At 37.8% G+C, this 144,179-nt stretch overlaps 1 protein-coding gene and 1 pseudogene across 3 annotated transcripts; one reads left to right on the top strand and one right to left on the bottom strand.

The window, feature by feature from the left end:
- The first annotated feature begins 4,924 nt into the window (after positions 1–4,924).
- Positions 4,925–5,436, top strand: LOC113835714 (annotated as a pseudogene).
- Positions 5,437–30,276: 24,840 nt separating this feature from the next.
- On the bottom strand, positions 30,277–99,933 carry Arhgap5 (Rho GTPase activating protein 5). 3 transcript variants are annotated; one of them, XM_027416316.2, is made up of 7 exons: positions 99,799–99,933; positions 83,099–86,984; positions 59,965–60,112; positions 42,507–42,584; positions 40,175–40,306; positions 38,128–38,233; positions 30,277–32,942 (listed from the first exon to the last, which is right to left on the bottom strand). In XM_027416316.2, exons 2-7 carry the CDS (start codon positions 86,816–86,818, stop codon positions 32,615–32,617), a joined length of 4,512 nt encoding a protein of 1,503 aa, XP_027272117.1. In that variant the 5' UTR covers positions 86,819–86,984; positions 99,799–99,933; the 3' UTR covers positions 30,277–32,614. The 3 variants fall into 3 exon arrangements, with proteins under 3 accessions (XP_027272117.1, XP_035301625.1, XP_027272116.1); XM_035445734.1 differs by lacking the exon at positions 99,799–99,933 and adding an exon at positions 99,300–99,433 and having other exon boundaries at positions 59,965–60,109; XM_027416315.2 differs by lacking the exon at positions 99,799–99,933 and adding an exon at positions 99,300–99,433.
- Between the last annotated feature and the right edge of the window lie 44,246 nt (positions 99,934–144,179).

Here is a 144,179-nt window from a genome sequence, read left to right on the forward strand (position 1 = left end):
TTGCCCATTACTGCAACAACTGTTTCAAGAGAGAAACAGATTACTGGCCAGTGTCTTTAGAATTTTCCTCTTTCTACACAAAACAAGGTGAACAGGTTTGTGCAGATACTTAATGAGCATATCTCTCTGGTGGTTTTGGTTTTTGTTCTTTTGGGGTTTTGTTTGAGGGGGTGTTTTGTTTTCAGAGTCAGTATCATGTCTGCTATGCATGAAGCTTGAGAGTGTAGGATTTCACAAAGGCAGTTAGTAGATACAGAGAGTTACCCTTTTACAACATTTCAAAAGTAACCATAGACTAAATCTTATGATTATTGCTTCTGTTCTGTTTCGATTTGGGTTATTCAAATTAATGTTAAACTTTTATGTGTGCAGCCTGTCCTGAAAGCATTTGGTTTTTGCTTGGTGCAAATGCATTATTGCATTATTTTATCTGCCTGTGTTCCTTTCTCATGAACCCCTCAGGAGCAGCACCCTACTCAGAGACATATTCTCATAAAAACATAAGAAAATTTAAAATTATTAAAATTAAATTTTAATTTTAATTTAATGAATTAAATTTTAAAAATTATTTAAAATTATTAAAAACATAAGAAAATAAAAGTATCGGTCATTGAATAGGTTACTCATATGTATACCATAGGAAAAAGAAATTCTGTCTCCATAGACAAATAATGTGTAATAAGTACAGTAGCAGACACTGGCCATGGCTTTGTCTAGATGGTTGGAAATGCTAGCTTAATGTAGCTAGTTAAAAACACTTAATACAGTCTATCAAGTTAATATTGAAATGAAAATCATTATGCACTATTTTGAAGTTCTTGGATCATCAATATATGGAATATTGTAGCAATAAAAACTCCAGTCAAGATTACTTATTTGATTTGTAGCTCATGAAGGAAAAAAATGTTCCATCACACATTAGATTATTTTTTAGTTTTTCGGAATTGTTTTGGGGCTACCTTATTTAGACTGCTTATGTTTATGAATGAAACAAAATGTAATATGATCATAATCATATTACTATGACTATGACAAAAAAACACAGGAAGAATTCAAAGCTATAAAAAAATAATAAAATGACCAAAACGAGGTCATTTATTCCCATGTTGTGCTGCATTAATACAAGTGATTCAGAACTGCCTTGATGTTCAGTTTTACAGAAATTAAGTAACTTTTTTTTTTTAGGACCTATTTATTTATGTCTGAGCGCGCTATCTGCATTGTATGCCTTTATGCCAGAAGAGGGCATCAGACCCCACAAGCAATGGTTGTGAACCACTTTGTGATTGCTGGGAATTGAACTCAGCACCTCTGGAAGAAAACCAGTGCTCTTAACTGCTGAGCAGTCTCTCAAGCCCCCAATTAAGTAACAAATCAGTTGTTTGAATGAATGGTTAGTCAAGCCAACTTTATGCTTTGGTCCATAAACTTGTTTTAACCTAATGTTTTTCATTGCAACATTCCCCATGAGGTTACGTAGAGTTTGGGTACTTCCTTTATATTTTTCTTGCATTATTTATTCATTTTGTGTGCATGTGTGTGGGTGGATATGTTATGGCACATGTGTGGTGGTCAGAATCTTTCCTTCCACCAAGCAGGTTCTAGGGATCAAGCTCAGATCATTAGGCTTAATGGCAACACGTTTACCCACTGAACCATCTCATTGGTCCTGGGTCTCAGTACTTCTGAGAACTCCAAAATATGTGGGTAAAAGTTAGTTATCTTTTCTGTCAAGTGAAAAATTAACTTGAAATACAGATTATGGAAGAAAACATAGGAAAGTATTTCTGTAACCTTGGGGTGAGCAAAGGGTTCTAAGATGAAATACAGACAGCAGAAACTCTGAAAAACTTGTTAAACTGGTCTTTATCATAATTGAAAGCTCTGTTCAACACAGTGTCAAACTGTAATACAAGACAAAAACTGAAGAAAATAATGAGTCCATTATCAGAAATGTATCAAGAATAAATCAAGATGGGGCTGGAAAGAAGGCTCAGCAGTTGAGAGCACTGGTTACTCTTCCAGAGGGCTCAGGTTCATTCCTACTACTCATGTGATGGCTCGCAATTAGCTGTAACTCCAGTTCCAGGGGATCTGCCTCCTTTTCCGAAGGCACCAGGCACGTGGTGCACAGGCAGACATGCATGCAGCAAAACACTCATACACATAAAATAAATCTTAAATATGTTAAATAATAAATCAAGATGCGTTTCTACATTCCAACATTTAAAATGTCAAACAAACACTTCACAAAATATACACAAATGAAAATCAAAATAAGAGAAAAGCAAAAAATGAATAAAACATATAAATGTCTAACAAGCAAATAAAAACAAATTCAGCACCATTAATCATCAGAAAATTGCTATTGTCTACTGAATACCCATTTCACAATACTAAAATGGCAAAAACTAAGATTAAACAACACCAAACTCTGGCAACTGTACAGAGTAAGTGGAGCTCCTAGGTAACATTCTCGGGGCCAGGGGTAAGTGGTACATTTTTAAAGAACTGTTTAACTTTTCCTATGTAATGATTCATACTAATTGTCACCTTGGCAGAATCTAGAATCATGGGGCCTCTGAGGTGGATTCCTGTGGGGGATTATCTTGATGATATTAGTTGATGAGAGATCCATTTTAATTGTGGTGCAACCATTCCCTGGGCAGGAGATTAGGACTATGTAAATGGAGAAAGTGAACTGAGCAATTCACTCCTGTTCCTCATTGTGGATGTGATGTGACCAGCTACTTCAGGTCCCCGTTGTCTGAACTTACCTTCCATGATGAACTACACCTTGAACTGTGAGCAAAAATACAGCCTTTCTCCGTAAATTACTTTCACCAGAGTAGTTTATCACAGCAATAGAAAAACTGAGATCTTTTACAAAGAAAAACATATAGTGACTCTGCATTTTCTAAATATTTATACAGGAAAAATTAAGAATTAAGTCTGCAAAGATTTGTATAACAAGGGGAAAGATTGTGACATGTTAACACAATGGAATTCGATTCAGCAATAAGAAGAGACACAGCGCTGATATGCACAGAATGGGTGGATTTCGCAGGCCTGGTGCACGAAAGAAGACAATTGAAAGAGGTTGTGTCTCATAAAACCATTCATGTAAATCCAGGAACAAGGGCCAGTGAGATGGCTCAGCAAGTAAAAGCACTAACTTGCCACTGAGCCTGAAGGCCTGAACTCTTATCTCTATAGGAGGAGAAAACAAGGCCATGACATGCATTTCTCTCTTCCCACATACATACATAAATAAATGCAATTAAGAAATGTTTGAGCTAATCATGCTAAAATCCATAAATAAGCAAAGATAATTTAATAGTAGTAGAAATCGAAATACCGGTGGTTAGAGGGAGGAATAGTGTCTGGACTACAAAGTATTATTTATAGGGAGGGGAACTTTCTAGAATGATTTAAAGTTATCCATCTCCATCAGCATGTATTTTGCCAGAGCATTCACTTGCCAGAGCATTTTAACTGTACACTTGAAATCTGAGCATCGCCATGCCACTTATGCTGCCAAAACACTATGCTCAGATAAAGAAAAAGATTCAAACTCAAAACTGTTGCTGCCATCTATAATCCAGGGATTCGCTGTTCTGAACAGTAAAACCATGGTTTCTGGAACTTTGTCTGTCTGCTCTCGATACATACATACCAATTCTAAATAGTTGGTAGACAGCATGACTGCAGAAGTTTCAGTCAAGTTGAGTTAAAAAAAAAAAAACTCTGTAACTCTGTGATGTTGTTAATGGAATACTTTTCAATGGATACTAATTATTTTATATACAAAGTCCTTCTGTATGGACAGTGTTCTTGGCACCAGGATCCAGCAATGATCAAGTCCCTAAACCTCTTGCCTCACAGAGTATGTAGAAGAAGCACACAGTGAAAGGATTTGCAAATGGAGAGTAGATAACTCTTTGAGCTGTCCATGAATACAATGAAGATAAAATATTTAGAGAATGAAATATGTGACTGTATTTTACGCATTGCTGAGGCACGGTATGTGAGCCACATGCGTTTGCATGTCAAATTAGCCTATGTTTAGCTCCCACATGATCACAAAGATCAACTCTTACCTCTTTTATTCTCATTGTACAGAGAAAATGCTGTTTCAAGCCAGGTGGCGGTGGTGGCACACACCTTTAATCCCAGCACTCGGGAGGCAGAGGCAGGTGGATCTCTGTGAGTTCCAGGCCAATTCCTGGTCTACAGAGAGAGTTCTAAGACAACCAGGGCTACACAGAGAAAGCCTGTCTTGAAAAACAAAAACAAACAGCAAACTGCTGTTTCAAAGCATGAAAACATGAAGCCATGTTTCACTTGTGCACATTTATATTCTCACACAGTCTTTTAGAAAGGACAAATTGACAGTTCATCAGATCATTAAACAGAAATTAAGTGCACAGGGTTTGTATTTGAAGAAAAAGCACAGGACATGCAGATCCACCATTTGCATTTTACTGAAACTCCCAATTCTCTTTGGGGTGTAAATATCTAAGGAGTTACCTAGTCAAAAACATCAGAATTTCTAAATCTATAAGCTTGATGTACCGGTGAAAACGATATTACATACCAACGTGTGCATCATATGGGCATAGGCCAGGGAGTAAGCATTCATTCTGGAAAACTCTTTAGCACTTAGGACACTGGAGTGGTTTCAGTCTTCCACCTGACCCACAGATACCAATTTTAATCACCTGTTATATACAGCTACCACAGCATGGTTGCTTTTTATCTATTTATTTTAGTCCTCATCAGTAAATGAATGGAGGATTCGGCACCTTAGAGTTTTAGCTATGTTTGACGCCAGTGAAAAGCCAAAAACTGTGGTGATCTATCTCAGTTAAGATTGCAAATCTTAGTTTGTCGTCTTTGGACTCGGCGTGTTTGAGCACCCAGGATGCCGAGTGGAAGCCGAAGCCGCTCTTCCCGGTTGCCCATCCAGCCGGCCGGGCCCCTCAGATGAGGGCTGCTCCGAGACATGCTGCCCGAAGCTCAACCTCCAGCAGCAGCTGCTCCATCTGTAGTTGGCTCCCCTGCTGCTGCACCCAGCCACCCAGGCCTGATGGCCCAGATGGCAACCATGCAGCTGGTGTGGCTGTGGGCTCTGTCTGCAGTGGGTCACACCCTGGGTCATGCCATCACTGGGGGCTTCAGTGGAGGGGGCAGTGCTGAGCCTACAAGACCTGACATCACTTGCCAGGAGCCCCAGGGAACCCAGCTGCTGGACCAGCAGGGAGGGCCATGCTCTCTTGAGATCCAACAGTTTCTAGAATGTGCCCATGACGTCAGGCTCTGCAAGGGCTTCAATGAAGTGTTGCGACAGTGCAGAATTGCAAATGGTTTAATCTAATCAAGAAGTTCAAAGTGAAGAAATGGGCTCTGCCTAATTCATAGTGCAAGTGTGGACCCTGAGTAAACAAATCTTTTTTTTGGGGGGGGCGGGGGTTTCAAGATGGGGTTCCTCCGTGGCTTTGGAGGGTGTCCTGGTGAAGGGACCAGCTCCCCTTTTGGCAGTCACAACAGCCGAACACGTGCTTGTTTGACCTCGTCCTGGACACTAGAAAGTCAGATGCCTGCCTCGTGACAAGGAACCAATCAGAAGTTAGCTGGTGGTGCTATGCTTTACGACCCTGGTTGTGCTTTATGGACAAGCGCACAGCAATGACACAGAGCATAGCAACCACCCTGGAAGGGCCTATGGGCCATAATAACCAGTTGGCCAATCAACACAGGGCAAACCCTCCAAGGCTGGAGGCACACCAATCGTGAGCCTGTGCGTTACCCCTAGACACTCCCCTTACGCTGCCCTACAAGATCTGTACTTAGCAGGTTCGAGCTGTCTTTGCTAGCCATCCACCATGGTGGGTGAGCTCGTTACATTACAATAAAGCCTCATGCAGTTTGCATCAAGCTCTTGAATCCGCCTGGTGATTGGGGTGACCGAGGTCGTGGCCTGGGACCCCGGATACCTGAGTTTTCCGGGGGTCTAACACTGGAACTAGCTCTTGTAGACCAGGCTGTTCTCAAACTCAGAGAACCTCCTGCCTCTGCCTCCTGAGTGCTGGGATTAAAGGTGTGCGCCACCAACACCCAGCTACAAATCTTATTTCTAATAGCTCCATTACTTCAGCCATGAGAGAGTCCTAACTGTATATTCACTCAGCTTGTAGTATTGGGGACTGGGCAAGTGATGGCCTCCTGGAAGCTACTGTATTGTTTTTTTGTGAGTTAATGAAAATAAAATTGTTTGAGTCTGAAAAAAAAAAGATTGCAAATCTTATACAAACCCAGTTTTGTTTTCATTCAAGCCAGCTACTATACAAACTATGACAGGTGAAATCTTCTCCTGGACTTGTAGCGTCTACAGTGCACTCAGTACTACCCTGAAAAACAGCTCTGCTTTTCGCTATGAACTCTTGGGCAGTTCAGGAAGGACAGTAGGCATCCTTAGTCATTGTCTGTTGGGAAGCAGAGACCTGCAGGGGACAGACATGATCTCCCTGCTGTTTTACTCATTGTAAGAATGGAAATTAAAGCAGGAAACCTGACTTGTCCTTTCTGGGCTCATCTTCTAACATTTCCTCTGTACCAAACAATTCACATGGGAGAGAAACACACATTGTCAGCTGACTCGTCCTAGACGAAAGACTACATACATTTGTGTTCATTTGCCTTAGGAAATGGTGACTGTGGTGACGGTGACTCTTGAGAAACCATGAAGCAGGCATGTAAATGAAGGCAAGGAATTAACCTGAGGCAGACAGCTGCATTCTTGACACTTGAACAGAACAGAAACCGGGGTCAAAAGATTATTTACATAAACATTAATAGTTAAGAGAAAAGCAGATGGTGGTAAGTTATGGAGACAGAAAAGGAGGAGGAAAAGGACTCTCTTTTTCCTCCATACTCTAAGATACAAGATTAGTAAGTATCTCGTGGGTTACAGCTTCTTGATGGAGGGCCTGCCTAGCATGTGGGAGGCCTGTATTCAATCCTTAGCACTACTAAGGCCAAAAATCTTTTCTGTAGGTTACATGATTCTTAATCTAGAGAGTTGTTAGAAACGCAGGCTTTGTGGCTAGATGTATCAGAATGGGAATCTTGGCTCTGCCATGAGCCAATGATATCTAGCGGTCTTTGTACTTGTTCACAGTTCCTTGAGTTGAGAGTAAACCAATTTCATACAGTTGTTGTAAGATTAAATAAAGTTAGACGGTGCACACAGGGTGCCTGGCTCACAAAAGAGACTCAAATAGCTGCTGTTTCATTTTCTCTTCTCTTCCTATACAGTTCTTATCAAGCCATGCTTTGTGTAACCAGGTGTGTCTTATCTTTTCTCCTCACTAGACTTTAACCTCTGTAATGATGGAGAGAGCTGCTTACTCATTTCTGTTCCCCTGAACATTGTTCTTACCCAGAGAAGGCTCTGGAAAACTACATTGAATGTTACTTTTTGTAACCCAGGAAGCTCTCAGCATTTTAATGACATAAAACCATCCCAAAATTCCCAGTAATCGCCCTCTTCATTAGATGGAAGCTTTTATCTATTTATTTATTTATTTATTTATTTATTTAGGATTTTTGAGTCAAGGTTTCTCTGTGTAGCCTGGGCTGTCCTGGAACTCACTCTGCAGACCAGGCTGGCCTCAAACTCACAGAGATCCTCCTGCCGCTGCCTCCCAAGTGCTGGGAGTAAAGGCGTGCACCACCACCACCCAGCTGGCTTTTATTTTCCTAAGCTGTCATTTAGTTAAATCAGTAGCCGTTATACTCCAGGTAGGCAATCTTCTGAGGATCGATTGGGCTGTTTGCATGATTCAGCTGAGGCTTATTTTTGTCCTGATTAGCTTGTGATGTGCGTGTTTACCCTATCCCCAAAGTGCAGAGCAAAATATAATTTTGTAAAAATGGAGGAAATATGGAACCAACCATGAAACATTTTTATCAATAGAGAGAACACTCAACACTGCACTATCTACTTAGAAGCAAACCTAGAATGAAAAGAAATATGGCCCCCAAAGATCACCAAAGACACATTTCTGAAAGGCACCTACTCACAAAAAGCCCCAGGCACTTCCTTTAGGGAATATGATGGAAGATCTTGTCATCCGGGAAATGAAAGCTCTATTTGTGTTACTGCCTGAACCTTCCAATAGGGCCAGATGTAAAGGATGTGGGAGGGGCCAGATGTGGAGGAGGTGGAAGTCAGTGATTTAGGTTACCCAACTTTAAATAAGCCTAGTCGAATTTGTGTGTTTGTTTCTTTTTAAAAAAGTGTTTTTTAATTCTTTATTGATTCTTTGGGAATTTCACACCATACACCCTAGTTCCACTCACCTCCCAGTCTCCCCAGATCCTCCCCTTACTCCTGCAGCACCCCCCAAAAAAGAAAATCAAAATTAAAAAAAAAAACAAACAAAACAAGGTAAGCAAGCAAGCAAACAAAAAAGAACAAAACAAAAACTAAATAAACCTCTTTGCTTCTCCATCTTTCCCATCTCTTCAACACCTCTTCATTTGTCCTGGAGGCATTGGGAGCTGTGTGTCACAGTGTATCCTCTTGTCCGATCAGCTTTCCTAGCAAATGTTCATTGCGATGAGTCACTGGTCTGGTTCAAGGTCTCTGGTTTCTAGTTTACCATAATCACTGGATCCTCACCAGAACTACTCTGGGAGAGCTAGATGGCAGCTGCCCTGAGTCGTGGAGATCTTTCTGGTATCATTCCACAGGACCAGTCCCTTCATGAGCTCCAGCAGGTCCTGGATGGGGTGGATGTTAGGGTGGGCCAACCCAAGGCCCAGCTGTGAGCTGGAGTGGTAGCTGAGCTGGTCAGTCCAGGCCACTGGGGCCGTCCGCCTTAGGCAGAGGGCAGAGCCAGTTCCACTATGCCCATGACTTCAAGGTCAGTTCATCCTCACCTGTGGTGAGAATTGGAGCCATGTCTCTGAGTGCAGAGGTCAGCTCTTCTACAAGGGTTGAGGCCATCTTTCTTGCTGCAATGTCCATCGAGAGGCAACCCCAGCTTTCTCAGAGCCACCGAAGGGCGGAGCTGGCTCAGGATGACCCCCTGAGTTCATCACACATGGTTCCTTTGGTGCCCTGGACATACAGGTGATACAGGCCACTGGACATCACCACAGACCCCAGCTGCAGCAGAACCATGGACCCAGATATGGCCCTTGGCAGCAGCTTGGGCACTGACAAAGTGCTGGCTCCAGGTGGAAGCACTGGACACTCAGTTCAGGGCATGGCCCCTGAACACCAACAAGGCCACAGATTGCTGCCCCAACCCCAGCTTCTGTGTGATCTTTGGTAGCAGTACAGGCCTCATACTTCAACACAGATCCCAGCTGCAGTAGGATCACGGACCAGACTCAGCAGCAGCCAGGTCTAGATAGATAAATAAATATTTTTTTTAATTTATAATAGAAAAATTCTATAGAGTCATGATATATTAAAAGAAAAATGTTTTATACAATATGTATATATGTTTTAACATTTATTATTTATTTATGTGTATCTGTATGCAGCTCTATGTGTTTCTGTACAGCCATGTATGCAGTGGTACTCATGGAGGCCATCCCCAACAATGCATATATTCTGAGCTAAGCATTTTTCAAAATGCTTAAGTTTATAAAGTAAAAATAAAAATTATAAAAGTAGACCTAGAGCAGTTAAGAGTGTACTCTTGATGGATTCCCAACACCCACATCAGACAAGCCCTGTAACGTCAGCTCCAGGGGATCCAACACCCTCTTCTGGCCTCCTCAGGCACCTGCACTCACCATACACACACACACATGTACAAATAAGTTTTAAAAATTTTTACATTTTTTGATTAAAGGAGCAAAAGTTACTTTACCATGAAAGAAAAATGTAAATAAATAAACATAGTGTAGCTTAAGTGAGAAAGTCCACACTGTATACAGGAATAACCTCAACTTTCATATCCACTCATGTGCTTGGTGACTCAGCTGGAGAAACTCGGAAAGCACCCTGCACACGCAAGCCATGCTGTATCTTTTACACTATGTACCTTTTGCATGTGTAGGCGTGCATGTGCGCGTGCACACTCACACACACACACACACACACACACACACACACACACACACACACACACTAACCATCATGCTTCACTTACCTACTTACCTATGACCTTCAGGAAAAGAGCACGCAGTATAGATTTGCAGCATAGATGCAGTAGGCTCTACAGTATAGCCTAGATGTGTGTATAGTAGTTTACATCCAGGTTTATATAAGTATGCACTACATAGGTAAGTACACACCACAAAGTCACAACTGTATTTCTCAAACAAAAAGAATTCCCTGTTTTGCTAGAATGGTGTATATCTCTGTCTTGCATTGATTTCTGGTTTGTACAATCACTGAAAAAACATCAGAATCTGTTAGAGTGGGACAAACACACACTGTCTGGTCTAGCAACACCACACCTGCATCTTCTCAACCAAATACTCAAAATGTCAGAGTCTTGCAAACAGAACACTAGTTTAAAAGGGACCAAACAGAAATATATTTATTTTGCTAAATAGTCTGTTCTGCTTTGGTGAATTCTCAAGGAAAAAAAAGTGGGGGGGATTTTTACTAAGGACAGCCATTGTCGTTGAAGAGGAATGGGGGAAATGAGAAGAGACGGAGACTGTGGAACTATTCGGCTCCATGCCTGGGTGCTCTATACACCAGCAGGTTCATTTTTCACTAAGGATATTACATATTTCTCACTTGTGTACCTTCATATGTGTTGTACTTTAGTAAAGTATTCATTGGAAAAAAGTAACGGCTATCTACTTTGTAAGAAACAGCCTCTCATCTGAAAGCCCTTCTCATGCACTTCATTTACTTCAATCCCATTTTCAGGCACTTTCCCACTCTTTTCCCGGTTGGCAGTCTGAGGTTAGAAGCTGAGTGTTATTTATCCTTTGGTTTCCTGAAGATGTTTGCATACAGTGGACAATTTAGTAACTACTGCATTGAAATGAAAAAATATAGCATATTAAAAATGCTTTATGAGAAATTGTAAGCAAAGATATTACCAAACAGTTATCTTTTTTTCTTTTTCTTATCCTGGTACTCACTCTGGAGACCAGCCTGGCCTCGAACTCACAGAGATCTGCCTGCCTCTGCCTCCCGAGTGCTGGGATTAAAGGCGTGCGCCACCAACGCCCTGCTTCCAAACTGTTACTTCTGACTCACCTTTTCCTACCAACAATATTCTTTTCATCATATATTTATCTTATATTCATGAGATAAATATTCAAAAGCTGTGAGGACTCTACCACTGTTGCTCTAGAAAACAGCTATTTTAAAACGAGTTTCTCTGAATTTTAGAATTTGTTTCTGGATCTCTCCTGACACCTGACCTGGACAGTTCATGGGTACAATTCATCTATGGAAAGACGATAAAGGCAGCATAGGAGTAGATTCGATCCACCCATGTGGATCCCTTGCCCAAGGCCTGGGCTATCATCTGCTAACTTGGATTCATGGGAGTCAGCTCAGGAAGAGGAATAGCTTTTGTGACCACATGCCATAATAAGATAAGCTTCTGCAGAAAGGAACATATGAGCTTGCTCTTAACACTTAGTCATGCGAGCCAACTGACTATAGGTTTTGTTAAGCATTGTACTTATTGATGACAGTGTTTTTATGGACACCAGCTTCAGAGTGGAGCCTCTACAGGAATAGGGGTAAGAGGAGCCTCTCTGAGTTTTCATGACCCCCAGAAAAACCCATGATTCCATGCACTCCAATGTACTGCCTCTTAAATTTTAAGGACCTCTACATTTTAAAAAAAATCCATTTTATAACATATTACCTAGAATAAAGTTAATACAGAAATAAAATTATATACTTGAATATAGGAATTAATTGTAGACTCAGTCCATCACATTACAAATTAAACAAGGCTTTTGTGCCTGAATATGAACTATGAATACACAGATCTGAATTAGTGGTTAAAGTCTAACAGCATAATTCAACTGGGCATCTCAGAAGCATAACATGAAAGCATTGACAAAACTGAATTCTTTTTCTGGGAATAGGAGAATAGGATCCCCAGGGAGTTCTATCAGTGCAAAATAGTCAGAAGGGAGAGAGGGAGGGAGAAAAGGAATTCAAGAAGGAAGTAAGGAAGGGAGGGAGGGAGGGAGGGAGGGAGAGGGAGGGCGAAGGAGTTCAAGAAGGAAAGAAGGAAGAAAGTAAATAGGAAGGGAGGAAGAAAGGAAAAATAGATAACAATTTTTAAATCTTTGTAAATGCACAGCTGGAAAATACCAAGACAATCGCTCCCACAGAGGTAATGAGAATTGGGGATGAGAGAGAATCTTTGGAAACACAGATTCATTGGTTTTAACTGACAAAATTTGAGTTAGGAGAGAAAACCTGGACATATAAGAGGAGAAATAATCCAAGTGATATACTATGTTAGCATAAATTGGAATTCTGAAAGGTTGTAATGGAAGTATGAACTTCAGAGAAACTCATACCACACAGAGCGCCATGCCCATCTCAGTCTTATTTAGATCAGAGTTGGGAAGTTCTTCTCATGAGATAGTGTGTGCAGAACATGCTCACAATAGTATTCTCCCCTGGATATTAACAGCTTGAGGACTTCTAAAGAGACTGCATCCATCAAGGTTGCCTAAGCCTGCCTCCTTGACCCAGATGTATGCCATAAAGTGTATTTTCAGCTGTATGCAATAACCCCAACTTTCTGTTCAACTGTATATAATAAACACATTGAGCTTTCAGGGTGCTGCAGTTTCTCCATCAGAGAGCCCAGTCTGCCTTGCCCTCAAGTCTTTTGCCTTTTCTTCACTCCATTGCCTCTCCAGTCAGGTCCAGTCCCTGGAGCCGAGCAATAACTCAACATGACTGTTTGAAAAACAAGAAGATATCAAGGATATAGTCAAGGAACAAAGGAGACAATAAAATAAATAATGATAAGAAAAACAGAATCAAGGCTAACATAGACATGAAATGTGTAACTAAGATTAAAAATTCAAAGATCAAACTAAGTATCAGATTCATCATAAAAAAGAATTGCTAAAATGGAAAACACATATAATGTAGGACAAAAATTTTAAAACCTAGATAGCTGGAAACAAGCGAAGGGACCCATAGTGTATTTTTCTATTAACACCAAAAGCTTTGTTTCTTTCTGGCAGATTTTTTTTCTCTCTTTTCTGCAAATTAGAAGGCCGAGTTTAAGGTTCTGCCTAAGACTGGTTTCAGGTGACACTTCTCCTTGTGGGCAGCCACCGTATGACTATGCCTCCACACAACCTTTGCTCTGTGTGTGTAGAGAGTGGGACAGACAGAACTCAAGGCTCTCATTGAGGACACCAGTTGTGATGATGCCAAAAGTCTTCGCTTGACCTTAACTACCTGAAGTCCTCAAATACAGGTACACTGTGGTGAGGGCTTCAGCACATAAATTGTGGTAGGACACAATTCTGCCCATAATAATAGGCAAGACTAATAGAATAAAAGAGACAATATTTAAACACAGTAACAGAGAACTTAAAAACAGATTTCTAGTTAACTTTAAAATCCAAGGCATATAAATGAAGAGAACCATGGCACTGAAATAACAATATATCAAAGACAAGAATGAGATTAATGTCAGATAAAGGGACAAATTATCTACAAAGGAATCACTATTACATTGATAGCCAACTTCTCACACTGGAGTCAAAGACAATGGGATGATATCTTAAATTGACTTAAATCTTAAATCAATAAAAGCGTTAAAGACTGAAGCATCATGATAGAGTAATCTTAGTGTAATGAGTATCACAGAACATTGTACCCAGGAATCACAGATGTGACATCCCTTCCAAATTTCCTTGGCAATACAGCTGGCCACAAACTCTCCATGAACTATAGACAACCGATTTTAAAGGTGTGGTGTCAGAAAGAATGTGATCTCTAAAAATTTAACTAAATTAGTAACCATACAAACATGCCTACTTTCGGTGCCAAAAGAATAGACTGAACATTTCTTCCAAGACATAAGAACTAAGAAACATTTTAAAATGATTTAAAATACCGTCAAATTTTATGGCACACAGTTAATGTTTTACACACGGAGACGTTTCCCCCCCCCCTTTGCTTTTTGTTCTTGTTTTTGTTTTAGACAGTTTCTCACTTTTGCCCAGGCTAGTCTTGAATGGGGCTCAGAAACAATGCTCCTGCCTCAGTCTTCAGAGAGGCTGAGACTAAATCTGCCTCCTTATCCCATAGGAAATTCATCCCTTACATGCATTTTTAAAGAAATGAGCAACAGGTGGGCGTGGTGACAAAGGTCTATAAGGGCAGCACCCTGGATGCTGCTACAGAGAGAGGGGTACAGGGTTTGGTTACATAGGAAAACTTTGTCTCAAAGTAGGGCAGGGAGCAACATCAATAAAAGTGGTCAAAATCCAGCAAAATGAAAGTCAAGACAAAAGAAAAATGCTATTTAGAAGGTAAAGGAGGGTATCACAGAGAGGGCCACAAAGGGTTAATAAAAGCACTGAACACCCTGGTCAATAAACATAAGAACTATGAAAGAAACAACTTTATAGGAAAATATTAGCAAGCACAGTAGATAGAAATGTGTCGCTAGGATGGTGTAAGCTGGAAATTCATTAAGAATTTTAAGCCCACACCAAAGATGTATCTCCTTCTTTGTCTCAGAAGATGATAACAGAAGACATCGTGAGCATCAGCACAAGGGATGACTCCCAAATTGCCAACCTATTGGTAGTGTTCTATTCATGTCTACACATACATGTACAGATACTTTTATGAGTGACTGGTTTATGCCCACTTAGTAGGAAATGTGATTTTAGTTTAAGCAACTACATGTGTTACTGTGTGCATGCATGCAAAGACTGGGTTGCAATGTTAGAGTATTTCTAGGTCTGGGCCTTGATCATATAAGAATGAAAGTTGCTGCTACATGTGGCATGTGTAAGAGTCCCTTTAGTTGTTCTACAACTTGGATGTCTGTACTACATACATTCCCTACATACATCGCCCCATACAGTAAAGGCTTCTTGGCATTTGAGTTTGTAATTAATTTACTTTTGAGGGGCTCAGTCTATGCCATGTAAAAAAGCTACTCACGTAAAAGCTACTCATGTAAAAAATCGACCCACGGAAGCCTCCTTGTCCTCCGATGTGCTTCACAACCCTCTATGAACCATGTGTAACAATGCTCCATAGGGGCAGAGCAATCATTTTCAATTTATGAGTTGAGAGACTTGCTGATATGATGATGTCTTTGGTTAAAATGGTCAAACCTCTGGAATTAAATGCCTCACTGGTGAAATGAAGAGTATTTATGAGCGCTCTCTCTCTACTATGAAGCCCACATCTCTGTTCTCTGCAGTCTTCCTCCTCACAGTGGGACAATGGGGTCGGGTGAGGGGAAGAGCACAGATATTGCATTAATTATGAATCATTTCCCAAATCCACTGTCATTAATTCTCATCACTGCTTGCTATTCCAGAGAAATCCATCGTTCAACAAGGATAAAATGTCTGAGGCAAAAGACTACTGCCTAATATAGACTATCAATTTATATATCATAACATAAAATATCATTGTATGATACTTACAAGTATACTTGATTGACTAGACATATTCTAGAATGACAAAATGAAAATAAAAGTGTCAGGTATGAAGATTTGAAGTGTCTTTTTGCAAGGAATTATGAAGGTTAAAAATGAGAAAACACGAAGATGAACATCAGCCAAGCCTTCATCCTGCCTTGAGGTTGCTAGAAAGCATATGGTTGAAAGAGATAGCATATTTTATGGTTTCCTACAAGATGCAGAATTCATTCTGATTTGGAACAGCCTCAGCATGATTGATAGAATGGGTTTTCAGAACTGTTTTCCTTATAAATTTGAGTTTTAGAATGCAGAATTTATTACCTAAGATAGGGTCTCGGCTTCCACTCATAGAATAGGTATACTGGACATAATCAGAAGGAACTATGTTAGCAGTTGCTAATGTTATCTAAACCTAAAGCCAGGTCATTTAGCTTCTCCTGCAGGTTCAGTGCTGCCTGCAATTGAGGGATGGGTGAATTAAAGAATCATATAATGAATATACAGCAGTTCTGAATTAGTCCAGTTTTAAAGTTCGTCCCGACTCAAATATTCTAGTTTCTGAAAGGCCCAAGTATAGCTATTGTGATTAGTTTGAGAATTTAAACAACTGTGGAGTCTTATTGCATTCATTTCTCGCTCTTATTATTTCATTCTTGGGTCCTGCCTTAGCCTCAGCAATACTCTGGGAGTGCTTGAGCCATCCTTATGAATCCCAGGCCCCATGGGTGTGTCCTTTGTTGAGGTTTATACCCTGCTGGGCCAGCACGCAACCCACAACACTTTCCAAATATGTATCACAACCAGGGTTTTTCCTGTGTTTACTGTGGCCATTAGTAAGTGCTTGTCCGACTCAGCTCAAGTTCCACACCCAAGGCCTAGCCTTCTCTGCTCTAGGTTAGATGTCTGCCCACTAGAATGCCCCACTGTCATGATTTTCCATAGACTCAGGGGCTTTTTGGGTTGCAAAACTTTCAATGCTAAAACCAAAAGCTTTGAACAAATCAAGAAAATCTGTTTCCTTCTAAGTTTCTATATGAATTTATACTATCATTCCAGAACCTTTTCTTGTGCCTCATGCAGATGTAAGAAGTAATAGATAAAATTAATATGTGTATAGGGAGTCTATTTTCTGAAAGAAAGACCCCTCAGGCACAGATATACAAAATTTGGTCTTAATAGAAAATGGAAATTCAGAGTAGGTGCATAAGCCTGACTCCATAGATTAGCCTTAAAGTGAATGTCACAATACCAACCTGTACATAGCTTCCATTTCTGGGTCAATAACCACTCTGCTCACAGTTCCATCATGCCACTTGGATGATTTATTGGCTGCACAATGACAACTAAATGATGTACCATGTCTATTTGCCTTGTGCTGATCCTTTCTATGGACATTATTAACTAATAATTAAAAATGATACTTCATACTCATCCCCATATGTTCATCTCCATGCTTCCAACTAGACCTCCTGATTTTCTAGTCTGTTTTCTTGAGGCCCCTGACTGGCTAACCAGTTTATTTACTACTGCACCTAAGTATGTGAATGTCACCTCCAGCTACACACTGTGAATCAAGAGCTCTTTTGGGACCACTCTCCCTTATCATTTAAAAAGTTTTTAATTAGTTATTTAAAGAATTTTATCATATACCCCCTCCTCCAAAACCCACCCTCACTTCCCTCACCACCTTTGAGTTTTCTTCTTCTTTCTCAACCCCCCATGAAGTCCAGTTTTTATTGCTTAGGAGGAGGTCTACCTTGGAGTGTGGACAACCTACCAGGGAATACATCATAAAAGAAAAACTGACTTCTCCTCTCCTAGCAGATATCAAATGTCAACAGTTCTTCAGCAAGTAGTGGGATTCCATACCCAACTCAAACATTCTTCTGGCTTGAGCTTGCTCAGGGCTTGTGCATGTTGTCATGATCTCTGAGTTCATGTGCGTTACTGCCCTGTTCTGCTAGAAAAACATGGTTTTCTTGAAATTATCCACTGCCTCTGGCTCTTAAAATCCCCTCAGCATCTTCAACGATGTATAAGGCTTGTGGTGAGGGATGTTATATGTATGTTCCATTTGGGGCTAAGCACTCCAGAATTTCTCATTTTGTGCATGTTGACCAGTTGAGGTTCTCTGCTAACTACCATCTACTGCAAGAGAAGATTCTGTAATGAAGGATGAAAGATGCAGGGATCTCTGGGCAGAGAGATAAGTGATTAGGAGTAGTCTTAAATATAAATCTATTTAGCAGAATAATAGTATCGGGTTCTTCCCTGAGTTCCCTAGGTCCTATGAACTATTTAGTCACAGGTTCTTGACTTTTTTTTAACATTGCCAGGTATGGGTTCTGTTTCATGGAGTAGGCTATTGATCCAATCAGAAAGTGGTTGGTTATTTCCATGACATTCATGGCATTATTGCACTACTTGTTACTATATTTTTATTTTTGACATTATGATAAAATTATATCAAATCTCTTTTCCCTTTCCTTCATCCAAACTCTCCTATATACCCATCCTTGCTCTCTCAATTTTGTAGCCTCTTTTTTATTGATCATTGTTACATACACATATATGTACATATAATATTAATATTCCTAAATATAAACTTTTCAATCCATATAATATTACTTGTACATTTTCAGGACTGACCATTTGGTATTGGATAACCAATTGGTGTGCTCTTCCCTGTGGAAGACTATTTCATCCACTCAGCCTTCCTTAGTTACCCATAATTCTTTGTGTAGGGTTGAGGCCTCAGTTTTTCTCCTGTCCATTTTGGCATATCTGTTGTTGTTCAGCTTATGCTTAGACTGTTGTGGTAAGTGTGATGGTCTGAAAAGGTATGGCTCCCACAGACTCCTGTGTTTGAATGCTTGGCCTATAGGTAGTGGCACTATTAAGAGGTGTGGCCTTGTTGGAGGAAGTGGGTCACTGTGGAGGCAGGCTTTGAGGCCTCATATGCTCTCAAGCTACACCCAGTGTGGGACACAGTTCACTTCTTGTTGCTTACAGATCAAGGTGTAAAACTCTTAGCTACCTCTCCAGCACCATGTCTGCCTTTATGCTGCCTTGTTTCCTGCCATAAAGATAATGGACTAAACCTCTGAAACTGTAACCAAGCCCCAATTAAATGTTTTCCTTTATGAAAGCTGCCATGGTCATAATGTCTTTTCACAGCAATAGAATCCCTAAGACAATGAGACTTTATGGGTGTGGCTCCTGACATTAAAACGGACACAATCTCACAGCAAACTCCCTGATCCTTTGGTTCTTACAATTTTCCCACTCCCTCTTCTGCAATGTTTCTGGAGTCTTAAGGATGGTAGCTGTTTTGTAGATGTATCTATTGGGACTGGGCTCCAGAATGCTGCATTTTGATTGGTTGTGATCTTCTGTAATGGTCTCCATGGGTTGCAGAAAGGAGTTTCCTTAATGAGGGTGAGGATTACACTTACCTGTGGGTGTAGATAATCCTTAGGCAGGTCAATTTGCGCTCAGAGGCCTTTGGGCCCTACCCCTGAAGGACATAGAGTTGGTTGGTTTTTGAGACAGGGTCTCTCTGCATAGCTTTGGAGCCTGTCCTAGAACTCACTCTGGAGACCAGGCTGGCCTCTGAGATCCACCTACCTCAGCCTCCCGTGTGCTGGGATTAAAGGTATGCACCACCACCTCCAGGCTAGGCTGTATGTTTTGGGAGTCTCTTGAACAACCCTGGCCAACAACTCAAAAGAGTGCTTCTCACCCCTGCTGTTGGGCTTTTTGTTTGGCTCTTAGAAGTATTGTTAGCCCAGATAAATTTTGTTTAAACTATATATGTATATTTATACAGACTTATGTGTGTTACAGGTTCTTTTTCTTTTCTTTTCTTTTTTTGTTTTTTGGTTTTTCGAGACAGTGTTTCTGTGTAGTTTTGGAGGCTGTCCTGGAACTAGCTCTTGTAGACCAGGCCACAGAGATCCACCTGCCTCTGCCTCCCGAGTGCTGGGATTAAAGGCGTGCGCCACCAACGCCCAGGCGTGTTACAGGTTCTTAAGGTAAATAGTTAATAGTATGATTCCTTATGACTTTTTCAGACATCCTTACTGTTATTTTACCCACTCCCCCCTTCTTCAGTATTTATCTCCCTCTCCCCTCCCTAATTATCCTTCTTTTCCCATTCCCCAATCAGATCACTTGTCCCACTAGTCACCTTCCCCACCCCCTCCCTATTCTGGCATTGGTCCCTTTTTATTTTCCTGGTTTCTACAGTTACCCCAAGAAATATACTCACACCTGAAGATTTGGAGCTGGGAGCCTCTAATGAGAGAGAACATGGGAACTTTGTCATTCTTGATCTGGTTAACCTCACTCAATATGATTTTTTCTATTTCCATATACTCACCTGCTAAATTCATGATTTCATTTTTCTTTACAGATGAATAGTATTCCACAGTGTATATACACCACATTTTCACTATCCATTTGTCAGTTGAAGATCACTTAGAAGAGAGCAGCAATGAAATCAGCTAAACAAGTATCTGTGGACAAGAAAGTCAAATTCTTTGGGCATATGCTGATAGCCCATATACCCACTGGTGTGGCTAACAATGACTTTTTGAAAACTATACACGCTGATTTCCATGGTGGCTGCACCAGTTTGTGATCCTAACAACAATGAACAAGGGTTCCCCTTTCCCCAGCCCCGATACAGTATTTGTTGTCAGTTGTTCTGCTGAATTTTGCCATTCTGACTTGGGTCAGATTAAACCTTGAAGTTGTTGTGATTTGTATTTCCCCATTTGGTATGAACAGTGGACATTTTTTTAATATATGTTAGCCATTTTTCTTTTCTTCTTTTGAGAACTCTTTTCAGATCCCAGGACAATTTTTCAAATGGGTCACTTTTTTAACTGTGTTTTTAATTCTTTAAATATTCTGGATATTAATCCCATCAGAGGTATAGCTGGCAAAGATTCTCTCCCATTCTATGGGCTTACTCACCACTCAGTTGTTTCTTTAGCTGTGTAGAAGCCTTTTAGCTTTATGAAGCCCCATTTGTCAACTGTTGCCTTAATTCCTGAGTAAATGGAGTCCTTTTCTGCAAGTTTTTTCCTACATCTATATCACGTAGGGCACTGCCTATCTTTCCTCTGGTAGTTTCAGGTTTCATATTTAAGTCCTTAATCCATTTGGAGTTAGTTTTTGTGCAAGTTGATAGATGTAGGTCTAATTCCCATTACTCATCATGTGGACATCCAGTTTTCCCAGCAAAATTTATTGAAGATGCTTTCTTTTCTCCAGCTTGTGTTTTTGGCATTTTTGTCATATAATAAATGGCTGAAGTTATGCATGCTCATGTTTTAGTCAAGTTTATTACATTGGTTTACATGTCTGCTTTTGTGCCAATATCATATTGTTTTTATTACTATGGTTGTGTAATATATCTTAAGAACTGGAATTGTAATCACTCTAGTGCTCTGTTTGCTCTGGGCTATTTAGGCCATCCGTGGTATTTTGCAGGTCCTTATAATTTTAGGATAGTTTTTCCTATTTCCATGAAAAATAAGATGGGGATTTTGATTGGGATTACATTGAATCTGCAAATAACTTTAGCATAAGACACCTTTCCATTTTCTAATATTGTGTATATCTCTTTCATCAGAGGTTTAAAGTTTTCATTGTAAAGGGCCTTCACTTCCTTGGTTAGGCTTATTCCTATTTTATTTTCCTTGAGGCTATTGTGAATGGGAATGCATCCATGATTTTTCTTTGCATTTGCTGTTGGTTTATAGAGAAGCTATTGATTCATGCAAGTTCCTCGTGTATCCTGCCACATTGCTGAATTTGTTAGGATCTCTAATGTATGGTAGTACCATGTCATTATATCCCTTTAATTGCCTTCTCTTGGCTTATTGCTCCAGCTAGTATTTTGAGCACAGTATTGAAAAGGAGTGGGCATGGTGGACATCCTTGTCTCATTCCTGACTCCAGAGGGATTGTTTCAAGCTTTTCTCTACTTAGGATTATGTTAACTGTGAGTTTCTCATATATAGCTTTCATTATATTGAGGTATATTCCTGCTATCCCTACATTCTCTAGGACTTTTGTCACTAAGGCATGTTGGATTTTGTCAAAGGCTTGTTGCAAATCTATTGAAATGACAATGCAATTTTTGCCTTTAAGTCCATTTATGTGATTTATTACATTTATTGACTTGTATATGTTTAGCCATCCTTGGTCATTGTGGTGATTATTGTGAATGATCTAACAGTCACTGACAATCAAAATGCAAATACAGTCACACTAGTTAACTATAGAACCTGGGTGGTGGTGGCACACATTTTTAACCCCAGGACTCAGGATGCAGATGGATCTGAGTTCAAGGCCACTTAGTGCTACATTACAGTGAATTAGTCTAAAAGAGAATTAGAGCCCAGTGTCTCAGGCGGCATTTTGAGATACATGTTGAGGAGAGGCAGCAGTCTGAGGCTTAGTGGAGAGCTCCTGGAGACAGGATCACCCATTTCAGTCTGAGGTAGAGGTTAAGAGCAAGTAGCTGGGTGCTGTGCTTCTCTGATCTTCAGCTTGGAGCTTGAACCCCAATATCAGTCTATGAGTCTTTTTATTTTTCATATTACAGGTCATGGTGTATAATCTTTTTTAATATACATACATATTTGGTTTGAAAATATTTTATTGAGCATCTTTGAGTCTATGTTCAACAGGAATATTCGTCGGTAGTTTTTTTTTTTTTGCCTTTTTTTGTTGTTTACTTGGTTTCGTTAATAGAGTGATTCTGCTTTGTAGGAGTTTGGGAGTACTCCTTCTGTTTCTAATTTCTCTTTTTCTTTCTTTATATAAAAATAGTGTATGAAGGATTGGCTGTAAATCTTCTTTGAAAGTCTGGTAGAATTCAGCTGTGAATTTATCTCGTCCTGGACTTTTCTTTGTGTGAAGGTTTTTTTATTACTATTTCAATCTCCTCATAATATTCCCTTATGACATTCTGAATTTCTTTGCTGTGTGTTAATATTTATTGTTGAAATGTCTGTGTCAATTGTAGACACAGTATTGATTTTTGATGTTGTGTTCAGTGATCATATTTTGATACTTTCTATCTAACAGCCCTGGCTGTCCTGGAACTCACTTTGTAGTGAAGGGACCAGCTTCCCTTTTGGCAGCCATAATGGCCAAACACGTGCTTCTATGACCTTGTCCTAGACACTAGAAAGTCAGATGCCTGCCTTGTGATAAGGAAACAATCAGAAGTTAGTCACTAGAAAGTCAGATGCCTGTCTCGTGACAAGGAACCAATCAGAAGTTAGCTGGTGGCGCTATGCTTTATGGCTCTGGGTGTGCTTTACGGACAAGCGCACAGCAATGACGTAGAGAGCATAGCAACCACCCTGGGAGGGCCTATGGACCATAACAACCAGCTGACCAACACAGGGCAAACCCTCCAAGCCTGGAGGCACACCAATCCTGAGCCTGTGCATACCCCTAGACACTCCCCTTACGCTGCCCTATAAAGATCTGTATGCAGCGGTTTCGAACTGTCTTTGCTAGCCATCTGCCATGGTGGGTGGGTCAAAGACCCGAGCTAACATGGGGTTAGCTCGTTAAACTACAATAAAGCCTCATGCAATTTGCATCAAGCTTTCGCCTCCATTCTGTGATTGGGGTGGCCGAGGTCCTGGGCTAAGATTCTGGAAGCCTCAGCTTTCCGAGGGTCTTACAGTAGATGAGGCTGGCCTGGAACTCACAGATCCGCCAGCCTCTGCCTCCTGAGTTCTGGGATTAAAGGCATGAGTCACTACTGCACAGCTGATACTTTGTGTTTTAATAATACTGGTTTCCATCTTTGCAGTCTTTCTCCTATGCTCATTCTTCCTTCAGCTTGAAATACTGCTTCCTTTATTTTCCTTAGAACACACACACACACACACACACACACACACACACAAAAAAAAAAAAAAAAAAAAAATTTGGTTTTTCGAGACAGGGTTTCTCTGTGTAGCTTTGGAGCCTATCCTGGCACTCGCTCTGGAGACCAGGCTGGCCTCGAACTCAGAGATCCGCCTGCCTCTGCCTCCCAAGTGCTGGGATTAAAGGCATGCATCACCAACGCCCGGCCCCTGTTGTATATATTTTTTAGGTTATTTATATCAGAAAGTTTTTCTTTCTCCTTCAGGCATGGGAGGCAGTTTTGGTTGGGTATAGTACTCTAAGCTGGGCACCATAGCCTCTTAGGACTTGGAATGCATTGCTCCAGGTTTTCAAAGTTTCCATCAAGAAATATGTCATTATTTTGATGAATTCCTTTGTATGTGACCTGTTTTTTTTTTTTTTAAATCTTTCAATACTTTTTTTTTTTATAATTTTGGTTGTGAACCTAGCCTTTAATGGCTGAGCCATCTCTTCAGGCCTCCATACTTTTAAAAAAAAATGTATCCTTATGAGAGGAGACACATGGTACACAGGGAAAACATCAGGATGGCCAGGAGGCAAAAACTGGAGCAAGGGGAAAGCATCAGGTTAGCTTTGATTGGTGATTAAGAAAACATAAGCAAAGTGTGGTGGTTTAGGATTGGACACTGTTTAAATTGGAGGCCTCTAAGCTATTTAAGTGGTCTTTACTTGTCTCGTAACTAGGCCCTGGCTTGCTTATGACAGAAGTATATTGTCTCCTAGACGGATTTGTCCAACAACCAGAGGCAGTATGCCTCCGCATTAGTTTGGGTATCAAAGACATGCTTCTAGTTTATAAATCAAACTTAAAAAAGATTCACCATCTGGTTATATGGGGCCTTTCACACAACCATAGGTGTAAGTTGGGGGATGGAATGGTACAACCGGGGTAGGTAGGTGATTGTGCAATCCCAGATGGATCATCTTCATTTCACAATGGATTACTGTTTGCACTGAGGTCTACAAATCATTTTATTGGCAGTTCAAGATGCATGGTGGTCAGTCATTCCTTTCTGTGTCTAAAATCATGCCAGTAGCTGTTTTTCAGACTATGTGGCCTTGTTCCAGGAACTTACTGCATGTTTCCATGGGGCTTTTCATACATTCTTCATTATATCATCCCCGATACTGACCTCTTCAAAATGGCTGGCTATACCATATAGCCCAAGTAAGAGAGCTGTTTGAACACAAAATTTGCAATTTCTGAACACTTTCCTTGACTGCTTTGGATCTGGCAGCCTCTGGTGAGTATAGGCCATAGAATTCAAAAGTAGATTCTAGATCTAAATCATGGTTAATTTTGTTCTGTAAAGAACACTAGGAAAAATTTGGAGCCATTTTGGATCTTTGCTCTTGGGGTAGACAGAGTACTAATAGCATTAATTCTGTTTAAGGCCAGGGATGTTGCTAAAGATCTTACAATGCACAAGATGGCTCTCTATACAAATAACCATCTGGTCTAAATGCCAACAGTACCAAAACTGAGACACTCTTGTTTACAATGTTTTGCCTTCAAAGGCTGTAAAAAAGTCCAATAGTTGCTGTACTGTGTTTGTTTGTAGAAGGGTACAAAATATGCAGAACATTTCAAAAGACCTTCCTTAGGTCACAGTAATTTACAACTGCATTATCCTACTAAACTGAATATTATGACCAAATATCCTGCATATCCAGTGACACATTTTGCCTTATATTTGACTATGTGAAAACAGCACAGCAACAACAGCTGATATATTTGTATACCTACATAAAATAAAATGCTTTTTACTTATCTAGTGACATAATTACAAAATTCTCCTTTATTCTGTATTGTGGTTAACTCTTCAAAATTAAGTCAACTCAATTATAATTTTCATAAAATGTTTAAAATATTTGCATTTATATTCATGAATGACACTGCCTAAAACTATATTTTTGCTGAATTTTGTTATCAAGTTTACGCTGGTCTGATCAAATCAGTATTTAAGTTCTAGTAAAGGCTTTATTCCTTCTTTAAAGATTTAGTAAGGCCCACTTGCAAAGCCACATGGATACCCGCAAACTTAGAATTATAACTTCAGTTACAGGTGGCTCAGACTACATATATTTCCTCCATTTCTCCCAGAGTAACTGATATTTTTCCTTGTATGTACTTCAGACCACATGAAGCAACAGTCTGCACCTCTTAAAAATATATTCCCTGCTTAATCCAAAAGGGATATGACCTGTGTGCTTGTGTGTGGGTGTATACTTGATGGCGTATGGATAGAGGTCAGATAATAACTGTAGGAGTTTTCTCTTTCCACCAAATGAGTTCTAGGATCCAACTCAAGTCATTAGGCTCCGCAGCAAGCTCCCTTACTAGCTCACCATCTCAGTGACCTAAAAAGGGCTATATTCAAAGCACATTTTTGTTGGACATTGAATTCTAAATAAAGCTGTAATTTCATTGTTGCTTTAGCCTTTGGATTTTGACTGAGAAAGTGAACATGTTTACCCAATTCTAGCTTTGTTTCCAGTTAATTGGTGTCTTATGTTCACAGAAGATGCCTGCAGTTACATAGAATAGCCTAGGACAACAAAGTAGGAGGCATACATAACGCGAATTCCAAGAACTGAGATCACTGGAGATTACTTCGGAAGCTAGTTAATGTAAGAAGTTTGAATCAGTATGTAAGATTTTCTTCGCCTTGGAATTCTGGTGTATGATTTTTGGGTAAAGGCTTTTTCACGGCCAATCTATTCATTTTCTAAGAGTGAATTCTCTGATTTGTCATTAAGTTTATTTTGTTATGACCAGCGAGGGCACAGCTGTGAAGATATATGATCTTCTGGTGATTTTTCCCTCTATATACAACATAATTTCTCTACTGACTACAGATACTGAGGTACAACTTTAGTTTCCTATGATTGGATTTATAATCTTCTCCATTTTTAACTGTCCAACATCCAGTAAAAACTCACTTCCTGAATGCTCTGCTTGACTGTCTCGCCCATAACTTCCTACAGGAATGAGTACTGCCTGGTGAGTGAGAGACACATACTGGAGACCACTCATTAATCGTCACATACCTTTGCAATCATTAGATATGATTTTTATGCTCATCTATTAAAAATCTATGTTATAATAGTTACTGTGCTGTCATAATGAATACTATGTAGATATGTAATTACCATCCTCAAAAGTCTTAGGTCACCATTCAGAATATAAATAAGAACCTTTATACAGAGCTCTCCTTATTTATTTCCTACAAGTGAAAAAGATGATTTCTTTTGGAAAAATGGTAAGAGGGTATCACTGTCACCTGTAAAATTTTACTTCAATCTGTATTAAGAATTAATCATCAATTATTACATACAGATACAGAAACAGACTGGAAGTTTTGATTTTACTAACAATCTATGCCAGTGACCAGCCAACTAAATTCTATTGGCCAAATAATTTTATTAGAACACTCATTCATTTCTATTTTGTTAATAGCTACTTACACACTACAGTAATAGAGATGAGTAGTGCTACAGTGATCAATTGGCCCGAAAAGTTTAATATATTATCTGATTTCCTAAAGAGGGAAATTATTAATTCCTAGTCCACACCATGAAAATAATAATTTTAAGGTAAGCCAACAGTTCTTCTTTAAATGAAGTGCTAGATGAAACAATTTGCATTTTAAAAGTACACTGGTAGAAAGTTTCACTTAAAATATTCCAATTAAAAAAAAAAAACATTTCACAGGCATGCATGACTGCCAACAAATGGCAAGTTTAGAAGCAAAAGTTTTAAGAAGTAAACGTGGGAAGATCCAGCTAGCTTTCTGTTTATTTTTAAGTAATTTTTAAGTAATTGTGAGTCCTACACATTAATAATAATAATAATAATAATAATAATAATACATGTTGTTTCTGAACCTAGTTATGTTTAAGGAAGCAGTGTTACATCTGCTTTTGAACATCTAAATTTATTTGGACAAAGTTAATAACGAGAATCAGGAAAAAAAATAAGAGCTCCAAATGTAAAACGGATAATTTAGACTTAGAAAATACCAACTAAAGCTTTCGTATCTCAAGTATATAAGAAAATGATCTAGTGAGGAAATAGATAATTAAAAAGATTCCATTAATCAGATGCTAAATCCATTACCACTTACATTGAAATAAAACAATATAAAAATAAATTTGAAAAATGTTAAAACAATACATTTTAAACTGAACACCAAACTGTTCCAATAGGAGGGCCACTACTAAATTACTTAGAGCAACTTTACTATTTCAAGAAGATTAAACAGAACATCTGCACTATGGGGATTAACAAGTTTGGTTTTTCAACCAAAAATTCTCTGATAGTTATTTACAGATGTATATATGAAATATATATATGTATATATACACTCAAATATATATTTGAAAGTTTTAACATTTCTAACAACTGGTAAACAGGAATTGTCAATGTTTCATTGACTTCAAGGACTAAAATTTTGTTTAATATGTAACATAAAAACAACTTTTAATGTCATTCACTGGCTTATCAAAATCATTCTGGCTACCACTAACATCTTCATAAAAACAAATTTTACACCATTCAACTAAGATGGGAATATGAAATTCTATAGTTCTTCATATCTCCATCCCTCAGCAAAAGCATATTATGTCTACAGCATAATCAAGTATATAGGATGATGATGAGTCACAGAAATAAAGATTTCTCCAAGTTCACTAAAGCTAGATTTGAATTGTTTTATAACAATTATTGGTACTTGTATCACTGTCAATTATTGCATGTAAGAATATGTGGTAGAAACATACAGATGCTATCGTGTTATTTTGGTACACTTTTAATGTTTAAATCTATGGGTATAGGTATGTACATGTGAGTGCAATTGCCTGTGAAGAACTGAAGAGGGTGTCAGGTCCACTGGAGCTGGATACAGTTGATTCAACAGCCTGATCTGAGTGCGGGGAACTGAACTTGGGTCCCCTGGAAAAGTAGAAAATGTTCTTAACCACGGAGCCATCACAGCAGCCTCAAGAAAATGGTTTTAAAGAATGGTGTCTTCCTTAATTAAACATTACTTTTACCTTCAGGTACTTGGAAAGTGGAAAAGGCTAAGAATTCAAATCCAAGATATGAACAAAGACTCAAATCAAAGAGAGCTCACCAGATCCGCAGAATCTGATAGTATACACTCATAGGGGTATGATATTTCTAAGCCACGAAGAGAAAGCAAAAACATGTTTTCCAATATTAATAGCTGTGCTCTAAGTAGAATAGTTTAAGAATTTTTCTAGTGGTTCCAAAGAATGCCCCTCAAAATCCAGATTCATGTATATGTACATTTTTTTTTTTTTTTTTGGTTTCCTATTTCTTGACCCTTCTAAAAGGCAGGGTCTAATGTGTACCAGGCTGTGTTCAAATTCACTATGTAGTGAAGATGATTCCAAATTTATGCTTTATCTGCCTCTATCTCCCGTGTGCTAGGACTGGAGATATGTACCAGCAGGCTTGGTTTATGTAGTGCTGGAGGAATGAATCCAGGTCTTTATGCAAGCTAAGCAAGCACCCTATCAACTGAGCTCAGTTGATATCCTCAGTCCCTCCTATTTTTAAAAACTTTTGTTCACATATAAGTTCACACAGAATGAGTTTTTGATTTCCTTTCATGGTATAAGTCCAAGAATAAAACCACTCAGGAAAAATTTAATTATATTAATATAAAAATTTAAATGTCCCTATTTTACTAAAATTAGTTGATTTTTACCAACAAGATGGTAAAAATAGGCAACTGTAACTTAAAACTGCACAGCTTCTTAATGTTTTATTCAAAGCATTCGTTACATCGGAAGTTTTACTGATACTTAAATTACTGCAGCATCTTTTGGATAAAGCATAAAATTATATTAATTAATAAAAAGAAACAAACGACTTGATTTTTTAAAAACTATATATACATATATTTATATCCAGTTGACAAACAGCATCACAATTATTACTCTAGAAAAAAAACTAAAGATAATCATGGAAGCTAAGGCCTAAGTTTTTTATTTCAAATGTCCCCTTTGTTTATATCTAAAAGATATTAGAAATGAGATTTCAGTAACTCAAAACAAAACAAAAAGTCTTTAATATTTACACATAGTATGGAAAATAAGAGCTGCTTTTTTGGCTAAGTTAGAGCACTGTTACCTACAGTATTTACACTGTAAATGTTACGTGGGGGGAGTACTACTAAAAATATCACTTAAAACAAATATGTTGTGCCTGGAATTTTGTTATTAAGATATCTATATACCCTGACAAGCACATATTGAACAGAATTTGACTTATAAAAAAAAATAAAAAACAAACAAAAAAACCCTCTATGCTTCTTTGTAATGTTTATGTAAATACTATTGAGCCTGACACTGGATGAAGCACTGAAATTTAAATGAAACAATGGCAACATGTATAGATGCAATTTTTAAAAATATTGTGAAACGTCTTTATGTTTACCCATAATTGTGAGATTATCTACCATATTCTTTTAACTCATTAAGTCTCATATACACGTGTATGTGTCCCTAAACAGTGAAATGTTGCAGTGACTTACAAGTAAAAAAAAAAAAAAATGAATGCTGTCATTCTCTTCTTAGAATTACTTTTCTAGTATTTAAGAACATATCTATACCCTTGGCCAAAAACAAACACAAGTCAGTGTAACAGACTGAGCTTTAAACCATACTTTAATTTTCAATATCTGTAACCTACTAGTAAAATGAACCACATGTAGAATATTGAAGTGATTCACTATGTAGTGTGTCAAATCAATGATAGAATGCATAGAAAAGTAAGAGATCAGTTTTGGAAAAGGTGTTAAGGTAGTTAATGTGGAAACTTATAAATGCTAATTTTAATAACAAAATAGTTCTAAATGTAAATGACTGTTAAATTAACACATTATAAAAGAGAATAGCTTAAATAAACTGGAACTCACATATTACAATAGTAAAGTTAGGACAGAATGAACCAAAGATATGAACAGTTCTGAAAATTCTCTTTTAAGCCTACTTCCAATAGAAATATTCAGGCTTTTTTCCTGTACATAGTTGATGCTTTGTCTATACCATATATAGTAGAAAAATAAATTCTTTAGCAACCTAGAAACAGTTTATAAAACTCTTAAAGTTTAATTTTCTTTGCCAGACATGCCAATGTTAAACTGACAGCTATAAATTAAAGCTATATAGACATAGGTATAAGTAATATAGAACAAGTTAAGAATACTACATTTCCCGGATATTCTTTTTTTAAAAATTACTGTACTTTCTTAATTCCTGTGTGCTTTGCAATAGGAATAATAGGGACTTTGTTCTCTTAGAAAAGATAATAACATGTAAGAGTATAACACAAATAAGATAATTTATAATATACATGTACTTCAACAGTAGCCTGGTTCATGTTGACATCTTGGTTGAAACTGGAAGTACAATACCTAAGATACAACAATTGGGAAAGAATATTTATTTTAAGACAAAATGGAGCAAATCAAACTCTTAGGAGCCTTGAATCTCAAAATCATCGATTTACTATAATACAAATAAGGAAACCTTAACGTTGAAATATAAAGATTACAATATTGACCAAAGAATTTCTTCTTTACTACACAAAATATGACTCAGCAGTAGAAAGCAAACCATTTTCCTTTTTCCAGTAAAACAAATGATATGCTTTGGTAATAAAATAATTTTGAATACAGCCCAACTAAATTTACCTATTATCCAGTCAGAAAGTTTTATCATAATTTAGTGTTCTGGTTGTATCTTCACTAACAAAAATTTAACCCCTAAAGCAGCAGTCATTTATAGCAACTCTGGTACCAACATCAAAGGGGGAGGGGGTAAACTGGTTTAAAAAATGGTGCAAAAGCCATCTGGATTGTAGAATAACACATCACAGAAAGAATATGAATACAAGTTTGTGAGTATATACATACTCCAAGGAGTCTGTCAGTACCCAAAGTATTTTTATTGCTATATTAGCAATGGATTTTTTTGGGATATATTCTCAAGGGCCACATAAAAATAGATTCAAGGAACAGATTAAATTGAAGTCCTAGATTAAATGTTTGGTTTAAAGAACTTTCTACAACAAATTTCATGTTTATGTATGAAAAGTTATATAACCTTATATGAAAATGTCATGAAGTATTTTTCTACACTATACTAAATGTATTCCCCAAGAGGGAAAAATTAAAATATCTAAAATATATTAGATTAAGATTACAAGACCATCATAGATCTTTTGAACATGCATCTGTTTACAGAATTAACCGTATACAAAATGTACTTTTCATTATAGATCATAAAGTAATGAGTTGGTGACAACCATCCTTTACACCACATTATCAACTCATTTAAACCGAAACTGTGTCCTTGGTATGTGAGTAACAGAAACAGGTTCATTCACTCCTCATCAAATCATCCACAGATTTACTTAGAAGATGAAGGTGCAGAAATGTGAAATATGTTACATGTAGTTTTTTCTTTCTTCCAAACAACATCCCAAGCATGGCATAGTAGCCTGAAATTATAAAATACTTAACTGGGCTTTAGTTATCTACAGACTGCTTGAATGTAAATTAAATTCCCAAATTAGCACATCAAATAACAAAACCAGCCATAAAGCAGGCTGAAAGCATTAAACGTTTCATATGAGTTTTTAAATCATTTAATTTCTATAGAAAAATTTTATTCACAATATAATGTGACAGAAATTGCCACAGGAATGATATACTGATTGCAATAAGGTTGCATGCAGCAGCAGCTTTGCATTTTTATAACTATTTTTTGTTTATAAAAATTAAACCTTTCCAGTCATGCTTACCACGGTTTTAGATCTGTAATGTAAGTGAACAGGGAATACCATATAGTTCAAAGAGAAAATGTCTTGTCATTTTGATTGTGGACTATCTGTATGAAACATGAAATATACTACTAAACCCTGAAACATGCATGTCTAGATTTGCTTTTGTCCAATTTCAGGTCATTTGCAATCACATTCTGTTTATATAATACCAAGAGGATCTGTCTGCAATTGTGGTTGAATTAGCTGAGGTTGCAATGGTGGTGGCAACTGAAGTGGTACCATTGATTCCACCAATTGTCCTGGATTTGAAGGTGGGGGAGGAGGCACAGTGTTCGTAGTTTCTACAATTTCTCCATTGTAAAAGAAAAACTGACACTGTTGAATAAATGTTTCAACGACAGATTGATGGATTTTAGTGGTAGATAGAAACTCCCGATTTTCAAAATCAGGTCTCATCAAAGTCGGCCAAAAACAGATGGATAAGTTGTCTGCTGTCATTAGGTTGATTTTATTTTGCTGACTAACCCTGAAATTATGAAACGAGAGGAAAAAAAGAAATCAGAACTCATTGAAATTACAGAATCACAAAGCTAGTTTACCATTCATTCTAATTTTATCTTCAAATTTAATTTTTTTCTTAGCATTTTATATTCAATTATATTCTAAAACAATAGAGCGATGAATACCTATTCCTTGTGAGAATGCTATGCAGTCTAAAAGATGCTGCATTCCATGGTTTAAAGGTTTCCACATAAAAGTTTTTTCAATTTGAAAAAAAATCCTTTTTTTCTGGGTTAAAAAGGCTTAGTGACAAACATTAACAGCTTTCCAAATAGCAAATTCTAACTGTGGATCCATTTTTGTTGTTGTTGTTGCTGTTTTTCCGAGACAGGGTTCCTCTGTATTGTTTTGGAGCTGTCCTGGAACTCACTCAGTAAACCAGGCTGGCCTCGAACTCACAGAGATCCACCTGCCTCTGCCTCCTGAGTGCTGGGATTAAAGGCACATACCCACCAATGCCCGGCCTGGATCCCAATTTTTAAACTACTGTAGGAGACTAAGAAATAAATCAGGGCCAGGAGGTGGTGGCACACACCTTTAATCGGAGTACTTGGGAGACCGAGGCAGGTAGATCTCTGAGCTCGAGGCCAGCCTGGTCAATAGAGCTAGTTCCAGGACAGCCAGAGCTACACAGAGTGACCCAAAAATCAGGGTATGTTATCTTTTAAACCAGCTTTGGAAAATTTAGCATAATCTATCCAGCCAAGAATATTTAATTTTCAAGAAAGTCAACTCCTAGCACAACATGAACATTTGTTTTTTTTTTTTTTTTCTTTTTCAAGACAGGATTTCTCTGTATTGCTTTGGAGCCTGTCCCAGAACTCACTTTGTAGACCAGGCTAGCTTCAAACTCACAGAGATCTACCTGCCTCTGCCTCCCAAATGCTGGGATTAAAGGCATGCATCACCAATGCCCATCTTAGGAACATTTTTTTTTAAAAACATTATTTATGCACTGTTAAAACTTTATCTCAAAGATAACATTCAATATACTCTACTTTAAAAATTCTCATAATTTAACATCAATTTACAAATGGTCAGTGTATTAAATGACTTTCATCCAGTCCTTTAACTATGTGAGCAAAAACTTCTATGACTATCCCTAGTAAGCAAGACATGTAAGAAGCAAACCTTGGATTGCAAACTATAAATTATTACATTAAATGAGCTAGGAGTTTACTCGACCGTTACTTTACATATAAAGAAACACTTCAAACTGGGCATAGTAATATACATCTGCAATCCTAGTTCTCAGGAAGCTCAAGTAGTAGGATAATGAATTCCAGGTCAGCCTGAGCTATGGAAGGAAAAGGAAGAAAAACTGTCCAGAAGTCTGTAGCATAGCAGGAAAATCTTTTAAGATAACAACAACAACAACAAAAAAAACAAATAAAAAAACAAAATCCACAAACCAAAGGTAACTCCCATACACAGAAATCACTCATCTAATGTAAAATATGTAACCTAACATTGTGTTTTGAGATGAAAAAGTCACACTATTTCTAGTTAAAAAGAGACTCAACTGAACAGTCAAAATAAAGTCAACCATTTGTTAATAAGTAGTAGGTGGCTAGTATATACAATGTGGTGTTTCTATGTAGCAGTGAAGAGGTTGGCTCTGGAACTACCCACAAAGTTATGAATACAGTATGAAGTCTAACTGAAGGTACTGTATCTGTTAGACATTAGGTTGACCAGGGAAAGACAAGTTACAGTTTAAGGTTAAGTCAGAGGTAATGGATGTGGGAAGAATAGTAGATAGGAAGGGAAACTCCGTTACAACAGTGGCTATAGTATTTGCCAGTACCTTCTGAGGGTTTGTTAAAACAAACTGCTGGTGACTACCTGAAGTTTGTGATTTATAATGTCTGTGGTGAAGCCTAATAACATACAATTCCTCATGAATTCTCAGATGTCTGCTGTTTTGGATACCATACTTTTAAACTACTGGCAGCATGTTAAGATGTGCCACAAATTGATACTCCTGATAGCTGCTATTAATATTTTAACTCAATATAAATGCTGTTTATGGGGAACCACTTAGAACTACTAGTGTTAATCAGTTTAGAATCTGTCCTAAAGAGATGAAGTACTATTTTAATCTTGAAAAATCTTTGGGGTTGGAGAGATGGCTCAGTAGTTAAGAGCATATGTTGCTCTTGCAAAGAACTGCTGTCCACTTATGACCACCACAGGCATTAGGAACACATGTGGAACACAGACACGTATATATAAGCAAAACATTAAAAAAAAAAAAAACTAAAAAAATCTTCATACAAAAATGTCTTATAAAGATCATGTTGGCTGGGTGTTGGTGGCCCACACCTTTAATCCTAGCACTCGGGAGGCAGAGGCAGACAGATCTCTGTGAGTTCGAGGCCAGCCAGGACTCCAGAGTGAGTGCCAGGATAGGCTCCAAAGCTACACAGAGAAACCCTGTCTCGAAAAACCAAAAAAGAAAAAAAAAAGATCATGTTGGCATTAGAGTCAAGGGAGGATAGGAATAAACACTGGCAAAGAACTGTTAACACTAGTAGTTCCTGAATGAGAAATAGTAAATAAAGTTGTGGTAAAGGAAAGAAAGCGGGAAAATAATTAGAAAAACAGACTTGATACTCATTGGATATGAAGAGTGGAAGAATATAATCAAGGAATCATTCTACAGGACAACTTTAAAATGTTGTCAATCTGTCCAAGAGATGTATGACATGTATTTGTCTTTTTCCTAGAATTCCAGTCCCATTTGTTCACTGCTATATCCCTAGTACTGAGAGAATATGTGTGTGTGTGTGTGGGGGGGGGGGTGGTGGCAACAAAAGAGCCTATTGAGTTACAGAGTAGATTCTACTTACCTTCAGCTATCAACTTGACATAGTCTAGAGTTACCTAAGGGAAACTCAACTGGGGCACTGTCTCAAACAGATTGGCTTGTGGGTTTTTCTGTAGGCTATTTTCTTGCTTCAAGATTTATGTAGTAGGGCCTAGCCCAATGTGGGTGGTACTGTTGCTAGGCAAAGAGTGCTGGACTGTATAAAAAAAGTTAGCTGAGCAGCAATTAGGGAACAAGCCAGCAGGGAGCATTCCTCCACATGGTTTCTGCTTCAGCTCCTGTCCTGCCTTCACCTTCAATGATAGACCTGAGAAGCATAAACCAAATCAATCCTTTCTTCCTCTAAGCTGCTTCTGGCCATGGCATTTATCAGAACAATACAAAAGAAAACTAGAACAGTGCAGTAGAGTATTCCTTTTAAAACCAAATAGCTTCTGCTCTATCTATAGTATTTCTCAGGACCAAAGAATGCAAACCACACAATGCTTTCTCCATAAAAGAGTGCAGGCTACTAGCAAAAAAAGGATAGTATGTATAGTAAAATAGATTTATCTATTCTGTTCTGAAACAAACTTCTAAGACTAAGGTAGTCCATGAGTTATAATGTGAACAGTACTGTTGATCTGACCTGGCATTGTTTCTCTATCTCTTGATTTTCTCCATTCTTATTTTAGTCAGTTCAAATAAGCCCCCTCTTTGTGTTCTTCATATATCAAACATGCTTTTGTCTGTGCTATTTTCCATTGTACATAGCCAAAGTTCCTGAATACAGCACTTAAGATAACTTTGAAGGTGGACTAGCATTGATTCTTTGAATATGTTCTGCCCTGTCCTTTTTCATCATCTTTTAAATCAAGTCCCATTTTTAATTTAACCTGATATGTTGCCATTCTCTATATTGAATGATGCTTACAGCTTCCATGTATTCTGTTAACAAAACACTAACCATTAATCATTTTTCAAAAGGAAAAATTCTACCATTTTACTATAATATGATTTGTCAAGTTGACAGTTTTTTTTGTTTTTGTTTTTTTAGAAGGGGGACCTGGAAGGATTATAAAGCTAGTTTAATTTTATATTGCACGCAGATAGCAATAATAAAACTTTAAACATTAGTGAATAGTCTCCTTTTAGGAAGAACAGACTAGAGCCAGGCATTGGTGGAGCACGCCTTTAATCCCAGCACTCGGAAGGCAGAGGCAGGAGGATTTCTGTGAGTTCAAGACCAGCCTGGTCTACATGAGCTAGTTCCAGGACAGCCTCCAAAGCCACAGAGAAACCCTGTCTGGAAAAACCAAAAAAAATAAAAAAATAAAAAAAAAAAGAGAGAGAGAGAAGAACAACAGATTAAAATACACTTCATTTGGACCCTATGATTAATGCAGTTTATTTCCTGGTGGTAGGGATAAAACCCAAGGCTTCCCAGACATTAGGCAAATGTTCTACCAATGAGCCACACCATGACCCTACAAAATTTTTTAAATTGCCACTAAATATGTTTTAAGTAAACTTGGTAAGAGATTTTTTTCTTTGGATTTGTGCAAATAAAATTTTGCACAAAAACAGAAACACCTATTCATTCTTCAGAAAAATTTCACGAAATGCTATTTTCTCTCATTTTATAAAAGAGAAATGGGGGGTTTGTCTAAGATTACAATTATAACAATATTGCAAACTGACACCTGTTTGACTTTATTGTCTGAGCAAGTCTTAAATCAATACTACAGTGCCTGACACTGGATGTAAATTCCAACTGTAATATACTAAAAGCTATGAACACAAGAACTAGTGTCCAATATTTTGGGTAACAGGACAGTTCGTAGTAAAATTGCCATATATGAAATATTCGAAGTATACAACACAGTATAATATACAAGGTGAGGTGAACCACATAAGAGCTGTACTTTACTTATTATGATTTCTCTCTTCAAACCCCAATTTCTCCAACTCTAAATAAGTTGATATGGTTATTTTGGGTACTGTCATTTTTCAACTACAATTCTAAGATTCCACACAAGAGAAAAAAATATAAAGAAAACTAAGAAAAAACATATTGTTGAGCTGGGTATAGTTAGTGGTAGAGTGTTTGCCCAGTATGTGGAAGGCCCTGGGTTTAATTCCTACTACAATAACTAAACAAACACTGATTATATGTGCAAAATAAAGCTTTATAGATATGAAGTAGATAATATAGACAACCATTACAAAGACTCCAAACAGAACCTTGCACTTAGTTTGTATTTCCTTAATAGAAGTTATAATTATCCAGCTTATGAAGGTTATAGGTTTGGAACACAATGTGGGTTTTACTTCCAAGTACCTGTTTAGATGTGTTATCACATATCTGAATACATCATAGTTTACAGGATGAAATTTTTTAACAATTTCTTTCAAGGCATGAAGGCGTTCTATTTTATCTGGGATTTCTGTAAAAGAAAATTTTTTTGTGTAAAATGAATAAGCTTTCAAATATCTAACACAAACTAGCAGTTAATATTTACTACAAAAATTAAGACTGTCTTTGAAGCATATTATTCTTCCATATATACAACTACAAATTGATTTATAATTACCTAACTTACAAATATGTTAGTTAGTCTCTTTAGTAGTCCTGTTATAGACTGTAAAGCTTTCAGGCTTTATGGGAACAACTACTCAGTCCTACAGCTGAACAACAAAAGCCATAACATATAACACTAATAAATGATCACTGGATATTTCATTCTTTCAATGAAATATCTGAAATATTGAACTTTTTATTTAAATGTGTCATCAGTTTTTCTTTTGATGACCCTCAGGTTCAAAAGACTTCCAAAACCAGTGACAGCACAATGCAGGCCTGAATCCATACTAACCCACACTATACTTACTTCTCATTCCTTTACCTAAATATTTCCTTTACCAGTATTTTACAAACATTTAATGAAGCTATTTTCCAAGTTTATGCAATAATAAAATAGAATAACTAAAACAAAGTATAGCAATTAGTGGGAAAAAAAGAGATTTATTTTCTGTTCTCTCACTTTATATCATGGTAGAATTATCAAGTACTAAAAATCCTCATTTGCCACATTTTACCTTTAAAAGGAATTTTCTAAGTAGGAAGTTCTAAGGATAGTGTTTCTGACCAAGAGATAACACCTAGGAATATGCATAAGGCAACTAACTATACCTTGTGAAATTATACTGAAAGTTTTTTTTTTTTTAATTTTTACTTTACTGAGAGCTGGAGAGATGGCTCAGCTGTTAAAAGTCTAGGCTCACAACCAAAAAATTTTACTTTAAAGAGATTTTATTTTCCAGATTTTTATTTTATATAATTTTTGTGTATGTCTTTGTAGGGAGGGGGTATATTTCACAAGTGCAGGTGCCTTAGTCGTAAACAAGAGGGCGTTGGATCACCTGGAGCTACCTGGCATGGGTGTTGCAAACTGAACTCAGGTCCTCTGCAAGAGCAGGAAGTGCTCTTAACTGGTGAGCCATCTCTCTACACCTCTTTTTAAATTTACTTTTCTTTTCTACACTTCTTCACTTATTTATATGTGTAGAGGAGAAGGTATGTGCCATAACATGTGATAGAGGTCAGAGGACAACTTGAAGTTGTTTCTCTCCTTTCACCATGTGTGCTTGGGGATCGAACTCAGATTGTGAGGGTTGGTAGCAAACACCTTTACCTAACCTACAGAGACAATTTGCTGGCTCAGAACTGCATTTAATTAGAAAACAAGCTAACTGAGAACTTTTGAAATAAAACTAAAGAAATAATCTCATTTAAAAGAACTTGAAGACTTATATTATACTTCCCTACCCCAAATTACTTAGTAATTAAAAACATCCCTATCTTCTAGGAGCATTTAACTCATCTAGGAGGTCCTGTGCAAACAAGCACAAGGATCTGAGTGCAAATTCTAGCATCCATGTGAAAAGCAGGATCATGGGGGAAAGGAGGAGACCAGGGATCCTAGGACTTACTGGCTGCCAACCTAGTTTCATGTGGGGGCCTGGGGGATGGGGGCAAAGAGGGGAGAGGGGAAGAGGGGGAGAAAAAGAGAGAGAGAGAGAGAGAGAGAGAGAGAGAGAGAGAGAGAGAGAGAGAGAGAGATATGAATCTGTCTTGGAATAAGATGGACAGTAATACTCTTCTGATCTCAAAGTGCACCCTCCTCCTACCCCTCATTATCTGTTACAGTCCCTAATGTCATCCATGGGGACCCTGATCTTATTTAAATTTGGTGGATGCTTTCAAGAAAGTGAGCTATTTTCTATAAATTAATATAAATTAACTATAAATTCTATTATGTAGTTGATTCTGGCAATCAATATTCAAAAACCACCATCACCACCCCCCAAAAGAAGTTTATGCTTACTTGCTGCTTCCAATAGCTCTGGGTGGAGTGAATATGGAATCAAAGGATCTGGCAGATCAGCAAAGAAAGCTTTGAGAGCTCCAGCTACAGCATTTACTGTCACTTCCATAGATACTAGATTGATATTATGATCTATAAGACAATCAAAATTTAATTTATGTAATAAAATTTTAACTTATTGCAGAGGTAAACTGAACAGGCACCTTTCTGCCAAAAGACATTTTTCATTAATTACTTTTCCTCACAGCCCAGCAAACTATAAAAATCAGAGAAAAAGTCTTTTATTCACAAACACTGTACAGTATATATCAGCACATACAGCACATTAAAGAATTTTAATAATACTGTTGTTTTAATTTCTTGTTTATATACAAACTATTTAAAAGATCATAAGAAAATAGAAAGACAAACAATAAATTATGTATAACAACTCTTCTTGTAATGTTTTAAATAATGTTAAATAATTACCTTGTCAGTAAACGGAAATCACGAACAAGAATGGAACATGCTAAAGATGTATCATAAGGTTTACTTGGTATTAACAAGTCATGTAAGTGTGAAAATACAGATCAGAAAAAATGATCCCATGAATTAGAGACAGTTATTATTATATTTTATAGCATATTTCCTTTGAGCCCTTCTATGGTCACTTACAGAAAACACGACCCATTTATACACCTTACTGGACAAGCGTTATCTCATTACCCTTACATTTATTCTTTCATCTCCACTGTGTGATAAAAAAATTAGATCTAGAAAGATTAACCTGCCTGAGGCACAGATAATAGCAAGACTAAAGAAATAAAACCACTAAATCGATTCCAAGAGCCCCAACTATTACTCTGCCCTCCTCACTGAAAGTAGAATTGTACCAATTTGACATTATAAAACACAAACAGTTTCTCTAGTATTTCTTAAAAATATGGTAAAGTACTTTGGCAACATGGCATACTTTTACACAGCAATATATAACTCAGTAAGTAAGTTATGTTTTGCCATTTTAACAAACATAAATAATTATTCTACCTCACTACAATAAACAACATTCATAAACACACGGGCAGTTCTCCCTTTTCTCTTTAAAATTATATATACTGCAACAAATGCCTTTAACAAGCACATGCGAGGGCTTTTGGAATACAAATTTCTTAAAGTAGAATTTCTAAAACAAAGGAATCTGAATTTTAATATTTAAACTGTCATTCAAAATGTACCTTATACCAGATATACAAATTGTGTTTGCCTACATTACCAACAATCTCCTTCACCGATAAGAAACACAATCTTAAGATAAAAACTTGTCATTGGTAGAGACTGAGTAAATTACAAATATTTACAGGTTTAATCTGTATCACTCTATACTCTCGAACATTTTGTTCTTATATTCTCACACACATTGTTATTCATTTATGCTTTCTAGGCTACCATATTTAGGCCTTTTCCAGTCAAAGACTATAAAAATATTCACTTATTTCACCACTAATACTTTGATTTTCAGTTTTTAGTTTTCTATTTGATCATGCATGGATTCCTTACTTGTGCAGACTTGCTATCTGTCACATTAAAAAGCACTTTTACACAGCACCACTTCTGATATAACTGTTGCTAATCCATCATAAGTAAACCTACTGCCTTTTTAATTCTGGCACTGGCATTATAGGTTCTGTTATTCTTTTATTTATAAATAGCTTATTGGATTAGAAATATAAAATAGGGTAAAAACAGTCAATTGTTCATAATATATCATAGCTGACCTCAAGGTGTTTGTTTTATGTTAATCACCACAGTCTCAGCATATGAAAAAGATTCTCATTTCTAAAGAACACCTATAAATTTTGTTGTCTATAACATAATCTGTTTCAATTCTGAGTATTTTCTTTTCAAAAAATTCTTTTTGTCTTCTAACAACCTTCACACATCCAAATATAGATGCAATATTGTATTTTCTGAGTCCAACTGTTAACTGTCTCAAATCTTTCTTTTATTCTAAATGTATTTTAAAAGTTAGTATTTCAAACCTCCTCTTCTAATTTCCTAATATTTACCTTCCTAAGAAACTGTAAAACAGTCAACATTTTCTTTCTCTTTCCTTCCTTCCTGTTTGTTTTTGATACAAAATTTCATTATGCAGCCTTGGTAGTTCTTCGTAGTTCTTGAACTCATACAGGCCTAGTATTTTCCTTATTATTGCTTAATATTTCTAATCAAACCTTTAAATGAATGCTCTCTTCTCCATATCCATTTGTGTAAGAAGTTTCAAATAAAAGTTCCTTAACATAAAATTCTAATAAGGAAACAGTAAGGCAATAGTTTTATTTTGCAATTATATTACCTTGATCAAACTGCTTTTGAATGTTGTCTTGATCGGTTTTATTTCCACTAACACGGTATAATCCTTCAGTACATAATCCTAAAAAAAATTAAAAATGTTTTTATAAGCACATATATCCAGAACAAAGATTATGCTTAACTCTAAATCCTTACCGACCAGTCAAAATGTGATCACAATTTACAGTAATATTAGAAAATTAATTCCTGTCTAGCATCATTCGTAGAGCAGTATGTAATGGCCTTTGCATATGGCAACTTATTGTTTCTCTCTGTTTGCCTGGTTACAGGTATTTCATGCTTTACAAAGTGTTACACTGGGAAAAAAATTAAACTCTCAGAAATCTGTAAAGATAAAATGAACAAAAATTTACTGTGGGAAAATTTATGAGGACAAGGTCATATTCATAAAAACTATGAGTTATCAGTGACACAACCAACATGAATTAGTCTAGTGAGAACTCAGATTATGTTTGATGTGGTGATACATGCCTATAATCATAGCCCTTGAGAAACTGAGGTAGGAAGATCATGAGGTTAAGGCCAATTTGGGTTCAACAGCAAATTCTGTCTCAATGAATGAATGAAAGGATGGCAGGCAGAAACAAAAGAATATATTTAACTTATATAACATCCTACAACAAGGAATGCTTACCTATAATACAAGAAAAAGATTCTAAAAAGCAATTGTTTCTAATGGCTAGAAAATCAGTTATGAAAGAACAAAAAAGTGATAAAGATGGTTTTATATCTTGAAAGGTATATGAACTTGTCAAAAATGCACATATCTGTACTTATAAGATCAATGTATTCTATGTAACTCATATTCTTAAAAAAATAAGAGAACCATAAGCAAATACTGAATACAATCAGAGGCTGAGAAAATGGTTCAGTGGATAAAGTGTTTGCCATGCAATCCTGAGGACCACAGTTCCTATCCCCAGGACCAGGCAGGTGAGGCAGCTGCCCATAATCCTAGCGTTCTGGAGGCAGAACTGTGATTTCTAACGCAAGCTAGCTAGGCAGATGAGACAGTTAGCAAGGTCTGTATTCAGGGAGACAGTAAGACAGAGTAACTGAGGACGACACTAGACATTAACTTTGGAATCACATGCGTGCACAACACACCCACACACACCCACACACCAACCCAAAACTTACAACCAGATGAGATTAGAATCAGTCATTTGAATAGACCCTAGTTATCAGTTAGAAACAATGAAGACAACCAAAATTTCCCCAATGAAAAAATACCGAATGTGGTGATATTTTGTTTATGATCTAATAAATAAAATTTGTCTGAAGATCAGAGTGCAAAGTTAGTCATACTAGTTAGCCACAGAGGCCAGGCAGTGGTGGTACACACCTTTAATCCTAGCAATAAGGAGGTGGAGAGAGGAAGGAAGGCATACAGCTGGGCAGAGAGGAATAGGCAGAAGACAGGATCGCCCCTTTGGTCTGAAATAGTGGTTAAGAGCTAGTGGCTGGCTGCTTTGCTTCTATGATCTTTCAGATTCTACCCCCCACCCCACCACCAATATCTGACTCCAGGTTTTTATTATTAATACCAATTAGAATTCGCACAACAACCACATGTGGATGTGGTGTCAGTGCTTGCCACCAGTTTCTTATATTTTTGGTTGTGAGTCTAGCCTTTAACGGCTGAGCCATCTCTCCAGCCAGTCACCAGTTTCTTAGCCATAATTCTTCACTGCTTGCCTTCTGATACTGAATTTAACCAGTCTCAAACAGCAGTTAAACTATAAATATCCACAAAATATATATGATATGGTTATTTTTCTGGTAGAAATCTGAAACAGTTAAGTTATAAATGAAGAAAAAATAAACCTGGATAGTATCTTTCCTTTTTGATTTGAACATGCTAATGCCATAAACAAGAATTACTATCTCTCAAGAACACATTGCTACTTACTGCTAATGATTTAATGTTCAACTTTTCTTTGAGATCTAGTGTCAATGATTTTTTTTCTTTCTTTCAGTTGCTTTGCAAACACTTACCAAATGAATTGTATCACAATGTTCTTTAGATCATTACACCAATTAAAACACCTCTTCCTCACTGACACCTTCTTTGCTATTTCCATTTAGACTCAACTTCTCAGAATTCCCATAGCACTTTAAAACTGCAACTATTACCACTAAGTACTTTATACATTACATTACAGTAGAACACACTCTTGTACTCAGTTGTAAATGTTAACAGTGTTAGCAATGCCCTGTCATCTTCAAGGTCCTTCACACCTTGTAGTGGTTCTCAGGGGAGACACTGTATTTCAGGAGCCACTTGGCAATGCCTAGAAATATTTTTGGATGTAATAACTAGAGAAAGTTATATTATAGGTTCTTTAGTCACTGATGAAACAAAATACCCAACAGAATCAACTCAAGGAACTAGGTTTTATTAATGGTTCACTGTTTGAGAATAAGGTCCATCAAGATAAGAAAGTCACATGAACAGGAATAGAAGGCAGCTGACTACATTATGTCTAAAGTCAGGAAGTGCTAGGGTTGGGGGTTGCTAAGCATGCCTTCCCCTTTTTATGCCGCCTGGAACTCTCCCTAGCCTATGGAATGGCTTCTACCCAATTTCTGGTGAGTCTTCCTACCTCTTGAAATTTCCTTAAATATGCTCAGACATTTAATTCCTAGGTGATTACAGATCAAATCAAGGTGACAATAAAAGTTTTAACACTAACAAAACAGAACAACAAAAGATATACAGCTAAGTGCAAAAGTCAAATAGTGTTTCCACTTTAATTTGTAACTTCTCCCTTTCTTGTGATATATTTATATCACAAATGCATAAGAAACATCTGTAAAGGAATTTTTATTTACTTTGAAACAAAGTTAAATGGAAACAAAACATGACTGTTTAAGTTTCAGGTGTGCTGGGTATAGTGGTACAAGCTTTTAATCCCAGCACTGGGAGGCAGAGGCAGGTGGATCTCTGTCTGAATTAGAGGCCAGCCTGACCCCACTTAGTGAGTTCTAAGACAGCCAAGAGCTACATAGTTATACCCTGTCTCCAAAAACATCAAAAAAGTTAAGATGTTATTTAAAACCCCTGGTAACAATTAAAAACTCTCCTTTTCTCTCTTAAGAGACTCCCCTCCCCCAAAATAACACAAGATGCGGTCTACAAGATACCATCACAAGACCAATGACACAAATACTTGAACATAAAGAGATGGAACATTTATCAAGACACTAATGCCTGTGCCTGTGGTATCAGCTATTTAGAAGGCTGAAGAAGGAATAACAGTTGAACCCATAAGAGTTCAAGGGCAGGCCAGGTAGCAGAGAAAGCACTGTTCAAAAAACCAAAAATAACAACAAAACAAACCTAAAGGTTTTGAAAAATGTATCAATGCAAAGAGAAAAAAAAAGATAGCTGGAGTAGCTATCTTAATTTTCAGAAAATAACATGACTGTAAGACAAAAATATTAACAGAGGGAATCCATCAAGATGATAAAGTAATTATGAACATCTTTACCTAATGAGCATCCCAAATTTTAAGAAGCAAATTACACAAAACCATGTTTAAGTATAAAAGAGGCAGTACAGGAGCAACAATGATGAAAGTAAATAAAGATTAGCAAGACTTGAATAACATCATAAGCCAACTAAACCAAATAAGAACAGAACATCCAAAAACAGCACAAAATACATTCTCTTAAAATGTACAAGGGATGTTTCTAGGACAAACCATATCATGTATTAGCTCACTAAACCTACACAACGCAGCAAAAGCATTATGAATTATGCAGGTGTACACCTACAAACAGGTCTTTGGGCTACAACTGTAGCTCAATAGAAGTGAACATGCATACATGTGGGTCTAAGTCCAATCATCCACAACACAGAACAACGAAAGCAAGTAAGCTCCATTTTAAGGCTAACTTTAAGAATTCTAGAAAAGAATAAATCTATACTCAAAGCTAGAAAAATAGTGAATTACAAATCAGAAAATTAATAAAAAATAGAAAACAACATCAACAACTCTAAAAGTTGGTTCTTTGAAGAGATCAATGGGCTAGAAACTTTTAAATAGATTTAGGAGGGGTCAAAGTTAGGGGAAGGAGAAGACTCTAGTTACTAAAATCAGAAATGAAAATAGGGTTATTACTGGAAACATAGAAACAAACAAAAAATACAAGACAGTATACCAAGAAAAATTTAGGCCAACAAACATGTAAGTAAAGTTACATGGGTACATTTTTAGCAATACACACTAACAAAAGTCACTAAAGAATCAGAAAAACCTCAAAAGATAGATCTACAACTAGCAATGAGCATTAGCTAATCATAAATACTTGGCAGTAAGAAAAATCCGGAACCACATGGCTTCAATGATTAACTATAATATCATCCCTTTAAAAATTATCAACAGGAATTAATCACAAATTATTTAAAAAAACAGAACATGAATATTCTTTAATTAGTTGCAAGAGAAAGTGATTATCCTAAGATAAACCACCAGAAATGAAATTCATGGACCAATAGCCCTATTAATACAAATACAATCAACAAAATACTAGAAAACCAATTTATTCAGTATATTGCAATTATATATCAAGACCAAACAAGATTTATCCAAGGATAACAAAATTCAACCCACAAAAAAATCAATTAATGTAATATACTACAGGAGGAAAAATCTTACCTGAATATCTTAACTCACACAGAATTCAGTACCTTTTATGATAAAGTACCAGCAAGGGGAAAAATAAGACTAACATCTAAGAACTGTAGAATACAATCAACAGAGCAAGCCTGAGACTCCGTAGCATAAAAGCTTAAACACTATAGACATAGACAATCCACTTAGTGGAACTATGACAAATTTCCCAAATCCGGAGAAATAAATTAATATCCAAACAGAAGAGGCACTTAAACTATTAAACAATCAGAGAGCCTTTCTCTAGCTATATTCAGTGTCACAGATACTCAGCAAAGAAATGATAAAGCAAAGACATCAATTCACAACGTCAAAACACATCAGAAATCAGCAATCCTGAAACCCTGGAATGACTTATTTCTAGCCCTGAAAATAACAGGCAATCAAGATTACTATATCCAGCAAAGTTATCTTTTAAAGTTGATGGATAAATAAGGACATTTGAAGAAAAGCACAAATTAAGGCATATCAGTAACACCAAGCTAGCACTGCACAATACTTAAAGAAATACTACAGACTGAAAAGAATGTCTCACTAATAAGCATATGAGAAAAAAAAAATTCTTGAGAGGACTAAGTGGTAGCAATTCATCTTATTCAACACTGAACAAGAAAACCTTTAATACTGATGGGGAGAAATCAATGGTCAATCAATAATCCAATCATGTAGAAAAGTAATCCAACCCTCCAAAAATCACAGAAATGAGTAAACATTTCTCAGATGTAAATAGCTTCAAATTACCATTACACACACACACACACACACACACACACACACAGATGAGGCTAAAAAACTAAATCCAACCCAAGAATCAAAGGGTGGAAAACCACGGGTGTTGGTGGCACACGCCTTTAACCCCAGCACTCGGGAGACAGAGGCAGGCAGATCTCTGTGAGTTCGAGGCCAGCCTGGTCTACAAAGTTACACAGAGAAACCCTGCCTTGAAAAAGCAAAATCAAAACCAAACAACAAAAATACCTTATTAATAAAGAGAACAATTCATTAAGAAAAATATAACAATTATAAACATATATACAACAAATATTGGGGTCCCCAATTTTATAATGCAAACACTAATGACAAACATAAAAGGTCAAGTATGTCTTGATGCAATGAGTAACTTCAATACTTCCTCTCTCATTCCTAGATAGTCCATTCAAACTCAAAGAAACTCAGTGTTAAAACCATATACACACATAACATTCCATTTATCAGATACAAAATATACTGTCTTTTCAGTAGGCCATGAAACCTCCTCTAAGACAGACCACAATCTAGGCCACAAATCAAGGCTCATGTCTTACTAAATACAAAGAATCTAAATCATAGCTCCCCCCTTCCCCAAGGGTTTCCCTGTGTAGCTTTGGAGCCTGTCCTGCAACTAGCTCTTGTAGGCCTGGCTGGTCTCAAACTCACAGAGATCTGCCTGCCTCGGACTCTGCCTCCCAAATACTGTGAATATCTTGTATCTTATCCAAACACATGGCAAGAAAATTAGTAATCAATAGTGAGAAAAACTTTAGAAACTACACAAATAAAGAGACTGAATAATAACACCTGAATGACCTGTGGGTCACTGAGGGGAAAAAATTTCAGGGAAGAAATTAGTAACTTTCTTAGAATCAGATTACAATGAAAAGCATAATTTAACCAGATCAATGGTAATATAGCTAAGGACGTCTGAGGGGGATGTTTATAGGTATGAACACTAACGTAAAATACTCAGAAAGACCTTGTGGTGGTTTGAATGAAAAATGTTCCTTATAGTCTTAGGCATCTGAATAGCTGGTCCTTGGTTGGTGGTACTGTTTGGAGATGTTTAGGTGGTACAGCCTAGCTGGAAGTATATCACTGGAAACCAGCTTTTAGATTAAGTCTTGTGGCGCTTTCCATTTACCCTCTCCCCTTTGTGCCTGTGAGCTTTTGGCTTCCTAAACCTGCTGCTTGCTGCCATGCCTTCCCACTATGATGGAACCTCTGGAACATGAAGCCAAAATAAACTCTTCCATAAGTCACTTTTGGTGATGTGTTTGTGTTGGGTATTTTATTTCAACTTGATAAAAGCTAGAGTTGTTTGAGTAGAGGAAACCTCAATTGAGAAAATACCCCACCAGACTGGCCTGTGGTGCATCTCCTTAATTAGTGATTGTATGGGAGGTCCCAGGGAACTGTGGGAAGTGCCATTCCTGAGCAGATGGGGCTGCAGTGTACAAGGAAGCAGGCTGAGCAACCTTGGGAGTAAAAGTCAGTAAGTGGCACTCCTCCATAACCTGTTTCAGTTCCTGCCTACAGGTTACTCCTTTCAGGTCCTGCTCTGACTTCCCTCAGTGATGGAATGTGACCTGAAAGATGAAATAAACCTTTTCTTCCCAATGTTGCTTATGGTAGTGGTGTTTTAATACAGCAACAGAAATTGTAAGAGAGTTTTATCACAGATGCAGCAAAGTAACACTGATCTCAAAGATATAATCTAATTATGAATACCAAGATCTTAAAAACAAAAAACAAAAACAAGCAAAACCAAAAGGAGGTGGTTTGGGGGAATATGAAGCACATCTTAATTTTGTCAAGCATAAGCCAACTCATTTTAACTAGAAATGTTCAATAGGCAGTTCACAATATATTAATGCACTGAAGTATGAAAAAGATCTGGAGGGTAACTCTTATAAATGTGATGGCCCCAGTCAAAAAGGAAATATCAATCAGATATGCATAAATGGCATCATGAAAGTGATGGCTATAAATTACTGAAGCTGTAAGAAGATATCCTAGTAAAAGCAAAAAAATGTAAAGAAATGTCATATTCAGAAATATGTTTTTAATTAAAACAGGATTTAATGTTTCTTAATCAAATGCCCACTATGTGTTATGTAAAATATTCATGTGACAGAAGATATAAAATGTATTGTCCTGGGTATTACATAGCATATAGTTCAAGGGGCCAGCTATTCTGAGTGTCAGAACTGTGACTGAAATATGTTCATGCTGTTTTTAATTATATTAGCAATGAAACTCACTCAAAGTAAGGTTTCTCATCTACTAAAAGCTGACAGTGATTAATGGAAGAATTCTTAGCAGTAGTTATATGACATTTCTGACAGAAAACTTACATGAATGAGATTAAAGACAGTGCTTTCCCAGTTTATCAAGTACAAGTTTCTTTCTTTTTTTAATGCCACAGAGCCAGGAGTGCATATAAATTATTTTTACTTTACTGAACTAAAATGTGTTCCTACTTTTTGAAAGCCATTTAACTGATAACTATTAAAATTAATAATGGCTATCCGGGCAGTGGTGGCACATGCCTTTAGCCCCACCACTTGGGAGGCAGAGGCAGGCGGATCTCTAGGAGTTCAAAGTCAGCCTGGTCTACAAAGCTACAGAGAAACCCTGTCTCAAAACAACAAAATATATAAATAAATAAAATAACTATGGCTAGCCGACATTTGTTATTTCCATTACATATAATAGTTAAATTTCACAAAGTATATATTACATACATTATATTACATACATCATTTTCATTCCCTCTTCAAAAACAAACAGACAGACTGTGGATAGGAGTTCCACGACTTGGGGTGGTGGAAGTCTGAACCCAAGGGAGAGATCTATGCCACTCTCAACTTGGTCAGAGAATCTTCTTCATGCAGCCCCTACTTGTTAATACAGAGACTGGTAGCTAGTAAATGCTGAGTGTTGAGTATAAGTAACTGAGGGGTCATCTATATCAATCTCCCCCCACCCCCAAGGCTCAGGGAACATCATAGAAGAAGAAGCAGAAAAAAATCTAAGGGGGGGGCGACTTCTGGATGTGACATGGCTGCTGAACACATCAACTCACTAGTTGTAGTTAACTGCACATGAGCAAGCCAATCAAAATTCAAGCATGCACAAAGGGGGGAAGGGCAGGACTCCAAAGTCTCACCTTCATCTGCATAGTTACTGGCAAGTAAAGGCTGCTAAGAGGGAGAAGTCGTGCTACTTGGGGGATTTACTCTCTGGTTGGCTGGCCATGCTCCAATATGGCTCCAAACTCCTCATGAATATGGGAAGTACTAATTGGTCTAAGGGGGTTATTAATAACATTTTTTAAAAAATGGAAAGTTGGGAAATGGGTCAGGGTTCACTAATGGGAGTTTGGAGGGAGGTGGTAGTGGATGGATAGGATTCAAAATACACTGCATATAGATATATGAAAATTTCAAAGAATAAACAAAAAATTATTAAAAATAGATTTATTAAAGATACATGATTAACACAGTAAAAATAAATTCCTTAGTCACTTGATGAACAAGCTAAAATCATTAGTTTGTACTATTCAATGCATAATAGATATCCTCTTGAAATCCCTCCAAATGATGTGGTGAATGGTTTCTTCTCTCCACAAGATTTCTATCCTTCGGACCCAGATAGAAATTTTAGATACATTTGACAAAAAGATACTGAGCATTTGAAGACTTACACTTAGAATTAAGAGGTTACTAAAACAAACTAAAATTATCAGAAGGCGATAGGATAGGATAAACCATAAAATTCCAGAGATCAGTGCCATGTCTCATTTAAGAACTGCTTTAATGTAACAAATAATAAAAAACAGAAAGTTTAGTTTCCCTTTTTGAAAAAGTCATGATGTTTAAATGTGTTATCATTAGATAAACACAAAGAAAACTTATATGTATGGAATCAGGTGATTTTTTAGCTACACTTACGAGTTAGTTGGTATTTTCTATTCTGTTCCTTTTCCTAGAAACTTCTGGTTATCAAAATCACCAGTAAACAGTTAACAGTTGTAAGTCTAAATTAGAGTCAATTATGTGACTTAAGACAAATCACTTAAGTTCTTGGGTTTTTCTTCCTCTATTAATTCAATGTAACTGTACACACATTTGACTCATTTCATATCATAATGAAGGTTTATGAAAACAGTAAGCATTAAGCAAAAATTGATTCTATTATCAATAATTTCATTTTGGGTACTTAAAAGGGTAAAAGATAAAGTATTTCATCATTATTGGGCCACATTCCTTTTCCTGTAGAAATTCTGTCATTAAAAACAAAAATACTGCCAGACTCAGTACACACACCTTTAATCCTACACTCAGGAGGTAAAGCTCTTTGAGTTTGAGGCTAGGCCTACAGGGTTGAGTTCCAGGACAGCCAGAGCTACATAGTGAGACCCTGCCTCAAAACATAATTAATTAATTGACTGATTAATTTTTAAGTGTTGAGTGTAGCAGTGTAGGGGAATGACAAAGTACAATCACATATATGTACGAAGATGCCATGAAGCCCATTATTCTGTATGCTAATTCAAATGATTAACAAAACAAGGTGTTACAAATACATGTAATTGGATTATCAAGTATAAAATAGCAGTTGATAGTAGTTTTATCAACTTATAAAGCCACCCCATAGAAAGAAAGAAAAACACAAATCTTTATTTTTATAATACTGTAACAAGGTCAGCATCATGGAAATTATTCAAGTTCATATAAATTTAAATTATGAAACTCTCTATAGCAGACATATTTAGCCTTCTGTTACTATAACAAATAGTCAAGAACATTTAACTTTATAAAGAGGTTTATTTTAGTATCAGCATCAGCTCTTAGCTACATCATTATAGTAGAAATATAATATTAACAGAAAGGAAGTCAGAAAACTGGAGGGGTCAAACTCAGGCATTTATAACTTTCTCTCGAAAACGAACATAATCACCTTAGTAAATGATCTAAGGACTTCAACACTGCCATTTTTTTTTTTTTTTTTTTTTTTTTTTGCTTTTCGAGACAGTGTTTCTCTGTGTAGCTTTGGAGCCTGTCCTGAAACTAGCTCTTGTAGACCAAGCTGGTCTTGAACTCAGAGATCTGTCTGCCTCTGCCTCCAGAGTGCTGGGGTTAAAGGTGTGTGCCACCACTGCCCAACTCAACACTGCCATTAAGGACCAAGCTTCTAACATGTAGAAGACAGCTTTGTTCATCCCCATTACCATCGATGCCCCCAAAACTTCTTCAAATGCATGGTTCTCTGCCAAGAACACACTTCCATCATAATAGCAAATAATCCTACTCTCTGAACTTTTAACAAAGATTGCCTCCTCTTTTTATCTATCGTCTGTCTGTCTGTCTGTGTCTGTATTAGGGTTTCTTAATGATGTGAAGAGACACCATGACTATGGCAACTCTTATAAAGGAAAACATTTAATTGAGGTGGCAGCTTACAGTTCAAAGTTTCAGTCCATTGTCATCATGGCATAAAGCATGGCTGCATGCAGGCAGACATGGTGCTGGCTACATCTTGATCAGAAGGCAACAGGAAATAGTCTCAGTATCACACTGAGCCAAGCATGCACAAAGGGGGTCTCAACACAGTGATACACTTCCTCCAACAAGACCACACCTACTCTAACAAAGCCACACCTCCTAATAGTGCCATTCCCTAAGGGCCAATTATATTCAAACTATTACACTATGTGTTCTGATCCGTCTGTCCGTCCGTCCGTCCGTCCATCTGATTTTTTACAGACAGGAGTCTCATAACAGAGCTCTGGGCCGGCCTCAACCTTAAAGATGTCCATCTGCCTCTGCCTCCCAAGTGCTGGGATTAAAGGTGTATGTCACTATAACAGGCCCTCTTTTTAATCTGGGTGAGAGAGGGTAGGGAGGATAAGTCCAATTCTAGTTTGGAAAATATTCTTTAAAAAAATTCTTAATTTTAATTATATAATATGTATGTGTATTTGTGTGGGAGCATGTGCACATATGTGAAGTATCTGCAGAGGCAAGAAAAGGGCACTGGATCTCCTGGAGCTGACATGGGTAGTAGGAATTGAACTTGGATCCTCTGCAAGAGCACATGCTTTTAATGAGCCATCTCCCCAAACATAGAAAATGAAAAGTATCTGTGTATAATTTCACATTGGCAATTATTTGGTTATAAAACATTAAGGATTAATTGTGTACAGATAGTTTTAGGAACTAGGGACCACTACTTTCCTGGAGAATATATTCTAATGGATGGTGGGTAAAACAAAAAAAAAAAAACCAAAAAGTTTAGCTTTTTAACCAGTTAAATGATCAGATATTGCAGTAAGACAGTGTTGTCAGTAACAAATAAAAATAAGATAGTCCAAAGCTAGAAAACCATAAAAGGTAAAATTAATATACCAGGAGGCCTAAAGGAATTTGTTGCTGGACATAAGCATTTGAAAAAAATCTGAAGAAATGTTTCAAGGGCTAACTTACAATTCCTTTGTGCTAGGAAAGAAATATCCACATTAACTTTAGTGGCCCATTCCTCTCCTTTTAAATTTAATTAATTTATTTTCATGTGTATGGGTGTTTTGCTTACATGCATTTCTGTGTATCACATGTATACCTGGCATCCTCAGAGACCAGAAGATATCATTGGCTCTCCAGGGACCAGAATTACAGGCAGTTGTGAGCTGCCAGGTGGGTGCTGGGAACTGAACTCAGTCTTCTTCAATAACAGCCAATGCTCTTAACTGTTGAGCCATCCTTTCAGGCCCAGCACCTGCACTGTTAAATTCAAGTGACAATAACTGCAACTCCTGACAGTTCCCTGACAGCGAGTTGGGGTTAGTTGAAGACTAGAATTTTAAAAGCAATTAAAACAGTTCTTTAATAACTGTCACCTACTGTGTGACATGTTGAGTATACTTCAGCCCTACAAAAAATTCCAGTTAAAATTATTGAACTTGAATCTCATTGCAAATTAGAAATATAAATTTTGGAATTCATCAAAAAACTAAGAATCTGGGGGGGGGGGACCCAAATAAACAAAAAAGCAAAACCAAACTAAACGAAAAGAAATCCAAAACAAAACAAAACCAAAAGCATACTTGATAACAAAACAAAACAAACAAACAAACAAAAACAAAACAAAAACAGAGACATAGGTAAGGAACTATTTTAAAGAAGTGCAACAGAAGCATACCAAAAAACTATAATGGAGGATTCCTTAATGGATCCTGGTAAATAATTTTGTAATGCTTTTCAGAATTCAAAAATATAAGTTCATAAAGCTGCCACACCACCATGCTATGGCATCTCTGCCATGAGGAACCTATCCCTTTGTAACCATAAACTAATATAAAGCCTTTGTTCTTTAAGTTGTCCTTTTGGTTCCTGGCAACAGAAAAGTAATATAGGGCTTAACCCATAAACCCTCAAAAGATGACTTTGATTATTACGTGTGTAATTATTCAAGATAAGGTCATATTGGCTGCAGCTAGGTGACTTTCATGGCCCAGTCTGATTGATACCAACAAAAAAAGAGGAAATGGATCAGTGAGATGGTACAGAGGCTATAAAGATGCTTCAGGACCCACATAGTGGCCAGAGAACCAACTCCCCCAGGTTATCCCCTGACTTCCACAGGAACATATACCAGCACACACACAAAATAAATAAAATGTTTTAAAATAAGTAAAAAGATAAACACCCAGAGAGAATTCCAAAGGCAAAGACTGAAATGACACACCTGTAAGCCCAGGGATCATAACTGGAATCAAGAACAAAGAAGAATTCTACTAGATTTTGAGACACCATAATCCTGCTGGTATAGTCATGGTTTCAGAATTCCAGTCTTCAGATCTGACAAATAACTTTGTAACTTTATTCTAGCCAGTTTCTAAAAGTCTTAGAGCAGCCTTAGGAAACTAATACAGAAAAAAAGCTTCCTCAACAGGTTAAGTAGTATTTCCTGAGCTCTGTAGTCACATATGCAACAGAATCTTGGCCTATACTTGGATATTCCACAAGCACATTAGCTGCAACATGTCCAAACTATACTGAAACTGTTTGTTTTACTGTGATTCTATTTACATTAATATGAAGATTGCTTCTACCATGCCTTCATTAACTGCATGAAATTTACATTCCCATAGCAAATAACTAAAAACAAGAGAAAAAAATAAACATTTATGTTTTAAAAAGTGCTAAGTACCCAGCTCAAAACTGTTAGCCATAGGGAAAAGCAAATCAGATAAGCTATGTGAATGGCCCAGTTTGGTGCCTAGACAATCTTTAGATGGTAGTAAACAGAGGTAAAAACCTAACAGGCAGAGACAATCTAGCAGTTACAGATGAGGTTGGAAAAACTGAAGCCTAATTTGTGGGGCACAGACCAGAGGTGGAGATACAGAGTTAAGAGCCCCATACACGTTTGGAAACAAAATTTCTACAAACTGGTTGAAAACTGCACATGTATGAAAAGAAGGTTCTTACAGCCAGGAGTTAAAAGTTATTCTGAAAGTATCTTTTACTCAAGTAAGGAGTAGTTGAGTAAAGGAGTTGAGTAAAATCTTGATACAGTAAGTAATTCTAACTATGCATCAGACTAAACAGTACTCTGGATCCAACAACATATTAAGAGTATAAACCATTATGACACAGTGGTATTTGTCTCAGGAATTCAAAGTTAGCTTACTTGAAAAAAAAAATCAACCAATATAATTCATTACATGAAACCAATAAAAAATTATTATCTCTGAAAATGAAGAGACACTGTCATAAAATAACAACCAGACAGACTGATGGCTTTTCATCAAAACTGGACTCTGTGGAGATACATAAGAACATGCTTCATAAAGAACGCACATTTAGCTTACAGAAATTAGACAGCATATGAAAACTGGGAGTCACATGTGACTGTCAGATATGAAGAATCTAGTTACAGTTTGTTTCTTCTACCTGCTAGTGAAGTGGCCCAAAAGGTCAAGACTGACTGAATGGACATAAAAATCCCTGTTAAGAACAAGTTGGGTTATAGTAACTGACCTTCGAAGCTAAATTATAACACAATTTGGGAAGTAGAAAAAAATTGTGATCATAGGGTGTCTTTTGCCCATGATATCTAGTCACTATGAATGTTGATGTAATTGTAAATAATGTTAAGCTCTACTTTTAAAAAGCATTAATTAATTATAAGTAGACTATGACCAAAGTCCCAGCAGCCATTTCTAATTTCTGTTGTTTTTCACTGCTATCCAGAATGTTATTTGTGAAGAGTCCTTAGATTAAGTTGTTTTTACGAATGTAGACTTGTAACTATGAGGACATTTAAGCACAGGACAATCAATCTCTATTTTATTAAAATACTGGTGAACAACAACAGCAAAAATTCCCAATACCCATTGGGGAAAATTCTAGGAACATTAGAATATCTTCTCAACCTAACAGAGTATAAAAAAAAAAAAAAGATTTAAAAAAGGTAACAGACTTTGGATGTAGCTCATTGTTAGATAGCTTGCCAAGTATGCATAGGACCCTATCAGGTTTGACCTCCAGCATCAGAGATAAAAATACAACAGTTAACATTATACATAATTATAGAATACTACATGCTTTTTGAGGCAATGGAAATAATGCATATAATACATAATATTTATTTATGTAAATTCTGACAATTTCGTTGGCCCATTGACTCTTAAACCCATGTTTTTATCATGACTGCTCAACAACATTTACCCTTCTAAACAAGAGAGTTGATTAAAATGACTGCTCATGCTTAGAATCTGTAAGCGGCTAAAATACAATTTTACAATAATGAATACTATTTATGTATCTTCATTTACTATAAACTACATGCTGAACATTATGGTGGTTACTATGTTGTAGTTCACACAGACAGCTGTAAACTGAACTCCCCCCCTTCCCCCCCCCCCCCGCCCCCTTTTTTGAGACTAGGTCTCACTATACAGCCCAGGCTGGTCTGCCACTCAGCTTCACTAGCTGCTGGAGTAACAGACAGGATTCCCACCACCAAATAAAACGAATTCTTTTGTTTGTTTTTGAAGACAGGGTTTCTGTATGTAACTCTGAAGCCTGTACTGGAACTTGCTCTGTAAACCAGGCTGGCCTCGAACTCACAAGAGATCTGCCTGCCTCTGCTTCTCAAGGACTGAGATTAAAGGTGGGTGCCACAACAGCCGGGATAATAATGTGCATTCTTAAGCAACTGACAATCTGTGTCAAACTGATAATCAGTTTAAAAATCAGTGATAAATACAAGCAATACAAAAGAAGATTCTAGTTTCAATCTTCTATTCCACAATTCTTATATTTCCATTTATATAAGTATTTTTTTTGTCAAAGCACTTAAACATGCACATTACTTATTATGTGACCTGGACTAATTCAAGTTAAAAATTGAATTAGAATTGTAGTCACTTCCCTCAAGAAAATACTCAAGAAATTGGTATTTTTAGAAATAATTAATTTTCATACTATTGGTAAATGCTACACCCACTGTTATTTTAATATTTTTCAGTCACTGAAGGAAATCATTTTCTAATTCCTTAGCCATATGCATTGGCCTATAGGTGGAATATAGTTCAGCTGGTAGAAATGCTTTTCTAGTATGCAGAAAGCTCTGGGTTTGATCCTCGGCACCAGATAAAACAGGGTCTTTAGTTGTGCCTTTATCCCGGCACTTGGGAAGTAGACAAGTAACAAGTTCAAGGTCAGCCTAGAGATCCCTTTCCCAAACAAACAACAAATATACTTTGCATTTGTTTTTCCTGTCTTGAAGTCAAGTAAGAAATTTTTCTAAAACTCATTTAAGTGTTTGCTGAAGGAAAGAGTAAGTTAGTTCACACCAAATGTGGACTCTAGAAACTAACATGTATTAACTGAAAGGAGATATATATTATTTCAGTAGTGATACTAGTGAATAACAATATTTTACCACATTCTATCTCTCATTCCTCATCAAATAGACAAACTAGTATGTACAGAAATAAAGTTGATAATTGGACTAAAGGGTAGGGCATCCATGAAAATAACTAAGCATGATTATTTAGGTAAGACATGGTTATACTAGTTGAAGAACACCACCACAAAAGGAGGGGGGAGATCCCCACAGCATATATATATCAAAAGCAACGTTATAAACACATATGCTAAAACTGATGTAGCTCATGTTTTCAAAATTTTTATAACTGTATTTTATTCATTCACTCAAGTTCAGGGTTAAGTTCATTTAAAATATGCTCAATAGCCAGGCTTGTTGGCAAAAGCATTTAATTCCAGCACTCAAGAGGTAGAGGCAGCAAGATTTCTGTGAGTTTAAGGATACTGGTCAACACAGTTCCACAGCTACAAAGTGAGGCCCTGTCTCAAAAACAATAAAATATATTCAAGCACAATACTTTTTTCAAATCTATTTCCCAACTCTTATTAACCCAACTCTCATTTTCTTGTTTTAATGATCTGTATTGTAGCAAAACAAACATAAATCAAACTTGTTTTTAGAACTGTGAAGATATCTACACATTCCTTCTAAATCTAATTCAAACCATCAAACATCAAGCTGGAACTGCTGAATAAACAGTAAATCACACACAAAATGAACTGCCATTTATAAATTTATGATTATGGCTTTAACTTTTAATAGAAAATTATCCATGTGTAAAATAAATAACATAAATACTATTAAGTTAAAAATATTAAAAAAAATCATAAAAGCAATCTAGTAATATTATAGTAATGAAGCTAGTATAAATTCCAGAATTAGGGAAATTTAATATTTTAGCTTTCAGCATATTTATTATGTTCAATAACATCTTCAAAATTACTACTGATCAACAATAAATATCAGATGACTACCTTCAGGGTGACTAGGATGACACTAATGTGAACTGTAAGGCTCACATATAGCTTAAACATATCACAAACATTTAACAAACTGTTATTGTAGCAAATACAAGTCATATCTCATGTATTGATTCTTCTAGCCTACCTGTGTCTTCAATAAATTCCACACATTTTTCAACAAATAGTGGTATAGGCTTCTCAGCTGTAACCAGATCCTGGAGGGGCATCCCAAAGTAATTACTTTCCCAATTTCTACGTGTTGGTGGATTGAAGGTCTTAGTTTTCTTTTTCTGCTACAAGAAAACATATTCAAATGAAAACTATTAATGTTTATCTTTTCCAGAATATTTCCAAGTAATGTAAATAAATACTTTGGGCCCAAAGTACTTACAAGTCACATCCAATCCAAATGCCCAGTAATATTTGCCCTGATAAATTCTGCTAGATGTAAACTGAACAATGGAGACAGAAATGAACAACGAAAAAAAAAAAACAGCTAACTGTAAGAAAATGATCTCTTTGGAACATAAGATTGGATAAATAAGAGGTTGGAAAAATTAAATATCAAGAGATCAGAAAAAAATAATTTCTCAATGTTAACACAAAGGACTACCAGTGATAACAACCTCCTTGTTTTATATATGTGGTCTGTCAACTTTTTTTTTTGGTCTTTGAGGTAAACTGATTTTTATATAAACTTTTATTTGAAACAACAAACTATGCTTGATTATAAATTTTTAATGTCACCACCACCCTTCTCCCACGCAGTCTTCTTCCTATTTAGTTCCTTTACATTTCAACATAATTTTCTAAAGGAACACACAAAACATCTTCAGAAAAGTAAAGAAATTAAACAAGAATTTTCAAAATCTAACATTAGAGAGAAAATAGATTCTTTACTAGGAAGTGAACATATTAAAAACACAATGAAAACTGTCTGAAATCCAACTGTTCAGGAGATACTAACTCAACCTTTCTAGATTAGGTGCTATCTCCATAGATGGATTTTATTGCAAACACCCAGTTCGGGATTTCTGTAGTACAGGAAGACAAAGTCTTTAAACACAAAAAGAGAATGTTACAGCACTTTTATTGACAACCTTAGATTCTTTCAGTCTAACTTCATATACAAATTTTTTATTTTCTTTGGTATAAACCAAACCAAAATAAATAAATAAATGCACGAGAGTGCGCGCGCACACACACACACGCACACGCACACGCACACACCCCTGACACAAATCTATTCAAAAAGTATTGTTGCTGACTTACAAATAAGACAAAAATATACTTTCTTGTCAGAAAAGTGGAGCAACCAACAGGACAGTAAGCACAGATACCATCATTGTACCTAATGCCCCCAAACACCTCTCATCCCCCTGCCACATTCTTTCTACAGGGAGCTTGTTTTAAGTCTCTACACTGGACATCTTGAATATTTTAGTCCTTTAACCCAGCAAACTGCCAGAGCTCATGGAATCTAACTTTCAAATCTTCAGCACTAACACTTCCTAGTAAGAAAGAGAATATACAGCCCTGGATAAGTGCAGACTATCAATAGGCCATTAGAATGTTCTGGCTCCAAACCTAACTTACCCTAGTTAAATAGTCTGTAATAATATTCTCCAATTGATCATCACCAAAACAGAGCTATGTACAAGGAAGAAGCAGAAACCACTTAAAAGCCAGATAGAGGTAAGTGGCTTAGTTCTTTTTCTTGGAAGTGAGGTCCTTTTCAAGCTACAAACTAGTATCTGTATAATAATTTGAATGCCAAAGTAAAATCTAAAGCAAAACTTTTTTTTTCCTAGATTGTTTATAGAAATGACAGTTGCCAAAGAAAACAGCAGCTTTAGTTAACAGCAATGCCTAGAATATAACAGTATGACTATAAATGAAGAGGTAAAGAACTCTTAGCCTGCAATATCAAAGAGTTAACTTTTTTTTTAAAGCATTAAGATATCTGGGACTGGAGAGATGGCTCAATGGTTAAGAGAATGTACTGCTCCTGAAGAAGACTTGAGTTTGGTTTGCAGCACCCAACCACAAGGATCTGATGTCTGTGGCCTTCACAGGTACCTGTACTTACATGCACATACTTATATATGCATGGACACACAAACACACACACATACATATAATTAAAAATAATTTTTTAAAGTAAGCTGTATAGTTAGTCTTAATTCTTGCGTCACTCTTAAATTATATTTTTATTACTGGCCATTCAAAACCAATTTAAACTCTGAGATGACTGAAGTAATTATACATCTCCACTTGAGGTTGGGGAAAGGAAAAGGTAGTCTTAACTTTGTCTTAGAACACCTGAATACTTCACTAAATTTGGTGGGTTAATAACTAATAATAATAGTTCCTAATAATAATTTGGGAACTAAAATAAGGTAGATTATCTGGCATAAGATCAAAAGTATATTTTTGGGCCCAAAGATAATGAGGCAGGTGATTTAATTCTGAAACCACTAGATGCGGTACTAGTAATCTAATACAATAAAAAGGTAAGATCTTATAGCAAGGAATTTTTCACCAGCTCTAAAGGGATACTTTAATACAGATCTGCTCTGATAATCATTACAGAGGAGGAGACAGACCTATGTGACCAGTCCATTTTCTAATGATACTGCCATAAAAAAATAATTTGGGGCAGGGCATATGGTATACACCTATAACCTTAGCACTTGTGAGTGAGGCTGAGGTAGCAGGAATACTGCTAGTTCAAAGTCAATCTGGGTCACACAAAGTGAACTTAAACTAGGGTATGTAGAGAAACTTTGAAAGAAGACAGGTTGTTTTAGATTGCATACACCTTTCAAAATGATTTAAAATACATATGATTCTTTTTTGTTCTATAATTTATAGTTCTTACCAGAAGAATCACTCCAGGAGTTCTTCACAAATTTAAGGATTTGTTGTTGAGATAACGTTTCATTCTGTAGCCCAAGGCTGTCCTCAAAGTAATGTATGTTTATTGTGGACATTTGTACACTGTGTGAGATACATTGCTGTGATTGGTTTAATAAAGAGCTAAATGGCCAATAGCTAGGCAAGTGGTATCATCAGGACTTCCGGGCATAGAGACAACTTTAGGAAGAAGGTGGTGTCACCAACCAGAAGATGAGGAAAGAGCACAGACAGTATGGAGAGATGAGTTAATGAGCCATGGGACAGAATGTAAATTAAAATAAAAGGGTTAATTTAAGTTATAGAGCTAGTGGATCAAGCTTAAGCTAAGGCCAATAAGTTTTCGTGTTGCTATTTGGGAGCTGGTTGGCAGGGTAGATAAAGACTTGTTACAAATGGCATCCAATACACAGCCCACTGCTCACAGCACACAGAGGTGCATCTCTTTTAAGAGACCCTGTTGTAAAGCAGAGCACTTGAGCAACAGGCATACTAGATTAAAAATGCCTGCCACAGCAAATTCCCAGAGCTTGGGCAGTAAACACAGCTCCCGCCCAGTACTAATGACACGAGGTTAGGCTCTCAGGGAATGGGGATGGGTGGCCAGCAGGCAACTGCCAGAGCCACTCACTGGCCACTTAGCAGTTTAAGGTTTGGATCACATCTGAGAACTCTGCAAGCGTGCAGCTGCAGGAGCTTAATGAATGTGAAAACCTCTGAACAAATATAGATGCTAATGAAAAGAAAATGGTTATAGACAGTCATAGAAAAAATATAGTTTAAAAGTAATAAAGTCAAAAAAGAAATGAATGACAAACAAAACAAAAACAAAATATAATAAAGTCAGCCGGGTGGTGGTAGTGCTCGCCTTTAATCCCAGTACTCAGGAGGCAGAGGCGGGTGGATCTCTGTGAGTTCAAGACCAGCCTGATCTATAAGAGCTAGTTCCAGGGCAGCCTCCAAAGCCACAGAGAAACCCTGTCTCGAAACACCGCCTCCCACTCCCCCAAAATAAAGTATTTAAACAAAGAATAAAGTAATTTAAAAAGAATAAGCCACATAAAGATTGGAAAACACAAGGTGTCTGGATCCTGTATGGTACTTTGCTGACTCTGAAATTTTTAAATACTAATGCACAAAATACAATAGCTGTTGAGGGACATTTGATTATGGAAATTGCTAAATTGAATCAATTATATATATACTTAAGACTGTCTTAACTTCAAAATGGAAGTCAGAAAATACGTTGATTGGGGGAGAGGTTATGCCTTTGTTTTCACAGGAAACAAAAAGAAAAATTATGTTTCTCTTCAAAACTAATACAGAACAGATTTGATCAGGGAAGACCTCCAGAGGCTCTTGACTACAGACATGAGGGAAAAAGACAAGAAAGAATACAAGGCAGGTGATATATAAGCCAATCCCTTGACATGGGAACAGCTCTGAGACTGGATGAAACATGTTAAAACTTGTTGAACTTGTTGGCTACAGAGTCCTCATGACATATTATTACATGCCATCCTTTCATATGGCATGGATAGAGGTTTGTTTACACAGTCCAAACAGACTCATAAAGTTGACAGATGCCGTTTACCTGTTCAAACATAGAACAAATAAAATAATCATCTTTAACTGACTTGTGCATACCACATATTCCATACTTGTTAATGCAGATATATGTGTCACCTTTAAAAGTCTGTGTTTTCAGATAGAAAAAATGACTAGAGACCCATAAAAAAAAAAAAATTAGCACAGATGATCCAGCATCTCAGAATGCCTGTTGCAGTTTCCTTAAAATTCTGCATCCAGAACAACTTCCAAGCTGCTTACTGAGATGGTCCAGCTTCACACACTATTCCAGCCAGGACTTTAGATAAGCCCCCTAAACTGAACTTTCCCATTACACAGAGACTGGACAACAAATGATACAGCTAGCTCCCCCAGGTCCTGACCAGTATCCCAATTTTCTTAGGGTCCCCTAAAGATGCCATCGCCTCCAGACAACAGAAAGCAGTCTAGAGAACAAGATGCCCACATTCCCAAGAGGTGGGGTTTTTAGTGATTCAGTGGATTATAGATGTTTGTCATAGTTTAGGGGGGGTTGGTTACAAGTTGTTATTGGTCATGGTCAGGAAAAAAGCTGAACGAAGAAGATTAGATTCAGGGATCTCTTTCTGAAGTGAAAAAAGGGGGACATAGTATAGAAATGGTGGACTAAAAGGGTTGACGATTGAGTCTACTTTTGAACAATCACTAAGTCTCAAATACTTTACACTATTATGGATTTTAGTATATTGATACAAATTAAAGATTATTTTTGTTCAACTGTGTGTGTGTGTGTGTGTGTGTGTGTGTGTGTATTTCTATTCTTGTTTAAGGTATTGTACCTATGCAGCTCACTTTAAAATGTAATGTATAAATAAGAAGTACAGGTTAGTTGACTCTATAATACTCAAACTTGTAGACATGCTAGGTATGTCTCCAAGGTTAAAGAGAGACATATTTGAAATAGATGGTCTTCAAATACTTCAAAGAACTATAGAACATGACATTTAAAATATTTTAATAATGTAGGTTTTTCATAACAGCAAGACATGTCTGCTCCTTGAAGTACCAATTTACTTTAAAAAAGAATAATTGACATCAAAGAACCTCCATATGGAGTTTGCTTTTTTTGTGGCAAAAGTTAGCCACTGGGCAAGAAACTGCCCCTTTCCTCAACTGCTGACAGTAAATGGGACAAGCAGAACACAAAGAAAGCAGCTGCTGGACTTTGCCAAGACAAGGTAGGACAGTTCTTCCAAATTCCTGCTTCACAGAAAAGTCTGTCAGATATTCTAGGCCTATAGGCTGAAAATGGATGCCCCAAAGTTGCAGAAGAACCTTCCGTGACTGTCTGGGCAGCCAGCTACTGTCATTTCTATAGTTTTGTAAGTTGTTTGTACTACACTTCCTGTGTACTCAGGTAGTATTACATCCTTCTCTGGTCTCTCTGATAAGAGTTGAAGACTAAATAGTCATAATTAGTTTTCCTTGGTACCAAATTCAAAAATGCAACTTACATAACAGATGTAAAGTTAAAAGGTTGAGAAAGTGTTTTGTTTTACAGACAGACTGACATTGTTATTTCTTACTTGACTATTGTCTTTATTATATATGATTTTACTGTATTACAATTAAACCCTTTCCTTTTTATTATTTAGACAAAAAATGGGAGGAAATGCTGTGGAATATTTCTTCACTGTGTGAAGATATGTTGCTGCGATTAGTTTCATAAAGAGCTGAATAGCCAATAGCTAGACAGGAGGTATAGACAGGACTTCCAGGCGCATAGACAGGACTCCAGAAAGAAGGCAGAGTCATCAGTCAAAGGAGGAAAAAGCAGCGCGGGCAGTAAGGAGAGATGAGGTAACGAGTTAATTTAAGTTATAAGAGCTGGTGGGACAAGCCTAAGCTAAGGCCGAGCTTTCAGGATTCATAATAAGTCCCTGTGTTATTATTTGGGAGCTGGCTGGCAGGACAGTGAAAGAACTGTTACATATGTCTCCCTCTACTTCCCAAGTACTAGGATTTACATGCCTGACAAATGCAGGATTTAAAGCTCTCCACATAATATTGAGATACATTCCTTGGCTAGAGTTATTGATCTGTAAAGCCATTATTCACACTAACTCAAAACAACATGATTTAAAATTAATAAACTAAGACTAGATAATTACAACTTTTATTAAAATGCTACCTGGTTCTCTGAAATAAGAGAAAAACTAGGATATATTTTGCTTATAAGGTCTTTTTTTACATTTAGTGAGAAATAGTGTCTCCAATTGAAAACACGTGTGTCAATGAAACACAAGATCTGATTTACAAGGATCCAATTTTAATTGTTACTGCCTTCATACTCAAGAATTTAAACTATTTAAACTGCTATTTTTAAAACATATCTTATATTTGCAAAAACATGCTTATGATAAAAGAAATATTCTATTTGCAAATAATGTAAACTATGTTATTAATTAAGGGGATAGCAGATAGTTTAAATTCTCAGTATAAATAAACAGACCAAGGAGAAAGTTTTCTCCCCCATCCCACTTACTGCAGTAATATCAGCAACATACTTATATAAACATTACAATGAATAATACTAAAATCCTATAAAAAACAAACTCTGAACAAAACTCTACCTAGCAAAAGATAGTTGATTAGGCTTTATGAAAGCAAGAAAATCTGGAATTCTTATCTCTTAGACATTGTTTTTGAGATAAAAATTAAATTCAAAACAGGATAAATGAAGAAATGTAAAGAAAATCTTTCGGCAGCAGCAGGAAAAAAAAAAAAAACCTCACTATGGCTAAAAACGCCAGAATAAAATATTAAGTACCATTAGCATGCTACCTTTTTAGGAAACCACTCCTATTACATATACCCAAATATATGGAGTTGGCTCTCAATTACTTTTTCAAAAATTTTGTGTAGATGTACTTCATTTACAACATCCTTTCCCTACCCATCTTCTCCCTCCAGTTTCTTCTCTACTACTTTCTCTCACGCACTACTTTCTCTTTCTCACCCATTACACCTACTACTTTCTCTCAAATTCATGGCCTCTTGTTAATTATTGTTATAGAAACACATGCATATATACACAAATTAACATAAAATTACTATCTTCTGAATCTACTTAGCTTTACTCGTGTGTATTTTTAGGAATGACCGTTATTAGGTATAAGACAACCAATTATGGGGTTCATCCTTGGGGAAGATGGATTTTCCATCTCAAGTCATTAATCGTTTGTAGCTCTTTATCTAGGAGAAGGGTTTGCTCATGTTGCTGCTCTAAGATACTGGGGCACTCTTCTGACAGACAAACCATGCAGTCATCATTTGTACTAGCTGGTTCCAATTCTCCTTCCTTCACTCTAACACACTCAACAAGCTTCTAAATCTGTCTTATAAAGTACATATTGCAACAGCTAGTTCTCAATTCCTATTTTCCTTGACTTCTCAGCAGTCTTTTTAGTGGACTTCATGGAGATCAACCTATCACCTCATGGCATTCTTCTCAACATACTCTATAATAATGATATGAACTATTACGTTCTCCATCTAAACTCACCTTCTTGGTTATGCCATCTACATTTTTTTTTAACTCAAATGAACAGTTGGATTCACCTTTCTCCTGAATTCTAAAGTAATGTAAAATAACTTTTAAAATGTACAAAATTTCTGATGCTTTCCATAAAATAAACTATATATGTTGTGAGATACTTGGTTACACTGTGTAAAGATACATCATTCTTACTGGTTTAATAAAAGAGCTGAATGGCCAATAACTAAGCATGATTTCCAGGCCTAGAGAATGTTGGGAAGAAGGGCAGAGCATGACATGTAGAAGATGAGGTAAAAAGCCATGAGCCATGAGCCAGAAAGTAAACTAATAGAAATGGGTTAATTTAAGTTATAAGAGCTAGTTAGAAACACGGCTAAGCGTCAATGAACTTTCATAATTAAGTCTCCATGTCATGATTTGGTAGCTGGCTGGCAGTACAAAGAAAGACTAGTTACATCTATACATGCCAATAGTTGGCAATTCCATCATTTCAAGTTGCTCAAGCTAGAAGTACTTAAGTCATCTGTTGTGGAATCCAACCCTCTGGGTATAGCACGGCCACTACCATCTGTAAGTCTTATAACTGTAATTAACCACAGAAGACTTTTGTAACATTGGGCCTAATTCCTTTACACTGTGTGAATATATGTTGCGGCGACTGGTTTAATAAAGAAGCTGACTGGCCAATAACTGGACAGTTTAAGTTTAGGGTGAGACCAAACAGAGACTGTTGGAAAGAAGGGCAATTAGAGCAGTCGCCAGCCAGACACAGAGAGAAGCAAGATGGACATGCCATCCTGAGAAAAGGTACTAAGTCACATGGCAAAGTGCAAATAAAAATATGGGTTAATTGAAAATGTAAGAGCTAGTAAGAAGTCTGAGCTTTTAATTAACATTAACCTTGTGTCAGTTATGTGGGAACTGGCAGGAGGGAAAGAAAAGTCCACCTACAGTCTTACTAACATTCTCTTGTAGAAGAGGAGGGCACATGAGTTGGGTCACAAGGCAGCCCAACAAAGGTTTACTAATCATACAGAGTAGCTCATCGCACCTGTAGTATTTGAAATGGTTAACATTTCTGGGATTAAGGGAAGTTCCGGTGGTGTAGCTGCCTGTGCTTCCACAAGTAATCTCACATCTGTGTTCCTTGAAGTAAGCCCAATTAAGCTCATTAGCTCATCAAACAATAGGGTAAAACCATTTCTTTGAACTATTCTCCGTGACTTATCAAGGGTTTGTTCCATGTCTTCCCTAGGAAAATTCATTCAACATAATCCTTAATCCTTGATCTCTCTTTTCCTCCCACACCTTACTTCCAGTTGTTAAGCAAATGTCTAGAAATACATCTCATTTTCCACTATTTTCATTATTTATTCCCTCCAGCTACATGGCTTCTTTGACAATTTAACATGTCAGCAATGCTGCTGCATTAGTACTTGTGCACTGGCTGTTCTCTTTGTATCCTCAAGGAAGCCCACAGTAATATATATGGTATAAATATACATATGACTTTATTAGGTATACCATATATATGAATACACACACACTTATGGTAGAGTATTAGAATACACTGGGGGTTGAGTAAAAAATCAACTGAAATGGGGCATAATTAAAGATAACTTAAAAATTAGAAGCATGTATGTGTCTAGTTTGTTTTTTTTTGTGGGGCTTTGTGTGTGTTTGTTTTGTTTTTGCTGAAGATGCATACAAAATAGAAAAGAAAAAAGCAAACTGAAATATAAAAACAAATATAGAAAGAACAGCTATTTAAGTCATGCAGACTAAGCACAAAAATAAACTTAACTATTTAAGTAACAAGAATCCAAAGGCCTAAAATGATGGAGAACTAAACAAATAAAGTATAAAAGGATCTCATCTCAATGTAATAAAGGCTAGACTCAACAAACACACATCTATTATCATACTAAATAGAGATTTCCTGTAAGATTGGGAAGAAAATAAAGGTGTTCACTACTCCTTATTCAAAACACACACAGAAACTATGTGGAGCCAAGCAGGCAAGAGAAAAAAATAAAAGAAACACAAATAGGAAGTTAAATCATCCTTGTTTGCAGATAAGATGCCATCAAAAGACTTACAACTGATGAACTGAATTAAAAATATTTTGAATCAATGGCTTGCTTCTCTATACACTGATAAAATTTCTGAGGACAAATCATGAAAACAATTCTATAATACCTATAAATGAAACAAAATACCTAAGATTAAATGTAAGTTACAAAATGAAAAGCAACTAAAATGAAAACTAAGCACAAAATAAAAAGAAATTGAAGGTACAAAAAGAAGCAAATTTTTTTCACAAGTTTCTGGGTTGGAAAAAATATTAACATGTCCACACTACAAAAGGGATCTAATTATTCAATGTATCCTCCATCAAAATACCAATGACCTTCACAGAACTACAAAAATATCCTAAAATTCACATGGAAGCACAAAAGATTTCAAATAATCAAAGGAATCTTGGCCCAAAAGAACAAGGCTGGAAGCATAACAATAAATCCAATTTCAAGAGACACTACCAACCACACACATACCATTTTAATATGTATAAGGTCATGGCATAAAACAAACAGATCAATGGAAAAGAACAGGAGATCCCAGAAATAAACATGCATTCCTATAGCCAACTGCTAATTTTCAATCAAAGTGTAACAAACAAACTGGAGAAAGAACAAACTCTTCTGACTTCTTCAGAAGACTGAAATTTAATGCCCTATCTCTTGACCTGTATACCAAACAATTCAAGGGAGAGTAAAGACATAAATGTAGTAAGTCTAGAAATCATAATCAGTGTAAGAAAATATATGGCAAACACTTTAAGGCATCAGTGTAAGGTAATGGTTTTCCTACAAAGGACCACAGACGCACAGAACAAAAAGTGAAAACTGACGAATAGGATTACATGAAATGTTAAAGCCTTTACACAGAAAGGGAAGCAATGAATACAGAGAAGAGACAACCTATACAATGGGAGAATGTATTTGCCAACTATTCATCTCATAGAGAGTTAATATCCAGTATGTACAAGAAACTCAAATTTACCAAAAAAAAGACAAACCAACTAAAATGGGCAAATGATCTAAACAGGTATTTCTCAAAAGAAGCCATACAAAGGCCAATGAATATTAAGAAAAAGTGTTAGTACCACTGCCTATCAGAGAAATGTACATCAAAAACAGTAAAGTATCATCATCTCATAGGGTTGGGGAGGTAGCTCAGTGGGTAAAGTGCCTGCCACAGAAGCATGAGAGCCTGAGTTCTGATCCCGAGTACCAAAGTACAAAGATCATCATGGTGGTACAAGTCTGTAATGCTAGCTCTAACCACTTGAGTTTATCCCTGGCACCCAAGTCTTCCGACTTCTATACAAAAGCCCATACCCACACAATAAAAATGTTCATTTAAGAGTCTAACTTCAAGAAAATTAAGACCCCTGTTAATAGGCACCTGTACTTTTGCTTTTTAAAAGCAACTGTGCATGAGCACCCGTGTTGGGTGGGTGCATTCCTGCTAAAGCATATGTGTGGGGAATCAAAAGACAACTTTCAGGAAATGGTTTCTCTACCATAAGAATTTAATTTTTGGTCAATGGACATAAAACAAGCAACAGCAGTGTGTTCACCTCCAATCTTTTCTTTATTTGTAACTGCTGGCATTTCACTGTATTACAACTGTTAAGAGATGGTAAACTGACAATTGCCCAGCCTTATCCTTTTCAGCCTTTGGCACAGATGAATTTTCAGGGTAGAAGGTATGTAGATCAGCTGTTTTTGTTCTTTGCCATCTTGTGGGATAGGAAATTGTGTCAGTTATCAAGTTGTTGAGTGCTAACAATGAAATGTTTGCTGATCTTGGGTTTTAATCTTGATTTCTTACCTTCTTCAGGCAGTCTTTGGCAAACACCAAAGAACTGTGGCCATGACTCCAATACATTTTTCTGTTCTGTGGCTACTTTTCTGTTTTTCACTGTCAGAATCCTCCATCATTCCTCCCTGAACAGAAATGAGGTATTACTACTGTCTATACTCATAGTTATCTCTACATATAGTGTTAACCTTTCCCTGTATTAAGATAGCTGTTTGCTAGTTCTGGACTTCTGGAGCATTTGTGCCTTAACTGTCCATTCTAATAATTCTGCTTGCAATTGTTTGGAGGATTCTTAAGATATAGATAGCATTAATAATGAATATACTTTTGACATATATTTAAAGTCCTGGACCAGTACTATACTAGGCTCTATAACATGTACTATCTCCACACTCCTTTCTCTTTTAACGCCAAATCCCAGTTCTCCATTTCTTGCACTGTAAATGTGTTCCCTGGACTAACCAGACATCACAGCTTCCTTGGTACCATCATTCTGGCATGATATCCTATCAGTTTCTTTTTTGTTTGTTTGTTTGTTTTTCCCCGACAGGGTTTCTCTGTAGCTTTGGAGGCTGTCCTGGAACTAGCTGTTGTAGACCAGGCTGGTCTCAAACTCACAGAGATCTGCCTGCCTCTGCCTCCTGAGTGCTGGGATTAAAGGCGTATGCCATCACAGCCCGGCTTCCTATCAGTTTCTTCCACCAAATCATTTTACTGGTTTCCCCACCTTCCTGCTGATAATCTTCTAGTCTTTGACACTGCAGAACTTGCCAGTTTGTTATCCCTCCCCTCTGTCTACTGATGATTTTGGTGCTGGGCTTGGTGCTGGAAGCAATGGAAGGAGTTGATTGGTTGCAGTCATTAGATAAGCTGTACTTCTGCCAGGGTATAATCATAACCTGGGAAGCAAATAGCTCTCAGGACTTTCTGGAGTTTGTTCTCTGCTCCTGATCAGCTCTACAAATTTCAACTCCTCACCAACAGTCAACACATACTTCTTATGTTCTATATATTATACATGGTGAAGAGTAAATAAAGATCGTGCACCACTTTTGATTTTGGTGTACAATGGACTAGAGAGACAAGTGCTTACTCAGATGAAGAAAAGCTCTCCCCAAAAGCAACAGGAAGGTGTCATACAATTATCAGACTACTGTATTACTGTATATTAACTACTGTTAATTTATGAAGCAATGACCAAACAGCTGTGTATTTGCCTATATCTTTCTTGACTGTAAATGGTGGATGATGTTTGTGAGCACTGTTTGAGTAAATTTTAGTTTTTTAAATAGATATTTAATGGTATTAAATAATAAACCTATTTCTACATATATTTTATGCATTCAATACATACCATTTTAACTGTGTTCAAAAATTGTCACCAATCTCCTAGAATAGATTCTACTCTCTCAACTCCTTATAAATGGCTCCTTTTACCAGTCTACTAAAAAGCTATTACACAAAAAATAGTTTTCATCCTTCTTAGCTTTCATCAACATTCTTCCTTACAATTTGCTCTAAATATTTGCTCTTTTGACCTCTATATAGGTCACTACTCTTTGCTTTCCTTTTCTGCTCAACTGCTCACAACTATTCTTCCACATAAACTCAATCTGAACTCTTTTCTCTTCTAGCTGTTTTATACACTTCAGTGAATATCTAATCCTAGTTTTAAATGCTTCTCTTAGTACCAGAATTCATAAATCTAAACTGAGATCGACTGTGTCCACTTGGAATATTAAGAGATACTTGAAACACAGCATAAAGATAGAAATAAGTGTCTTACAAGTTGTTCAAACCACAATCCTGATTGCCTTCCCCTCAGCTCTTCCTACTGAACAAATCAAAAGCATGTTAGTACCATTTTCAGAACACTATTTAGAATCTGGTAGCCTTTCTCCTTTTTTTTAGTACATGCATTGAACAATAACATAAAATGGATATCAGGTTAAACACTAGTAGAAAAAACAAAACAAAACAAAAAAAAACTATAGGCAGCAATCCAAAGGCTTCCTAATACATAAAGTTTTGCTGGTAAATGCATAAAGTAGTGTCAGTTTATTTACTAGCTAATTGAAGCTTTAAGATTGACTTCTGTTTTATGTGTATTTTCTCTTCATGTATGTCCATGCATCATGTCTGTGTGTTGTATGTAGAGACCAGAAGAGGGTGTAGATCCCCTGGAATTAGCTATAGTCAGTTGTTACTTGCCTGCTGGGAACCAGCAGCAAGTATTTTTAACTGCTGAGACATCTCTCCAGCACCATCCCCCACCAACCATTTTATTTACCTAATTACAGATTTTTTTGTTACAAAATGGCTGTTCCTGATTTTAAGGATCCCATCTGAAACATTCCAAAAAATAATTACTTGTAAAGATTCAGGCCAACCCTAAGTGAATTCATTTGGACACAACAAAATATAAAAAAGTGAATAATTTTCCTCTGTATCATTCCAGAATACTGTGAAGGACAGAAAAAATGAGGAATTCAATGACCTCAAGAAACATTTCATCTATCATGAAGAAAACGAAGGCAAACTCCACACTTCACTGCCAGTTATTTAACACCACATACAAAGTAGTTTACTAAACGTGAAGATGACTGGTGTAAGGCTTAAATCCAGAATCCAAAGGGCAAAATTCTACATACAGGATAGCAGATCAGAAATGAAAGGATCTAGTCTCCAAGTCATTTTGCCCCTAAATGTGACTGCCTGTTATATTAAAGTTAAGAACTGAAAAGTAGAAACTGCCATTTACAGCTTGTTGAATATTAGACATTTGTTAAAATGATGTGCACAATCTTAATCTTCACAACAGTACTGACACAATTATTATATGTTGAACCTATTTTGATATTCTTAGAATTTAAAGCTGTATAGGAATGAATGACAAGGGTAGAAAAGCAGACAAGGGTCACAATGCAAATAGATTTGGGGGCCTGACGAGTTTAAACTCTGTACAGATACCACAAATGTGTTGTAGGAAGAGAGAGCAGGCATTTCCATTTTAGCACAACCTCTTAGAAAGTAATGAGAGCAGTCTGAACTAATGCCGAATGTAACAGAGAAACTCAATTAAAGAATAATTACACTGTAAATACTGGTGATGATGTGGAGAAACTGGATAGACCATCCAATTGCTAGTGGGAATCTAAAATGGTACACCCACTCAGGAAGGTCTTAACACAGTTTCCTTACAAGACTAAATATGAAGTTATCATATGACAAAGTAATTACAGTCCTATTCTAAAAATACAAAGACTCATCATTCATTTTTAAAAAATCTAAAACACAACCCAATGCTCTTCAACAATTTAAAATTGGATATACTCATTCTGTGGAATATTATTCAGCAATAAGAGGGGAAAATGCAGCAATGTAAATAAATCTGAAGGGAATTATGCTAAATGAAAAGTCAGCCCTACAAAGTCACCTTACTGTTTGATCTCATTATTATTATTATTTTCATTTTTCGAGACAGGGTTTCTCTGTGTAGTCCTGGCTGTCCTGAAACTCACTGTGTAGACCAAGGTGGACTTGAACTCAGAGATCCACCTATCTCTGCCTCCTGAGTGCTGGGATTAAAGGCGTGCTCCACCACTACCCAGCCTCATGTAATATTCTTCAAGTCACAAAATGACACAGACAGAAACCAAAAGAGAATCTGTAGGCAGTTAAGAATGGGGAAAGGGTGAGAAAGAGGAAAGCATAGTTATAAAAGAACAGTAGAAGAGACTGGCTGGTGGTGAAACTGTTTTTGAATCTTTAGTGGCAGATACACAAATCATGATTGTGAAAAATTTCAGAACTAAGTATACAAATAAACAATTCAAAAATTGGGGAATTAAAAAGGCAGACATCTAACTAATGCAATAGTTGTGATATCGTACTATAGTCTGACAAGATGTTATACTATTATAGCAATAGTATCATGTCTGAGATCTCTGTATCATGTCTTACAATGAAATAAAAATCTACAATTGTCACAAAATAAAATATTTAATAAAAAACATAGCAATAATTTAAGTAAGAATAAAAACTCAACTAAGATTGTAACAACGGAGTAGAAGCAACACAGTTGATAACAGAATAAAGAGCAGCTGAGTATGATGAATAGCAATAGTATGTAGCTCTGATCCATAGCTGCACTCTCTAAAAACACATTCTTGCTCAATCATGATGAGCACAGAGAATCAAGAGCTATGACCTATGAGGAAAAACCTGCCTTTCTCACCAAACAGGTACAAACATGACACATATACCTATGTTCTTAGAACCTCACAGGGATCTCCTTAAAGACTACATTCAGCTATACTAATAGTTCTCAGACTTCAGCACTGGATACATTTGAGCTACATAATCCATAATTTTGAGAAATGGCCTATGTATTTTAGAATATTAGCAGCATCCTTGACGTGTATTTATTTATATGGTAGGAGCAACACTCAAACCCAGTGCTGACAGCCAGACACTGTCATAGTCCCTAGAAAGCAGTTAGTTACACTGAGACCAGTCTAGGATGGTGAAAATAGGGACAAAGACTTTAAGTCTGGTAAATGGCTACAGGTAACGTCCCTGAGAAGTCTTCCCTGCATGAGTCAAGATGAGGGATGCTAGTGTAGTGCATACAAAGATAAATGATAATCTTAACTGCCTTTAAAATGGTTACAGTGGAAGGAAAAGTATTTAGCCATAATATTAAAAAATGGGAAGGAAAATGTCTAATAACATGTCAGTAAAAGAAGTCTTTTGTAGAGTTCAGACTCTATGATAAAGTTTAATTAACTCCATTTAAAAGGCTATAAAGTTCTGGGCACTGGTTGGGGGTCCAAATAGGCATTGGAAAACAAGGCTATGTCCCTTCTAAGAGAGCTGGTTACTTTTCCAGCTAACCACAAGTGCAATGAAAGAAGAAATAACTGTAGTCAGGTTTCTTACAGACACAAGTTAGACAAACAGCTTCTGGACTTAATTCTTCCTAAAAAGGGGTCTCAACATCTCTAATCCATCTGGTAGACTGTGTTATTACTGCCATTAACAACAAATAATAAAATATAAACCAGGAGTGACCTGGACAAAGTATTGCCACAATAGCTAGTTCTATAAGTGGATGGGAAGATTTTTATCAGGGTTTTCAAATATCTCCATTCAAAAGAAATTAAGTTTCATAATATTCCTAGAATTTCATTCCTAAAACACAGACATTCCCTTTGATTTTCATATTACCTATCAAATATCAAATGCCTTTTAGTGCTTGAATTAATTCCAATGTTTGCCAGTCAATGTACTAGTGAAGGGGGAGGGGGACTGGATAAAGAAAGAAAAATTTGAGTGTTTTCCTCCTCTCTCACATTTTATATCAAGAGCTCTTAAGCTGGAGTCCACAGGGCTTTTGAAAATATTAAAACTGCAGTAAAATTTTATGTATGTACTTTCCCAGGAGAAACATTCAAATCTTTCTTCAGATTTTTAAAGACTAAAAATAATTTCCAAAAGTTCAAAGCAATTATTTTATACAAAGTATGAAAAGTATTCCATATAGCTGGACAACACTAAATAGAATCACAAGATCTCTTTTTCATACCCACATATTCTGTGTTAAGTACTGGAACCCTGAAAAATTACTTTTAGTTAAAAACCTTTCTTCTACTGAAATCTGCCTTGTTTTGTTTTGAAACAAGGCCATGCTATGCAGACAAAGCTGGCTCAAGGTCTACCTGCTTCATCCTCTGAAGTGTGGAGATCCCACAGGCATGTGCCACTACGCCCAGCTTTGTTTTCTTAAGTTATAGATTAATTTCGGTTTACTTGAGGATCCCTTCATCTATTAGCTGAGCCATCAAGAAAAGGTTAGAGCTAGAAAGCATAAAAATGTATCTATTGTTTTTCCAGGATTGAATAAACTCTTTATAAATAATACTTAGTAGTACATAAACCAGAAATGCTATAAATTTACCTGTCTTCTAATACTAACAACTGTCCACCTAAATATTAGAGAATAGTATCCTGCATTATAAAAGTTCCTCCTCTATGTGATAGGTAGGGTTTTAATTGGGGGGCTAGTAGGGAAGGACGGGAGGGAGAAGGGAACTGGGATTGTCATGTAAAACAATCTTGTTTCTAATTCAAATAAAAAAAAATCTGCAAAAAAATGTAGTCACTTGTGATTAAAACATATGGATGTAATTACACCCAAAGTGAGTGAATTTTGTAATATATGGCATGTAAGGTACACCTTAATAAAATGGTTATTAGTCACCAAAAATTAAAAAAAAGTTCCTCCTCAGCCAGGTGGTGGTGACACACAACTTTAATCCCAGCATTCGGGAGGCAGAGACAGGCCGATCTCTATGAGTTTAAGGCCACCCTGGTGTACAGAGAGAGTGACAGGATAGGTACCAAAGCTACAAAGAAAACCTGTCTGGAAAAAAAAAAAAAAACAACAACAACAAAAACTGCCTTCTAGATACATATTATATTCTAAACAATTATAATTAATCTGATGCAGAAATAAGCAACTAATTTATAAGTCTCAATAAAATATGAATTAGAAATGTATCTTAAAATTATGCATATTTTAATCTATATCTGAAAAGAAATAAATGTCAAATGCATAGTATAGAACAGAATACACTCAAGAAATGACAAAAAGACAAAATAAAAGTGGAACTTATACAGTATCATACATTGGTGTGACCAGCACTGAAATGCTATTAAACCAATCTTAAGACTGTCACTAGGTTGCCCAAGATGTTCTCAAACTCCGAGGCTCAGGAGATCTTCGTGTCTCAGCCTCACAAATAGCTGGGCTACACAGGCACATGCATGCCATCATGTATGGTAATAAACCAAACTTAACTTTATACAAATTATAAAACCCTGCACACCTAGCTAATGATTGAAAAGATCATTTTAGCCAATCAGTAAGAAAGTAATATGAAATAAATTATAATTACTAAACAGATTCTTTTAAAGACACACACACACACACTTACTGTGACACAAATAAGGCCTTTCATTTATACCGAATTCAATATACTGTTAACTGTCACTGTGGTGATATTTTGTTTATGATCTAACAAATAAAGCTTGCCTGAAGATCAGAGTGCAAAGCTAGCCAAACTAGTCAGCCATACAGGCCAAGCAGTGGTGGCACACCTTTAGTCCCTGCAGCCACATTAGTTGGCTACAGAGGCCGGGTGTTGGTGGTGCACCTTTAATCCCAGACCTAGAGAGGAATATAAGGCAGGTGGAGACAGGAGTGCAGTGTATTCAGTCTGCAGTCACACTGAGGACAGGATGGCCCCAGCCCTGGTAGTGGTTGGCTGCTTTACTTTTCTTCAGCTAGAATCCCAGTATCTGTCTCTGGTTATTTATTATTCATGCTAGAGGTCAGCGATATGAATTATAAATATGGTATCAATTTTTTCCCATAGTAGACATCTAGAAATTGCTCTTGGGATAAAAGCTCAGACACAAATTCAGTAGTTATTTTCTATCCCTCTGACTCAGTTCAAGACAAAGAGACTAAAAATGATGTTAGCTAAAGGGTAGATGGAAAAACAACAACAAAAACTCTCATTTCCCTAAACATACTTTCCATGTAAAGGTGACTCAGTATCTTTAAGAGTAGAAATCCAAAGTAATAATTGATACTTTTATCAACTGTTCATTTTAAGCAGTCAATAAGTATTCCCCCAAATAGGCTAAAAATTAGAGAAAAAGAAACTTTTCATTTTCATTTTTTTCATTTTGTTAAATGAAAAACTACAGTAAGTTCAATCCCAGGCCAAACAAAACAAAATGAAACAAAAAAACAACACCCATGAAGAGATACACCCTTCAAGACCCAATTTCTTCAGATGTCAAGAAGTTAGCTGATGTACACTAAAAGCTGCAAGTACACTTTCCCTACAATTTACATTGGATATAAATTTGAAAAATTTTTATACAGCTTATTACCTTTATACCCAAAAAGAAAGGTTTACACATCGAGTGAAAAGAAAACGGTGGCTGCCATGATGGGGAGGTTCCAGACATAGCAAAGGCAGGTGGCAGAGCAGCAGAAAGACTGACAGCTTAGTCTACTCAATTCAAACATGGGAGCATACTCTAAAAAGTCCATGTTACAGGAATGTGGGAGGGGCATATGCTAGGTTAATGACCCACTAACAGGTTTCCTTGGCCTTTCCCCTTTTTTGTCTTCCAGGTGCCAGCCCACAGGTGGAATATGCCACACTTGCCAGCTCCTTTGTATCTTCCCTGAATAAACTACATGCTTTTCTTTAACTATCCATGTATCTCTGCAATTCATTGTAAAGAGGCGCAAGAATCTGGAAACTCCAGCTTCTGCCCTCTAGACTGAGATTCACTCCAATAACAAAGTACTTTTTATTAAAACTTTTTTCATACAATATATTCTGATCATGATCCCACACACACACTTTATCTCCTCCCACAGCCTTCCCAACCTCTTTACCTACTCAATTTTTTGTGTCTCCCTCCCGTCTGGGGACTCAAAGAAAACAAAAATCTGTCCTGTGTTAGCTAACTACTCCTGGGCATGGGGCCTGCCCTCAGGTGTAGCTGATGTAAGTAGTGACACTCAATTATAGAAAACTGATTTTCCCTTTGCCAATCAGTAGGTATCAATTACAAACAGCTTCTTAGTTAGGGGTTAGACACAGTGTCTACTTCCCCCTCAGTGCTGACTTAAATGTGTTCAGGTCCAATAGTATTTATTTTAAAAAGGCAGTTTATTTAATAAAGATCATTCAGGTTCTAAAGGCATATATTTCTAACCCTGAAGCTTACTATATTCTAAAGACCACAAATACAAAAATGCAGAATGCATTCCTCCTTTGCTTTCTATTCTCTGAAATAATTTGTATAACACCAGAATGACCTGTTCCATAAAATTATCTGGACCAGGCATTTCTTTGGTGGGAAAAATTTAACTGCTACCTCACAGTTAAATCAAAGCCTTCTCATTTAGGCAAATTATCAAACCAAATCTTTTAGATGTTTGTTTTGTTTAAATTTTCAAAGTATTATGCACAAAACTACCGGCAGCACTCTCTTTTATTTTCATGCACCTCTAATTATATATCCTTTTTTATATGTGTGGGTTTATTTTAAAACTTAAATACATTTTTGTTAGTTCATTGAGCATTTTGTACTTCTTTTGATCATATTCACCTATGCCATCCTTTTTATTCTGAAATGTTATTTATGGCCTCTGCATTTTTCCCAGTCTTACCAACTTTATCTATTTTCTAGTCTTTCTGACTTCCCATGTTGTCTCTGAACCTGGATTTTTTTTATAACTAAATGTTTACATAGTTCTCTTACCTAGTCTATATGATCCAAATCTCTTCCCTAAGCAACTACATGAATTATAACATGTTCCAATATCTTGAGCATTCCTTATTTGAAATTCCTGGAACCAAGATGTTCATATCTCATTTTTTTTCTAATTTTGTAGTATCTGCATGGATAAGTTATCTTGAGGATGAGAGTCAAGGCTAAACATCAAAGTCACATATACTTCATAAACATTCCAAAGGTATATTGTAATCCCATGGCACACAAGCCTTGCTTACCTCCAAATTAGCTCTACAATTCAGTAAAAATCTGTATAAATGTAATATTAATATTCAGTACTTAATAATTAGGACAATTTCTTTATCATCCTTCACTTCTTCCAACCAATTATGCTTCTGCATAATTGAAAATTTCTCCACCTAAAATTTTTTCTTCAAACATACTTAAAATAAAACCATTCATGTACTTTTCCTCATCAACTTTTGTGAATTGCACTCTATGGGGATCCTTTTCCACTCTTCACTTAAAAAAATATTTGGACTACAGTATCACAAAATAACAATTCTTTGTTTTCCTCTCCAACGGATTTAATGTATCCTAGATACTACTCTAAATAAATGTTCCACTTTTTCTCACAGCAGTGCTATGATTCCTGTTTTCCTCCAAATATGCAGATGTTGAACAGTAAGCAGTTGGACATGAATTAAAACCAGAGAAGCATGGGTCTATAGAATATCACACTGATCTCACCTGTTCTTGTCTGAAGTTGCATAGCCTGTATTTATCATTTGAAAACTACACAGAACTACTTATATGACTAAAAACTTTATAAACCTAAAACCTTCAATAAAACAACTTCTTCACTGTTCTTAAGAGTTCAAATATACAAACTATGGATCAAACAATTAAAGCAATGTTACATCAAAGTCTAACATTTCTGAAAATAAGTCTGAAAGATGGCTAAGAATGTGACTAAATCAAATAGGAGAGTAAAAGCGTAACTTAAAGCTAATTCAACACTAGAATGAGTGTAAAATAGGCTGACATCAAATAGAGGTAATTAGCAAATAACAAAAATTAAAGGCAAAGTATCCTATCCGATGCATCTAAAACGCTAGTAATTATAAACAGAACTATTCTCTTATATACTCTTAAAAATTGAAAATCATACACCATTTCAATTATGGTATGCTTTTAACTCTTGAGAAGTGAAAGGAAAAAAAAGGACTTACAATCAAACAACTTAACAGTTAAATCATTACATAGGTGAATGAAACTTACAAAGTAACATTCAATCCAAGGAGTTGTATAAGTGTTCAGTGGGTATGAAAGACCATGTTAAAAATTCCAGAATATTTATTTGGTATATTCTTACCCTGTGGTCCTGAGAATGTAACAAAAAGAACTGAACAAATAATACTGAATCACTAAAATATAGGCCTTTTGAGTCTGGCGATTATAAATGTATCCTGAAGAATAAGCCCAGATCAACCTTTCATGAAAAATGACTTCATTCATTGTAGGAACAAAAAGATAGCAAAATTAAATCCTTGTACAACTACCTAGTCAGCTTTAATCAACTTGCTACACAGAAAAATAAAAACAAAACAAAACCCCACTGAAACACTGCTGTTACTAGACAAATTTTTGCATAGGGAATACACTATGGCCTACTTAATAGCAAAGATCCCAGTACCTTCAGCTTAACCTCCAATGCTTAAACAAGCAAACAAACACACCACACTTCATGCTCAAGCAAGAAGGGATAAATGTAAACAAGCAGGAAATCTGATAAAGGACATATAGGAACTTTTTTTACTACTACTGAAACTACTATTTAAACTGAAGTTATACCTGGAGGACAGAAAGTTGGACTAGTTGCTAAAGTGCCTATGGCCTAACCACATTTCTAAAAATTCAAAAGATACTACATTTACTCACTGGTCTTAAGTTCTTATTAATGTCAAACTCATTATCTTAAATACATATTTTTCCTTTTAAGACAAAAGTGAGCACCTTTATAAATATAAACTACACTTACCTTTTTATCTTCCTTTACTTTGTGGGTTTTCTTCTTCATCTTCTTATCATCTACCTCCTGGTCAGATGTGATTGCAGGATTATCAATACCACCTTTCCAAGTTTCAACAGGTGAAAGCAGTGGATCTTCTTCACTCCCACGATGTCTTCCTTTTCTCTTTGTTTTAGAAGTAGTGAAAGCCTCATCATCACTAGCATCTGAATGTGTTCTTCTATAGTATGACTTGGCTTTACTAAACAAAGTTTTAGATTTATATTTGTATTTTGAAGGCCTACGTTCCCCATGACCTTTCAAGGTTCTATCAGAAAACCCATTTTCTTCATCTCCTTGAGTGTTGTTTACAAATGAGTTTCGAATTTTAATAATTCGATTCTGACTATCATCTGGGACAACATAAATCTCATCAGGATAGCCCTTCTGTTTGAAAATTGTGTCAAGGGGTTCCGAATAGTTATCTGAAGGATCCACATCTTCAGGGTGTGGCAAAGGTACCCGAGAAATCTGTTTTCTTGGATTTTTACCAATACCTGCTTCAATTGTCTTTAAAAGGTTTGGATCCAGTTTTTTCACATTTGTTTTAGGTACAACTGGTTTAGGTTTAATAGGTGGAGGCACTTTATGGTTACGTTCATGATCGTGACAGTTTGGGGTGCTATGAACAGGATACTCATTTCCTTCCAAATCTAACCTGTATCTGGATCGGTCACTGGGTGTTGGAAGCAACTGTACATCATCCCCAATTGGACTATAAGGAGGTGGTGCTTCTGTGTCATCATCTGAATCAGGGTAGTTGTTATAGGGAAAACAGTCTCTTGGAGATGGGAGAAAAACATCTTCACTTTGATGGGTGGATTCCCTTGTGTTATCAGACAAATAGGAATTTTCTATCATATTTTTTTTCTCTAGAACGTCACTGAAAAATAGAGTAAAGACCTCAGTTTGCCGATGATATTGAGATAAAGAATACAATGCTGTAAATTTAGCAGTTATCTCAGTTGCAATGTGTTCTCCTTCAGTCATTAATTCCTTGATAGCCTCATTTTCAAAAAAATCTGCTTGACTGTCAGTAACTGCCACTAATTGTACAGGAATGGTATCTTGAACTTCTGACAAAAATGCACGGAGCATTCCCATTGACGCTTTCCGTTTTGCAGAATAAACTAATATATACCCATGAACCAGTTCATCTTTTCTTACTCCAATTGAGGAGTGGTATGACAATATTGTGATCTGTATTCGCCTTCTTTTTTCACCAATAATTTTGTCAAGCATTAAGGAATTATTCTGTCCAGCTTGAGCAGCACTGCAAGAATGAGAATCAAGGAAGGGTGAAAGAATAAGATCCACACTAAATGGATCACCACACATGGCACACATGACAATTCTCAAGTCAGCTTCTGACACATCCTTATTGATAGGAACTGGGCTCACCACATCTAAATTGTGTTTAACTGATTCCAATACTCCTCTTAGAGCTTGCTTTATTTGTGACTCATTAAATTTACGAGGATATGTACCAGCAGGTACATCTACAAAAGGACATTGCAACTTGTTGGCCAACTGCTGTCCTTGGTGTCTAAGAATTGGTAGATTTTTACTAATGGAGTCCCTCTGATTAGCAAGAATTAATGTAAATGGAAGATTAGCCATATATTTATCTTTTCTGATCTGAGAAGCTTCAGTTCTTATTTTTCCAATAAATTCCCCAATAAAACTCAGTGACTCAATGGAATTAAATACACAGAAGCACCCATGTGGTTTAAAGGCTGCAGTCCATAACTGACTCAAAAGGTAAGGCGATTTGGCATCAACAGGCCGAAGATCAAGTTCATAAATTTTTCCATCTAAGGCATACTCATCATCAGTGGATTGAGTCCTTATCTCATTTGCTAGTTCCTGGGCAAGACCATCTTTCCCTAAAATGAAAAGATTAACTTTGTCTATATTGGTACTATCATGATACAAGCGCAAGCGGCCATGATCCAACTGTAAAAGACTACTGGCAAGTAAGTGTTCCACTTTAATGTCTGTACAATATTGGCCACTGAGGCAGGTTTCTTTAGTGGGATGATAAACAAATCCTATATGCTTAAGTAGAAGAGATTCCCTATCAGGTGCAAGTTTCTGTAAAGCTTTATATCTAGGTTCTTCACTTAGAACTGTATGAATTTCACTCATTTTGTCTGAACTCGGTGTTGCATTAAGATCTAAATCATAAAAAAGTTCAGAATGCTCAAAAAGCATTTCCTGAAACTCTTCTTTGGCTTTTTCAACTATCTCTCGCTGATGCCTACCATATACTTCTTTGCTATCAGCCTCAGTGATGTACTTGAATGCTTCATCCTCCATAACAAAACACATAACTTCCTCCCATGGTTGCCCAGGTGAGATGAACTGAATTTTTTCTAAAGTCTTCTTGAATTTCTCCTTCATTTCTATTCTTCTTTTCTCTGATATCAGATGTTGTACATGGTTCTGATAGACCTTTTCTGCTTCTAAAGTGCTCAGGAGGTCAAATGGGATCCGTCTATCATTAATTTTGTCTATATGGTCAGTTTCATCCCAAGGTGTTTTTTCTAGCACCACAAAACATAACTGGAAATCTGCTCTCTTTTCCATTAACTTCAAAGCTTCCAACCAATTCAAATGTTCAATCTCTTCTAGATCAGGCAAGAGAGTATTAAAAGCCCTTGGTAAAGTACTTATATATTCTTCTCTCCTTTTTCTTATATGTTCCTGTTTGAGTTGTTCTATATGCTTTGAAAATGTATTTCTGGCCTTTCTTGTTCCCTCTAAGTTGATGTATTCTTCATAATCAGGATGATTTTTTAATTTATTACTAACAGTTTTCCAAGTTGCATGATAATCTCTCACAGTCTGTACAAGTTTTTCAAACTTATCTGTTGCTGTGACAACAAGTTGTCTCTGTGTTTTATAAGCATCCAGATAGGGAATAATTTTAGGTTTGCCACGAGTTTTATCCAACATTTGTACTAAAGCAGTGAAACATGTCTCAATGTTGACATTAAATCGTGCTGAGGTTTCCACTACAAGAAGGTTCTTTTTGTTTGAAGCAAATGCTTGAACTTCTCTAAGATAATGATCCACACATTCATCACATTTCGTTGCTGCTATTATCACAGGCTTTTTGGATTTTGATAGCTGGACAAAAAGGTTATTCACAAATTTAAGCTGATCATCAAACTTCCTATTACATCCTTGACTTACATCAATACACAGTAAAAATCCATCTACATTGAGCTTTCCTTCAGGCATTTGCTTCTGTTCAAAGTCTTGCTCCAAGCCCAGCTGATCTGTGCAAATGTACATTAGTTTTTCTGCTGACTGCAATTTCGAGGCAGCTGCACGTTTTATGTATGGTTGTAAATTTGTACTTCGATGAGGCAAGAAAGTCTGGTCATCAATGAACTCTGTTTGTTCAATGACATGAATTTTGCATTCTACTCCATCTTCACCACTTTGTGTTATGTCACCCCAGTATAAAAAGTGATCATTGTTTACTACTCGGCCTCCAAAGTCAATGGTGCTAAGCACAGAAGTATGCTCTGGATAATACTCATCTGCTTTTGAGCGTACAAATCGATTGCACAAACAAGATTTTCCAACTCCACAGTTACCTTTGTCTTTTTCAGTCCCAGAGAGTCCAACTACACTGACAGTATAGGATGGGGGACGAGGCTCTTTGTTTTTTGCCATCATAACTCTTTTCTCATGTCTCTACATTCATAAAGGTAACCATATATACTTTTCATTCTGAAAATAAAACCATCTCAAAATACAGATCCTGAATTTCAGAATTATATTTGGTTCTTTGTAGTTCCTTCATCGCCAAAGAAAGGTCTTCAAGATCATATGGATCATCTTCCTAGAAAGAGAAAAAAAAATGAAAATCTTATGTGAGTTACGTGAGTACAGAGAATAAAAATATCCATAACAAAGTATTATATAAGCCACTAATTCTAATAATGTTGCATAGATGTAAAGAAACCACATAAAAATTTATAATTTATTTTTATAAACACACAATGGCCTCAAATTTAAGCTAACAATAAAATACTAAGTATATAAATCTAATGGCTCACAAGCTTTAAAATAAATTTTCAAAAGCCTCTATTAACATGATTTCTGCTTCTAATTACTCCATCCTACAGATTTGAGGAAATAACTAATCTTTTCCACTCCTTTAATTCTCCTTCCTTCTATAATAATATGTTAGTAGTAAATAAACTGCATTGCTTTAGCAACTGCCTTACAACTTTTATTCAGTTTTGTTTCTTACTATGTCAGGAACAGAATCAAGACCCTAACCCTAGCCTCACAGCTGTTTAGAGGACTTGGCTCTGTTACTTGAAGCCTCACAACTTAAAAGTGTAAAATAACTGGCTTCAAGTAACAGAATTCCTCAAAACCTATTTCCCCAGGAGTCTTGAATTTTTTTTCCCAGTAAGTTTCAACACTCCTGTGAAACCTATTAGATTTCACACTCCTCCCAAAATTGAGAGAACAGAGCAGAACAAAGAGGAGAGAGAAAGGGGAGAACAAGTTAATAATGTAGAAGCCCTTTAACTAAAACCTATTCTCTCCCAAAATGCTCATACTTTTAGTAATATCTCTTATATATGCTTATCCAAATACAATGTAACTCTTGATACCATGGCTTACTGAGAGTTCAACTTGGGGCTGGGAGATGTAGCTTAGTGGTAGACAATTTGCCTAATATTTATGGGCCCATTTTTGATGTTCCAAAACAGCAAATTCACTTCTGTTATCCTATAGCAACCCCAAAGCGCGCTCTCTCTCTCTCTCTCTCTCTCTCTCTCTATATATATATATATATATATATATATGTATATGTATATATATGTATATATGTGTGTGTATATATGTGTGTATGTGTGTCTATGTATATATGTATATACATATATACATAGACACACATACACACATATGTGTATGTATACATTCACATACACATACATGTAGACAAATATGTATACTTATATACACAAGCATACATGTAGACATGTGTATACATATATGTATATGTATATGTATATGTATATGTATATATATGTATACACATTAGCATTTATGAGTATACTCTATAGCTTAAAATGAAAAGGTAATTACCATAAACAATATTTTGAAAGTTTAAAAAAGTAAAGAGTGATAATATTAAACGAAAATGAGTATAGCTGAATTTTATATATGTCATCACATCACTGGTCACTGGGAAGTGAAAAGCTTTTTACCTAAAAGATAATTAACTCTTATATTGAGACTGAATCAGTTGGGGTTTAATTTTAAAGCTTCTGCACATGCTAATTAGACAGTGATGATTTCTGAATCATAAATATTAAAATTTACATTAAAAATAAGAAATTTTCTGTAACTTTTAGTTTTTCACACCAATTCTCAGTAAACTGCCACTCTGACACAGTAAGGAACTGTCATCCTTCTAGCACAGCTGTCAGATAAGCTACTTTGAAGCCAACTCCCGGGCTTATGACATGAATCACCATACAGTAATTTTTAAGTTATAGTTGAAAAATTCACCCAGGAATGGGGAACAACAATATTAGGTAAATAGTTCCCCTTTTCTCAACTCTCATCAGTCTTCTTTATTTACTAGCAAGTTTAAAGGGGAAAGAACAAAAATCTCTAATAAAGTAATGATCAGAACATTGCTCTTCAACTATGTGTTGTGTTTAAATTTAATGTAAAATTATCTTTCAAATATGGCCAGTAATAATGTTACTGGGCCAATCATGCTGATAGCTTATTTCTTACAAAACTTTACTTTCATACAGAGTCACTTAGACTCCTAACACTTAGTAAACTTATTTTTACTTATGGGGAACACAAGAAAATATTAACAACCTGCATGAAACTACACAGTTTAGATCCTTTTTTACATACTCAATCAGTGTTGCTTCTAATAGTATGCAGTGAAGGTTCTCACATTCCTTTAAGGTTATCTTAGAAACTTAAGTTTTATGCCAAGAAAGTTATGTCAACAATGTCAATTACCACATATTTGGGTGAAACTCTCCTAGGGCATTCATTTATTGTATTCTCTTTTAAATAAAGTTTAAGTGCATTAAGTGGCTTCTTACAAATTAAAAGCTATACAAGAAATCTAAAAAAATGAAAAATAGATTTTTAAGAATTCACATTTTAACCTAAAATATTTTTAGAGACAAGAATACTACTAACTGGAGCCTAGGTAAAGTGTGAGGGGAGAGAAAAATGAAGAGAGGATAATTAATAGGTACTGAGGTACCTATTGGATAGCAGGAGAAACCTCTAATGCTCTACACCACAGCAGGCTAATCAGAATTGACAATTAAATATTTTAAAATAGCTAATAGAGACGTGTGATGGCTAATTTTTGTTGTTGACCTGACTATCCTGGGGAAAAAAAAGGCACCTCAATAGAGGAACTGCCTCCATTAGAATGGGCTGTGGGCATATCTGTGGGACACTTTGTTAATTGATACAGGAGGGCCTTACCTACTGTGGGCAGGTGGGCATGAGAATACAAGGTAGGGGAAATAAGCCACTTCTGGGCTTCCCTCCACAGTTCCTGCCCTGACTGCCCTCAATAATGGTCTATAGCCTGTATATCAAATAAACCCTTTCTTCACATTTATTTTGGTCAGTGTTTTATCATAGTAACAAAGAAACAAGTGAGCAGAATCGTATCAAGAAAGTGGGGTATTGTAATGAACCTGACCTTGTTGCTTTGGGGAAGGATTGTGGCTCATTTGGGAGCTCTTGGCTAGAAAAACCACTGAGCGATTAGAACTTAGTGACGATGCGAATGTGGATAGAAAAGCAGATGAAAGCCTGGCTTGTGAAGTTTCAGAGTTCCTCTGAGCTGCTCAAAGACTCTACTGCTGTTCCTGTGACATTTTAATTAAGAATCTATGTAAGTAAAATCTTTGCTTTACTGGGACAATCAATGCTGGTTAGCTGATGCTGAAAAACTAGCTATGATCAGTAAGAGACCACCTTCACTGAGGTGGAATCTGGGAAGTAGTGCCTCAGAGTCAGCAAATAGTTGGGGGTGGGGCTAGGAGTTGTATCTCAATTGGAAAGCAGAACTTGGCAATGTATAAGTCTTCCATATGGTACTGGTTTTGAAGCCATGAAGACGTCACAGAAATCAGCGGCGGCCTGGCACTTTATGGCAAGGTCAAAGATTCCCTGAAGAGAGGCAGGAGAGGCTATTGGTGAAAGTTCAGCCTCAGTTGCAGTAGAAACCCCATGACTTAAAGAGTCATGGACAGTAGCTGTAGCCTGATACTGTAGGAAGCCAAGAGAGATCACTAGTGAAGATATATGGAGACTCTAGTATACTGGAGACCCCAGGACCATAGGATGACTACCAAGGACAATGTTAGGTGCATAGTGGACTTTGCCTGAGACAGGAGACAAGCTGCACGGGTCATGTGTGGTGGAGTCAAGTCATGGGCTATCCAAGCCCTTTGCAGCCTAGAAGATCATGAGTGAAACCCAGATGTTAAGACTTAGAACTTTCACTGGACTTTGGTTTTGGTTTTATTTGATTGTAACTGTACTAAGGTTCTTCTTTCCTCTTAAACTACATCATTTATTTTAGATTTTACAGGAATCCACAGTTAAGAGATTTTGAATTTTTAAAAAGAATCTGGACTTTTAAAGTATTGAATTTTTTAAAGACTGAAACTTTTAAAAGTTGGACTGTGTTTTATACTGTAATATTAATATCTTTGCCACAGGGAGCAAAGAAAGGAAAGGTTACAGATTTCACAGTGATGTACTTGTGTGTCAAGTTGGTAAGGGTTTAAACTTGTGATAGTCAATTTTGGTTGTTAGTCTGACATGCCTAAGAAAGAAGCAAAACGGGGAACTCCCTCCATTAGACTGATCAATGAGTATGGACTGTATAAGAAAGGTAACGGAGCAAGGTGCCAGGGAAAATAACCCTGCAAGTTTTCCTCCATGGCTCTCATTACTGCTCTGATTTCCTCAATGATGGGCTGTGATGGGGATGTATAAGCCAAATAAAGCCTTTTCTCCTCAAGTTGATTCTAGTCCACATTTTATAACACTATCAAACAGCAAACCAATACAAGAGATTCTGATTGTTTTCAACACACACACAAAAACTTAAAGTGGTAGAGATATGCCAATTACCCTGTTCCAAGCATTTATCATATATACTAAAATGCCACACTGTATTCCATATACACACAATTCCTGTCAATTAAGACACACAACTATAAACATCAACCTTTAAATAAAACTTTTATCCCTTTTCATAAAATTGCTGCATTTAAGAAATGAAGTATAATTTCTAAAATGTTTGTTTACATTGTTTTGCTTTGTCCTACTGGCTCTTTAAAATATACATATAACTTAGCAGTACCTTTACTACAATAACCCAGATTCTATTCTTCATCATGTTTGGTAAATGATTCTAATTTCATTTCCTTGCATAATTTCTGTTCCCTTTCTTTGGTCTGTTAATATCAGAGCAGCCAGAGCTTGTTAAAATATCAATTAGAGCCTTCCGTTCAAAACTTTCCAGTACTTTTAAAAGGAAAGGCCAAGTCATTAACGTTCTACTCTACAATATCTGCCTTCTACAGTGTTTCCGTATCTCTGAGCTGCTCTAATATCACTTTCCCAAATTCTCATTCTGCTTCAGTCACACTGAGGCACACAACATGCTTAACGTATTCCTGCCTTTGCACTTTCACCAGTATTTCCAAAACTACTATGTAACATCATTATTATGTCATTAACTCTACCCTTCTCCCATTTCATTCCAGATTTACCTAAAGAACCAAAAAAGGCACAAATCTATGTATGTTCATTGTACTATAGCCCACAAGCCTAAAAGTACTTCACACAACAGATTCATAGATCTTAATATGAAATGAAAACTTGTTCACTTATTACTTGCTAAAATTTATTGTGTCCGTCTTGTGTCAGGTATTCTGGGAGCTTAGAGATTGGGTAAAAACAGAAAATTCCAGAATTTGCAGGTAGTCACTACGTAATTGTTAAAAGTTTGGAAAGTTCGCTTCATTCACTTGATTATAGTCTTGTCTAAAGTCCAGTTCATAGAATTGGCTTCTCTCAGCTACATTACATCTAAAAAGATTGTGCTTTTGTGGCAGAAATCTTATTTCAAAGGCTCAGTGCACACAACTCTAAAACCATTATAAAATCCTGAAGTCAAAATTGTTGACACAGACTGTTATAAGTCTGTAAAATCTAATAAGAATATTTTAATCTAAAATGCCCAGCATCTTTCTAAGGCCTATATTTTGATCACTAACATATACTACAGGTTTATAAATAGTGAAGTATTTCCAGGAGGTGGAAGGTAAGGGATCTAAGCAGGGACTCCGGACTTCCTAAGCGCTATTCAACAAAAGTGATTCTACTTTTATTAATTTCAATCTTTCGACATTTCAAATTACTGTTGGGAGGGGGGTCATTAGTGAAAGCAACTGTAAATCAGCTAAACTATTTCCAAACAAAGTAACTGCAGACCTTATTATTTATTCTACATCTTTCTCTGACATGTTTTCCAATGCCTCTATAAGAAAGTTATTCCAAATTTATATAGTCTATTTTCTTATTCTATAGTGGAAATAAAAGCATGCAAGGCCATCTCATTTCTATAACCTAATAGATCAAACTGTATTGACTATGTTTAGCCACTACCTGCTTAAGCTTATGCCAGAGACTTAGAAGGTCCAGAGGCAGTCACTATAAGAAGTCCACTAAAGCCAGTACTATGATATGTTCATCCCTCTTTGAAACACTAAGAAGTGGGAGAAGGGCATCCTTTTACTCTCTGTATTTGTATTGCTACACAGAGGAGGACTCATCATTTTCATCATGTGAATGACTGTAAGCAAGGATCTGCAATATTTTAAATTTCCATTCATTTGTATATACACCATTGGTATGTGGGTATGTGTATAGATCAGAGGAAAACTTGCAGGTTTCCACCACGTGGGTCAGGCTTGACATAAACACTGAACCATCTCAGTGGTCCTTTTATTAAAAGATGGGAACAATTGATGATGGGAATAGTAGCAAGCCAAATCATCACAAGAAGGGGTGCAGAATTTAAAAAACATTGGACATTTTTTAAAAGGTGTCAAGAGGCTAAAAAACATTTTCCATATCATACATAAAATCTTGCTGGTCAAAGTGACCCAATCAATTATCTGTAACTCCATCATTTGGGAAGCTGAGGCAGAAGGCACATCCAGTCTTGTCTACACAGTAGGTTTTGAAACAGCCAGAACTAAAAGAGCCTGCCTCAGTAAAAAATAAACAAGCATAGTGATATGTACTGCAATCACAACACAATCACAGAAAGCAAAAAGCAGGATCAGAAATTCAAGGTTATCCTCGGCTAAATGGCACTTGGGAGGCTAACCTGGGATACATGAGATTTTGACTTAAAAATAAACAAAAAAACTCCATACCACTAACAATCCTCTCCCTCTTATACACCTTTATAGTACTATAGCTAAGGAGATAAAAGCAATCAGATATATATCATGGAATTGAAAAATGTAGTATGAATTCAAACAAATGAAAGATAAGTTACAAGCTATTGCAGGCCAAGGTTTGGAAAACATTTTTCCATAATGGGTTGGGCACTAAGTAGGTTTTGCATACTGTCTAGTGTCTGTCCTACTACCTGACTTGAGAATAAAATGATCTTAATATGTTATAATTTAGATATTCAGACATTTGAATTCTATACAATTTTCATATATTCCAAAACATTATTCTTACAATTTTGACAGCTATTTCACAATGTAAAAGAACACTGCAGAGAAATAAATAGGCCAGATTTGACCCAAAGGTCAAAGTTTACAAACTTCAGATGAATTTTTTATTTGTATTTTACATGTTTAAGTATTTTTCTGGTATGTACGTACATGTACCACATATGCACCCAGTGCCTGTGGAAGCCAAAAGAGGGTACCAGGCCAACTGTAAGCAGACATGTGTGCTGGCTACAAGAGTAGCCAGTGCTCTTAGCCAATGAGCCACTTCTCTTAGCCCTGAGATGAAAAATTTTTGTGAACAGAAAAGATTTGAATAAAATATCTGATAGGGTTTGGTTTTCAAAGAGAAGACAATTAATGTGGAATGAACTGAGCACAGCAACCATATCAGAAAGTAGAGAAATACGGTTATATTTAAAATACATCCTTTAAAAGGGCAAACAGGAGGTAGAACTTGTACAAGGAAACAGAAGAGTTTAAAAGTAGAATACAAGACTGAATCTGATGGGATACAAAGTCCATAAAATGGATAAATATTGTATGCTTAAGCACCAGAACCGTCTCAGCAGAACTGAAAAGAACAATGCTAGACAGAGTACTGCCTGACTGGCACTAGACACATGAAATAAATGAGTCAATGTTTCTCAATGAAAAGCTAATCAGTTTTAGCAACAGATGGTGATAACACCTGAGTTTCAGGTGTTATCTGCAAAGACACGGAACTTGGTAATGAAATGAGGTAAGGGCAAGATGACTAACAAAACCATAAAGTTCAGAAAAATTTAAGACCATCTGGGTATTCCTAGAAATATCTCAAGAATCTCATACTCCAGCCATTTCTTTAAATAGTCAACAGCCAAAAAGAAGTGTCACCTTGGCTTTGAAAAGGTAAAAATAAAAACAGTAAGCACAAAATATTTAATCAGTAAAAGGGCATAATCACCAAGAAAAAAAAAATGAACAAATTATACTAAACCAGAAGCCAAGAACTGTGGTCCATTTCCTCAGGGCTATTTGATGTCAAATACAGTGAGAATAGACACTTATTTCTGCATGGTCTCTTTATTACTCTTGTATCTGTATTTTCCCCTAATAGTTCAATTTAGTCGTGAGAGGCAAACTGATGTTCTTACACTTTACCTTGCATTTTCTACTCACTTGCCAATTTGGCCTACACTTTTCACGTATTTTTGGTCCATAGTCATTATTACTTCAATGTCTTTTTTTCCTCCTCACTATACTAACTACATACTACTTTCAGATAGTACCTCTTTTATAGAAACTTCTTTATACCACATTTTATGTATCCTTAGTTTTATTTATTTAATGTGCATAGGTAGTTTGCCTGCATGTATGTCTCTATAAATGTCCATGGAGGCCATAAAAAGGTCATTAGATTCCCCTGGAACTGGAGTTACAGATGGTTGTTACTACCAAATGGGTGCTGAGACTAGAACCTGGATCCTCCAGAAGAGCAGCTAGTGCCCTTACTACTGAGGCAAATCTCCAGCCCTTTATAGCAAATTTTAAATCAGTAACCTACCGCCCCGTAGCCAAATCCACCTGTTATGTAATGGACTCACATTGGACTATTTTTTCTATTGTTCCATGTCTCAAATTCTCTCTCTCTCAAAACTATAAGCTCTGGGAGTGAAGACATGGCTCAGCAGTTATGAGCAGGCCTCTTACAGAGGCTGGGAGTTAGGTTCCCAGAAGCTTACCGCCACTCTAGCTCCAGGAGAGCTGCTGTCTTCTTGTGGCCTTTGCATGCACATGTGCATACACAGACACACATAGACACACACAGACACACACAGACACACAGACACACAGACAGACAGACAGACAGACAGACAGACACACACACACACACACACACACACACACACACACACACACACACACACACACACACACGAGAGAGGGAGCTTCAGGGTTAAAGATAACAAATTCTAAGCTCTGAGAGGAGTTAAGGCCACACAAGAAAGCTCAGACATACTTTCTTGTATTGCAGTGCCCAGATGCTCAATAAATTTGCTAAGGTTCACAAGATTAATCTGGTTAGGGGAAAAAACCTGTTTTGACAATAAATGCTAAATGACAAAAAAGGCTTAAGAAAAATCTAAGTGACAAACTTTAGTCATGTCTTAACCATGAAATAAAAGTTACACATAATTTTTCCTAAGTAATATTTCTAATTCTAAGGATAAGAGGAAAAGTTATTGGTTTACCACACAGCCTTGTAGAGAATCAGCTTCCAGAACACAAAGGGGGATAAAAAGAACTCACAATGTTCTCTTCTGTGAAGGATTCCCAAAGAGACAATGACAGAAAAAATTGTTCTCTTTTCTACACCTCAGGTACTTTATCTACTTAGTCCTTTACAGTTAGTTACTGCCTCTCAAGTTTGAACTGCCCTAACCTCCAATTCATTTTATCCCCACAACCTGTTATCAAGCACTAAATAAAAATAATCAAATCCATAAACAAGACAGCAGAGATTTAACACTTCTTAATGCAGACTAACTTTCAAGGGTTAAAAACAGAACTGCCTTAATTTGGGAGGGCGACTTGTCAGGGGAAGTCTCAGGGAATCCAGGGAAAGGTATGAAACTCAAAGAACGTATTTTAAATTCTTATGTTTTATTTTCTTAAAATTCTAACGTTTCATTCTAGTTAGTTTGCAGTACTAGGGAATGTACAAAGGGCCCTGTACATACTTGCTAGAAAAGTATTCTACACCAACCCAACACACTCTAACATTTTCCCCTAGTTTGATAAAATCAACAAAACCTTGCACTTAAATGGCTCATTACACAAATTACCAAATGGATGACATATGACTTTATTAAAATTTCTTCATTATTCTTTTAAGACACATTCTTTCTTGTACTTAATGAATATTATAAACATGGAACAGAATGCTTCTTGAGTCAATTAACCACAGTGCCTTCTTGATTTGCAAAGAAAAAACTATGTATCCAATAAACAACTGGAAAAGTTTAGTAATCATGAAGCATACTTTTGTTCACTTAGAAAAAGTTAAAGCCTAAGGATGTTGGTAGAATAAGAGTGATTACCTAGTATGCTCAAGGGCCTGGGTTCAAATCCTAGCAATGTGTATGGGTGTGGGGGGGCTACATAACTATTATTCAAAGCTGAACCATAACTTCCAATACCCCACAAAAGCAAATAGAGCATTATATTTCATAGAAAACCTTAACTTTCAAGGTGAAAATTATATTGTCTCCAAAAAAAGTGTACTACACCTGCCGTTTTAAAAAAGAGGGGAGATGGGTCTCTAAAATTGTCAAGGTAAATACCACATAAGAGAATTAAAATATTAAGACATTGGACTAACTTTCAAAGGGGCTGGAGATGTAATTCTGTGGTAGAGCACTGTGCAAGGTTATGGTTTCAATGTCCAGCACCATAGGAAAAAAAAAATCTAATTGCCAAAATGGGTTAAGTGGGCAAGGGTACATTATTAAAGAGCAATAAACACAATTTTGTGAGTTTTTTCCTATCCACTTGTAACCAAACCCACTCCCAATGCTTTTAATGATGAATATGCAAAGAATGGGAAAAGCATGCTGACCTGGGTTAAAGAATGTAGCCTAAAGAAGACAACCAAATCAATGGTTATCTAATTACCTATACTACTGGATTCTGCTTTAAATCAATCAGATCAATTTCTTGAAGTTAAAAAGCACATACATCCTTAGCCTTTCAACCCATAATTTATATAAACTTCGATAATGCCTTCGAAGGTTTTTGTGACTCACACTTACAACTTTCTTCCTCTGCTGTACTCTCCTATAGATAGGAGACATATGGTTCAAATACAAAGTGTAAAAGAGCACAAAATGAGAAATTTGAAGTTAAATTTCTCTGGAAAACTGGTTACCTATAATATTAATCTCAGTATGTAAAAACACTGAAAAGGAGTGCCATGCAGTATAAACCGGAATTGACGGTAACATTTCCAAACACATCTTACTGGCGTCTATATTGAAACCAAAATATTTTTCGGAAATAGTTAACATCTGGATGCAATGGTTGCCGAAGAACCGTTTTAAATGGAGACAGAAAACTCGTCCATGATGTGAGTGGTCTCCTCGTTGCAGGTAAACATCTCCAAACATACTGTTCAAATTAGATACTGGGTTTGGATTTAAGTAGAATGGGCAATTCCCACCTCAAACACCTGCAGAAGGCAACATGCACAAAGACTAGGAAACAGAGAGACACTGCACTGTTTCACACTTGAACATGTTGAAAAAACGCCCTTTTGCTTTCTACCCCTCCCCAAAAGAAAACCAAAACTGCCAAAATTTAACTTCTGAAATGCTTGCAAAAATTCACGCATCTCACTATTTTGGTTTAGATCCAGTACATTTTACTTGCCATTTACTAAGCGCTGGCCCAAACTAGATTTCCATCAGATGGTTAAAAGTATGAACGTCTCCACTGCAACTTTCTCGGAATTTTTATTAGCCGTCCTAATAGTTTGTCCTTACTTCCTAGCACCTTCCAGCCTCAGCTGCACACAGAGCTTGCATCTCACTTGCATTTCCAATAACGCTGGGGAGGGAGGGTGTGAGCGAGAGTATTTATGTGTGGATAAGTGCACGCGCGCTCCCGAGCTGCTCCCCACCCCCACCCCGATACTTTTCTTTGCTGGGAACCGAGGGAAATTTTTAGAGGTTATTCCAGCGAAGAAAACTCGGGTTCAAAAGCCCCAGCCCAGGAGCAGTAGTCGAACGACGGGAAGGAGTCTTGTGTGTTTGGGTTGAGCAGTGCAACTTCTCACTCCCTACCCCAAAAGCTTTAGCAGATGGGAATGTGGTGGAGAACCTAGGGAGGAGTCGAGGAGATAAGGAGAAAAAGTGAAAGGGCTGATCCCCCGGAAAGGCGGTTAAGTTTGCAGTCGAGATCGTGTTTCTGCGGATCGGCGCCCACCGCGCTCCCCCTTCCAGGTGGAACTCGTTAACCGCAGCAGCCCAGCCAGCAGACCCCGCCACCTTCCTTCCCCGCGCCCCCTCCAAGCCCCGGACAAGTGAAGGTGGCGCGGGGAGCGGACGCCTGGCGGGGCCGGCGCGAGCTCGGCGAGCAGCAGCAGCAGCAGCAGCAGCAGGCCTCCGCCGACCCCGGCCCGGTCACCTGTGGAGAAAGCGGCCCCTCTCCGGCCTCTCTGCCCTTCAGCCGCCCGTCTCCGCGCGGCCCGGCCTGCGAGGACCCAGCCGCCCGGCCCCAGCCCCTTGAACTGGTTACAGCCGGCGGCGGCAAAGGCGAAGGCGGCGAGCTAGCGAGGGTCCCCGGCGGGAGGGGAGCGGCAGGCCCCGCGCAGCCGGCACCCGAGGTCCTACCTAACAACGCCGGTCTCCTCCGTCGCCTCCTCAACGGCAGCGGCCCCGGCGGTGGCGGCGGCAGCGACATTCCTGGGAGCGCTCCCGCCGCCGCCGCCTCCTCCACTCTCGGCTCGCCTCTCGCTGCCCGCGCGCTCCCGCCCTCGCCGCACACGCCCGAAAGCCCCCCGCGGCTCGCGCTGCTGTAACCCGCCCGCCGCGGCAGCAGCGCGGCCCCGACCTCCCCCTTCCCCCGCGCCCGCCGCCGCGCTGGCTCAGTAATGGCGGCCACTCGGGCTCTCGCTGACGGATCTCTCCCTCTCTCCCGAACTTTACCTCAGCACTCTCCCGGGCGCGCACCGCCGAACGCACGCACGCACGCGCGCGGGGCGGGCGCGGAGCCACACACCCGGCCAGGGGGGGGGGCGGCGCGGGGAAGCACGGGGGCGCGCGAGCGTGCCCGCGCCCGCTCGCCTGCTCGCCCGCCCCAGAATCCCCCCGCCCGCCCCGCGGCGCTCACCTCCAGACGCCTCCCGAGCCGCGCTCCCGGTTCGGCCCCGCCCCTGCCCTCGTCTCCCGGGAGCCGGGGAGGCGCGAGCTCCCGCGCCGGAGGGAGGGAGGGAAGGAGGGAGGGGGGCGCGCGAGCGCGCGGGGGCCCGCGTCCCCGCTCGGGCCCCGCTCTCCATTGGCTTCCGCCCCTCCCCCCCGTCTCCTCCTCCGCCGTCCATTGGTTCCCGCTCCTACTCCCTTCCTTCTCACCTTTTCCCTGTTACCCATTGGCGTGAGTGGTTCTCCTCCGCGCTCCCCTTTTCTCCGTGTTCTGCTCCTCCTCCGTCCCATCCTCCACGCTTTGGGCGCCGCACGCCGTGCGTGGTCGCCGAGCCCTCCCAGCCGTCTCCCCGGCGGCCTCCGTGCCGGTGTTTGGCGGTAACTCAGAGTCCTGCCGAGGAACTTAGTGTTGTGTTGGCCGTTGCCAGGCATGGCCCGGGCGCCGAACGCTCCTCGATCTAACCCCTCCAACCAAGCCTTAGAGTCTAAGCTCTCTGAGCACTGAAGAATGCAGAGGAGGAAGGAATGTACGGCAGCTCCGCCCGGGACCTGAGCCGCTCTCCGCCAGAAGCCACAGTCAGAGGAGGGCCACAGGGTCCTTTCTCCGTGGGCACGACACAGAGACTCAGGCCCTTGGTGCCGGCCATTCTTAGGGAAGTTGAGCGAGACCCCAAGATTTAGGTGGTTTAGGGTGGTCCCAAGGGCCCCGGCTCACTTCAGAAACTATCTGCCTCCTGGCTTTCATGAGACTGCCTTAAGATGTATTCAGTCTTTTTTTTTTTTTTTTTTTTTGAGACTTCTAGAAATATCACAAGTTTAGGAGTACGTTGAGCTTTCCATGTATTTTTCTTCTGTGCATAGAAGCATAGAAAGAGAGTGAACGGTAGAAACCATGGCCTTTAAGCTCTAAAGCAACTATCTGTGACTTTCCCAAGGTCACCCCAGTTTTATACAGAGATGTTACAAGGGCTGCCGGAAAGATAAAAGAATGAGGAAAACCACAAATCTGCTCTAATTCATTGGTTCCTGTAAAGTAATTTGGGGGAGAATTTCTCTTTGGGGAAAGATTCCTGCGCTGAAAATGGTCTCTCATCAGTAAACATATAAAGATGCTTCAAAATTCAAGTTATTCTTATGCTGCATAACATACTGAGGCTAGTCAAGGTTGCCTTGTAGTGTTATAATGGCATAGCTGCTACCATCCAGAAATTAATTTACACTCTGTCAGGAAAGAAAGCAAAAACTGTCTGTTGGTACAAATTCATTGGAAAATACTTATCAGTATATCTGTCACAATATTCCAGCAGATCTGTTCGTTTGTTCCTTCCCCTTGTCTCCCCCCCCCCAACCCTACCCCTGCCACTGTCCATATTCCTCAAAAGTAAACTTAAAAGTTTAAAAGCAGTAAAGACATTTCTAACTGCTCTGTGTGTAATTCACTCCTTTACTTTTAAAAAGGCACGGCTAAAATTTGATTTTATCCCTTGCTGATTCTGACTGTTAGCAAGAAGCTAAGAGTAGGTTGTGGTCTGTGGATGCTTATGAACTAACGGCCAGGGAAGAGAGAAGAGAGCTGAAGAGCATTTGCAGTGGAAGTCACAGGGAAGTTAGAAGGGGAAAGAAGAGAAGCGAATTCCCAAGATGTGGCACTAGTCCCTTTTCTAGGCTGGAACTTAATGTGGTTTGTGTATTTTTTTAATCTTTGTGCTAAAAGCCCTTAAACAATGCATGGAACCAAATTAAAAAACATAACCTGAATAAAATATTAAGTACCATAGGGTACCCACATTAAGATAATTTTGGAATAACTTTCTAAACAACCCGAAAATCTTTAACCATGGGCATTTATCAACATACCTGAAGTCAAATAAATCAGAGCTCACAGAAGAAATATTAGCACAGGAAGGTATAATTTTCATCTGTAGAACATGAAACTAGGTGCAAAAAGGACTTGAAATCTCATTTCTCTTAATAAAGGAACCCCTCCCCAATTTTGCCATTGTTTTCAAGCAATAATTTGTATAGCTGACATTATTTTTAGTCCTGCACCATCCACCTTAACTTAGAAGATCTGGACATTTAAAACTTTGCTTATTATTAATAGTAAATTACTTACTAATTAATTACACAAATTCCTACTGCTGTTGCCTGTGTGTTACTTCTCCCTAAAAAAAATGAAGCATGGTCTTCTGTTGCCATAGAAATCTGAAAATGGGGATTAGAGGCCAAAGTTCTGTGATTGATAATGCCTATATATTTATAGGTAAGAGGCATTAAAGTTCTGTGATTGATAATGCCTATATATTTATAGGTAAGAGGCATTAAAGAGTGTGTGTGTGTGTTGGGGGGCATCCTGTAAGCTTGAGCTTTGAAACACTAGCCCTCCCTACCCAAAGAAGACTATTTAAAGAAAAATGAGGAAATTTTTCTTTAAACTCATTCGCCATACCATGGAGGAGCTGGAATAAATATTACCCAGCTTTCTCAAGTCTGTTACTATTATTATCTGGAATAAAAAAAATTAAAGCACTTCTGTACTGAACAATTAAAATCACCCACAGCTTTGTTCTTTTCCTTGGGGGGAGGAGCAGAATAACATATATCCCCGTTGGGCATTTTAGTGTTTTAATTTAAATATTCACCTGTATAAATTTCTAGTTCTTCAACATATCCTAACACTGTGCGAAATGAAATATGAACTCACAGGAACTTACCCTATAGAAGCAGTTACACCCCCTGCTGGAAATCTCTGATCATAACAGCATTGTCTCTGGTAGCCTTAACCAAGAACACACAAAAAGTCAAACATAGGACTTTTCCATGGGTGATTCAAGTAACCAGTATTTTTGCCTAGCTGACACAAGAAGGGTTTCCAGAGATGAGCCTATCTTAGAATATCATCTTGATTACTGGCAAAATACACAAAGATGGAGAATAATGATGTAAATGACTATGCAAAGAAGTACATGCAAGACTATTGTCTAATTTCCTACTGCGTTTCTCAACGTGCTCCCAATGCTCCTAACCTATTCCCATCTCCTCGATAGAACGCTCTGTCTCAGACAGTTAAGACTGGTGACATGGGAAGGCACAGCGCAGCAAGTTGGGGCTTTCCTCCTGCAGGTGGGCAAATGATGGCATATAAACAGCCCACTGCAGTCAACTGCTGAGTTAAGGTGTGTAGGACTTTCCTTTTATTTGTTTTACCACTATCAATGATAATTTCAGCCCGAAGAATGAGTGCTAACTATGTCTTGGCTGTTCCGGTAGAAAATATTTTGACAATAGTTGAGGTCATCGTGAGTATGGGGATGAAAGAGGGACAGTATGCACTGACCTCACTGGCTTTTTGTCCCACTGAGCCTTGTTCTTTTGACTCCAGAACCATTTTCAGATTGAAGTCCCAAAGATGCAATCAGAGTCTAGCTTTCCAAATGTCATGTTCCTGACACTCTGGTCCTAGGGCATAACTGAAATTGTCCAAATAGCACTCTACTATAAAACAATCACTATTTTATAACCAGTATTTGTAATGCAGGCTTCTCTTGAAGTAATAATTCACTCAGGTCCCACCAGCCCAAATACTCTAATTAGACAAAATAAAAAGGTCTTCAAGTTATTTCCTCTCACAAAAGGGGGTATTGTTAGGCCATCTGGACCCTCCATTGCGTTTTTATAAAAGATCACAGCTTGAATTTAATCAACCCCAATAAGGTTAACCCTATAAAGCTGAAAAATAATTGTAAAGGTGACTAAATGAAAGATTTCGATTCTCCCTTTTAGATTGTTTCTTCCGTCAGTCCCAAATCCTTTAGGTGAGAAGCAGAAACATGTATTGCTTCACCGTCTGGTCACATGTACATTATTTTAATTTTTGTGAATTCTCTCATTCTTAGCATAGGCACAAATTTAGATTGTGAGCTCTTCTGGTTGGGAATTATGGATCCAGGTTTGGCTCCATGCAATGATAAAGCACATGATTATTGGTTCAAAGCTTAGTAAATATTTGCCCATAGGAAACACTCTAGTTTTTATGGATTTCTGGGATTTATTACTAATAGAAGGATTTAGATTATGTCTTGAAGTACCAGCTGAGATAATCATTTTAAAGGGGAAAAAAAGCCTGTAAAAGTTGATTTAGTTGTCTTTCCCAATGTACAGCCCACACTTCTCCGTATAGCAGCTCTCTGGTAGGTGAAGATAAAGTCACTGGCAACAAATTACTATGGATCTGAAACATCAGAGAACATCCTAAAGAATTGGTGCAGCATAGGAGCTTTGTAATCAACAATAAGGTAGCTAATCACTCTGCAATTAAGGCTCTGCCAGTTTTTCTTATTATACACCACAGTAGATGGTAAATATTTGCTTTGTCTGTCCATGCTTATACATTTTCTTGAGGGAAAAAAAACCCCAAAGTATTATGGTTCTTTTAGCTCAATTCTTATATATTTTTGAATACTTTTTTTGGAGACAGAATTTCATTATGTCTCATCCTATGTTTAGCCCTCAATATTTCCTCCTTCTTAGTACTGGTAGACCGTAAGGAATAGTAAGTAGTCAAATCCTTTCTGCAATTAGACTTTCCATCCTAAATCAGCACAGCCCTGAACAGGTCTGTGTGACATACTTTGTGTCTCACTCTTGTTCACATAGTAATAGCTATTAAATAACTGCTTTTTATTTTTCCCATAAAAGTATTTACATTATTCTGAGATTTTATTAACACGACAAAATAAAAGTGATAATGTAAAAAAAATTGTGAACCATTTCATGTGCTCCTTAAGTTAAATACGTCAAATTCTTACAAGATTAAATTTAAGTGGAGTTCATCATCATCATCATCCTCATCATCATCTCTTCTGCAGTGCTGAGGAGAGAACCCAAGGACTCACAATGCCAGGCAAGCACTGTCACTGACCTATACACCTAGCAGATATTTAAAATTATATTTTAGAAGTATGTATTCACTGAGAAAGATAACCACAGTATTTTATGCAGAGTGAAGCCTCACTAAAAAGCAATAATGCCATAATGGTTTGTGTAAAAAGAAATGCTCACGGACAAGATGGCAAAATTATTGACCAGTATGTTAATATTTAATCTGCACTGTGGAATTGTAGCTAATGTTGGTTTCCTTCTTCTCTTCATCTGTCTTCTTGTTTCTTTTTAGCCATTTATTCATCTTCTAGGTGTTCCTTCCACTTTTCTGTCTTTTACCTTTTTGCTTTTTCTTTCTCTTTTGTCTCTTACAGGCTGGCCACTTTGGGCATTGTCTGGTTCTGTTTATGGTAACTTCTGACTAAAGGAAATAGCCTTGGTAAGCACATTATTGTCACATGTTGATTCTAAATAATATCGATTTGATGGCTTTTTAAAGTTCCTACAGGACAAACTATGCCAACCAAAGAACATACTTAAATTTGAGGACTCAAATTTATTTTTAAATTTTGAAGTCTGCCAGTCAATAGTATTGCCCAAGGTGGAAGATGTGTTTCAGTTGCTAGAGAGCTTGACTAGTGTGCATGAGGTTCAGTCCCAGGCCCAAGTAAGCCATGTGTGGTGGTCAATGTCTGTGAGCCCAGCAGCACCTGGGAGGCACAGACAAGAGGATCAGGAGTTCAACGTTATCCTCAGCTACACAGGGAGTTTAAGGTTACATGAGTTCCTGTTTCAAAAACGGCATTATCCACACTGAAGATGGTCTCATGGAACATCTAATAGATGGTCTAATAGATGGTTTTCACAAGTGCTGATAAAGCAAGTGGATCCTTCCAGGAATTCCCATCTCTCTCTCTCTTTTGAAATGAAAGGTTTACAATAGACTATATTTCATTTAGATGGCTTCCCATTTAGATTTGGTACACAGGGTTTATTTTTGCGTTCCATCATCCCATGTCCATGAGGACTGCTTTTCTGTCAAGGCTATTCTTTCGCAGCTCTTCTGTACCACTGCATGCTCCTGAACATGGCACCAGTTTAAGAGAAAGAAAGATGATCTTACTACCCTGCAAAGGAATGATACAAGTCAGTCTGTCGTGAAAGATCACTGGACTGGGAAAGACCACTGGACCTCATAAAAAGCTGAATTTTATCTCAGATTCTATTTGCTGTTAAGATCTTCTGAGGTCTTTGGATATATCTGGGCTTATCCAGGAAATGGCCCTCTCTCCACTCTGATGGTATCTGGTGAAGTTATCTTGCACAGTGAACCCACAGACCAGGCTTCAGTTCTTCCTGGTTTATTATGACTGTGACTCTTACCCACACTCACCACCACACCCGGGACAAAGCTGTGGCTCCTGGCTTGGCTTCCCTTTTAGTTTTGTTCTTACTGCACCCTCTCCACAAAGAATAAAAACTAACCAAATGAAACAAATTATAACAATAACAAGCCTGCCCTGCCCTGCTACTTTTCACCTTCACTTAAGTACATTTATGTTTATTCAACCTCAATTCAAAAAAAAAAAAAAAAAGCACGTGACTGCTACAAATTCAAAGCAGTCTGGGCTACATAGTGAATTTCAGGCCACCTTGGGCTACAGGGTGAAACACTATCTCAGAAAGAAAGAAAGAAAGAAAGAAAGAAAGAAAGAAAGAAAGAAAGAAAGAAAGAAAGAAAGAAAGAAAGGAAGGGAAAGGGGAAAGAAGGAAAGAAGGAAAGAAGGAAAAGAAAAAAAAAACACCCAGATAAATCATAACCCAATCCCATTCCTAAACTCCATGTCTTTAGGTTGGGATTTCCAGATCTTTCTGAACAAACTTTTCCCATTCATGTTGTAAGATCTACTGATTCATACCTTCTTTCCCCTAAAATCACCTTGTATTTTCTAAGATCACAGGTCTTTAAGCTTCCCAAATTCATTCATTACTCTGTGTCCAAGCAGGATAGTGGAGTAGAGCATTCTGGGTCCCAGTAACCATGTTAGCAATCTATTCAGGCTACATACTTTCCAATTTTGCCCATTTATGAGAGGTTTTGTTTCCATCATTATCTCCAGATAACCACTAATGCACATTCCCCCCAATATTTGCTTATTCTGGATGTGTTGCCTAAGTGGTATAATCTGTCTCCTACTTAGCTTGATACTTTTGGGGCTCATACATGTTTTTGGCATGCTTCAGCCGTTCCTTTTCATTATTGAGTAGCATTCCATTGTATGTCCAATCTCCAGTTTGTCTGTTCACTCACCATCTAACTAACATTTAAATAACTTCCATCATTTGCCCTCTGTGATAATACAACAATGAATAATAACATACAAATATTTGTATGGATATACATATACATTTTAATTTCTCTTACATGGGCATAATTAATAGGTTTTATGGTAAGCCTTTATGTTTAACCTTACAAGAAAATCCCAAACATTTTCCAAAGCATTATTTTATATTTCTACCAATAATGTATGAATGTTATAGTTGTTCCACACTCTGATAAAGTTGTTATTATAGAGATATAGGCTTTTTATTATAGACATTCTAATAGGTATAAAGTGGAATTTCATTATCATTTGAGCCTGCATGTCTCTATATGATAAATAATGTTGAGTATCTTTTAATGTGCTTATTAGTCACTGGTATCTCTTCAGTATTTTGCCCATTTTAAACCAGATTATTGCTTTATTATTGAGATGAACCTCTTTAGAGCTCCCATAGTTATGCTGAATTTTCATAATAAATCTAAATTTTTTTCTTAATGCAGTAATAACGATAGGCTTCCATTTCCCCCGTTGCCTCTTTTATTTCATTCACATGTATATGTTTGCAGTGCTTTTGTTCTTCCCAACATTCAAAACTTGTAAAAGATGTAACATCACTGAGTGAAGCCTCTGTCTCTAGGCCACTCTTAGAGTCTGTCTTCTTTGGTAGTACTTGGTTAGCTGGACTTTCTTCTGTTATTCTTCCTTGCTCAAATAGGATAGCTGCATGTTACTCATTCTGTTTGGCTTTATATTTATCTGTTTGTACAAATAGTATAATCATTCTTTCAGAAAATCTAGGTGAAGGACTAACAAATGTGAACTATGCATCCGGGTCTACTTACTCTTGGGATCCTCATCTCAATATCATAAGCCTTAAGCAGGACTTTTGAGACATAGTGATCTAAAGTGAGTGACTAAACCAATCTCCTTGGTACCTAATTCGATGCCAGTGCCTTTGAAAGGTGCTTAACTCTTTTAAGCCAAGTACAGTTTTCCAGTGGTTCAAAGCGATCTCTTCAGATGCTACGGCCATACCTTTGAATATTTTACAGGGCAATTCAATGTCTTGGCTCCAAAGAAATCACATGCCACAGTGCTTTAGAGATGAGAAAGAAAATAGGTTACTGCAGTTTGGCTATTCGCTTCTGATTTCCTGTGTGTACATCTTCCCTACGGCCTGCGGGTTCATGTTATTTTGGTACACATCCCAAGTGTCATACCAATTCTAATAAAAGAATTCTGGTTTTGACAGTGTTCTGTGTATCTGCCTTGCAATGGGACAGGCTGCTGACAGTTCTTATAACTTACATAAAGGTAAAACTCCTAACTCTCCAGATCATCTCATCAGTCAACTCCTGATGCAACTCTGGATGCTGCCACAACATGCCTTTCAGATAAACATTTTAAGCTAAATCGTCACAATAAAAGACATTTGCAAAAGCAGTCTCACCAGAGAGAGACTGCTCTCACCAGATGTCTTAGCATAGAACCCAGCTTCTTAAACAGTAGGTCCCAACCGCAAATAAAGACATGAAACTTAATGTCAGGGTCATGAAATTTTGGCAGCCATACCTAAAGGTTTCCGAATATGCAATGACCAAAAACTTACTTCAACACCAAACATCTACTGAAGCTGTTGGTGGCAGTGCTCTCCCATGTGGAATTTCATGACTCCATCGAAGTCTAGGTTCTAAGCCACAACTTGCACGTCCACATGCCATACAATGCCTCCACTCAAACTCAAGACTATAGCATGCTAAGAATTGCCATGTTTTCACTGGATGCAACGAAATTTTTGCTTTTATAGAAACAATAATTTCATTACAGGAAACAACTTTTAATGTATTCTAACTATTGTTCTTCAGAAGGTAAACATCAAATTAGTGTATCTTTGGATTATATTGTTATGTTTAACTTAAAAATTCTTGTTTGAGTTCCATGAGAAGATCATTAGATTAATTTTTGGCTTGACAGCAGGACAGAATCTCCAACAATTTCTGAAGTGACCCTAAACATTTTACACTACATAATTATGAGATGCAAAATTCTCGGCACTTATCACTATAAAATCAAAATATCAATCAACTTTAGAAATCACTGAAGATGTTCTATATCCTGAATTATTGAATAGTTAGTCAAGTCTTAATTAAATAGCCACACCCGGCTCATTAACATACACATTTGTTTTACTCTTAATAAGAGATAAAATTATATATGTATATATCAAAGAACTATAAAATAAATTTATGATTTACAAATGAATATTTGACTTACATACATATTTTGTAAACACGTATACTATAGCTGTGCAAAATTTTGTCTGGCAAAAAGGGGTTGTAAATCAAAGAAGGCCAGGAAGCCTTAGCTCTGAATACACTGTAACTTATGAGAAGGAAGTGCCTTCATCTGAAAATGTAAATACTGCACAACATACAAACACTTCGTGAACACTGACAATCTAGAGATTCAGAAAGTCTCCTCAACTCTGTGTCAATCCTACCAAATTGACTCAACTCTTATTTAGTTCTAGTATTCTCAGGAGTGGGGGAGGGTTGTTTTGTTAGAATTCTTTATTTTTAGTGTTTTGCCTGCATGGATGTGCACCATGTGTGTGCCTGGTGCCCACTGAGGTTAGAAAAGGGTATCAGACTCTGGAACTGGAAGTAAAGACAGTTGTGAGCTACTATGTGGGTGATGGGAATCAAACACAGGTCTTCTGCAGGAACAATGGCTGCTTTAACCTCTGAGTCATCTCTCTATCCTTGTGGGTTTTTTTTTTTTTAATTTTGTTGAAAACTCTGGGTTTTCACATTTTCATTTTGTTGTTTGTTTGCAGTGAGAAAGTTATCATTCTGTAGCTGAGGGTGACCTTAAAACGTAAGTTCCTCCTGCTTGGGCTCCTGAGTGTTGGGCCTGCAAGCTGCATAAACACCCAGCATGTTGGGAGCTCTTCTGTTGGAAAGTGTAATGTATTACTTATAGGCTGGCTATAGGCTAATAATTTCTAGTTTACCATTAATGATTAAAATAATGCTCTACTTAGGGTTTTCTATATTCTGAAAATTCAATTATAATTTTAAATTTGTATAAAAATAAAACTATGAATAATTAAATAACCTGGAAGAAAATAAATAAAAACATCAACAGTGGCTATGTCTGGGTCTAAAATGATGTACTCATCTTACGTATCTTACATATCACATTACATATCTTTAAATTTCCTTAGACTTGAGAAAACAGGTGATTTTTATAACACTGCACATGTTAATCACAACTTCCTACTTAACAGTTTCCTTTATTGGATTTACTGAGACCATATAATCAGCCCGAGTTTTAAGTCTTGGGTAAACTTTTTCTTTGAAGCACTACTCTGAGTCATCCTCTCCTTGAACAACTATCAGTTCATAGCCACTGTGTGCCAGTCTGTGATTCCACCAACAGAGAACAGGAAAGGCAGGATTCCTGCCTGAAAGTTCCTCTTCTTGTTTTAGAACTAGTAAGATGTAGAGCTATAGATTATGGCTTTTGGTGAGGAATAGGCCTTTCAAGTTCTGTCGCACTATAATGGCTTCACCATTTATGACTTCTCACTTTAAATACAACAGGCACAGTAGGATCTTTTGGAGATTGAAAAAATGTGAAGGATGGTAATTTCTTCTCTATCAAATTGACCCGATTTATTCAAGCAACTTATGCTCTTGAGGGTGCGTTCCCAGCTCGTGGTTTGACTGTTAAAGATGCTTTGAAGGAACCCTGTTGTTTCCTCTTCTATTGTCAGATTTGTAGTCTCGTGGTTTTGATTGTTGGCAGTGTTCGAGTTAGGGCCATGCCACCCAGAGGCATAGAGGCCACTCTGAGACTGAGTGAAGTCTTGTTTTAACTGGCATATAACTGTTTTTATTTGGGTTTCTGTGGAATTTGGAAGGCTGCAATGCATCCAGAATGAGAGCATTCCACAAATTCCATTTCCTAAAAGCCATCCCTCTTTCATACACTGTTTCAATTTCCTCCAGTGGAACTCAAGTTTTAGCAGACATTCCAGGGAAAGTGATGAAGGGGAGGAGTTTTAAGATAAGCAGAACACAGAACTCTTGTCCAGCAAGTCCTCCTGGGTGTGTCATTGTATCAGCCACAGAATTATAGCAGGAAGGAAAATAAAAATTGTCATATATTTAAACAGTTACAATGTGAGGTCCATTAAAGGAATTCACAAAATCCCAGAATTAAAAATGGCATTTATACATGTCCTAGATAATCGAATACAAATAAGATTCACGCTCCTTCAGTGACTTGTGCTGTCTCACATTGTTTAAATAAAAACCAGGTTTTGTGCATGGTCAAATTTTTTAGCCTAAAAAAAGTTCTTTTAAAGCAAACATTTATTTGGAACCCAAATACTGTTGTTGTTGTAGCAGCTTGAATTTCTTGAAACAGTCTCATGTGGTCCAGGCTGTGCTCCAACTTGCTAGTAATTTAGGATTATCTTGAGCTCTGATCCTCTGCCTGGATTTGGTGATCTGGGATTACAGGCTTGTGCCACCAGGCCCAGTGGAACAGAAACAGCTGCAAAGACAAATAGACGGGTATGTTTTCCACATATGGGCTCTGTCTCTGTGTCTCTCTCTGTCTCTCTTTCCTCTGTCTCTCTAAGCTAAGACAGTGTCTCTCTCTCTCTCCATAGTCCTGGCTATCCTGGAACTCCCTCTGTCAGTGGTTCTCAACATGTGGATTTCGACCTCTTTGGGGGTTGAGTAGCCCTTTCATAGGGGTCGCCTAGGACCATCAGAAAACACAGATATTTACGTTATGATTCATTGCAGTAGCAAAATTACAGTTATGTGGTAGCAATGAAAATAATTTTATGTTGGGGGGGTCAGCACAACATGAGGAACTATTAAAGGCTGGCAGCGTTAGGAAAGCTGAGAACCACTGCTCTATGATCTGGTCATCTGATCAAATTCACAAAGTTTTAGTTTAATTTTATCTGCCTCAGCCTCCCATGTGCTGGGATTAAGGGCCTGTGCCACCACACCCAGCCCCGGGGTTAGTGTCTTTGAGTGGAGATAAGATATCTACACCTAGGTGAACATCAAATCTACAGAGGAAACTCAGGACCTTCCAATGTCCAGTTGGTTTGCTGAAGAGCAATGAGGCTGTATTCTGTCATCTGTCGCACCCTCACTCTATGCAACAGATGGCAGGATGCTCTGTGCTGCTGTCCCTTCACTGAGTTTAATTAAAGGGGAATGCTGTGAGGGCTGAAGTAACTTGGATGCTTTTGCTCGAAGAGGAAAGTGTTTTTTTTTAAGCCTCTCGAAGGACAGACGCAGTGAGGAAAGAACACAAGAAGATGAGCTTGCACTGCCATAAGGAAGGAAGAGTGTCCTGACTGCTGTTCTTAAGATTGCGCTAGGGTGTGTGAGCTTCTGTTGGGGTGTTTAAAGCTTAGGTTTAAAAGCCAGGGGCACTAGTGACATTGAGCTGCTTCATACTTGTAGATGAGGTGTACAACTTTTGAAAAATCTCTATTTAGGTCACATGCCCATTTGTCAAATAGACTATTTGCAATTCTTATTCCTTCTGGAATTGGCCAATATTTCCTCCCATCCTTCACTCTGCTGATTGTTTTCTTTGCTATGCAAAATATTTTTAGTAGGATATAATTCAAATGAGTTTCATAACTTACAAATCCATTTGGAGTTGGTTTTCTTTGATATGGTGAGAGATGTGTTTAGCTTTATTGTTCTGTTCATGGACACCAACTTTGCCATCACTATTTATGTAGGAAACTGTACTTTCTTCAATGCAGAGCTACAGCAACTTTATTACAGACCAGTTCGTTACAGATTTGTAGGTTTCCTTCTAAGAACTCTATTTTGTTTCTTTGATCTACGGGTATCTGTTTTTATGCAAACATCATGCTACCTTGACCACTATAGCTTTGTAATGTGTTTGAGGCTAGGTAGTATCATGCCTTCTGCTTAGCTCAAAAATACTTTGGTTACTTGGGATTTATTGTTATGAACTCTAGAACATTCGTATCAATGGAACACCACCTGACTCCTATTAAAAAGACTGTCTTCCAAGAGACAAAAGTCACAAGTGCTAGCAAAGATGTAGGGAAGGGGAGCCCTTACACACTGCTGGTGGGAAGATGTAGAGAAGGGAAGCCCTTACGCACTGCTGGTGGAAATAGAATTGATGCACCCATATGGAAAACATTTCTTCAAAATATTAAAACTACAACTATCACAACACCACTACTAGTTATAAACCAAAGGAAATGAAATAAACCTGTTGAGGAGACAGCCTTATATTTATGCTTATTGCAGCATTATCCACAATAGCCAAGAAATAGAAACAACTTAACCAACTGAAGGAAAGCATATGAAGCAAATGGAATGTTGAATACTACTTAGCATTAAAAGGATAAAATCCATTTCATTTAAATAACATGGATAGAACTGGAGATTGTTATGTGAAGTGAAATGAGACTGCTGTCCTGTACCATGTCATCCAGATTTTAATTGGGTGCTGGGGATCAAATTTGGGTCCTCATACTCTCATGATAAGCACTCTGTTGACTGAGACTTCTCTCCAGCACCAGCACGCCTACTCCTAATGCTTTACATTGAACTTGGTCAATCAGTGTGTTCATGTCCTTGGGCTGAAATAACAGAAGTACTCATAACTGGGATACTTTATAAACACTGGGGTCTATTGAAAAGATCACATATTAAGTTAGACATGGAGTTCAGAACCATGTTGTTGTTAGAAATTATTTCTAAGAACACAGGTTGGATGACCCCGAGACCTAGGACAGAACTATCATGACTGTGGGAAAAACGTTAATGTAATGATACCTAACGATATTCTACTGAATTCACGGATTAGTGCCTAGTTCAATTGTCATCAGAGAGGCTTCTTCTCTCAACTGATGAAAACAGATGCAGACCCACAGACAAACATTAGGCAGAGTTCAGGGAATCCCGAAGAAGAGGGGGAGAAGAGATTGTAGGAGCCAGAGGGGTCAAGGACACCACAGGAAACCCACAGAATCAACTAGCCTGGCCTCATAGGGGCTTACTTATAGGAACACATTTTGTTTTAAAACAGGAATTTAGGAGAGTAAAGATTTCTTCTCTAAGAAGTCAGATAGCCAATGCTTTGAGAGCAAATGAGCACCAAGTGCATCAGGGAAAGTAGCTTTCAATTTGGAGCCAGAGAATGACTTTCCAGGATAGATCACTGTCAGCTTTAAAATGAGATCATATGCTTTGTTTTCACCCTGAAGCAAGTCATGGTGGCAGATACCTGAAGTGCTAGGAAGCCTGAGACAGAAGGATCAGACAGAAGTCTATCCCCGGCTATCTAGTAAGATGTTGTCACATATACATCCAAAAAATGTCACCTAGAGCAAGGAGGCAAGAAGTCATATGAAATAAGCAGGAGGAAGTCCCAGTGGTTAACAGGCAGCTGGAAAGAGAAAAACAGCGAGGGATCTACACCTAGAAAGCTTCCCGGCCCACAGTGTGGTACTGAGATTCCTGTCACCCTGCCTTTCCTTTCTTTCATCCATGTCACCCCTGAATGAAGGATGAGGTCTGAACCATATTGTCGGGCCCTGTGAGGGGTCAGCCCCTCCCAGTCCATCTGCCAGGCGGAGATTGATGCATTCACAGAAGGTGACTGTGCAGAGCAGCCCATCAACTCCGTGTCCTGATCAAGTCTCGCAGATTCAAGGCTTGAGCGGCCTCTTGACGATGCTTCCCCGGGACTGCTCGGCAGAGTCAGCAGAGGAGGATCTTCCTAAAATATACTGAGAAGGAAATGGCTGAGATATAAACTGCAAAGTGCTGCATGAGGTAATTAGGGTCAGAAGTAACTAGTCAGGAACTCGGAAGGGTATAAATAGGCCCTTGATTAAGAAGTGGGTGATGGAGAAGATGCCAAACGGGACTCTAGACACAGACCCAAACCAGGCACTGAGGAGCACTACCAGTTTTTAAAGCTAAAAGAAAGAAGTTCAGCAATTAATTTCAACTTTACATAATCACATAGGAAACAATTAAGTGAAACAAGATGACCTGCCTGCTCAGAAATTAATTTCTATGCTAATCTTGAACCCTAAATTTGTTGCTAATTCTGTTTGAGTTTAATCACGGCACACACTTAACTGTGTTTTCTAAATGCCACTGTTTTGTAGTTTTCATAGCATATTTAATCTTGATACAAGCATTATTATTCTTGTGCTCATTCTGACAAACAAATAGGGGCACTTAATCCTACACACAATCTACCTGCCTCCCTCTACCTCTCTCTCTTTCTCCCCCCTTACTCCCCCCCCCCATACACACACACACACACACACACACAGAGACACACATTTTGGGAAGCTAGTACATGCCCTAAAAAAAAAGTATATGCATCAATTTGTCCCAGACCAATTAATCAGAGAACTCTGTAACAAACCTCTGGGACTTCTAGGAGAATCCAGCAAATTATTAAGTGACAGATGACAGTTGCTGCCATGATTCCGTGATGTGACCTATAGTCATGTAGCAATCATTTTCAAAAGAATCGTTTTCTCCTTGTAAGTCAGCTTTTGGTTGCTGTAAAAAAAAAAAATGCCTGACATACAAAAGTTGCAAGGAAGAGAGTTGTTTTTCAGAGGTTCTAGTCTATGGTTGTTTGGGGCCTGGGGTGGCACAAGAGCACATCATGGCTGGGTGCAGGGCAGAGGAGAACTGTCCACCTCATGGTGGTCAGCACCGTGGGAAGAGGAAGACAGGAAGGGGTGGCTCCTGGTATTTTCTTCAAGGTCATGTCTCCTGAAATCTAACTCCCTTCCCCTGGGCTCTCATGTACCTCTTGGGGGGACCACAGACTGTGGCAACCAAGCCTTTTCCAGTGGGCCTGAATGAGACATGCAAGCAGTCATCTCAGGATATGCGAAGAAATGACTACAGCGTTAATGTAGACTCCATGTAGGTGGGGACTGCTACTTAAGTTTTCTTCTTTAGATAAAAATACACCTAATAGTATACTTAATATTTGGTAATTTTATATATGTTTTAAAGTATAATTAATAATAAATACTTAGTATTTAATAAAGATGACCAATTCATTAAACTGGCTTTGAGATATGAAGATAAAGACACAGCCAGCCATTGTGGAATGTGAGCATCAAGCATGGCACTTCATAGAGCTACCATAGCAGACCACAGTCCATTGAGAGAGGTGTTGTTGTGGAAGGAGATCAGGTGTGGAAAACAGTCCTAAGGCTGAGGAACAGATAGATGTCAGAGGGTGTGCACAGAAGGGCATTTTATTTGTTTTGGTTTGATTAAAATTCATTCTGTTTTTATTATCCATAATTTTCTTCAAAAGTTTTATAGACTTTGTTTATGTATGTGAGGTGTCTGTGTGTGGGTCCTTGTACGTGGATACAGGTTCCAACAGAGATCAGAAGAATCCGCTTACCCTGGAACTATACTGGCAGGCAGTTGTAAGCCTCCCAACATGAGTGCTGGAAACCAAGCTCAGGTCCTCCAGAAAAAACACTGAATATTCTTCACTGCTGAGATATCCCCACAGCCCCCAATTTCTCTACAGGAGAAAGGAAAACACAAACCCCACTGGCAATCACTTGGAAAAACAATCTATGACCACACGTGACAGCAACTTATAGTTTTATGGCTCCAGGCCAGAGGGGAATCAGTGATCTCCAAAGACCCCTTTTCCACTCTGAACTTCTCTGAGTTCTGAAGCTATAGCACAGGCTTAACAATAGATGTTATAAAGAAGGTCTGATCCTGTTTGTGATCACAGCACATGGGGTAGGCATGGGAAGGCAGAGAGAGAGAGAGAGAGAGAGAGAGAGAGAGAGAGAGAGAGAGAGAGACAGAGACAGAGACAGAGACAGAGAGACAGACAGACACAGACACAGACACAGAGGGATACAGAGAGAACAGGAAGAAACCCAAGAGGCCACTCCGCATGGCCCATCATCCAATAGTTTCCCCAAACTGTACCACTACCTTAGTTCTTCAACCCCTGTGAATATTACCTGCAACTTCCTCTTTGAGAGGTTGGGATGTTTTCTCATTCTCCAAATCTGCCATGACCTTTTAAATTCAGAATATGATCTATACAGTTGCATACTAAAATTTGGCTCTCTCCCCTTCTCAAATACAGAGGAAATAATTTTTGTTCTCTGATTCCCCCCCCCCAAAAAAAAGAAAAGAAAAAGAAATAATTAGAAAGTGCATATTAAATTTAACCCCGGTCATTTTATGGGGTTTCACTAGAAAGGGATCGCTACTGTTTCACCTCATTCTGACTTGCCCCTTCAAATCTATGCTATGGAATAATTTTTGAAGTGAATTTAACTGGTTGAACTTACTTAACTAGTTAAGCTCTCCTTGAATGAAATATGAGATAAATGCCCCCAAAACTTAAACCGAATGTGGCTTTAAAGCAGATCTCTTTGAAAGGAAAGTCCCCGAACGAGGATATATTTAAATTTGCGATTTTTATCATCAAAGTGGCTTTCTTTCTCCTTTGTTCTCCTGTTTAAGACACTCAGGTTTCTTTATACTGGTACCTCACTGTGTTTCAAAGATCAGCTAAGGCAGAGCAAATCACACCCTTTACGTAAAAGAGGGAAGAATAATAAAGGAGTGTCATCAAGTGTTGATACAGACTTTTCCAGGTGGCACTCAGAATGGCTCTGTGTTTTAGTGGTGCAGTTCCACAAGAGCGTCACCTCCTGGAGAGGTGCAAACACAAGACTGAGCGCCACACTTCACTATTTGCACTGGTTAAAAGTGCAAAACAAACTTACTCTTACTGGAAGAGGAATTGTTGAGGCATTTTAGAAATGCATGGAATACTACACAGCTAATAAAAAGAACGAATTTCACTCCTGTATACTGACCTGGGAAGACTTCTAAGATAAAGAATAAGTGCAAAAAAAAAAAAAAAGCTGCTGCTTACTAATATACATACCTGGAACCACACATATGGACCCACATACCTGTGCATGTAATACGTGGGCAAAGGCTTGGAAGGTGAACACTTCAGAGGAAGGGGACTGAGTTGGAGGGAGAGGTAATGAATTTGTTACTTTTGCTTTTATATTACTTAAAACTTTTTTTATGCTGAAACCTTTTAAAAATAATTAAATACACATACCCCCATATCTATCAATGGTTAATTAGAGCAAAGAGTATCTTCAAGCAGATACACAAATAACAAAAGGGTATGCAGCACACGTTACAGAAGGGTAGGAGAGGTGTCCTTAGAAAGGCCAAGACCTTAGCCTTAGCACCAACTTCCCTGCTCTTTTCTTGGTAGCAAATGCAATATTACCAAACTCCAAATGATGGAGCACCAAAGCACAGCTTCTCCAACTGGTGTGCACGGCATTGCAAGTTTACACTACACAGATAGTATCGTTTTGTTCTGTGTGTCAAGCACGTCAGGTAAAAAGCGTGAATCACGCACATTTTACCTGAGATTATGTCACCGTGATGAGGACACAGAACAAATAGACTGCAGACTGCAAAGTTTTCTAAGTACTGAAGAGTCCAGACCACTGTGACATGCCTCACTTGCTGTAGACCTAAATGACACAGACCATCAAATTCACAGCTCATCTTGATTTTGTTAAAACTTTGACAAGCAATTTTTTATTCAGCAACTCTTGTTTACTGGCATATAACAAAAAGGACATTTAAGCTTTCTTGACTCGACACTGTTAGGATTAAATATATTTGTGTAATTCTATAATTTCTCAGAATTATTAGTTAATATAAAACATAATAACTTGTAAACTGTAAGGTTTGCCTAGTTCTCAATTCCTTCCTTTCTTCTTTTCCTCCAATTCTTTTTCCTTTTTTCTCTCCTATCTTTTCTTCCTGACTGCTTTCCATAAACATATTTTATACATTATGTGCCAGGCAATGTACTGGGTGTTAGAACCAATGCTGAATGGGACACAATCCCTGTTTTGTATGAGTGTACATTGTAAGATAGATATGTAAACATATGTAAACAAGCGATTCTGAATAAAACAGTGTCATAAATAAATTTGGATGAGAAATGAAATAACATTTGTTGGGCATCTCCCACATGCCAAACACAGCATGATATAATTTAGGCACATCATGTATACAGCTCACACTTAGTCAAACCCCTCTCCACACAACCTCTTCTAAGCTAGACACACAAAGACAAAGTAAAGTGCTAAAACAATTCTGAAGCACCTAACACAATCAGCAGAGTGATTAGGATGTTACATTATAAACTTGACTGGATTAACTGATTCCCCATATCTAGAACTGGATCCCAAATCTTGGTGCCCACTGTCAAAGTCCACTTAAGGAAGGAAGGGAGGGAGGGAGGGAGGAAGGGAGGGAGGAAGGGAAGGAGGAAGGGAAGGAGGAAGGTGAGTGCTGGTGAAGGCCATCACAATGAAACACAATGCTTGTGTACTGAGTACTAAACTTCAAGTATAAGTAGACAGTGCTATGATTTTATAACTAGTTGACTCCAGGGTCCTGTAAGCTGGATGGGGCTGGGCAACACTGGCATTCTGTAGTTATAAAATGGAAGATATAAGTTTCAACTAAAAGTATTAACAAAAGGACAACTAATGAAACTTCCAAAAATATTGCATAGTTTAACATTTTTTTTTTGTTAATAAAGAAAAAGCTATGTGCTTTCTTCTTTTCTTCCAACAAATGTAAATTAAATATCTATTATGCTCTAGGCTTGGGGATAGACACTACAGACATAGTCCAACAATGACAGACTGCGAAGAAATTATTCAACAACAGTAGAGGTACTGCTGTCCTGTGACCACAGTTACAATGCTATAGCATTGTCTTATGTGATACACAAAGGTTATCTCAGTTAATACTCAAAACTACTGTGTCAGGTAGATATGAATATTGTCTTCATCCTCCGAACAAAAACACAAGGTTAACAGACATTAAGTACTCACTCAATCTCACAAATTCAGAAAGTTGCACTACTGGACATGTTTGTATTTCAATGGGTACAGATTGTTGCTATGATAAAATTACAGAGAACTGGGTGGAAGCTAGAACGATGTGAAAGTGGATGACCCACTTAGCTCCGGCAGTCCAGGGATGTTTTATCCACAGATGCTCTATAACGGAGATAACATTTGGGATTTAGCTTGGAAGAAGAAATGGGAAATATTCATTTGGTAAAGAAGGGAAGGGTATTTTAGGCTCTCTCTCTCTCTCTCTCTCTCTCTCTCTCTCTCTCTCTCTCTCTCTCACACACACACACACACACACACACACACACACTTGTCCACGGAGTTATGAAAGGACATAGCAAGGTTAAAGAAAAATAAATCAATAATCTAAAGCTGAATGAGCAAGGTTTGCATGCTTCAACTAGCAGTTAATTCCATGGGGGACAGAAAACTAAGAAGTGAGCAGAATAAAAAGGGAGTGTGTGAGTGTGTGTGTGTGTGTGTGTGTGTGTGTGTGTGTGTGTGTGTGTGTGTGTGCATGATTAATGCAATATAGAGAGTATGTTGGCCTATGAAGCTGTCACAGTCTAGGAGAGATTCAAGGAGCTGCCCTGAGACACTTATCCTGGAGAGGATCAGGTGGTCAGGCTGCCTGTATTGCACAGGATGCTGAGAGGGTGAAGAAAACTAGGCAATGGGGAAAATAACATAGGTGTACACATTCTTTATAAGCCATGTTATCCCACTGAACATTTTTATATTTAATAACTTCTGTGACATCCAGTACAACCCTGATAAGTTTTCTCTCTTCTTTACAGAGGCAAATTCTGGTTGTTAAGTAAGTTATCCAAGGTCATACAGGAGGTTGCTGGCAGAGCTGGAGTCCAAACCATCCAAGTCTGCCTACCCACACAGTCCACATCTTTCCAAGGAGGACTACATACAAAGACACTAAAACATACAGTCTCATTCATCTCGTTTGCCTATACTGAACTTAAATAAGGTAATTCAGGAGGTAGAGCTAAAGTCTTAAAGCAATAAGCAGACACAATACAGTAAGGGTCATACACTAAGCAGATGCATAAAATGTAGGACTACTTAGAGCTTCTTGGAAAAATATGCCTTCTATTTCACCCTTGCTGGCATGCCGCCATTCTCTTTACTCAAAGGGAAATTTATAGAGATGCATCTCATTTGCATTTGTGGTTTTGGCAACTTCTCAGAAACTATGATCTATATAAGATATTAAAGCAAAAACTTACCTAGTAGCCCAACTCCATGAACAAGGTCATCACAAATGATTTTGAGTAGACTTATGCAAGTGTATGTATGCACACATGAGCACTTGTATGTATATGCAGGAGCATGGACAGGTTTATTTAGAGACACCAGGCTAATCTGATGCTTTTAGGACCTACTCCAAGATTGAGTTCCCGTGGCTGAATACCTTCGATATAGTCTATCATGGTTTATCAAGCTTCACAATGCTGTGGCAAAGTGTCATGATGCTATGCCTACCATTCATTAATGTTTGCAAATTTGAAAAGATAACCTGCATGGTGCAAGTACTATACAAACAGTAGGTGCCATTATTTTTGTTTCCTTATTTATAATCATTATTTTTCAATCCAATCAGTGTAAGTTTTTTTTTTCTCTTTATTCTTTGGGGGCCCACCAACCAGCTCCCAAATAAATACATGGATACTTATTCTTACTTATGAATGCCCAGCCTTAGCTTGGCTTCTTTCTAGCCAGTTTTTCTTAATTTAAATTATCTAATCTACCTTTTGCCTCCAGGCTTTTACCTTTCTCTATCCTGTATTCCTTTCTTTCATTCTCACTCCATTCCTGGCTGTGTGGCTCAGTGGCTGGTCCCTGACATCCTCCTCTCCTCCTTTCCTTGCTCCTCCCTCTTCTCCCTAGATTTCTCCTCCTATTTACTCTCTCTGCCTGGCATCCCTACCTATTTCTCTCCTGCCTAGCTACTGGCCGGCCATGCAGCTCTTTATTAGACCAATCGGGTGTTTTAGGCAAGCAAATTAACACAGCTTCACAGAGTTAAATGAAAGCAACATAAAAGAATGCAACACATCTTTGCATCATTAAACAAATATTCCACAGCATAAAAGAAGGTAACATATCTTTAACTAATATCCCACAAGAAATCAGTCATCAACATTGGTATCACTAAGTGTAGACCCTGAGCCCTGGTCAGCAGGATCTAGTAGCAGAGATAAAATGAAAAGGGGCTAGGATACAATTCAGTGGTGTAGCACTTGCCTAGAATACCTGAATTCCTGGGTTCAGTCTCCAATTAAAGAAAAAAAAAAAAAAAAAAAAAACAAGCCATCTTTGATTTGAAGACAGCATCCTTCGGATAATCAGATTTGTAGCTAACCACTGTCTCATGGTTTCTCTTCATTTTACCCCTTTCCTCTTTCTTTCAACAAATGTCTTTTAATCCTGATCTCTAATTCATACATTTACACAACAAATGGTTATTAAATGCTTCGTTATTAAATGGCCATGCCATTCCATTGAGCTCCCCAGGCATCTCAGCCAGACCTCTCGTCCACATGAGGGACAAGGTCTGGCATGTTGACAGAACCAGGTCTGGCAAGAGAATTGTGGGGGAAAGAGATGAACCATGGCAGAAAGCTACCCAGTCCCCATCCTGCACACCCTGCCAGAGTGTGTGACACACCCAAGTGGTGAAGACACACTCCCTCATGCCACAGTCTTCTTTGTGTGATGCTGTGGCTTGCTACCACCTAAGATTTCTTTTCTTGTAGCTGTAGTTCAGGCTCTCTTCCACTCCATTCCTCAGATCCCCAGGATCAAGCTCCTAGGTGCAAAGCTTTAAATATAAAACAAACGAACAAACCAAAAACCCCCAAACAATCTGGAGGCATTCGGCATGACAATCAAGCCTGGCATGAGTGTGCAAACTCTGCATGGACACTTTCTCATTAGGTGTCCAAACCAAGGAGCTCTGCACATACAGCCCATTCATGCGAATCTGGAACCCCACGTCAGCTTGCTGAAGGGCATGACCAGGGGGGCTGAATCTAACCTACTTCACTACAATTCTTTCTCCCTTGGATCTTAATGAGTTCCCTCAAACTGAATCTTCTTGGTTTCCCTACTATGTAGGGGAAAAACAAGATTAAAAATAACTCTTCATCATGTGCAATTTTATTAAAAGCTCTGTTTTAAAGGAAACGTATTTCAAGTGAACTACTACCATACAGGAGCTGGGACAGAACCTGTCTTTTTAAAGGTAGAATAAACTCTCAGAAAGCACAATATTTTGGCCAGTGACTCAGCCTTTCCTTTTAACCAACCTTTTGCTAAAAGTAATAAGGTGAGGAAAAATAGATGTTTTGAAATGCATTTCAAATTTTCCCTTTCCCCCTCCTACTTAAGGAGACTAACGAACAGTGAAATGGCCTCAAGAGGTAAGCAGGCAGGATGCCAGAGCAGAAAGCAGGAAGAGCAAAGGATAGAAATAAGTCACAATTGGTAACAATATAGAATTCAGTATATTCCCACTTTACAAAGAGAAAGGAGCGATGGGGAAATAACAGTGATGTGATTTCAGGTAATGACAGTAATTAGTGGCTGCATGTATTTTAACATGCCAAACCCAGTGCTTGCCAGGTATTTTAGATCTATTATTTCTCAGCAATCCTGCAAAAAGCAGCATTATTATTTTATTCATAAGAAAATTTGGAGCCCCAGGGTATTCTGTAACCTGCCCAAGTCTACAGGGAAAAGTGGTAGAACCTAGAGGAGAATCAGACTCAAGGTTCTTCTCCTTTGCCACATAGCCCCAGCTCTCCGTACACACCTTAGAGTCTACTGCAACCATTACACCTTCCTCAAGTGGAACTATACTATGTCTATGCCAAATAAAAACATTAAATAACATTCTATTAAACACATCATTGGCCTATAGATATAAACTTTAAGGTGCATAACAATCACCCCAGAGAGTTGATTTACAGTACATGTTTCTGCGTCCACCCTTAAAGTCCAAAATGTATTAAGTCATGGGAAGGGTCTAAAAAAATTTTTACCTTTTAAAAAAAGACATCACTATGTAGCCCAGGCTAGCTTTAAATTCACAACATTCCTCGATCAGCCTACCTAGTGTTGGGATTACAGAAATGTCACACCATATATGACATAAATCTATACGTGAGAGATATAGGCCATCCTCACTTCATATGCTGAGGATTAGTGCCATGGACCTTATCTCCAACTGCCAATTCTCAAAGCAGCATTCTTTACATTCTTGTTCACTTCATTCTAAGATCTATGAGTTAGGCCTTGGAGATGCTCTGCTGTAGATAGGAACAAGCCCAGTGCTGGTGAAAGGAGCCCTGGTCCAGGTAAAGCTCTGCTAACCATTTCAGAAGCACATAGAATCACTTGAAATTTTGCAGATCTTTGCTACTTCATGGTTAATATAAAATGAAGAGTTCCTAAAGTCCCAGACCCATGATTTTATTTGTCAGGAAAAAGACAATTGTTAAAATAAGAATGCACAGAGATTAAACATTTTGCTGGTGAGATGTAAGCAGCAGAATATAGTTTATTAACTGATAACAGCAAAATACCATGGAAGAAGGAAACGGGTACCCAAAGATGGAAGCAGCTATAACTTTAGTTATATCTTTGAGGAAATTCAGTTGTTTGCTTAGCAACCAGTTCCTTCAATCATGTAAATTGCATCTGTGCCCAGGAATACTTCTAGTAGGGTATATTAAATCTTACAAATCAAGTTATTGTCCAATCATCTATTCTATTTCAGTGGCATCTTGAAATTGAAAGCTATTTTAAGTTAGCTTTTAAAGTACTAAAGATAGCTCTTGGTTTATATTAACATGCCCCCAGATATTAAAAACACAGGTTAAGAATTGCTGATGTATGACTTGGATAAATGGCCACAGTGTGGCATATTGGATGGATGGTGTCCATAGGGACAAACTTAACAAGTGAAATGAGTCACACAAATGAAATCACAGTTACAAAAGAGAAGGAAGACCCCTGGAAGAAGAGTGACATGGTTCTAATACAATGAGAAAAATAATGAAGCTCTTCACTGTACCTTCATGCACACGTTTACAACCCTTGAGCAATTCCTCTTTCTGTGGCTTGGGAACACCTCCCTGGGAGGCATGAGTATGCTTCTCCAAATGCAACAATCTGGCAAGAGAATTTGGTTGAAGAAAGGGATGATGAAAAGACATATGGCTGTGTGGAAAATCTGAATCATCAGAAATGAATGAACCAATTCACTTAGCTATGAACTAAGTTGAGATGCACTACTTACAGTAATGTTCAGGGAGACATTGATTTCACATTTAGATAGTATGCAATATTTCCTCCAGTACTTTGTAGTATAATTTAACAGATCTTATTTAAAAATGGAACTCTTCGGCTCAATTGATGCTAGTTTTATCTTCAAATCTTTCAATTATCCCACATTCCCCAAAGCATCGTATAATGTAAACTCAATGCAGTCATACTCTTACACAGCTTATACAGCACAGCAGAGTCACTTAGGGAAAGTACACTGAAATTATTTTTCATATTTCATAAGGGTAAATACACTGTTTCTAAGCATTTGCTCACAATTTCCTTAGCAAGATTTGGACGGTTCATAAATTGACTTTGACTTCTTCAGTTTGATTTCATAGCATCCAAGAGATATAAGATGTTTTCCTCTTAACAACAGACACTGCTACAGTCTATGTATTTATAAAAGAAGTTCCAAAGTTAAAATGAAAAGATTATTTTCTAGGTCAAGAGTACAATTTTTTAAATACTCTCTACTAATCTTTAACAGCATCTGAGAATTCTGTGACCTAAAAGGCCCAAGAACTGGACTTTATTTTCTGACTTATAAAAAAAGAATTCCAGCTCATGACTTATAATCCACACACAGCTCAAAACATGAATTCAGGTCTGAAGCTGAGCCATCAATGGAAAACAGGCTCGATAGATACTAACTATGGTGTCTTGTGCCTTCATGTTTTCCCTCTTCCCTTGAAGTGAATAAAACAGTTCTGTGAGTCTGAAAGGGGCTGGCGAAATGACACAGCTTCTCCATCAAGACAAAGAGAAGATGAATAGACCTCTATAATAATGACTTTCAGAAATCATTGCAATGCAACTTGGCCTGAAATTTTGGATTTAATTATCTAATTTCTGACAGGCTTTGGGCCCACTTAGACAATTTTGGGTGTAATTACAGTTTAAGGAAATCCTCCCAATGCTGTGGGAACACACACACACACACACACACACACACACACACACACACACACAGGCACGCATTGGAGATTTTGTTGGGAATGTATCTATTTTGTAATTAAAGGGTGAATCTAAATTTTCTTGAGTTGTTTCTAGGTATTCAGATTTTTATATTCTAAATAATTTTTCACACCAATCCCTTGAGCAAGTGTAATTATATTTGGTTTTGCAGATAAGGAAATGGGGGCTCTCCCAAAGTAAAGCAACATATCAAAAGGTTTATAGCTCCTTTAAATCAGCTAAACAGAATTCCATTTCTGATATTTTTAAAGAGTATGGTATATATGCCACCTTCCAAAATTGGAGAATTAAAATCAACTCCTTTTTTATCTTCCCAAGGTGACCCTATAGTGGTCAGCCTATCTCTTGCCTAATTGTCATTAGCCATCAAGAAATTGAGGCACTCCATCTCTAAAGTCAGCAATATGACTCATTTAGAAGAGATATGAAAAGGGCACACCTTTAATTTATGATACATTTCACTGTATTAAAGACAATTTGCTTCATTTGGTACTTCAGGTGACATGCTGTTAACACTTCTTAGAAGACAAGATGCATTCAACCTGTTCTTTTCAACAGGAAGTTCCTTAGCGTTGTGAAAGCAACTCTCGGCAGCATGTGGTTTCTTTTAAGAATGTGTGTGCGTGTATGCATGTGTCTTCTTTCCTGGTCTTCCTTTGTTTGAGGCAGTGCTTCCTGTTGTTCGTCACAATGCATGCTAAGCTAGCTGGACTGCATATTACAGGGATTCTCCTGACTCTGCCTCCCCACAGGCATGCTGGGATTACCGACATAAGCTACCTCGTGTGGGTTCTGGCAATCTGAATTCTGGTTGGCATGCTTGCAGGACAAACACTGTATCCACAGAATCATCTTCCCTGACCTGAAATGTGTGTTTCACAGATTCCAAGCCTTAATGTCAGGAGTTTAGAAAAGTGGGGAAGCTCTACTTACAATTTACAAGGAGTAGCCATAAGACAGAATTTGTGTTCACATTGCTGACTTGATGTGCCTTCAAGAACATGCTAACATCACTTATTAGAAAGCTTGACCCAGAGTTACTTTGCTAGCAGTGGAACCTTCATAGTTCATCCCCCGTGTTTGGGGATCAAAGGGTTTCAGTCCCAGTAGAGAGCTAAGGAATCCCAGAAACATGTGCAAATCCAAACATCTTAAGGACACAACCAGCTAGAGTATACTGTCCTCCCAAGGTCCTACTCAGCATTGTGGCTTATTCATTATCTGCTCTCACACATATCTCATGCCTCTGCACTGTGACAATGACCAAGTTCTCCTATTTTCAGTTTATTTGAAACTTAAGGTCAAAACAGACAAAAAAGTTGCTGGAAAACCCTGGAAAGGTTGTAATGATTTTAATAAACCATGTAAAGTCGAATATCCCTAAAAATACAAGTATCTTTTTAAAATTACTCCCATTAGTAATCACATTCTTATGACTACAAGTCCATCCTATATTTCACAAAACATCTTATTATTTCCTTACTGGGCAATGGCTATTCTTGAACCTTTGGTCAAATTAGAAGGTTAGGCAGATGGTCCTTTCCATTCAAATGGATTTTTATGCCATTAAAAGGAATGTTTGCTCTGCCTAAGAAGAGTATTGACTCTAAGAGTCACAGGCTCCAGTCCATTTCCTGTGGGATTTTCTTCCACCATCCTTCCAATTAGTCAGTCCAAGTGATGTTTCTCTAAACACAGTCCTTTATTTCTCTCTGGAGGGTTGCCTTCTACCCCAACCAAGAAAGATGATCTTGAAAAATAAAGAAAGCTCTCTGTACTCCTGCTCCTCCCGGTACAATATTTGTGATTAATCGCAGTGCTTCAATGAGTGACACGAGGAAAAAAAAGCAGTTTTCTTGATCGTTTCACATAGAAAACCATTTGTTGCAGTTTGAGTTAGAGCCAACTTCCTTTGTTTAGGCAATAATTAGTCAAATTATACCAATCACTAGTAATAATAACAGAAATTATATAATTGTTGTTTAGACCAAAGACCTTGGACTTATGAAAATAGAAGTTGGGGTACTGCACTGCATAATATATTATTACAAATCTATACTGCTAAACTCAAGACTTTCGTGTTAGTTGATTACTTTACAATACCCTTGACTCAAACATCTCCAAAAGTAACAAAACGATGTTAAGTTCTACAAAATGCTCAAGTAGCACTTTATTTTCAATGTGTGGGTCCCTTATTAAAAGAATACAAGACCTCATGTAAACAACAACTTTAACTATCTCACAAATACAGACTGACTTTGCAGAAAACATTTCAACTGCATTGTTTCTGAGAATTGGCTCTTGTTCAAATTATTGACTGATTAAAGCAAATCAACGCCGTTTCTAATTGGAGAAATGCGGAAACTGTTCTACACCCACTGTCAGGGAAGTTCACTATAAGTAACAAAATGGGCTGTGCATACAAAAAACCAACCTCAGGCTGGGAGCTTCACAGCAACAGAAGGATGAATAAAGGACTCTTCCAGCACAGTAGGCAAATTTTCCCTTTAATAAGCAGCCAGGAAAAAGCAATATTTCAGTGTTTGCTTTCCTTCCTCTGAGGGAGAAGGTTTCACTAGGACTTATTTTACTTCCTTTTTACCCTGTCCTATTTTCCTGGCTCTCACAGTCAGCTCCAGTAGCAACATGACAATACCACTTTGCACTTGCCCAGAGCGCCTTTTCTCTAAACCTCTCAGCTGTGGTCTATGCGAGGAGAGTATAAAACAGGGGAAACAATACGAACATCCAAGTTCATCCTCTCATACAAATGTTTGAGAGACCTAGAATCATATTAACTCAGTGCAGGGCATGGAGGACCCCCCCCCAGACTCTGGCCCACTGAAAACTCTAACAAATGAGCAAACAAAGCCTCAGAAAAAAAAATGTTTGGTAGCCATGAGGCCTCTGGTAAGATTGGCCATTATCTTGAGCTGTGTCCCACATATAAAACAGAGCATGCCTTCATGAAGATGGGAAGAGTACCCAGCTGAACCTCCTAAAGCAAAACTGGGGCAGAAGGGGGGTCAGGACTCTTAGAATTCTAAAATTAAGTCTGAAGTGGGTACCTAGAAAATATTCATGTTTCTGGAATAGGGAACATTTTTTATTATTTAAAAAATTAAAAGGCTTACTTATTTAGGGAAAACACATCTCAAAATTAAAATGTTTTAGAAAATAAAACTTACCAAAAGATTGTCAATGCTATATCTATCCCCACAAATCTTGCTTTACAAATATCTAAGCTCTTTGATGTAGGTTTCAGATTATCACACGCCAGAGCGTCAGAAACCCTCAGGACTCCTCTTTCTCTGCTCTTGGCATCGATAATGACCTTTAGAAGAGTTTCCCCTTCACATGCTGTCAATGATGCAACTGATTGTTTTAAGGGTTTGTCAGCTAATTAGAAAGGCTGGTGTGTAGGGGCTGGAAATGTCTCATCTCTCAGCCCAGATTCTGCATCTAGAGAACTTGAAATAAAATACACATAACACCTGTCTACTCCTACACCAAAAGAAACATGGAGAAAAGAAAATCTACTGAAGTACACAAAAGTATCGTTTCTTGTCTTCAATTTTTACTTATTTATGTATACGATGCCACATGTGTATGGGTGCCTATGGGGGCCAGAACAGTTTGATAGATACCCTAGCACTGGAGTTGCAGGGAGTTGGAAGGTGCCCAACACTGGTGCTTGTAAACTCAGGTCCTCTGGAAGGGCAGCAAGTGCTCTTAATCTCTGAGTCATCTTCTCAGCCTCGTGAGCTCTTATCATAAGCATCTCTTTCTTCCAGATTTAAGAAAATAAGAATTCTCAAAAAAGATTACCAATCAGTGTATGTGTGTGTGTGTGTGTGTGTGTGTGTATCTGTCTTATTTTATTTAAACACACACAACAAATCAAATACAACATATACAAGAGGATAGTATATGATGGCAAAGTAAGATTTATCCTAGGAATGCAAGGCTAGTTCAATACTGGAAAATCCACTGATACAATACACATGATCATCTCAATATTGCTATATGATGCTTTTAGTAAGCCAAAAAATAAAAATAAATAAAAAAGCTTCAGACAATAAAGTGAGTCTACACTAGATCTTCAGCTACTATCGGATTAAATGCTGAAAGAACAAATGTTTTCTACCTCTAAGTGAGAATAAACTAAGGATGCTGGCTCTCACCACTCCACTTAGTACCCTACTGAAGGTCTTAGCAAACAGAAAATAGTAGAAAACAAAAATGCAGACATATAGGACACAAGTAAAAATGTTCTCTGTTTCCAAGGTAGCAAGAACATTAGTTATTAGGGAAATAAATGCAAACTAAAATTAAAGAGGCATACAGTAGCTTAAAGTGTGAACCAGGTGTGTGGTGTGTGTTGGTGTATGGAACAACAGAACCTTGTTGGTGGAAATTAATATTGGTGGAGCCACTCTAGATAAGCAGTTTACATTTGTTATAAAGCTAACCGTGTATTCTGCAATCCTGTTTCTAGATACTTCCCTATGGAAATGAAAACTCATTTCCATACAAAACATCTATTTTATCATTTTAAGGCTTTTTCTTAGCTTTTCTCTTTGACATGGAAGCAAACTTTGGTACATCGCTGCAATGAGATCATTACTTAATATGCAAAGACACAAACTACTCATTCATGCAGCACCGGGGTTGAACTGTGGAAGACTCAAAGACTGCACCCCCATGTGAATCACTTACACAACAGCCCATCAAAGGAAGAAAAATCACACAACATAAAATAGGTGAGTGGTCACCAGGGGCTGGGATAAGACCTTGAGGAGGGACTGGAGATAAGGCCCTGTGAATGGAGATTTTTGAGAACAATATAACTGTGTTAATGTCAAAGATGATAGTCTAACAGCCCAAAAGTATGCATTTTCTGTAGGTCAATACTGTACATATAAAGAGTGAGTTGGCACACAAAGATGAAAACATGAAAACCTGGAAGGCTGTACACCAACATACCAATGACTGTCATCTCCTTAATGCTATTTTAGAAGATTACATTTTCTTCCTTGTCTCTTTCTGAAATTTTAAGATGATCCCTGATCAGTGTGCATTGCTTTTGTTTCTAAGAGGGATAGAAAGTCACATTGCTTCTCTCTGTTTACATGAGCCTTGAGCCCTACTGAAGACTGAGTGCCTCTCAGGGGCCTCCTGATTCCAGTCTGACTTCCCTCTTCCCACCTGGGCCCTTTGTCCTCTGTAACACTTTCATCATGGCAGTCCTCACTTAAAGGGGCTGGGTTGGTTGGATAATGCCCACTCTCTCCTTTCTCCAGTCTAGTTCTGACAAAGTAAAACTGGGCCAAGTTACTACAGGCTAGACACTGCTAGGTGCGCTGTGGAATTTCTTATAGCACAGCAACTCTGAATGGTGCGTTCTTTTCAGCCCTTGACTTGGAGATGCTCATGGCCATCAACTAATGAGACAAAAGTTGGGTAAATCCAGAGTCCAAATTCTTAACCATTTGGTGGAGAGGGGTGATTAAAAAATAAGATTGTTTCTAATTTAAATTAAAAAAAATCTAGAGAAAAAAAATATGGCAGCTGAAAGAAAGCTAAGTTCTAAAGCCTGGTGATCTTGAGAAAATTGCTTAACCTCCCGGAATCTGTTCTTACCTCTTTGACTGTCATAGGGACCTTCAGTTCCCCTCAAGAGGTCTGCTTAACTGTTCAGGCCCGGTACCAGGCTCTTGCTTCTACTTCACTGCTCTCCTAATCCCTTGTCCAAGAATAATCTGCCTTTTCTTTTCCCTTTTTTTTTCTCTATCCAACAGGACTCAGAGGCCTAAGACACTGGATCCAAAACAATGCTGTTTTATATGCCCCTTTATTAAGTGAGATGGTTAGTAATGATTTTATAAACATTAACATTTACCATCAATCAAAATGTGTGGTTATTTACATTTTAATTGTCATTTGTTTTATTGGGTTTCTTTGTTGACATGTGGTCTAACCTTATAACTCAGACTCATCTCAGACTTGTGGAATTCCTCCTGCTGCAGCCTCCCAAGTGGTAGGAATATAGGCAAGATTATTTTTAATGTAATTGAATAGGATGAAGTAAAATTCAAAATCATGTTTTTCATTTGCACTAGCCATATTTCAATGTTAGACAGCATAAATATAGACTGTGTCCTTAACCTTCAATGTTCTCCTCTTATATGTAAACCTTCAGTGACTGTATAGGAGAAACTCAGATGAGTGCTGTGTTTTGTTTTGATGATTCATCAGTTGAGAAAAATAATATGAACCTAGGCTATGAAATACTAATTAAATTATGATGCAATTTTAACTTTAGTTGCTAAAGATCAAATTTCTAAAGAGCCAGACCATTTCCCCCTTTCAAAAAAAGAGAAAGACAATAAGTATTCTGCCAATGATATCTTCAGTTAGGAGCTAATGTCCTCTATGACATGCAATTACACAGGATCTTAGATGTGGAAATGCCTATGTGAAATACCCTTCTGCATAAACCTTACCTAAAATAAATCTGCTAATAAGATTTCAATGTGCCTGGCAAATATTGCCCTGGCAACCCTCAGCATTTCAATAGAAGTGAAATGAATATGTTTACCTTATTGCTAAGGTGACTAACTAAGGTCAAGTGATTTAGCCAAGGTCATCTTTCAGCATTACTACTGGATCCAAGTGCCCTTGGACACCTGAGCCCCTATGTTAGCCTCTCTTCATGAAATACTGGAGCTCAAAATCACTCTTATACCCTTAGGACATTTTATACCCGCTAATGACACCACTTATTCTGAGTGCCTACAATTTGTCAGCTCTCTGCAAGAGCAGAAGCTGAGGCCAGTGAAACCCCCAACTCTGTCACATAAACAGCTCTGTGACAGTAGAGTCACTGTACAGAGGAAAGCACACACACACACACACACACACACACACACACACACACACACACCAGACCAAGTTTCTATCATTCCACTAACACTGCTACAGGCAAGTAGGCTGTTAAGAAATGACAGAAAAATGGTCAATCTGCATTACTAAACCCACTGCACCAGATGCTAAAAGCTTTCTCCAAATACATACAAAAAAATCCATATCTCAGACAGGAGGATGAACTGACAAAGGAGCTTTGGGCATACAATGATTGAGATGCTCCTACAAGACAAATTGCTTTTTCATAATTAGATTTGAGGTGATTTATTTTGTCTTCTGATACCATAGTTTATTATAATTCAGAAAAGACTTAAAATTCCAAGTAGATAAGTGTCTTCTTTAAATGTTCAATCTCTTTACAATTATATCCAAGACAACTCAACAAGGAATTTCATGAAATTTGATAGGCTTATTTCCCAAATATTTTCAATATTCAAATGGTTTATTTTTTCAACCAAACTATAATAAAGACTTGAAGAAAAAAGCTAGCCCAGAGCCTTTAGAATTTCCTAAAATTCTAAAGGAAAGAAATGGGGATAGACATGCATTTCAACAAATGGAATTAGCAAAATGAATCTGATTTCATGTTTTAAGTATTCCCAGATAGATCCTAAAATCGTAGCATAAATAATTGGGCCCAGTTATTGAAACTAAGAAGTTTAACAAGGCACAAGATTAAAGTCCATGCACACTGTGCTAACTCACTCTCATTCATTAAAATGCTTTCTGATGCCCTTGTACTTCATAGTCAAGAAGGTTTCTTAACTAACAACCTTTCCTTACTGCACAGTTTGCTTGACTATGGGTCTTCATGCTGACATTCTGATAAACTAGTGCTCCAAGTCCATTGAGAAACAGCATGAGAAAAGTCTGCAGCCAACACTCATTATTTTTTAAAGGGAGAAGTAGAGGAACAACACAGAACTCCTGAGAATCGGGAAATCAACTATATCAACAAAAACTCACTGCAGCTTCTTTGCTGTGGTCCATACGGAAACCCTCCCCATCTGCAGCCCTAGAAGGTATGGTGAATCTTTCCATGAAAGATAGTTGGATGAGAAGGGAAGATAAAGACTGATGGATACAGAGTATGATAAACAGACACAGGGAGAGGAAAAGACAGACAGTGAGGAGTGAGCAATGGGCAAAGAACACAGACAGGTGACTTGGAAGGGAGCAAGAAAAAAGTAGCATACTCCAACATAGAGCTAGTTTGTGTGTGGTGGGATTTGAGTAAAATAATCTGCTGGCAAGTTCAAGCAAGAGTAAAGCACAGTGGATACTCAGAGGACACTGGCTTGCTCAGCAGCCCAGCTGTCCTTGCTCTGGAGCTCTCTTCTGAAAAACATGCAACCTTGGAGTTTTCACTCACATCATTCCTGTGACGCCCCCTCCCCAGAAAGCAAGGTGTACTAACTTGTAATCTCCAAAATATTCAGATCATGAAGTTACTGTTCATTTGAAAAACTCATCTATTGATAGCATTACATAACACAGCTGCCCACATTACTCTAGGAGCCTGGCCTCTCATCAGTTGCTACAAAAGATCATTGTTTCTGACACTTGCTTTAGTCAAGGCATCCTCTCCCCCTAAGAAGCAGGAGGTCGGGATCTTGTAAGCATGACTGAGTCCGGGGAAATGGCAATACAGTTGTACAGCTATACAGCTGATGACATTGGCTTGCTACTCTGTTAGACTATGTGGAGTAGTCCAGACATCTTTGTGTTAAAGTGCAAGCCAAAACATTGACTATGCCAGCAGTTCTCTGTGCATGCATCAGAATCATCTGGAATGGAATGTGCTGAAACACACAGTGCTGAATCCTCCCTGGAGTTCCAACTCAGTATGTCTGCAGACACACTATAAAAAGTCATTGGAATAAGCAATACCAGGTATTTGAGAAGGAAAGGCTGCAGGGAACTCTCTCTCCATCTCCCTTTCTCTCTCTCTTTCTCTCTACTCATCTCTCTCTCTCTCTCCCTCTCTCTCTCTCTCTCTCTCTGTGTGTGTGTGTGTGTGTGTGTGTGTGTGTGTGTGTGTGTGTGTGTTAGATTAGTAGATGCAAAGAAGAAAGAAATTACCTCTGCTTGGCTAGCCCATTCCTTTTGAAACTTGGAAGTGCAGATTCAAAGTGACAGGCCTGGGATAGGTCCTAATTCTACATTTCTAGCAGACTCTCAGACTGTGATGTTGACGGTAGAATCATACTGAGTTGCAGAGTCCTGATGTAACTAGAGCATGTGTACATGTATACATTGAGGACTAACAATATTAAAATCCTAGGGCTGTTTGGGAGAGTGGGGGATTCCAGAAACTTTGGAGGCAGGGTACATGGTCTTCATGTCAAACAAGAGTTTCTCTAGTTACTATATAGATTTAGAACAGTGGTCTGGCAGCCGATCATCACAAGTATGTATTTTGGGACCAGCATTTCTAGTCACTGGCTGTTGGTTATTATCTCTTCACCTTACTGTTTGCCTTTTGTTAACTGTTGATGACATCATCAAAAGGTAAAGAGAACCTTAAAATATGAGGCAAAACTTTTAATGATCCATGTTGCTCTGTATTAGCAAAAATCTCCATAGAGGAAAAAAAACCTCAAAACTGGAACATCTGTTAAATTTTTTCACAAGTTTAAAATTATTCGCATCTTACCTATTCTGTTTTTATAGGCAAGCACAAATTGTTGTCTAGACTTCTTTTGTTAGTAGTAAGTGAAAAATGTTTTTGGGATGATTCCTTAATATGTTGCTAAATCCAGAAGATAGAAGCGGTCTGCCAGCAAATGCCATATTGAAGTTTCCTAAACACTACAGAAAATAGAAGTTATTTACAGTTAGTATTCAACATTGGCAAACAAGTCATGCTATTAAAGATGGATTTGCATATGTTATATTAAGAGGCATGCAAATGTATGTGCAAAACTAGGCATAATTAATCATTTCTACCAACAATGAATATCCCATTGCCCAGTTTTGCCAATCTCCATTCCCTTTCTTTTGGACACAAATTTATGTTTCTAGTCCCCTCGGAGCTCAGCATATGTTCAGTAGCTGTCTCTTTACCCACAATTTTTTGTGCTAACACCTACGCTTGAAGGACTGAACCACTTGGAAATGATTCCATGTTCTCATCCAAAGATCAAGAAAATAAACTTTAAACATCAGCGAATATGAAGACTTGTTTCTACCCTTGGGCTAACTTCCAGGACCACCTAGAGAGCTTGCTGAAAGTTCAGTCCCTAGACACCTGAAGATGCAGATTCAGTGAGTCTTGAGTAGCCAAGAAATGTAACTTTTCAAAAATAGCCTGTATCATTCACAAGATTGGCCTGGCTTCAGCACTACTTACATAGACTTTGGGCAGAGTATGGAAAGTACTAAGACTGTTGTTAGTTAATATTGGTTAAGTATTGTTATGTGGCAGGCATTTTACTAAGCACTTCACATGCCATCACAGGAACTACCCACTCTGGAGATAAGGAAGCTAAGACTCAGAGAAGTAGCTCTCATCACAGAGGTGTTTGGCTTTATCACTGAGTAGTGCAAGGGTCATTTAAGAAGATAGGCAAGGCATCCAAGTTATTTGAAGGTGGGAGATGTTGGACTAGGTGCTGGGTCACAGATCAGCCTCCAAGTTTTAATGCTCACCAGTGGAACTGCATTGAACTGGGACAAAGTTTTTAGTTCTATAGGTCAAGATGCACTGGGACACCTCTTTCTCCACCTTCCTATTTTGGATCAAAACCATCACTTCACTCATGGCTCCTTATTTCGCACAGAGAAAAATCTCTCTAATGACCATCTCCAATTCCTCTTCCATGTTTCCTGCCCAGCCTTCAAGGCAAACCCCTCAGTTACTCTGTGCTCTGACTCATGGAGTTCTTACTGTCCTAGGGTTTGGCCCTTCTTGGACATGCAATGGACATCCTTCTTTTCTTGATCAGAGATAATTTGTTCTTTTAGGAGAGTGTTTATTCATACCAGTATGCCAAGCACTTGGGAGGCTTGACTGAGATGCTATGGCAGCTGGGGTTATGACATATTCCAAAAAGGGATATGAATTTCGGAGAGATTCTAGAGGACAGAGGTATACATAAATTCACATATATATGTTTGTGTGTATGTATACACACACATATGTATATGTTTGACTGTCCCCTCATATTCAACCATTCAACCTTCTCTCAATCATTGATTTGCATGTAGGTCAAATTATAGATTTCAGATTTAAATTGTGTATACTCACCACATAATCAACTGTTAACATTTTGTTATAATGCTATTAACTATTTCTATAGTAAATCTACTGAGGTAAGTCTTTGGCAGTTCACTTCATTTTTAGCTCTGCCTCTGAAGTATTGACTCAAAACTCCCCTCCCCCCAATAAGTAGGTAAGAAAGTAGCAAAGGAATGACAGCTGTAGAAAATGAATGCAAGCACAAGAATGTTAAATTTGATTAGGACAGACTACTGGCACAACGAAAGAGACAGAGCTGACATTGTGCTTTGGTTATAAGATAATGATGAAGGCCAAGCTCTTCAACTGGACCCATGCCCAGCACTGCCTTTGTACCAAGCCCAAAGAAGCAGTCAAACAGCATGTAACCAGTGTGACCTGTAAACAAGGGGTCACAGCAAGGCCACCGGAGTCAACCACATCATACTGTCATGACAGTGAGGGAAAAATATGGTAGACTCCTAAAAGGGGTTTCTGTGCCCATGGAGAGCAAAAGAATAGTTTGCATGAAGGGGAATTTTTTCCTAGGTCTGAATCCTCTTTTCATGAGGCATTTGTTGCTTGGCAACATGTGGCCGTTTTCACTGATGTCCTAAGGACTTCTCAAGCATCATTGCATCTACACTCTGAGATCTCCCTTTATTAACTACCACACTGCAGTTTACTATGATTTTGTCTGTAACACATGCTAAACTGAAAGCTCTATGAGGGCGATGTACAACTCACTGTGTGTTTCAAAGGCTTCTCAATGACATGGGTAGAATTCCATATAAGCAGGATGAAGGGGAAAATTAGCCACTTATACTCTCATAGGTAGTTCCTCTTAATGGCACCCAATTTTAAAAATGTGAAGTGTTTGTTTTGGTTATCCTGATGAAAAAGTGGGCTGTGCAGACTGAAGAAGCGTGCACGCATGTGTGTGTGGTGTGTGTGTGTGTGTGTGTGTGTGTGTGTGTGTGTGTGTGTGTGTTTTCACCCTGAGAATAGGGAGGGTGATTTTGTCAGCTTGATGGTAAAGAGGCAGAAAAGAGGTCTACATAGGATACCCAGATGGACCAAATATCCTGCAAAAGTGAAAGCATCCCCCTCCCAGTCATGGCTAAAGAGCAGTCCTGAGTCTGACCAAATTGCAACTGGACAGGCAGATGCTTCCTCTGGCAGTGTCTGCGGCCTTCTTCCTGGCTTTGCATGCCTATGCAAAGATTCTTGGGTAGCAAATGATCCTGTTCCACAGAATTGCAGCTTCAACATTTTTTTCCTCTCAACCAGGGCCTGGAGATCTTGAATCAATAATTTCAACGACCAAATGAGATGGCCCATGCTTTACAATGTATTTTTCTATCTCACTATGCACACACCCTGCCATTTTTTGCCATCATCTGCAATTAGTTTTCCTATTTAGAACAGAAGATACAGTCTCTTGATCACCTACTTGAATACTGTATAATTAGCTCCACATTTGATGAAACCTAGGCTATTAAAAATGGTTGGGCACAGATTACCATATTTTCTTCCAGGGAGGCAAGAAAATGATTTGAGACCTGTGTTAGAGGATCAGTGCAGGGTCACAGAAATGTTGGGATCCTTCAATGTTTTCCTATTGATGTCTCTAGCATGTAAGTCACCTTCCCTGTGTCTCAGACACTTAAGGCACACGCGCTCCGCCACTGCCTTATTAAAGAAGAGGGACATAGGAAAAATAAAAAGACATACAAATAGTAAACAAGTGTGTGAAAAAATGACCAAATACAGTGAGGAATCACCTCACTCAGTAAGAAGAGATGATTGCAAGTGCTGGCAAGGACACAAAACTCTCACACACTGTTGATGAGAATGTAAATTAGTATAGACAACTATGGAAAACAGTATGGAGGTGGCTTAAAAGCCAAAAATAGAACTGCCGTATGCAAACCACCCGACTCCTGGGTAAATATCTGGAGGAAACAAAACCATTATATGAGAAATATAATTTAACTCAGCACTATTCACAATAACCAAGATATAGAATAAACCAATGTACTCATTGATGGATGAATAAATAAAGAAAATGTGACAGATATATGAAGGATACTGTTCAGCCATAAGAGTATGGAATTCTGTTATCAGTAGCAACACGGACAGAATTGATGGTGCTGAGTGAACTAGACCAGGCACAGAAAGACAAACACTGAAACATCAATCTCATAGAAGAGAGTGGAACCATGGCTATAGGGACTAAGAAGAGTGGAGATGTGGGGTACTGAAAGAGGATACCTAATGAGTACCCAAAGTTCAGTTAGATAGCACGAAGTAGTCCTTGTCTTCCATAATAGTAGTGTAACTATAATCCACAACAATTAATGGTATATTACAAAATAACTAGAAAAGAATAATCATAATCTTTCTAATAGAAATTATAAATGAATGCAAATCAATAAATGCCCTAACTAGACATCTTTTTTCCAACAAGTGAAATCTCCAGAGCTAAGAATGGGTTACATCTAGTTGAGTTGTTGGCTAAAGGTATCCTGTGGAAACCCCCAAATATCTTAGGCTACTTGCCAAGGTTGCTTTCAACAAACTAACAGTAGGGCCCTATTGGTGAAGACAATACTTAAATATCCCACTGAACATGGAGAAGTCAAGCTGATACCTAAGTAGAACCTTCACCCCTACTGACTAGTGTTCGTGGTACTGGAAGGTACTCTGCACACTGCCAAAAGAGAAAGATAACTACCAACCCAGCTACAAATCTGGCAGTCTTTACTGGTGATCTACCTGCATGATAATCTGGTGTAATAGTGGTACAAAAGTTGTGAGACTAACCAATCATTATCTGAATGGATTCAAGACTCACTCCATAAGATGAGTGAAGGTTCTACTTAGGTATCAGCTTGACTTCTCCATGTTCAGTGGGATATTTAAGTATTGTCTTCACCAATAGGGCCCTACTGTTAGTTTGTTGAAAGCAACTTGGGCATGAGATGAAACCCATGCCTGACACTGTGAGGGTGGCTACGAATCGTAGGTTAGATAGGTCATTGGTCTGCACGAAAATCAAATACATAGCAATGAAATGATTCCTAACAACAGTCTACTATACCCATAGTTAAGTGTCTCACTCAGGGCTCAGGTAACTGTGTGGAAGAAGCAACAAGCTTACAGAAGTCAGAGAGGATGGATGACACCAAGGAAGCATTTTCTTCCAGACTCCACAGGACTGACATACAGAGGAAATCACAGAGACTGTGGCAGCATGCACAGGGCCTGCATACATCCAAGCCAGATGTGGTCCCAGCACTGAGAAGAGTAAATGAATATGATCTCCCATCCCTAGCCAAGAAGCTATCCCCAACTAACAACCATCTGCAAAGGCAAATTAATTTTCTTCACTGGACTCTCACTGGGCACCTAACTCACACTTAGAGCTATATCCCATGCCCAGCAGTAGGTAGACACTACAAAACAAACAATGGTATTTTTGTAGATGCTCTGTTTCAGATCTCTTTGTTTGGGTTTTATTTTTTAATCTTATTGGTCCTTTGCTTATATATTATGGTTTCTAATTTTGTCTTTTCATGGGGCTTTGTTTGTTTGTTTGTTTTGGGTGTGTGTGTTTCTTATGCTTTTTCTTTTTCTTCCCTAATTCCTTTTTTGGCCTGTTTGTTTTCTAAAGAGAGAGAGAGAAAAAGAAGGCATGGAGTTGGATGGGTGGAGAAGTGGGGAGGTTGAGGTAGAAGATGGGGAGAGGAACTGTGATCAGAATATATTGCATAAAAATATTTTCAATAAAATTCGCAGATGTTTTAGAAAAGGCGCTCATAACTCTGACTTGGGGTGTGTGTTCATGATAATACCATATATGTGATACATAAATGATATATATTATTTATCAACAAAGTATATACAATAAAGTAGGAAAATAAATACTAAGGTCATTACTGCAGTTTCAAATTTGCAGATATGTAAGAGGTTGTAAGTAATGACTATTGAAACATATTCAAAAATTTTATATGGCGAGTAGTCAATAAGTTAAACACTCCTTTTCATTCTTCAGATAGCATTCCTTTACTAAACTCATGCAAACCAGCTCAATGTCAATCCATGGAAATGAAGGAAAAAGGAACATGTGTGCTGTCTTCATGTGTGTGCATATGTGTGCACATGTGTATGGGCAAGTGTGTTTGTGCACATGTGTGTGTGCTGTCTTCATGTGTGGAGATTTATAAATTTTGATTCTTCCATGTTTACTTTTTCAGGAAGTTTTACTGTCAGATTGAATCTAGACTGATGGGCGATGTCCTTCTGTCCTATTATTTGTTAATGAATAAAACACCGACTGGCCAGTAGCCAGGCAGGAAGTATAGGCGGGGCTACCAGACGAAGAGAATTCTGGGGAGAGGACACAGGGGGAAGCTGCCAGAGAGAGAGACACCATGTAGCTACTGAGAAGATAAGACATTCTGGGTGTTCTCTGGTAAGATAAGGCCATGTAGAAATACACAGATTGATAGTTATGGGTTAATAATTAAGAGAGAGCTAGCCAATTACGAAGCCTGAGCCATGGCTAAACATTTTATAATTAATACAAATCTCTATGTGTTTATTTGGGGCTGAAGGGTGGCGGGACCAGGTGGAAAGAAACTCAGTCTACACTAGACCAAGTTTAAAGGGGAGGTTTTTCAGTAGTGAGAGAAAAAAGGCTTGGCACTTAAGAAAATCATTATGTACATATAAATAGTTGAGAACTCCAAAGGATATTTTTACTTTCTACCATTCAGCAATCCTGACTGTTTCAATATTATATATGCAGAATGTATAATCCTCCTTTCCCACTTTATTATTTCTGATAGTGCTATCACAGACCACAGGATCATCAAAGTTGGAACTTAGGTTTTTTTTTCTTCAAAGAACTTCAATATGAAATACATGCTTTTCAAAATCAGCTTATCACTGACAAGCCACTCCTTAGAGTATTAAAGTTACAAGAACTTCCTCAACTATCATCTACTACTTAGAGAGGGAAATTTAATTATTATGGTAAGGAGGGAGTAACAGTATAAGTCTACTCAGGACTGCTGAGAGGCACCATTGACAAGACATTATGTGGTACTTTGCAATACTATCGCCTCTCAATCATTCCACTTCTGATTCCACTTGGAATAAGTGAATTCTATTGCAGCTGCCTGTCTCATTAGAGCCAGAAAGTCTTTTTTTTTTTTCAAACTATTTATCACATTGAGTCTCAAGCTGGTAATTTGAAGAACATTAACCTTCGAAGTTGTAGAAGAGAGAATAGAACAGAGCAGTAGAGACCATACTGGTTACAGCCTCTAGTTTTTACACGAACCATGATGAGATCTGTAATGAGCCCCGGGATACTGGTTAACTGCATTCTGTTCATATGATGTCAAAGACATTGTAAAGATGGGGTGGGTAGAGTCTTAATATGTTTCCCAGGCTGGTCTCCAATTTCTGGGATCAAGTGGTCCTCTGTGTCTTAGCCTCCTGAGTGCTAGGACTATCGGTGCCTGCACCACAGTCAGCTCAAAAACATTTTAAAGCAAATTTCAACTCAACTAGAGTTCAGTATTGGCATTTCTACATTTCAAAAAGTCACCTCCCCAGTCTCATCATTCATGAAATGGGCTTGATAAAATCAGGCCTCGCCTCTAACTGTAGGTTTTTCTCCACTTCTTTCTACTTTACCCAGGTAGAAATAAAGAACTTTTTCTTTTTCATGGACATTAGTTCCAGTGTCGAGAACAACCTGACACTCGATTATAAGCTAGCACATCTCTTTAAAAAATGTATCAGTGAATAAATGAACACCCAAGAAATTCTTAACATAGAGCCTAACAGTGATTAAAATAATAGGTGCACAATAAATACTGGTATAGAAGATAACCCAGTTCTGTGAGCTATTTCTTAAAGGGAGGATCACATACAGTAGACATTATAAAGACTGAGATTTTCTTTGGGGAGCAGATTTATATAGCTATTCTCTACCTCCATCTGCTTATATTATTTGGTCAACACATTCTTTCTTCCCTCCTATACCTACTAACATTCTATACAACCAATTGTACTATTGAATATACCTTGGGAGAGCATTATCATGGATCAGTTCAGTGTCCTTAGTTTTGAACCTGGTAAGGAAACTGAGGCCCAAATATTAAGTGGCTTGCTAAAGTCCTTTAACTATTAGCAGCACCAACTCCAGAATAAGAGACAAATGTCCTCTCTCTCAGGCTGCCATCACATCTAACACAGAGGCCGGGTGAGTGGTGGTGTGTGGGCAGTCTATTGGTGTTCAGTATTAGAAAGCATTCTATTTAGATACCACCTGCATTCTCCAGCTTGGAAGTCTGCATCACTCTACTGGTAGCCCACCTCATTTCTAAAGAAGAAGGACCCCTGAGCATGGTCTACCAACTGGATCTAGTTCTCTTGAACAGTCAATCCAGAAGTGCAAGGGTCTCTGGAAAACAGGGGATAAGAGTTTCCCATCTGTCCTCTCAGAGGGTCCTTCTGGGATCCACCCCAGTTGCTTCCATCCACTACACTACCTACAACTGGACAGCAGAACAGAGAAACTCCAAATTACCGACTTGCCCTGCCTCAAGTCACACTGCCTCTCCCCAGGT

The sequence above is a fragment of the Cricetulus griseus genome, chromosome 5 (assembly GCF_003668045.3).
Source record: "Cricetulus griseus strain 17A/GY chromosome 5, alternate assembly CriGri-PICRH-1.0, whole genome shotgun sequence".
Classification (NCBI taxonomy): Eukaryota; Metazoa; Chordata; class Mammalia; order Rodentia; family Cricetidae; genus Cricetulus; species Cricetulus griseus.

What these genes read in the sequence shown, in the direction of transcription:
- Arhgap5 (XM_027416316.2), bottom strand. Translation starts at nt 86,818, where the DNA reads ATGATGGCAAAAAACAAAGAGCCTCGTCCCCCATCCTATACTGTCAGT. An exon ending in AAGTAAAGGAAGATAAAAAG is followed by an intron (nt 60,113 to 83,098) that starts GTAAGTGTAGTT and finishes GTTTTCTTGTAG; the next exon opens with CAGAAAAAGAAAACTAAGAC. An exon ending in TCAAAAGCAGTTTGATCAAG is followed by an intron (nt 40,307 to 42,506) that starts GTAATATAATTG and finishes ATTGTCTTATAG; the next exon opens with ATCATAATATCAATCTAGTA.